General features: G+C 41.2%; 1 protein-coding gene across 1 annotated transcript; it reads left to right on the top strand.

Annotated features, from left to right (window-relative positions):
- Positions 1-29485: 29485 nt before the first annotated feature.
- Positions 29486-102058, top strand: LOC117485549 (aarF domain-containing protein kinase 1-like). The gene is made up of 9 exons (XM_034134130.1): positions 29486-29727; positions 44442-44581; positions 56120-56203; positions 81511-81714; positions 90135-90293; positions 90694-90852; positions 99175-99291; positions 100579-100728; positions 101798-102058. Exons 2-9 carry the CDS (start codon positions 44450-44452, stop codon positions 102056-102058), a joined length of 1266 nt encoding a protein of 421 aa, XP_033990021.1. The 5' UTR covers positions 29486-29727; positions 44442-44449.
- Positions 102059-121934: the final 19876 nt, after the last annotated feature.

A 121934-nucleotide genomic window follows, 5' to 3' on the forward strand; every position in this document is an offset into this window, starting at 1 on the left:
CGGAAATGGATTTCAGTGCGCCATGTTGAGGGAAATCCCATATATAGATATATCCAGGCTGAAGTCGAATAGTCCATTTAGCCTTCCTAACGGAGTGAAATGACCCGGAAGTACCTCAGTGGCAGCCATGATAAGTGCCGTTCCAATTCTCTAGAAGATGATAGGAAAGGAGGTTTCAAACTTCCTTTATAACCTCTGTCACTACCCGATCTGCAGCCCTGCCCTATCTGCAGTGCGCATGTGCGAGATGGTCCGCCATATTGCACAACTCCGTACGGCAACCCAACTAGGACACTTGACACTGGCATTTGGCAAAGCACACAAAGAAAACTCAGAAAACCGAGAGAGATGAGTTATTGTTATTACAACGTGACTTCACTATTATTTAACAACTCTTTTTATTGGGTTCTTTTATTTGGGGTTAAGTACATTGTCAGAATAAGTGAGAAATGGATTTAAAGTTCTGTTATCAGCTATCATACTGAATAAATATTTACTGTGAATGTATGCAAAAATGTATGGCATATAGCTGTCTAACAGAAGTTAAATCCATTTCTCACTTATTCTGACAATGTATTTAACCCCAAATAAAAGAACCCAATAAAAAGAGTTGTTAAATAATAGTGAAGTCACGTTGTAATAACAATAACTCATCTCTCTCGGTTCTTTTTCTGCTTTGCCAAAAGCCACTGTGTCAACTGTCCTATTAGAGTTGCCGTATGTAGTTGTCAAATATGGCGGACCATCTCGCACATGCGCAGTACAGATCGGGCAGGGGGACAGATCGGATAGTGACAGTGACAACCTCCTTTAGCTTAGGAACCACTGGACCTCCCTTGACGAAAGGAGAGGAGAAAATGCTGCCCCACAGTAGCCTCATCTCAATACCCCTCCTCGACTCCTCTCTTCCCCTCCTCCGGGACTTGACCCGGAAATTGATCAAGACACGCCATTTTGAAGGACGTCCCAATAGCTGAAATGCACACGGAGGAGTCGAGGGTTGCGGTCGAATAGTCCATTTAGCTTAGGAACCTTCCTAACGGAGTGAAATGACCCGGAAGTCCCTCAGTGGCAGCCATGATAAGTGCCGTTCGAATTCTCTAAATTAAAAGGAAAGGAGGTTTCAAACTTCCTTTATAACCTCCTTTAGCTTAGGAACTCCCTCACCGAGAGGAGAGGAGAAAATGCTGCCCCACAATGCCTTGCGGCCGCGGCATTTGCCGTCACACAACAGTCGGCCGTTCACAGAAACAACCGATTATGAACGAGAAATGATATCATGAAAGTTACGGTGCTTATTAAGCATTTTAAAACGTATGTGGTAAGTTGCCAAAGTGCTTTGTTTGGAACGTTCATCAGTATTATAATCAAAAAGAGAAATATGAACGTTAGTTTTTACTGAAATGATCAAATAAAGTCAACATTTCACAGTCTTTACTGAGTTGTGTGGGGTTTGTTCAACTTTTAAAAGATGTTTGAATGGTGATATACACAGTGATAGATGTTAAGGACTAACGTTTATAATAAATACATTTGTATTGATTTTAAGATTTTTTCATACAATCATACGTATTGGGATCATTTGTATTAATGTGGACCGGAGGGAGAGGGTGACGAGCATAAGTTTCACTTTCCTTTTTTATTTCAATTCCAACTTTGGTCATGAAGAATATGTTTCTCTGTTGTCCCCGTTCATAAAGCATAAAACAACAGCATCAGAGCACGGTGCAGAGTCTCTAGATGAGTTTACAGTAGTCCCTCGTTCTTATTAAACATCCATGTTGTAGTCCGCTGTATAGAAAACTGTAGGGTTGCGGTCGAATACTCCAAAAAAACAGCTCCTAAGTTCTAACCCTATCGTCTATTCCTTGACCTCTGAGTGAAACGTCACGGGGTTAAGGGATAGTGGATAGGAGAATTCAAAAGGATTTAGGAGAAGAGACTGCGGTACTTTAGAGAATCCGACTGCACTTTCACTATCCGACGTGTTTATGATGCGCCAGCGGAGGTCATAAATGTGCGCCTGCTGCTGTGGGGAAACTATGGAAACTACAGTTTTCTATACAGCGGACTACAACATGGATGTTTAATAAGAACGAGGGACTACTGTAAACTCATCTAGAGACTCTGCACCGTGCTCTGATGCTGTTATGCTTTATGAACGGGGACAACAGAGAAACATATTCTTCATGACCAAAGTTGGAATTGAAATAAAAAAGGAAAGTGAAACTTATGCTCGTCACCCTCTCCCTCCGGTCCACATTAATACAAATGATCCCAATACGTATGATTGTATGAAAAGATCTTAAAATCAATACAAATGTATTTATTATAAACGTTAGTCCTTAACATCTATCACTGTGTATATCACCATTCAAACATCTTTTAAAAGTTGAACAAACCCCACACAGCTCAGTAAAGACTGAAATGTTGACTTTATTTGATCATTTCAGTAAAAACTAACGTTCATATTTCTCTTTTTGATTATAATACTGATGAACGTTCAAAACAAAGCACTTTGGCAACTTACCACATACGTTTTAAAATGCTTAATGAGCACCGTAACTTTCATGATATCATTTCTCGTTCATAATCGATTGTTTCCGTGAACGGCCGACTGTTGTGTGACGGCAAATGCCGCGGCCGCAAGGCATTGTGGGACAGCATTTTCTCCTCTCCTTTCGGTGAGGGAGGTCCAGTGGTTCCTAAGCTAAAGGAAGTTTGAAACCTCCTTTCCTTTTAATTTAGAGAATTCGAACGGCACTTATCATGGCTGCCACTGAGGGACTTCCGGGTCATTTCACTCCGTTAGGAAGGTTCCTAAGCTAAATGGACTATTCGACCGCAACCTAGTTTCCATAGTTTCCACACAGCAGCAGACGCACATTTATGACCTCCGCTGGCGCATCATAAACACGTCGGATAGTGAAAGTGCAGTCGGATTCTCTAAATTACCGCAGTCTCTTCTCCTAAGTCCTTTTGAATTCTCCTATCCACTATCCCTTAACCCCATGACGTTTCACTCAGAGGTCAAGGAATAGACGATAGGGTTAGAATTTAGGAGCTGTTTTTTTGGAGTATTCGACCGCAACCGAGGAGGGGTGAGGGAGGAGGGGTGCGGGAGGAGACCGTAGAGACTAAAGGGAGGATACCATGGATGTATAATAAGAACTGGATACAGCGTGGGAGGCGGGGCCTCATTCATTCCTATGAGAGTTGCTCATTCGCGCATGATGATAAAATGGCCCAACTTTTGAGAGAGCGAAACGTCACAGATTACCCGGCATGCCTGAGAAGTACCCGTATGTGCGCTCATAGCGCATGCGCAACTTTAACCATGCCCCCCAAAATGCTCGTTCACATCAAGCACGTCAATTTGCGTACACGTAACAGCACCACACGTTCATGACAGCATGGTAATGGTTTGTTACTATGATAGATTTGATATTAACGAGGCGGCAGTTAGCGGTTAGCTAGTAATTATGCTAATTTACACATCAATCGTTATGTACTTTTATATTACGCTGTAACAGGATCTAGTGATATCCAAGCAACAGAGCTTCATTTAGCATGAAAGAATTATTGCACTGTATATATATATATATATATATATATATATGTATATATATATACAGTGCAATAAGCTTCTTAGTGCAATAAGAAGCTACAGGGACGTTAATCTACGTCGGTAATATTAACTTTATTTAATACAACATTTACGGTACAAGATTTAATCATACAGCCCATGTAGTATAATATTTTACAAATGATGAAATACAGCAAACATGTGCAATATATCCATTATTACAGCTCCGTGGGCTGGCAGTAAGGCGATATGGGTCCGTTCTTATTGTACATCCATGGGTAAAGATAAACGCATGTACTAGTGCTGAACACGTAACATGAACGTGCCGGGCGGCGCGGTCCCGTGGGTTAGATGCGCGTTCATAATGCAGAGGGAAATAACTCTCAGAATAACAGGTGAGCTCCTCCTTTGCACTGGGACACTGATCAGAGACGAGCTGACGGGGGTTCATGAGACCGCAACATGTCCGAGGCGGAGTTTCACATGAGTTCATGAACATCGTATATCACACTTTCAGAGAGAATCACATCCAGAGTTCTGCAGCTCCACTTATCCACATTTATTTATATAAATGTTATTATATACACAAACACACACACGTTTCTTTTGACGTAACGGAGAGACCGGAGCGGCTTCGCGCTCGGGCTGCGGCCTGCTTTACACCTGCTGTAGCGGAGGCCTGTATCCACCTGCTCCACCTGTCGTGCTCTACGGTGCCGAGGAGGTTTTACCACGGGGATATCGCGGAGAGACCGGAGCGCCTCTACGTTTCGGGCTGGACCTGCTTCGCCTATCCTGTACTGCTGTACTGAGGAGGATCTTCACCGGGGACATCGCGGAGAGACCGGAGCGCCTCTACGCCTCGAGCTGGGCCTGCTTCGCCTATCCTGCTGTGCTGAGGAGGTTTTGCACCGGGGTCATCGCGGAGATACCGGAGCGCCTCCACGTTTCGGGCCTGCTTGCGCGCCTATCCGGATGCTGTGCTGGTCCGGGAAAATGGCCCCTATTGTGATTCTGCTATGCCTGTTAGCTATTTTGGACAATGAGAAGTTCTCTCGTCATCCGGAGAAGTCGACTGGGTTCAGGTCTGTTCTACCGCCCGCAGTGGACATCCCCTGTAAAGGTTCGGATGTCTTACACAAACAATTACTGGTTGCCTTGTCACAGACATTCAGTTCGACAAATGTTTGTCTTTCTCACTTGCCTGCTATGATGGTTCTTCAGGACTGCTTCTTGAGCTCTAATCTCACTTTCGCGGAGTTTGCTGGTGACTTTAAAGCAGATGACAACGTATGTGTGTCGGTTAAAAGGAAAAGGTGCTTGTTTTTTTTGCTATTATTACTATCAGGGAATGTACAACTAAACCCTGGACCGCCCAGTAGCAGTAGTAGTCAGATAGCTACTCCTGCTGATTTTATTTCTAGATCTGGGTTGGGATTCATTCACTTAAATGTGCGCAGTCTGTTACCTAAGTTAGATTTTGTCCGCATTTGGGCGAGCTCGACTGATGCTGATATCATTGTCTTATCAGAAACGTGGCTAGATAAATCTATTTTGGCCTCTGACATCTACTTAAATGGTTATAGTGTATATCGTACCGACCGTCCTAAAAAAGGTGGTGGCGTTGCCATTTATGTGAAAAATAAGTTTTGTGTAACCAAGATGGTTTCCAAATCTATTAGTAAACAACTAGAATTTTTAGCCTTAAATATTGAAGTAGCAAAGGGTCAACAGCTCATGGTGGTGGGCTGCTACAGACCCCCCTCAGCTGTCAAGGACTCTTTATCTTCATTGGCAAAACTTTTATCTCAACTTGACTACAAGGAAATAGTGCTGCTTGGTGATTTTAATTGGGACTGGTTAACTTCTGTGTCAGAGGATTTTAAAAACCTTTGTATCTCTCTGAATGTTACTCAATGTTAGGGCGAGTAGGACTGTCTATAATCTGAGTCCCCAAATAAATCCTCCTTAAAGGGCCCATGTCATGGCCATTTCCACTGATCATAATTACATTGTTGAGGTATACTAAAATAGATTTATACTGTGCAATTTTCCAAACTCACATTGGTTTCGCATACAGCATCTCTGTCAAGCATGTGTATTCAGCAGTATTCACTTTCTCCACTAAACGACTCGTTGGAGCTCTTGCCCCCCCCCTCCCTGTGAGCCTAGTGTGCTCCGATTGGTCAGCTCGGCCACTCGTTCTGATTAGTCAACCACCAGAGAGGCTGCGCCCATGTCTAACAGTGCTTTTCCCGGCTGCTCTCAGCGTAACATCAGTCTTATCATGGCGTCGGCACAGCCGTATATTTTATATACATATATATTTTTAACTGTTGTTATAGAAGAGTGTGACGGCCCCAGGGCCTTTGTCTTACGATGGGGTGGAGCTGAAGAGGCTAATCAGCACGATCACGGACACCTCCGGACACTACGGCCCCAGTCTCTCTCCAAAGCGGCTGCAGGAAGACTAACTCTGCGATCCTCTCAACCACCTATCTGCATTTACCACAATAAATGTGCCGTGGTTTTGTAAACTCGTGTATGTCTCCTTGTCTTTGTGGCCTACGAGCCGCTCATAACAAAGAGTAAGTTATTTTTACCCGTTATAAACTACTACTGTTTAATGAGAAATCAAATCATGGTTTGCTATATATGAATTCAGGGAAGAAAGGATAGGCCTACTAAGTATTTCCATTAAACTTTATTTTTAGAAATGTACAAAATGAACATAAATATACATATATACACGGTATATCATCCATTCCTCCTCCTTGCATCTTGCCTGCGCACAGTCGGTGCGGTGCCTTTTAGCACGACGCCTCAGTAGTAGTAGAAGTGCCTTTTAGCACGTCATGGATTGTCCGCCAGGATCTGGCTGGACGAAATCAAATGCAAATCACAAAATATTAGAGAAACTTAGTTGTTTTAGATTCGTTAGTAGTAGTTGTGTAATGAACAGCTTGCCTGCTAATATGCTAACCTAGCTTTGTTTACCTTGGTAGCTAACACGATATGAACGTTAGCTTGGAGGAAAGGCAACTATAATGCAGTGTAATAAAACTACTATGAACAAAAGCTAGTGGTTCATATTAGGCTAGCAATAACGTGTTTATAATTGCAATCGTATACGGGTATTCTGCTACCATACAATGTAACTTGCATGAATACATTGTTTTGCGCTAGCATACAGCTAGCCTCGTTAGCTACATGCAGTATATGTAGGTCACAATGTACGGTAAATCACAGTACAGTATACTGTATGAGTATTCCGTGTGTGTGAATGCAGACATTCTCCTGCTATGAGATACATGTATGCAAGGCCATCTGCTGATATTAGAGTTGATATATGGAAACTCTAGCAACTTAGTTAGCACTGTGTCAATGGCTTAGCAGTCCAACACAGTTTACACATTTAAACAGTCTTGTTTGATAAATACACAAATAACAATGCAAACTTACAGGTTGTATACCCAGATCTTCCCCTGCTCCAAACGGTCCAAACAAGCTGTGCATATCCGGCCTCAAACTGGGCAATGTTTTGGAAGCTTTCGTCTGTGAAATGCCGGTTCTTCGAACCTCTGGAGGAGGAACACGCCGCTGCTGGTGTGGTCATAGCTCTTCGGGATTGGTCCATTTCGTTCCGGGTACCGCATGACATCAGGCGGTACCCGGAACTAAATGGAAGACTCAAATGGGCAGTGACGTATCTCCAACGAGGCGTTTTGGGGAGGTATTTTCTGTGTTCGAGTTTTACTCTCTACAGGGTGTACTTTGAGGGTTTTGACTCTGCACACCGTTTACATGCATAAAAACCTTCATAACACACAAGGGGACGGGTAATAACCGGAAAAGCATGACATGGGAGCTTTAATTGATCTCATTTTAACTAATGCTCCCCATAAATACTTATCTGTGGGAGTATTTGCGAATGATGTGAGAGATCACTGTGTTGTAGCCACAATTAGGGACACAAAAGTCCAAAAGGTTAAACCTCGCATTATCAGTAAGAGAGACAAAAAACATTTTGTGGAGCAGGGTTTTGTTCATGATCTGTTTGATTTTGATTGGGGTAAAATCGATCTGTGTGCTGATGTAGAAACTGCATGGTCTTATTTTTATCTTGGTTTTATGGAAATTATAGATAGACATGCACCCCTACGTACTTTTAGAGTGAAGGGACGAGACAATCCTTGGTTTTCTGCTGACTTATCTAGTCTCCTACTGTACATGAGAGAAACAAGGCCTGGGCAAAGGCTAGGAAATCTGGCTCAGAGGTAAAATGGCTACGCTTTAGGCAGCTCAGAAATAGCTTCACATCACAAATAAAAAGTGCTAAGTCTAAGTATTATCTGTCAGTTACCACAAAGAACCTGAATAATCCTGGAAAATTTTGGAAAGCCATAAAATCGATATCCACCGGTGATATCCGTAATGAGCTACCTCCGTGCATTACTACAGCAACAGGCACTATATCGGACAGGGCCACTATGTTAAATTGTTTTAATGAGCATTTTGTGTCCTGTGGCTCTCTGTTTGATTCTGTGACAAACTCTGCTTCTGTGAACACCACAGTCTGTGACTCTGAAAAACGTGTTTTGGAAAACCCTTTTAGTTTTACTCCTTTTACTGTTGATGTTGTTCGTGAAGCTTTAACCAAGTTAGATCCTAAGAAACCGGCTGGCCCGGACAACGTGGAACCTTTCTTTTTAAAGATAGCTGCAGATTTTATTGCTCCACCTCTCACTACTCTTTTTAACCTCTCCCTCAGCACAAACACAATTCCAAAATTGTGGAAGTCAGCGTATGTCCTGCCTTTGCTGAAAGGAGGGGAGGCAACTGTTTTAAATAATTATAGGCCCATCTCGAAATTATCAGTTCTGGCTAAGGTTCTTGAACGCCTAGTGAGTGAGCAGGTAAAGGTGTTTTTATGTACAAATGACATCCTGTCTAAACATCAGTCAGGCTTCAGAAAGCAACATAGCACCATCACTGCCACAATGAAAGTGGTGAATGATGTGGCGAGTATTTTAGATAATAAGCAGAGCTGTGCAGCTCTATTTATTGACCTTTCCAAAGCGTTTGATACCGTCGATCATCACATCTTAAAGCAGAGGCTACTCAGTATTGGCATATCCAGCCATGCAGTGGGGTGGTTTATGAACTACCTCTCTGAAAGGTCCCAATGTGTTCATTTTGATGGGCTGTCTTCTGAGTGGTTAAACATTACTAATGGTGTTCCTCAAGGTTCTGTTTTAGGTCCACTTTTATTTTCCATCTACATCAATAGTTTAGGTGAAAATGTCGATGGAGCAACCTTACATTTTTATGCGGACGATACCGTTATGTACTGTGCAGGTCCCTCCATTAAGAAGGCTGGTGTTGAATTGCAAGCTGCTTTTAACATTATTCAGACTCAGCTCTCAGCGCTTAAGCTTCTTTTAAATGTGGATAAAACCAAGGTAATGCTCTTTTCAAAAGCTAAAAAGACACCAGAGCCTGTTTTAGATATTTTAACTACGCAAGGAATAAAACTTGAAGTGGTTGCCTGTTACAAATACCTTGGTATCTGGCTTGATGATTGTCTCACTTTTAAATGTCATGTCAATAACCTGCTTAAAAAACTGAGGGTTAGGCTAGGTTTCTTCTACAGGAACAAGTCCTGTTTCTCGCTCGAGGCCAGAAAAAGGCTAGTCACTGTGACCTTTTTACCTGTGCTGGACTATGGTGATTTGATTTATATGAATGCACCTGCCAATTGCCTGGTCAAGTTAGATGCTGCGTATCACAGTGCACTGAGATTTGTGACAAACTGTAAAGCATTAACCCATCACTGTACCCTGTATGCAAGGGCTGGTCTGCCTTCACTAACTGCACGGAGGCTCAGTCACTGGTACATTTTTATATATAAAGCCATGTTAGGGAAACTTCCATCCTACATCTGCTCCCTGATCTCACGGCGAATTGTAAGTGGCTACTGCCTGAGATCGCATGCTGTGGTTTTATTAAATGTGCCAACTGCTAGGACTGTTTTAGGGAAGATAGCATTTAGATGCGCAGCTCCACTGTCCTGGAATAGTCTGCAATTAAAATGGAAACTGAGCAATCTGGTGCCACTCAATGTTTTTAAAGCTCGGTTGGATGCTACTCAATCGGAAGCTGTTGGTACCTGTGCATGTGGATAGTTATGTAAATTGTAATCCCTGTAATGCTAATGTATGATGTCCTTTTGTTGTTCTGTTTATGTTTTTAATGTTTCATGTGGAACCTACTTGAGCAGGTCTCCCTTGAAAAAGAGGTCAATGATCTCAATGGGATACAACCTGGATAAATAAAGGTTTGAAATGAATAACGTTATTAGCACATTTTTACAACTTGAGGAACGAATGTTTTTAATAAGGGCTATACAAGTGTTCATACTGGGTAGTTTATTTAGTTTAAAAAAAATTATCCAACGATTTACAGACCACTCTTTCCCCATGTAAGTCAATGGGAAAAAGTGTTTCCGGGCCTGGCAACCAAAAGGAAGTGTAGTACCGCCGTTTGGCCAGCACGAATATTTTCATCTGAGTCCGGCGCACTTCCTGGGGGCTTGGATGATACTCAGGCTGCGTTTCACTTCTCTTATTTTTCATTTCCTCGCTCCTCAGTCTCGGTCTCACCGGAAGTTGATTTGTCTGCGCCATCTTGAGTAGCGTCCCAATGGCCTTATTTTTGCCGGAGGACCGAGGAGCGAGGAGCGATAATGGAGGAGCTATAATCGAGGAACCACCAGACCATCCTTCGATGAAATCCTCAGATACTCTCCCCGCCCCCTTACTGTGTATCGCTCACTGATTGGACGATGCAGCGCATGCAATGATCTGATGCTTCTTGACATGAGAGCAGTTTCCCAGCGGAGTGAAGAAAACACATGAAACTCACGGGACTCACTCCTCAGTTCATACTGTGTTTTGTTTCAATGAATGCATCATTCAGTTACAAATATGTGATATATCTGAACAACAAAGTGGACAAAAATCATTTCATTCATTTATTGGAAACATTTTCGTGATCGCTTTTTTCGTTTTACATTTTCATTTATTGTCATTTCCATTCAGTCAGTCATTAAGTGCTATTTAACATGTTCATTTGCTACATATCCACACAAACAAACTAAGTGTGCAATCCAATGAATGTTAATCTAACTGGGTTTTGATAGATAACATATCTCTTTTTCTTCTCTCAATTCTTTTATTTATATTGTGCACTCTAATCAACATTAATCAAACTAATATTCGTTTATACATTTTAAGAATGGCGTTTATCTTTTTTGAGAATTAGTTCTTATTTGATTTTATTTATTTGGGTCTACAACAGATGATACAAATGTTTGTGTCAGTAAATGTCTACTAACAGAGGCGGGGGTGTTTGTGAAAATAACGGGGACAGAGCTGGCTGCTGTCAGACGATCAGCTGTGCGGCGTCATCACAAACGGACGTCGCTTCACGTGACGCTCCGGAGGAAAGGACGTCCCATTGCTCTTAAAACTCATTTCCCTGCTTCTCGTGGTTTCCTTGCGTCTCTCCATGCTTCCCTGGTGGGAGGGACTAGTCGCAGGGAAACGACGCAAGTGAGGGACGCAAGGAATCCATTTAACCGAAGTGAAACGCAGCCTCAGGGTCCTTCTCAGGTCGATTAAATGGAATCCTTGCGTCCCTCACTTGTTTCCCTGCGACTAGTCCCTCCCACCAGGGAAGCATGGAGAGACGCAAGGAAACCACGAGAAGCAGGGAAATTAGTTTTAAGAGCAATGGGACGTCCTTTCCTCCGGAGCGTCACGTGAAGCGACGTCCGTTTGTGATGACTCCGCACAGCTGTTCGTCTGACAGCAGCTCTGTCCCCGTTATTTCCCCCCGCCTCTGTTAGTACACATTTACTGACACAAACATTTGTATCATCTGTTGTAGACCCAAATACATTAAATAAAATAAGAACTCATTCTCAAAAAAGATAAACGCCATTCTTAAAATGTATAAACGAACAATAGTTGGATTAATATTGATTAGAGTGCACAATAAATAAAATAATTCAGAGAAGAAAAAGAGATATGTTATCTATCAAAACCCAGTTAGATTAACATTCATTGCATTGGACACTTTGTTTGTGTGGATATGTAGCAAATTAACATGTTAAATAGCACTTAATGACTGACTGAATGGAAATGACAAATGAAAATGTAAACCGAAAAAAGCAATCATGAAAATCTTTTCAATAAATGAATAAAATAATTTTTGACCACTTTGTTGTTCAGATATATCACATATTTGTAACTGAATGATGCATTCATTGAAACAAAACACAGTATAAACTGAGGAGTGAGTCCCGTGAGTTTCATGTATTTTCTTCACTCCGCTGGGAAACTGCTCTCATGTCAAGAAGCATCAGATCAGTGCATGCGCTGCATCGTCCAATCAGTGAGCGATACACAGTAAGGGGGCGGGGAGAGTCTCTGAGGATTTCACCGGAGGATCGTCTGGTGGTTCCTCGGTTATCGCTCCTCCATTATCGCTCCTCGCTCCTCGGTCCTCCGTCCTCCGGCAGAAATAAGAGTCATGGGACACTACTCAAGATGGCGCAGACAAATCAACTTCCGGTGATACCGAGGACCGGACCGAGGAAATGAAAATAGTCGACCTGAGAAGGACCCTCAGGCTGCGTTTCACTTCGGTTAAATGGATTCCTTGCGTCCCTCACTTGCGTCGTTTCCCTGCGACTAGTCCCTCCCACCAGGGAAGCATGGAGAGACGCAAGGAAACCACGAGAAGCAGGGAAATGAGTTTTAAGAGCAATGGGACGTCCTTTCCTCCGGAGCGTCACGTGAAGCGACGTCCGTTTGTGATGACGCCGCACAGCTGATCGTCTGACAGCAGCTCTGTCCCCGTTATTTTCACAAACACCCCCGCCTCTGTTAGTACACATTTACACAAACATTTGTATCATCTGTTGTAGACCCAAATAAATAAAATCAAATAAGAACTAATTCTCAAAAAAGATAAACGCCATTCTTAAAATGTATAAACGAATATTAGTTTGATTAATGTTGATTAGAGTGCACAATATAAATAAAAGAATTGAGAGAAGAAAAAGAGATGTTATCTATCAAAACCCAGTTAGATTAACATTCATTGGATTGCACACTTAGTTTGTTTGTGTGGATATGTAGCAAATGAACATGTTAAATAGCACTTAATGACTGACTGAATGGAAATGACAATAAATGAAAATGTAAAACGAAAAAAAGCGATCACGAAAATGTTTCCAATAAATGAATGAAATGATTTTTGTCCACTTTGTTGTTCAGATATATCACATATTTGTAACTGAATGATGCATTCATTGAAACAAAACACAGTATGAACTGAGGAGTGAGTCCCGTGAGTTTCATGTGTTTTCTTCACTCCGCTGGGAAACTGCTCTCATGTCAAGAAGCATCAGATCAGTGCATGTGCTGCACCGTCCAATCAGTGAGCGATACACAGTAAGGGGGCGGGGCGAGTCTCTGAGGATTTCATCGAAGGATGGTCTGGTGGTTCCTTGATTATAGTTCCTCCATTGTCGCTCCTCGCTCCTCGATCCTCGGTCCTCCGGCAAAAATAAGGCCATTGGGACGCTACTCAAGATGGCGCAGACAAATCAACTTCCGGTGAGACCGAGACCGAGGAGCGAGGAAATGAAAAATAAGAGAAGTGAAACGCAGCCACAGAGCAGACTACGCGGAAGTGTTTTCACTACTCGCGTATAAAAGCCCCGCCCCCACCTTCACAGCTGGGCCCTTTCTCATGTCTTCAAATGTTCCTCCTCGACTCCCCTCCTCGACTCCTATCCTCGAGACTTATGCCGCGTTTCCACTACACAGCCTCGCTCGGCCCCGCTCGGCCTCCTTTGGCCGCGCCCGGCCTCGTTAGGACCAGCTCACTTTGTGGCGCGTTTCCATTACAGTTTAGGAACCGGGTCAGTATCTATAGTAACAGTGTAGGCGGAGCGACGCTGCTTAAAACTGCCGTGACGTCATCTTCAATGCCACACCACAATGGAGATGTGAAAGCGATCGTTTGCTTGTTTTTTGCTGTGTGGTTTATTATCACAAGAAATAGACGAGTTGTTTCGAAAGAGGCGACGTATAGCAAGACGAGGTATAGAAGAAGCTGACGCGAGAGTTCGGGCAGTCCTCCTACGCCGCAGAGACTACAGGACGACTCGAATCACTACTAACTACAATGCTACTTGGTAAGCTAACGTTCGCTAACTAGCAATGTGTTTAGGCTCACTCTCCCTATACGACCAAAGTATTTCAAGTATTTAATTAATTGTAGCTACCACTTTTACGTATTAAAATATGTATGCTTTTGTTTGTGTATTTCAGAAGTTACCGACCGAGCTACCGAGTGGTGGAATGTGATTGTTCCATCTTTCACACACTCAGTGGGTGGAGAACTTCAGGATGCCTGAGGAAAACCTACGTGTAATACCTAAATATTCATTGTATTGTATTGAACATAAATACATCTTTTCTTTTTCACATACATGTGTTTGTCAAATTATTTAAACCAAAAAAATGTTATCAGAATTGACTATTTAGTAAATATTTGAATTTCAAGCACCAGTACTGCCCCCATAATAATAATCTAATAAATTAAGCAAATATCAAAGCAAACTATAAACATAAATACAAAAGTGTAAAACACAACAGAACTATATTCATAAATGCAAGTGTAAAAAATTGTTAACATGGATGGAGGCTAAAGTATCCACAGCATAAAATAATATGATTATGATGGTTTGTCTGAAAGACACAGCCTCAAGGTTCAAGGTTTTTTATTTTGTCATACGAACATAGCTAGTGTAGTTATGACAATGAACATCTTAGGTCACAGGCTCCTCCAACAGTGCAACACAATAACCCAGATCAACAGAAATATAGTGCAAGTAAATATTAAGCGCTGTGCACCGCTCTCTTTGTATAGGTGTTTTCTTTTGTTCTCTTCTCTTTGAAATATATAAGCAATGTGTTTGAGTCTAGCACAACGAGGGTATTACAATTGAGTAATTTTTCTACATGTATTTATCATGTATTCTTAATACCATTATGTAATGTTATGTTTTAGAGGAGGACCTCAAGCTAGCAAACTCAATTTCAAACAGTATGCAGAGTTGTCCTGCTAAAGAGTTAAAATGTATTATTTAACCAAGTATTTATTCTCTTATTTGCTTTAATTGCAACAGATGATAAAGGTTTCACTGTGATAAGTATTCTCTTAAATCCATAAACCCCTGTACAGTGCTTTGTGGACGATGGTGTTTATGATATTTCTGACTGCAGAGGGACGCCTAGATGATGCCATCTTTCTGTGCGATCGCTGGTGGGTGCAATTATTTATCAACAAGCAATAAGATAAGACATGGCATTGATTCTGCTGGGCCAGTTGCCGTTCCTGCAGGGCCAGATCGTCTCCTCCTCGGTTTGTGCTGTTGATGCAGAGGACGTTGTTCGGAACTGTTCCTCCTCGCTAGTCCCAATGTAATCATCTAGAACAGAAACATGACTTGTAAATTCCACAAACTACTGCAGCACAATACTATAAATAGCAACAACAACTATAGAAAAGACAAACTGAACGTAAACAATGGCACATATGGTGTTAGCAAACAATAGCTCTCGCTAATGCTATCTGCCTAGCTAGCCTTCGGGGCTCCATCAGGGTTGTCGAACATAAATGTAAGGATAAAATAGACTTATTTGTTAGAAGTGAGCTTTAAAACAGATAGGGACACAAAGCAGGGACACAAAGCTTTCAAGCAAATAACACAGCGTTAGCAAAAACGTACCATGCAGACTCCAGTAACGCCGTTGGAGAGTCCAGTGTCTGTGTAGAGACCTCCTGAAAGACTTTGATATTGCGAGTTGTCCCGTCGAGCACCCGCTGGACCTTATCATCTGCAATATAATGGACGTCGTCACTTCCTCGACCGACCATGGTGTGCTTTTCTTTGCCATTGTTGTAGCTCCTCCGTTAACAAAAATGCTGTTTGTAAAAATGGATTATCTCGCGCGCAGATTGTGACGATTCTCTCCGACCAATCAGCAGCCGAGAGCGTTGACGTCACAAACACAGCCCGGTTGTCTTTGGCCCTGGCCCCACGATTTTATGAGGCCAGAAAAACTGAGAATTAGGACCAGCCGGCCGGTACTAGGCCAAGTGGAAACGCAACCACAAACGGGCCGCTGACGTCACAGCCCTCTTAAACCGGGCTGCGCGCTGTAGTGGAAACGCGCCATTAGTCCCGCCCACAGGAGATGCGAGCGGAGGAGCCGAGGAGGGGAACCGAGGAGAGAGGAGGGGAAGCAGCAGGCGGTTAGAGAAATGAGAACTCCTCTCCTCTGAGCGGTCATTTTAAAGAGACGTCCATTAATGATGACAGGAGGCACAGCAGCCCTCTGTCTGATGGACAGATGTGTTCATGACGACTTATATATTTACTTTTAATTCATTCACAGTGCGGTATAATGAGACAATAACAGGCTACAGATGCGGACATACACACAGACACACACACACACACTCACACACACACATATATGTATATATTTATATAAATATATACAATTTCAGAATCAAACAGAGCACTCTCATAATAACGTAACACTATCAGAGACTGGATATATCCCCCCCCCCCTCTCTGGTCGCTACAATGAGGGAAATAAATGACGGGCCAAAAGTTGTATTTACAAGTAAGCAGAGGACACCAAACCAACTGAGACCTGTCTGTCCGCTGCATCTACGCACACACTGTACCACACACACCTACACCACACACACGCACCTACAGCTCCTAAAGCATATAATCAGGCTACAGCCGTTGTGTATTTTATTATGTGAAGCACTAAATGGTTTTAGAAAAATATCGACTTTGTTTGTAGATATCTACTAAACTAAAGCAAATAAAGAGAGTAGGCCTGTTATACTGAGTGATATATATTATACACACTGCTCTGCTTTCTGCACGGACCTCACAGCTGTTCTCACTGTAAACATCGCGTCGCGATGAAAGCAGTTAATAAAATAATATCCAGGGGATGCATGCAGAGCTGTCATTGGCTGAGATAAGTCCGGCCGTGCATCTCGACTCTTTGAAACATCACTGTTGCCGGAAATGCATCCACGAAGGAGCCGTGGAGGACTGTGGAGGACCCATCAGTGTATCCTCGGTTATAGCTCCTCCAGAGAGCCTCCTCGACGCTCGATGCTCGGTCCTCGATGTGCATTTCGAGAAATGAGATGTCCTTCAACATGGCGCGCTAAAATTCATTTCCGGGTCACTACCGGAGGACCGAGGAGTCGAGGATGGGACATTTGATGACATGAGAACGGGCCCTGGTCGATTTCAAGAGAGGAAAACGGAGAACTGGAAGAATGAGTGGTGCTCACAGCTCCGTGGGAATTATTATGTGCAATTCATTTTTTAAGGTTATACTAACAATTTAAGTCATGTTTAATGATCTTGAACGTCACTAAAACAGGGTTGCCAACTTTGGGTACCTGGCTGGAGTGAGATTTTGATATCATGGGTTTAATTCGGTTTAATTACACATATGCGCACGAAATGACTGCTATCGTGTCAGCAGCGGGACCTTAGCATATATATAGGATATATATACAATATATACAAATACACAATAATGGACACAGACTATAAAGGGCACACAGTTTCATTCACTAATGAAAGTCAAACATGTTTGTTTCCACTGTTTTATTGTGTGCCTGTCGCGATAAGCAATTAATTGACTTATCGTACGATAAATAAAAATGAACTCGATAACTTTTCTGACCTCGATAAATTGCCATTTACATGAGGATGTGACTAGCAGTTTGAAAGGATGTACTTGAATTATTATTATATATTATCATTATGTCAGTGGTCTAAAATGGTCATACAACGGTGCCGACAATATTATCGTTTATCGCAATAATTTCCGGGAAAATGTATCCAACAAAATTAATTATCGTGAGAGGCCTATACATGAAACACACACACACACACACAAATCTACAGACTTACTCCAAACTGCCAAATATATTAATTAACACACTCTCACTCTCATATACTCTTTGACTCTATTTTGGCCTAGTAGAACAATAAGCAGCAGACTTTTACTTTTTTATCATTTCTACTGGATCTTAGATCTGAGCATGCGCTCCAGAGTATTTTTGTTGCGTAATCTATGGTAGGGCTAACCCATACAGTGGTGGGGCTCAAGTCAGTATTTGCAATGTAATTACATACACGCTCCCCCCCGACAGTGAAACGCCACGCGTGAGGTTTAGATTATTTCCCTGTCTCAATCCAAATTGAACTGTATGAAATAAAAAGGCACATTTGTCTTGTAGTAAATAAAAAGGGCGACCTGGAGCCAATCCTGCAATTTCCCCACAGGTCAAAGAGTTGACATGCTGAAAACCCAACTCCTGCAGGGGGGTCTGGGGGGATTCTCCCCCTGGAGATTTTTTTAAATACTAACATAAAATACACATTCTGGTACTCTCTTGAGAAGAAAAATAAATAAATCTATTACTACACATTTAAAAAAATTAATGCCATATTAGTTTTTTGTTACTTTGTTCTGAAAGCTGAACCTGCTGCAGCAGTGCTGCTCCTCACAGAGAGAAGAGGGAAGAGGCTGTGTGAATTACTTTACATTGTGGATAAGGGTGGATAGCCCCCATTGTTCTGTGTGTCAAAATGAAAGACAGCCCACACACAGCCCACACACCTATCAATCATCATCAATCTTATTTCATTACGTGTTGATTTCTATCAACACGTAATGTTGTATCGATGTATAGAGATGTACTACCGCAAAAGTATTCTCCGTCGGGACTTCCTGCAACAACACCACGCCGTTATCGTGATTCTGATTGGCCAGAAGACATTATCAAAGATGTTCTATTGAAAAGACGATCACTACGTGACAAAAGTTTTCAAAACCGTTTCTAGTCTTCGTATTCTTGTTTTTGGCGTGAGAATAGTTTGGGCAGCGTGAGAGCGTGAGATTGAGAGTGAAAGCGTGTGTCACACGCCAGATGCGTGAGAGTTGGCAACCCTGCACTAAAACATAGCTATTAAGAAAGCTATTTCATAAATGGCTAGATCTTGATAAATAACAATTATTTGTTTTGTTTTGTGTTAAAATATTGAGTATTAAATGATTTAAAATGCACAGTCCTGAATGTGGGTTTGTGGTGAATGTGGGGATCTACAGGACACACATGTTCAGAGTAAAGGCTTTCACATTATTATAATTATAATTTTATTGAAATGTACATTTTACACCAAAACGGAACACAAAAGCAGGACCAACCATCATACATTGAATTCCTTGACTAACAAGAGAAATATTCATAATTTAAATACATGTTTAACAACAAATGGGCCGGTTCTAAAGGGTTATTCAGTTAAGCCCGATGAGAGGGGATACAGCTGTGCACATGTCATCATTAACAGCAGTGTTCGAATTACCCATTTGCTTTCGGGGGAGCCCTATTTTTGAGTGCACATCCTGCTACTAAACATGTCACACGCACGCTCTGTTGACTGGCGCAGCAGCGCGGATGCGATCAATTGCTATAAAAACACTCTGCTACTACTACAGACGGTATTACTGCCAAGGCACAATAACATTTCAGAGAGAATAAATAACAACATGAGGCTACCGTTTCAAAACCAATTGATAGCCATTAGCCAACCTTTATTTAATTGCAACAAACAAAACAAAGCAACGACATCAGCTGCTGTTGGGGACACATGGCAACGTTTTTCAGATTTGTATAGGCTATATAACATAGGCACGGCGGCCTCAGAATTTAAATGAGTTGAAATTAATCCAAGAAAATAATGAGACTAGTCCAAAACGAATGATTTATTATTGAGCAACAACAATGAATGGAAATGTTAATACTACACTACACCACACATGTAGGCCTAATCCAACAGTCTACGGAATTCGAACTTCCACGTAATTCAAAACTTTATTTTATTTTAATTTTGTATGTGTGCATGACATGTGTGTCATAGCCTCTTTTTTTCAGCAGAAGGGGAAGGAAGGGGCTTCTTTAGGACCAGCCTGGAATAGGCCTATACTCAGAGTCAACAGCTTTGTCCCTATCGCTTCTTGACTGTCCCTTCACTTCTTCCCTGTCACTCCCCTCTGGGTGGATTGCTATAATGGAGGGAAAACGGACGAGAAGTTACAAACATGCAAGCAGGCTATGAAACCAAAGTGTGTGTGTGTGTGTGTGTGTGTGTGTGTGTGTGTGTGTGTGTGTGTGTGTGTGTGTGTGTGTGTGTGTGTGTGTGTGTGTGTGTGTGTGTGTGTGTGTGTGTGTGTGTGTGTGTGTGTGTGTGTGTGTGTGTGTGTGTGTGTGTGTGTGTGTGTGTGTGTGTGTGTGTGTGTGTGTGTGTGTGTGTGTGTGTGTGTGTGTGTGTGTGTGTGTGTGTATCAACAAATATATCAACAGTAGGACTGGGGCCAGTCCAAACAAACACAAAGCTCAAACAGTAAAATTGACTCTCTTACCTTACTGTAAAAGCGACCACAGGGAAACACAAATTGCTCCAGGGGGGGGCCATTGATGTCTACGAAGAGAAGTGAGAAGAGGCTCTTCTCCCGCAACTTGTTGCGTTTGTCGGTGTCGATCAGTATGACAATACGACCCCCTCTGTCCTTAGACCCTCACATCGTACAAGGAAAAACTTCCGGAGAAAAGCCACAGTTTAAAGGGGAACATGTGAGAAACCTCAGGGAGAGCAACAGAGGAGGGATCCCTCTCCCAGGACGGACAGATGTGCAATAGATGCCGTGTGTAAATTGAAAAGATAATACATTTGCAACATAGGTAGTCCAAATGTTTGGAAATGCATGTGTCTATAATAAGAAGATGAATCCACGAGGATATCCATCCAGGACTTATGATCCAGGACCACAGCAGCAGGCACAGCCACGACTCAAGATCCAGGGCTCGCGATCCAGGACTCAGGACCACAGCAACAGGATCATCCATGACTCTGGATCCCGGCGTATATAGACACCAAAAAGAAATTTGGGGAAGCTGGGTTATTGGGAACATGAGAGTACACAGGTACAGACAGAGAGAAGGAAGAAGTAAGGTGTCCCCCGACAAACTAAGCCTATAGCAGCAAAACTAGGGGCTGAATCTCAGCCCTAACTATAAGCTTTATCAAAAAGGAAGGTCTTAAGCGCACTCTTAAAAACGGATAGGGTGTCTGCCGCCCGAACACAAACTGGAAGCTGATTCCACAAAAGTGGAGCTTGATAAGAAAAGGCTCTGGCTCCCATTGTACTTTTAGAGACTCTAGGAACAACCAACAACCCTGCATTCTTGGAACGCAATGCCCTAGTAGGACAGTAGGGTATAATGAGTTCTTTATGGCACCTGCCCATTAAGGGCTTTGTAGGCGAGAAGAAGAATTTTAAATTCTGTCCTGTGTTCTATAGGGAGCCAGTGTAAGGCAGCCAGAACAAGAGCTGATGGAGGCAAAAAGGTCTTGCTCGCTGTCTGCAGTTTTTGCAGGGCTTTCCCTGGAGATTTATTCTCTAATTTGTCGTCCCGAAACTCCTCAATGGCCTCTCGGGCCGGTTCCCCCAGTACTTTTGGCAGTGCGCGTACTTCATTCTCCCCATAGAGGATCAGGGCGCTCCGTTGTTCAGGCCAAAAGCGCTTGTCCAGTGGTTTTAGCATGCGGACCAGGTCCGGTTCAGGCAGTCGCTTCTTCAAACTGTCTATTATAGACTGGTAAAACTGCAGACGGTTTATCTTGGGCCTGCTCTCTGAGAGCTCAACATCCTTGAACATGCCAGTAGCAATGCCTTCTTCCACTTTTTGTGTGGACTTTCCGCCACTGATATTCATAGCTGTCAACACATCGATGGTCTGCTGAATGTAGCAACTTGCATCTACCAAAGATGTTTCTCTGCGTTGCAGTTTTAGCGACAGGCTTTTAAGTTCTCGAAGAACATCCTTCATTGTTGCCAAATCAGCCAGAAATCCAGCGCTCGTGAGGAGTTTGTGCAGTCCCCTGAATTTCTGTCTCTCTGTGTCACTGCGAGATGATGTGTCGTCTGTTGCTGTTTTGAATTGGCGTGCCAGTGCGGGATAATCTTTCCAGACAGCTTTCACAGTCTGAAAACTACTAGCCACCCAACGAATAGTGAAGATTTGGCCTATTTTCAATATTTGCATGTTTAATTCTGCTGCTGCTTCTTGGAGCAAACGGGCATTTTTTGATGACTGGTTATAGAGAGCATACAGTTTTGCAACAAAAAACTCAAATTGATTACACCCAGCTACTTCTTTAAGGCAATCCTTGACAGCCAATTCTAGTCGGTGGGCTAGACAGTGAATAGACTGCACTTTGAGTTTTGTCACAAGTCCCCCAACTCTGCCTGTGAATACTGCTGCTCCATCCGTTGCTATTGAGATTCGATTTTTCCCCAAGAACTCGTCATCCAGTCCAGCTTGTTTTAAGCTTTTCCTCAAACTTCTGTACAGCGAGTTAGCATCCGTACCTTCTGAAAGCTCAACAATATCCAAGAAAACATTGTCCACTTCCCCTTTTCCTGTCATGTCACATCGCACGTAAATAATCATGTAGGCCCACCCATGAACTGTGCTCTCATCTATTGTGATGCTAATTAGTGAGCCCATGTCTTTTACGTTGGAAACAAATGTAGCTCTCATTTCCTCGGCGATATGCCTGATTATTTCAGCACAAGCATGGTCCGATTTGTGCACAGTCCCTACGGTAGCACCATTGAGTTTTTGTAGGAACATTACAGCAGGTAGCATTCTGTATGACATTTCTTCTTTGGCAATCATATAGGCAGATCTGAACGATGTATATGTTTTCTGCATTAGATCAGCATTGATTGCTAATACCTTGTTTGGTAGGACATCTTTCTTTCTCATCTCCGAAATTGCGATTGCTTTTTCGTGTGCCTGGCTCTTATGGTGCTTATAGATCTTTTTTCGCAGGTTATTTTGTTGATCACAGCTGACTTTTCCCTGAATCCATTCTGGTGAAAGGTGCACTCAAGCTTTTCTGAGAGCGGCAAGGAGATCAATATAGTTTTTGCCTCTTTGCAAATCTCACATCCGCATTTTTTTTTATTTTTTTTTTCACTCCATCTTTTCAGTGTCCAGTTAAAAGGCAGGCCGTCATGGGCATCGTCAGCGTCATGTTCGCTAGTGCAGGTCGAACCGGAGGCTGTCGCCGTTGTTGAAGCCTCTTCTGAAGCCTCTTCTGGCTCCGCATCGGCAGGCCTTTCCCTCAGTGTGGAGCTGTCAAAATCGACCCTAACGCCGCTTACAGCTGGCGAACTAAAAGTTGTTCGGTTGACATTTTCATTTTTAGACTCCTTTGCTTCTTTACTTGTGAAACCAAAAGCTGCAAGGCTTGGCTGTTTTCGTTTCGCCATTTTCTTTATTACAAAGCCAGAGTTAAAAGTAAACAATATCAATATGAACATTTCAAATACCGCGCCGGCACCACCTTAACCATAGCAACGTAAGTAGCATAAATAATGCAGCACCGCCAAGTACAGAAGGCAACACACAGAAATATTCACAAAAAAACGAATATTCAGAAACTGTAATGAACAATGACTATAATTTATTTCAAGAACTTTTATTTACAGAAACTCAACATTTCTAATCTGTGTGACACAAATATGCACGATTTTTTGGGGCTCCCCCTATTTATCTCAAAGTCGGCCTTCGGGGGAGCTCCCTCCCTCTTCGGGGGAGCCAAGCTCCCCCTGGCTCCCCCCCATTTCGAACACTGATTAACAGACGTCGTTTAAGAGTGACGTTTGAGTGAACGAGGACCTGAGGACTCCTCTGTCCTTGCGTCACCTCCTCGTGTCTCTCGCTCACATCTTACGGAGGCGGAGCTAAGACGCAAGGAAGGGACGCGAGTGAGGGAAAGGAGGAGTCGAGGAGGGGTATTGAGATGAGGCTAATGCCTTGCAGCCGCAGCATTTGCTATGAAGGTAGATATGGTGCAAAATGCGAGAGCGTGTAAAACCTGATGTGAGTACTTGCAGAAAAAAATCTGAGCTTGTGTGCATACATTTACACTTGTATAAAATATCCATGTATCTGTGAACCAAATTTGAAGTCACAGAATAAAAAAAAAGTTTTGTAGCTTGTAGAAAAAAAAAGAACTTAGTGATGAAATGTTCACTTGCAGAAAAATATATTTTTTTTAAATATATTTTCCATTACAACTGCAACTTGGTGATTACAACCTCTCAAATCAGTCATTACAACTTCACGAATCTGCTCTGTGGCAGTATAAATCGACAAATCTGCGGCCTTGACTTTTGCTACACTTCTTGCGATGAATGTGTCGCATAAGTAATTTTCACCTGTAGATGTGGGGGAGGGAGGGAGGGGGGTTGGAGCGAAGGGGCGGAGCTATCACAACGACGAGGCTCGGGTCAGTCACACAGTCACAGCCATAGTCAGGTCGAACCGGATGACTGCGGGGCTAACGGTCCGTGTCTTCATGCTTATCTCGGACTATTGTGACTCGCTCTGCGGTTAAAACAGACGGTGCATGAATGCGGTTTTGCGGTAAGTGAAATTCGAGTACTTATTTATGTGTTTATGATTTTAATCAGCTATGTAAAGAATGTTAAGGCTTGGGTTTGCGTGTAAGTGAGTGGTAGCTACATCTGTGCTAACGATGCTAATCGTAGCCTGCAAGTTAAAACCATAGACTGTATACATGAAGGTTAAAACGAAATAGACAAGTGTTAAGCGTTAAGTGGGATAATACTGTAGAACAAACGGCTTCTGTTTGAGGTTGGTAAAATAAGGTCATCCTTGTAACTTAGAGAGATATTTTATTATGTAGGTAGGAACTGTATGCATCGCTAAGGTTAATTTAAATCCGCTATGCTCAAGTATGTAGACAAGCTAACGTCGAAGTAGTGTATGTGAAATCAACCTCACAATAAGATGTGTGTATATTACAATTATTAATGTCATATTTCAAGATGATAACTTAGATATTACAATATGGTTGGTTGAGCTGGAGTTCATTATTGAGCTTACACATTAACGTCAGTCATATCTGAAGAACCCCAAATCTTGTTGTTTTTATTAATTGTATTACCAAATTGGTATCAAATGAACAGTAAGCATTGGTAACACAACTTCCAAAGTTACAGTAAAATAAAAAGGACCCTGACTCGGACAATACACAATCCAACATGTTCAACAGAAGAGAATAAGTTATATTGTTTGTACACATGGTTCTTTACATATATATCTGTTTGTTTAAAGTGTCCAGGTGATGCAGACAGGCTAGACCAGAGAGTGAGAGACAGAACTGGACTCCTCACAGCAGTGAACTTCAGCACAGGTACAAATACTCTTTTTTCATACTGTACAAAGAATCAAGAAAGATATTGGTTTAAATAAATGAAGTATTGACTTTAATACACTGATATACATACCATTAAACAATACTAAATACTAGATCACCTACACATCAGTGAAGTTGAGGGGTTTTTCCATGCAAAGGGTTACATGTTAACAAGCAATATTACTTTGTCAGCTTTCTAATTTAAGGTATTGAAGGCAAAGATATTTAACACATAGTGAGAACTGCTACTATTTATCTCTCAATATTGTCTGTAAAAAACGTGGTAAAAGTTATTATTTCAGTGAGAGAACAGAGCAAGCTTCTACAGTTGCACTAAGTTTTGATAACAGTTAAATATTATTTTGATAATAAAATATATTTCAATGTTGATGAATGTCATACTGTTCATTCATAATCTGATTGTCTTTGTAGCTCACTGTTGAAATAAAATAAAACATTACAATTACAAAATAATTATATCTACAGCCCCTAAACACAAACACACCTCTTTCATAAATAACACACTTGTTCTGCAATAATATGTTTTATGTTTCCTGTAATTTTTGTTAGGAAAGGACATGCCTGAAAGACACGATTCAACATTTTCTCCTTCTCTGAGGGTCAAGAAGAACATCCAAGAGGAAAATTAAAAGCTGATGAGATTTTAAGACCAGTACAGGACATTCACTAAGAAACTACTTTTATTGTGAAAACAAAGTCAGCTGATCGAATGCACCTATTTCCACATCTACACTCCATCAGCTGATTAATTCTATTTGCCTCACTTCATGAGCTTCACAACATCTGTACCTTGTACCGCAGAGTTTGCAACGTCACAAATAAATGGGGCCAATCTTCAGTCAGATGTGAATGTGTAATCTAACATTTTCAGTAAGAATAATGGACAAAAGGAGTGCAAATACAAATACAATTTATTGAAATGTGAACCAAAAGTTCATCAAAAATGTTTTAAATAAAAAGCACATATGGACAGAAGGTGTAAACCTATTAAATGTATAAGTAAACACATTTAGTCAAATAAAGTGACAGACTAGGCCTGTGCAGTTGGTATCAGCTATGCCCAGCATGGGCTCCTCCATCAGGCCTGGTCCTCCTCGCTGAGGAAAGACCCTCAGTCCTCTCCGGCCAAACCAACAGACAGGACGTCCATCACACAGAGGTTTCTCCCTGAAGTCTCTGCAGCTCTCTGGACACCACGCTGTCTCAATCCGTCCACACTGAATATGAGAGGGGGAAAATGAAAATAATAAATGCTTTAGACAATAATAAATATAAAAGTGAACCGTTGAGTTGCTCAGTTTTTTTTTAGATTGTCAATACTATTACTGTATAACTAATATCCCAGGTTAAGAGGCACCTTCAAATAAAGATTGGTCTTTAAATACATTTTGTCTTTTGAATTGTTTGTCTAAAGTCAAGGATCTAGAACTGGTACTTCTAGTTTTAATGATACAGTCTGGTTATAATGCTGTTTGGAGGAGGCCTCACAGGTAAGAGCACTAACTAGCTACCATCACATGTACCTTAGCTTGACTTAAATTGATTAAACGTATAATTAAGTTATGGCAAAATATAAATAACTAATGTCATGCAAACATATTCATATTTGCTTGATTCCAGTGTTTAATTTAGCACAATTGCATACAAACGTCAAGGGATTTTAAGATTCTGAAGTCTTCGTTCTAAATAGAAAATAGCATGGATAATTTACAAAGGCTTTAAAAACACATCAGGAGCAAGACAATTATAAAACTTGTCATTATTTCAGTACAGTTCAATTGGTTTTATTTTCATAAACGGTTATCAACCGTTAGTGCCAAAGCAGTAGGCTATAATATATTAATTACTGCTGTATAGACTACAACCACTACTTGTTTAGCTAGCATAAACTCAACAAAGCTAGCATTAGCTGGCTAACTGACGTTATTTTGCCGCTAAACTGCACAATATAAAACAGTGGTCTTCATAGCGGATTTAATCCTCAATCACAATAATAATATTCAAAGTAATACTGGGGAAGTAATGGGCAAAACTTACCGTTGATTGACGCGCCATGTCAGCGGACTGGTAGCGACACGGACCGTTAGCCCCGCAGTCATCTGGTTCGACCTGACTGAGTGACTGACCCGAGCCCCTTCGCTCCAACCCCCCTCCCTCCCCCCACATCTACAGGTGAAAATTACTTTTGCGACACATTCATCGCAAGAAGTGTAGCAAAAGTCAAAGCCGCAGATTTGTCGATTTATACTGCCACAGAGCAGATTCGTGAAGTTGTAATGACTGATTTGAGAGGTTGTAATAACCAAGTTGTAATGGAAAATATATTTAAAAAATATATATTTTTCTGCAAGTGAACATTTCATCACTCAGTTCATTTTTTTTCTACAAGCTACAAAACTTTTTTTTTTATTCTGTGACTTCAAATTTGGTTCACAGATACATGGATATTTTATACAAGTGTAAATGTATGCACACAAGCTCAGATTTTTTTCTGCAAGTGCTCACATCAGGTTTTACACGCTCTCGCATTTTGCACCATATCTACCTTCATATTTGCCGTCATACAACAGTCGGCCGTTCACGGAAACAACCGATTATGAACGAGAAATGATATCATGAAAGTTACGGTGCTTATTAAGCTTTTTAAAACGTATGTGGTAAGTTGCCAAAGTGCTTTGTTTTGAACGTTCATCAGTATTATAATCAAAAAGAGAAATATGAACGTTAGTTTTTACTGAAATGATCAAATAAAGTCAACATTTCACAGTCTTTACTGAGCTGTGTGGGGTTTGTTCAACTTTTAAAAAGATGTTTGAATGGTGATATACACAGTGATAGATGTTAAGGACTAACGTTTATAATAAATACATTTGTATTGATTTTAAGATCTTTTCATAGTTCATACAATCATACGTATTGGGATCATTTGTATTAATGTGGACCGGAGGGAGAGGGTGACGAGCATAAGTTTCACTTTCCTTTTTTATTTCAATTCCAACTTTGGTCATGAAGAATATGTTTCTCTGTTGTCCCCGTTCATAAAGCATAAAACAACAGCATCAGAGCACGGTGTAGAGTCTCTAGAGTCTAGATGAGTTTACAGTAGTCCCTCGTTCTTATTAAACATCCATGTTGTAGTCCGCTGTATAGAAAACTGTAGTTTCCATAGTTTCCCCACAGCAGCAGGCGCACATTTATGACCTCCGCTGGCGCATCATAAACACGTCGGATAGTGAAAGTGCAGTCGGATTCTCTAAAGTACCGCAGTCTCTTCTCCTAAGTCCTTTTGAATTCTCCTATCCACTATCCCTTAACCCCGTGACGTTTCACTCAGAGGTCAAGGAATAGACGATAGGGTTAGAATTTAGGAGCTGATTTTTGGACTATCCGACCGCAACCCCAGTCTCTGATAGTGTTACGTTATTATGAGAATGCTCTCATACTTGTTTGATTCTAAAATTGTATATATATATAAATATATATGTGTGTGTATATGTCCGCATCTGTAGCCTGTTATTGTCTCATTATACCGCACTGTCAATTCATTAAAAGTGAATATATAAGTTGTCATGAACACAGTTCTGCCCATCAGAGTGCTGCTGTGCCTCCTGTCATCATTAATGGACGTCTTTTTAAAATGACCGCTCAGAGGAGAGGATTTCTCATTTCTCTAAACGCCTGCTGCTTCCACTCCTCTCTCATCGGTTTCCCTTGAGGAGGGGAAATTATATAAATGGGAAAGGTCTTGAATGTACACAATGGTAAATATCCTGGGGGATGATGAGACTGTGAGGTCTTTGCTCAGCCTCTTGTTGTTTTGTGTTTCTTTGTTATTGTTACTCATTGCTTTTTTTGTGTCACTTTGTTATTGATTTTTGTCTTTTTGTATTTTTTGTTGGTGGTTGCACTTCCTATTTTTGTAGTTCTGTGTCTCTATCTGATCATATTGAGTAAACAAAACCTGAAAGAATGTAATTACCTGTCTCAGAATAGGACACACTCACACACATGATTCAATCACTCCACATAATCCATTGGACTATGCACGCACTGTTTGTTATAAACTGGATAATGTCAGAAATGTACTAATAGACTGCAGGAATAAGGTAATTAATGTCCCGATTAATTGATTAAAAACGCAGTTTTAGGCCACATTTGGGAATTTGCTAGACAAGACAGTAAATTAGTTTAATGAATATATCACAGCAACCAAAATACAAGTTCAAATGTACTTGAACTAAAATGTACTTTAAAATGATTATTATTAATGAATTGCTCTCTTTTCATTGTGTTCTGCCAATCTACTACTGCACGCTACGGAAGGTGGCGGCAACGCACCGAATCGTTGTTTGCCAATCTGTAAGAAGAAGTAGAAGAAGAAGTAGAAGTTCAGTGTTTATCCGTCATACAGCGACAATCAAGTCACATTATCTCCACCGACTGCACATACCCGGACCGGATAAATGGTCCACATTATGGTAATGTCTTCCCATCAGACTACAGTTTGAGTTCGTTGTCACATCTGGATTAAGCAGCCTGATCTCATGCAAGACTACATTAACCAGAAGTCTACGCTCTTACGTCGAAAAGTAAGAGGTCAAACAGACAGCGCCCGTGCTTCACTTGTTAGGTAAGTGTTCTTCCTGACAGATGCATGTCTGTAACAATCTGACTTTGCCTCTATTAACATTAGGTGACAGCCCCCAAACAGCGGCACTCTGTTCCCGGGCAGTGTCAGTGAGGGGAGGCTTCAGAGCACTGATCCGTCATTAGCAGTAGAGTGGTAGCGCTATTCATGTCCAAACAGCTGATAGTGCCTCTGTCGCACAATAGCGCAACCCAGAGCCGTATAATCTATATGGCGCTGGCGCAACCTAACCCCCTCCCCAGTCTCTGACGTGCATCTTCGTTTACCTTACTCACTTTTCCTTGGGTCTTAGTCCCTTCCACGTGTGAAAAGACGCAAGGAAACCGAGCTAAGCGAGAAAAACTGTTTTATGAGCAATGCATTTTTTATTTTGTATTTTTGTATTCATCTATTCAAGATCATGCATGAACATCCTACACTTTGCATACTAAAGTCCAAATCAGAGGCAGACATACAACACAACACAAAATCTATCAACGTAAATGGCGTTTTACTTTTTCCCCGTTATTCTTTAAAAAAACATTCTACCTCTTACCCGAAAATTCTATACATACATTCATAAAATAAATGGCAGATACTTTCTTCTTGTAGATTACAAAATTAACAGGAATATTCAATGTCAGGTCCAAATATTTTTTGCAGGATATATTGTGTGTCACATTTTTAAAAGAAACCCGTATGTACATTTGAGAAACCGGCTCGAGATCGCTAGAATTTGAAAATACACGACCGGAGAAAATCTGCCACTTCCTTACATAGTAAGGCTACATTAAATGTTATAATATTCATTGTGTCCTTTCTACTGTATATGCGTATATTCCTGTCTATTGCTTTCATTTGTATTTCATGTTATTATGTTTATACTTGTTTCCACACATTTCACAATTTGGGATGAATGAAGTATCTATCTATCTGTCTGTCTGTCTGTCTGTCTGTCTGTCTGTCTGTCTGTCTGTCTGTCTGTCTGTCTGTCTGTCCGTTGTTTTTATATATGTGAAATTCGTAATTTGAAAAATGATTGATTCGAAAATGATATGCTGCTACAGTACAGTACCTACAAGTAGCCTACTTCTGGGTGTTTCATTCAAGCTCGGCTCCGTGTGTGTCTGTGTGGCACGAGTGAGCGAGCCACACAGTATGAAAAAGTACATCTGTTTACAGTTCTGTTTCGTCATATACGAAACAGAACTGTACACAGATGTACTTTTTCTTTATGGATATTTTACTAATCACTCTCCTTTTTAAACTGTATTCTTGTTTTACTGTCATATAGTATTTCATACCATTTTTTCATTTATTCTCTTATTGTTTTATAGCCTATCTATAATGATCATATGAAGTGTGCCTCGGAAATAGTTGTTTACATAAATGGTAATCAAACTGTTTTGAGACCCACTGAGATAACTTAGGCGCCGTTTACACGAGGAGAAAACTGCTTGTATCTGCATAGTTTCGCGTGCGTATAGCCCTATTATTTACACGAGGCCGATAGAAACTGACCCTACAAACGATAACGGGTCCCAAGGTGGATAGATTTGCAAACGAAACGCTCTGGGGGGTCAACCGAGTCCGTGTAATCACCTCTATACGAATATTTCCTGAAAAAATAGCGAAAAAAAAAAAAATAGCACCTCTCCTGCTCATTGCTGTAGCAACTATCAAAAATAGCTGTGTTAATTAAACGCACAAGGGGTTCTTGAATGAAATAATATTATAAAAGGCAAACCAGAATAGTTAACGCCCAATATACTCCTTAAACAAAATAAACAGAGTCAGATTTCATGCATTGATCCATTATATTGACAAAGGAGGATCTCACCCGGTGTTTGTAGAGAATATCTCTCTTTTCTGAGCGCGTCCTCTCCACAGAGACGTGCTTCTTGGTCGGTCGATGCAATATCCACAGATTCGGTTTCTTTCAGTTAACTTCCCCGTAGCATTTATCCATATGCTGAGGAAATTACTATATCCCGCTGAATACCAGCAATCACCACACACACTTCCTCCTGTCAGTAGCTACTGCTAGTGCTACTGCTACTGACCATGCTACAGATATTAGTGCAAAAATATACAGCTCCTCTACCACAACCATCAGCAACAAGTGGACATGGAGAATTACATGAACTACATGTTGCTAAATACACGGCGGGGCATGAACAGAAGGGTAGCCATGGCAACATTGCGGCGGGGGCTGCTGGGGCTGCTCTTCTTCGCTGCTTTTGGTGTATTTTGGCGGAAGTTACAGCGCCACTTACAGTCCCGGCATATGTACTACAGCGTTTCCAGCGGCCTCGTTTGAACAGACACGTTAAATGAAACAAATGCATGTGAACGGAAGACTTTTTTAAATACGCATACTGTGCATAAACGCAAACGGTCCCGTGTGAGCGGGGCCTTAGACTAAAGTGAACTATCTAAACACTGAGAGAGTCCTTTACCTCACTGAGCTGACGTTATCTGACAGGAGAGGACTTTCCTTTCACTTAGTTGTAGAAACAGCTTCTAATATCGGTTAGCGCAGCAACAACAATCTTGCTCTCTCTCTCTCTCGCTCGCTCACTCGTGCCACACAGACACACACGGAGCCGAGCTTGAATGAAACACCCAGAAGTAGGCTACTTGTACTGTACTGTAGCAGCATATCATTTTCGAATCAATCATTTTTCAAATTACGAATTTCACATATATAAAAAAAACGGACAGACAGACAGACAGACAGACAGACAGACAGACAGACATATAGATAGATACTTCATTCATCCCAAATTGTGAAATGTGTGGAAACAAGTATAAACATAATAACATGAAATACAAATGAAAGCAATAGACAGGAATATATGCATATACAGTAGAAAGGACACAATGAATATTATAACATTTAATGTAGCCTTACTATGAAGGCTAACCTAAATACGATGCTTTTTTACAGATTACCTTATCTGCACTGGTAAGGTAAAACTAGGCCGATTAATAAAATGTGAAGTGCTTTGTAACTTTGACCCGCTTGACTGAATACACAAAAAACAATGAAGAAAGAGTTATCTCTGGGCTGCCAGCTGCTCCCCCGGGACCCGAAAGTGGCGTAGCCTGTACTTCAACATCAATGCATACGAATGTGCTCGATATATGCTGTATTGAACCAATAAACTAACACAAACTAACTGTATCACTATAACATGATGATGATGGTGATGAAGAATGCATCTAACGTTCCGCTGTTCATTATAATACAAAAACAGAGTATTAAACAAACCATCATGCTCTTACTTTGAAATCATGCGGAAATGTCGTCATCAGCAGGCCATCACGTGGTTTCCGAAAATAACCGAGTGACACGAGTAGATTTTTTGCCGAGACCGGCGGAAAGTATATCTCAAAATTCCGTGTGTGTAAAAAGACGATCCACAAGCAGAGATTTGAGATCCACAAGCGCATTTTTGGTTGACAAATACAAAATGGATTCACAAATGCCTGATCGAAAGTTGTCAATGTTAAAGAGATATTCACAGATCTTTTTTTTATTTGTGAAAATATTTAGCCTATTTGCAGATCCGTTTTACATTTGCACATTTATTTGTGAGTTTGCAAATCTTTTAAATGCATTTGTGGATGGTGTTTTACATTTACAAATCACATTTTTACACACAAATTATTTTTCTATTCACACAAATAATTATGAGACATATCTATGCCCATAGCCATACAGTTATTTTAGCCGGGCCGGCTAAAATGATTGGTCGTGCTTTTTACAGTACCACGGCTTCCACAGATGACATTTTTGTATGGATTTTTTGTCAAAGCACTTCAGATATTCATTGCTATCGGGATGTTAAGAGCATTCCATGGAATATAACAAAAAGTGTATCTCGAGCCGGTTTCTTAAACTTACTATACCCTACCTTTAACTTTATTATTTAGCAAAAAATTGTTTCCAATTAAACACATTTCTTTCCATTTGATGTCTCCATAAAGTGGAGCCCAGAAGAATCTTCCTCTGGGCAGAGTTACAGTTTGTATGCAGTTCCTTATGTATTTGTTTCAGCATTGTCTCTTGGTAATGTCCACTTCACCAAGGAATATACTGCTAGAAAGATTAAAGGGCCCATGTCATGGCCATTTCCACTGATCATAATTCCATTGTTGAGGTCTACTAGAATAGATTTATATTGTGCATTTTTCCAAACTCACATTGGTTTCTCATACAGCATCTCTGTAAACTACGTGTATTCACTGAATTTCACTCTCTGCCTTTAACGGCTCGTTGTAGCTCCAATAGCTCCAGCCCCCACCCTCCCTGTGAGCACAGAGTGCTCTGATTGGTCGGGACGTTGTGAATCGCGCTGAGCTCCGTGGAGGTGTGGTTTCCTTGTTTAGGATACACAGCCAAACACAGCCAAACTCATCCTGAGCACACACAAACTCACATCCGAAGTAAAAACAATAAGTGTGGCTTGATATTGAGTAAGAAAAAGGTTGATAAACGCTGTGAGAATGGGTCTGCAGAGAGAATGGGTCTGCAGAGAGAATGGGTCTGCGGAGAGCATTTGGCTGCGATCCCAACTGTCTGTTGTCAGCCTGCACAGGGAGGAGAAATCAGCAGAGCTGCGTGCACTGAGTGTGTGTGTGAGGAAGTCAGTGGATTGGTCAATTTGGACCAATCAGCGGGGGCTTAACGTAACGGCTCCGCGGACGTAACATAACGGCTCCACGGATTGGTCCATTTGGTTCCGGGTACCGCATCATGACGTTAAGCCGTACCCGGAAGAAACATTGGACAATGACGTATCAGTGACGAATCTCCAACGAGGCGTTTTGGGGAGGTATTTTCTGTGTTAGAGTTTTACTCTCGGGTGTACTTTGAGGGTTTTTGACTCTGCAGACCGTTTACATGTATAAAAACCTTCATAACACACAAGGGGACGGGTAATAACTGGAAAAGCATGACATGGGACCTTTAACACTGAAACCTCAGTATCTGAATATCCATCAAGATGCTGCACACTCCTTGGCAAAGCATCAAAAACCACTGCATATTCTTTTGGTGTAACCGGTAAATCAAATTTAGAGAGGAATTCATTATATGTTAGTAATTGCCCATCAGCATTAACAAATTGTCTAACGAATAAAATGCCACGTTCAACCCATCTTTCATAATATAGAGATTTTCTTTTATATTGAATATTTCTGTTGTTCCAAATATAATAATTGGTTGGTGATAAATTGTGTTTGTAAATTACACTGAAAAAAGGTTTTCGAGCTGTACTCCATCCAATTTATAATTGTCCTTTCATTCAATTCAACATTTGTTTATCAATATATTTTTTTAATGTAAATATTTTTCATTCAGAGCTCAACTAAGAAATATCCGTTTTGACGAATATACAATCTTAAGGTTACGCATAGGCCCGCACATGCGCATTAAACAGAAAGCTATAAGACAGGACCGTCTTCAAACAACCCAGGCCGCCCAGGAAGAGAGCCTCAACACGACCGATCTTTTCCTGCACCGGAGAGACAGAGAGCAACCATTACATTGTGGTAAGTGAAAACAACAATTTAATTATGCTGCTGTATTTCGTAGCATACTGTTATTTCCATGCTATATATTTTTGCCATTTCTCTGCAAACGTACTTGGTAACATTATTTGATGTCGACGTTGGTAAATGTTAAACTTAGTTTAAAGTTACACTTGCTAACATTACGTGATGTCCACGTTGGTAAGTCTTAAACTTAGTTTAAAGTTACACTTGCTAACATTACGTGATGTCCACGTTGGTAAGTCTTAAACTTAGTTTAACTTTACACTTGGTAACAATACGTGATGTAGACGTTGGTAAATGTTACATAAATTAACTCATTTTATCGTGACTTATTTTACAGCGGTAAAGTTAATTGGCTAGTTATTAGCTAGCTAGCAAGCAGCTAGCATACCACCATGTTATTAGCTAGCTAGCAAGCAGCTAGCATACCACCATGTTATTAGCTAGCTAGCAAGCAGCTAGCATACCATGCGGGCCCGGTGGTTCTAATTCAACTTCAAGTTTTATTTTTGCATGCTATATATTTTGCCATTTCTCTGCAAACATACGTGGTCACATTAGATGTCGACGTTGGTAAATGTTAAACTTAGTTAAGTTTAACGTTACACTTGCTAACATTACGTGATGTCGTTGGTAAATGTTACATAAATTAACTCATTTTATCCGTGACTTTACAGCGGTACGTTAATTAGCCCGGCCCGCATGGTGGTATGCTATCTGCTTGCTTGCTAGCTAGCTAATAACTTGGTAGCAGTTGGTTCAAAGACTCCTGCATATAATGTAATTATCTTAATAAGATGCTGTGTGGTGTGATTTCCAATATAATAAATGCTGAAAAATAAGTGCACAGTATGTTTTATTCATTTAATTTAGTGATACACTTAGCAGTTACTCCTGAGTTTAATTTGTTTGGCACCCTGTAACAATCTGGGTTTCTCATTTTGCCCCCCAGGAAAAGTAATTGCCCACCCTGCTAATAATATTAACAACTAAGATGGGAGGTGAGAAGGGTCTGCTCTGATCTGAGCATCTCAAAATGATAAAGACAATGGCGCACCCAGCAATTTGTAATGTAATGTCAATTTGACAAACAAGATATGAAATTTCCAATCGAAAAACACTGCTAACCTTACTATAGGTGTGTACAATCGTAGATAAAAAATATAGCTAGATGACTTCATCCTAAACTAAGCCTTAAACAACTATATTGATTGCATTAAAGTTAAATCATATTCTGCCATTGATTTGAGCATTTCTATTGGTGATGTTTATGAAGACTATGTTAATCTCTCTTTTTTTCTCCCTCTTTCAGACTCCTCTCACTCTTATCTAGGATATTGGTTTCCTCGGGTGGAAACATCTATATCTTCAGCCACAACCCTCTCATTGCTGCTGTTACGGTTGGACATACAGTAGAAACTTTGTTGGGATTTTTGCTTTTTTGGGGATTTCATTTTTCAATGGTGGGGGGGGGAGTTATTGGTTATTTGATGGATGTGGAGATGCAAGGACTGTGGCTATTCATGTACCAGAAGATCTGAACTGCTAAAACATTATAGACTAGATCATCAACATTATGGAAGGCACCGTTCTTATCCCTGCCTATATGAAAACTGCCCATTTTCATGTAAAACATGGAATGCACTACTGAAGCATCTTTGTACACAACACCCTTCTCAGCAATCCTCAAGAGCAGAGATCTCACATTTTAAGTGCCATCTTTGTGACGACAATCAACTTGCTACTGAAACAGACTTTTTTCACCACATGTATGTTGATTGTTCATATCAAACCAACATATATGGAAGTTTCCACACTCATAAATGGAGAAAACACAAAGTATGTACAGTTAGAGATTTAAAACCTGCACTCGAAGTTCAAGAGGTACACTAACTTTACTCATAGTATGTATGTATATGTGTGTGTGTAATCAAATGTACGTAAAGCTAAATCACATGCTTTTGCATGAGGCACATATCATTTGTCTGTCTTTGATATATATATATATATATCTATACTACCTATATTCCCTAGGTGAATGAAGAATTCCTCAGAGTAACCACAATACCCCTTGAAGCAAGGTTCATGCAGAAACTTGACGAGAAGTACAGTGAACTAATTCAAGTCGTCACAAAGAAGGGTGGAGCTATCCGGGAGAAGACAAAGCTCCTGCCAATTGTGGAAACGGTATGTACAGATGTTTTTTACTTTACTGCTCACTTGCATATATGCCTCAATAACAATAGATATATTTTTCAATACATAATCAATTATTTATAGCATTGGTCACTGATCCGACACAGCAACCTTTTAGCCGGAGGTTTCATAGACTTGGCACATTCATTCTTCATGTTCATGTTTTTCTACATATTTATAGGTGCAGACATCCATTTTGGCGTAATGGGAATTCTTGGCTGTTTTTTCATGGCCTTAATATGGTTGACACACTAATTGACTGATATTGTAATCATTATTTTATCGACTGATATGAAAAAGTGTCCAGCCCTAACTTCACGCCAAACTATGCTCTTTTTTCATGTCTCTACTGTCTAAATGCATCCTTACTCATTTATCACCCAAAGCTCATTTGCATTCATTCCTACATACACTAGCTCTCAATCCCACATTAACAAACCGTGGCACACTCACACTGATTGAATGGACGAACTGAACAATTAACATTAATTATTGTGACTGTCTTCATGCAGGATACTGACACCACTACAAAGAGGGAGATTGCTCTCAAATGTCTCATCCTCAACATGGGAGAATCGGTGGAGGACCTGATCAAAGAATTCCTGGTAAGGCAAGATTACTGTTGAGATGTTAAAATTCTAGCTAAGGCTGTCCACTTTATATGATGTGTGTTACATTTTACATAACATTTTAGTTATTTAGCAGGTGCTCTTATCCCGAGTGACTAACAACAAGTGTAATAGGAGTACAAGTGAAATTCAAATGTCACCAAAACAGCGAGTAACCAATAGGCAGTCCTAGTAGTGTTTAAAGACGTGCTCAGGCAATAGCTACAGACAAGAGCCAAAGCAATGCATCACGATACAATTCCTTCTTACAGCCAATTATGGCCTTCCAGGACGTCCACGATATGTCTTAACAGTTATTCATCTGGGGGGAAACCCGAGCTATATTGATTTCAGATTCTTTTTTCCTAAATTATTTTCCAGGTGTCGGAGAAGGAAGAGGCTGGACAAATTCTTCAGCGGGAAACTATCGCAATCTTCGTCATCAGAGATGCACAAGCCGCAACCAAAGACATTGGCATCATACTTGAGGGACAAGAGGTTGTGAATAAGTTGGCGTCTGTTGCAAATGCTGTCGCCATTCTCCTGGGCTTCCTTTATGCTCTCAATCTGGAATATCCCAAGACATTAAAATTGACATTTGAATATATCCAGAAAGTCTTCATGGAGCTGGACCCGAAAGGCATGGCCACCAAGGTCAAGAAGCTCTATGACCAGCTCTACAATAGAGCTTAGTTCAGGTTTCCTACACGTCCAAGTTTTCCAGTCATGGAAAATGATAACAAGTCACAGAAAACGTATGTGACTGTCCTGGAGAATGAAAAGGTTACACACCTGTGTGTAACTAGTTATGGTTCGTCATTCTGAAGTAGAACTGTTAGAAAATATAAAAACTGTCCTAGCAATTACCCTGTGGCACTGATGGGCTCTGCTCTGGCTGGTCGAGTACGCAACTGTTTTGCGTACGCATTTGATTTCAAAGGTCAATAATATGTTAGGCTGCCAGCTCTTCAAAGTTCCAAATCTGACCCTTGAGAACTAAGCTTACTGGCTAACTTAAGACTTGACTCACTTTTACACGATTTTTCAAAATGTGTAGAATGTCTTCATGTCTGGTCAGCTCAATGTTAACCTCACTTGAGGATTTTACATTTCAGCACGTTTGGGATTCCAAAGTTAATGTTATTGGAGTTGTACAATGTTAAGATAAATCAGGGTTAGGCTGTGATTTAAAGCACGCAAAACATAACTAATTTAAGGAAAAGGGCTTAAAAATACAGCTAAATTGTTTTACCCTTAAAGGTAATATTTATTAAAATGATAATTTAGGTATTTTTCTCACTGTAAACTGGTGGTCATATTTTTGCTTGCTTATATCACAGCATAAGTCTGAAAGATGTTTCATTTTCAAAAGGAACGGTCACTTTATAGTATGAACGTTTTTCATTTGTTTTCTTAAATGTTTTGATATGTGGGGCTGACAATCAGACCATTGAAACTTGACTGTTTTCTGGCAAGAATTATTTTTCATTTTTATCCCTTTAGGCATACAACCGAGGGGTGGTTTTTCTATGTATTATTTTAAATTGTTACATTTTATTTGAACAATGCAGATGCCCTGTAAATATGGTTGTTTTATAAGTAATAAACCCGTTATTAAATATCACAATGTGTAATGAGAATTATTGATGTAATCTATATTTTTTGGATTAGATTAAACATTCAGTTTATGTTCCTTAAATGAGAAAAATATAGTTTAACAAAATGTATACATTTTTGATTGGATAAAACAAATAATATTTAGTTAATTTTAACGAGAAAAAACTGTTTGATAAAATCTATATTTTTTTGTTTGGATTAAATATAGAATTTAAATTAATTGACTTCCTTCAACAAGACAAATATACTTTGTGCCAAGTCTTATATAATAGTTTCCATGGACATAAGAAATATTGTTTGAGGCAAGTTATTTATTTTTCATTGGCTCAAGCTATAGAGTATAGATGTGAACCATTACCCTACATTTTTTTAATTGGTTGAACGAAATACTTTTACCAGTGTAGTTTCTAGGCCAACAGGGCTTGCTTATGAAAGTTTGATAACTTTAAAGGTAATGTCTCAATATTGTGATTACATTTAAGAAGAAATGTATCTCCACCCATCAAATTAAATGCATATTTAGGGAAGGTATTCCAAATGTTGACTTTTTCGCTAATCAAGTTAGTTAACTTTGAAAGTATTATTTAAAGTCTCAAAGCTTAGTACCTTTAAACCACCATTTATTTTACTATTGCATTAGATATATTTCCTTAAGTAATGACACTTATTCCTCCATATGAAATTAAATAGGATCTTATCAAAGTTTTTGTATATTTTAGTAGGCATTTCTAGTGATAAGGACACATAGACCGATCCGGAGATCACCTTAGCTTTGGATAACAGCACTCTACCATTTAATGACAGATCCCTCATCAACCACATATTATGGCTTTTGGTTAATTTAAATTATCTATCCGTGGTCTCGTTACCTTGAAACTGACTATTTTAAATGTGTGTGTGTAATAGGAAGAAATACGAAGGGGCTCAGTCTCAGCAGACATCTTTGTCTTATCCCACTACCAATATCAAATCTAGGAGTTGTACCATGTGCCAACTTAAAGGACACCTATCATGCTATATTTAAATGATATATTGTAGGGCCATACCTATATAAGGTATATTTATATGTTTCTGTTTTCAAAATACCAAACAGATGCATTTTAAGCCATGCCTCATTTCGCTCCATTTGCTCTTTCCAGCACTGTTTTTGCAGGGGGCTGATTCTGTGAGCTGCAGCTGACCATGCCCCCTGCAGGAGAGGATAGCGTGCTCTGAACAGCTGCTGGGCTGTCAGAAGAGGGGGGAGATCTCCGTCCTCCGTGTTTTATTATATTATTATATAGAGTCGTTATTCATTTGTTTTAAAGCTCAATAAATAACAAAGAAGACCTTTGACCGGCACTTTTCTAAATTTGTCCGGAAGATTTAAACTTTAACGGACATCTTGACCGGCGAAAGAAAACCTAACTGAAACTCTGCTGCACGGTCCCCTTGTTCCTTGGAAGAGGCGGAGAGGTGGGTGTTTGTCATCTGCTGGTGGACTAACCGGAGAGAATTACAGTGCTTGCCTCGACGGGGAGGGATTGCATTGAATTAAAGCAGCGGGAGCAAACGCTTGCCTCGGGGAGGGAGAAAAAAAGCCACAGCGGAGAATAAACAGAAGGGTAACCATGGTAACAATGCGCGGGAAGTCTTCTTCGCTGCTTTTGTGGCAGACTACAGCGCCACTTACAGGCCTGGCATATGTACTACAGCGTCTCCAGCGCTTTCGAGCGGCAATGCCCGGCCGTGGCCCAACCCCACATTCCCCTGATAGGTGGAGAGTTGGCCCAATAGCCGTAGCTCCACTTTCCTGACGTCAGGACAGTGTTCAAATCTGGATCAGTTTTTATCAGATCTGTTGCAGCCCCTTTTTTAGAGATTTGGGTATGGAGGAAAATAGAGAGGGTTGTGTTTTCTGACACTTGGTGAGTTCCCTGGAACACCGGGGACACATATTCATGTATAAAAGACGTACAAAAGTGCATTTTGCATGATAGGTCCCCTTTAACTAAGCTGTTGCAGCCTTTATATAAAGTTTGAACAGCTTTCCAAAAGTGATTCCCAAATCCAAAGGATTTAATTACTTTAAACATGAATTTGTGACTTATTGTTTCAAATGCTTTATAAAAGTCTACGAATAGAATAAAGCTTTCGTCCAATATATATTCAGTTTAATCGATCATATCCAGAATTAATCAGATGTTATTACTTGTATTTATTCTTGTCATGAATCCAGATTGTTCTTCATCAATAATATTATTTTTCAAACTTTTAGCAAAGACTAATGCAAACATGTTGGCATCATCATTCAAAAGACTAATTGGTATCCAATGTTCAATACTCATCTTATCTTCTTTTGGTTTAGGTATCATTTTAATAAGACCTTGTCAAAGAGTTTGCAGTAATTCTTCTTTTCCTATGGCTTCTTCATACATGGCCACAAAAAATGGGGCTAATGCCTACTAAAGGCTTTATAGAATTCACTTTTCAACCCTTCATTCCCTGAAGATGTATTATCTTTAAGAGAGCCAATACATGTCTGCAATTAGATTTTCTTGTCAGATTCTAATTTAAAACTATTATCAGTGCCTTTAACCTGTTTTTCAGGTTTCAGGCTCGAAAATGACATGCCCAGAACAAATGACTATATCTTCACTTCTAAAAGGGGTAAATTAATAATCTTTTTTCTCAAAGCAATGATACACCTGTGAGTTGGATGCAGGACAGTCAGAATCAATATAGATGTTTGTATTTGAAAGTAAATTCAGATTGAACATAGTAAAACAATTTAAATTATAGTTTCCGTCCAAAAAAACCCCATTACTTATAGTGAAAACCATCCTTGAATGATGGGATAGTAGACTAAAAGCTTTAGGAATCCAAACTATAACATATAATAAGTACACTGAAAGAAACGACTTGTAGGATTTACTTAATTAAATCCTAGTAAGTAAGTGCATATATTCATGTTCAGGTTGATATTAGTATTTAGTGTCTGTACGGTGACATGTCTCCATGCTTTAATGTTCAAAAAGCTATTTTTTTCACCCTCAGTCTTTAAACCAGAGACCAATCTGCTCTGATTGGTTTGCTGACCAGCTCTGTTGTAATTGGTCAACCGCCTAGAGATGTCGGAAATGTCCCACCGCTAAGCTTATCACATACAATAGCCGCGTTCACACCAAGTACTTTGCCGTACTCAGTGCCGGCACATTCCCTGAGGGAAGATTACGCAAATGAGCCGCTGATGTCACTTCGTCTTCTTCTGCTTTGGGTTTACTGGCAGGCCGCAAACAACTTCACAGCGTATACTGCCACCCGGAGTCCCCGGCCGGAAGTCCCCGGAGTTGGGGACTGGCTTCAGTAGAAGCTGCTGGGACTCCCAGCAGCTTCTACTGAAGCCTTCCGAGTAAATCGCCAGAACGCCGACACCTCCTCATCTCCACCGCTCCCATGTTTTCTTTTGTGTTGCCATAAGTTAGTCTCTCTGCGTTTGTGCGCTGGGCGAATGCTAATGCTAATAATGCTATTGCGAGGATAATAAAATGGCGGCTCTACAAAACATTTCAGAGTTTTACGGGGCGTGGTCTGCAATTCGCCCAGCCAATCAGAACTGGGGCACTTTTTTCCCCCAGGAAAGTACCATCTCTCAGCAGGCACTAAAAATGGGGGTAAAAGTTCCCGGGATTAAGTGCTCTTTTTGGTGTGAACGCGACATAAGGGGTACTAACGGAACTAAACGCGAAAAGTACGGTGAAAAGTACTCCGGTGTGAACGCGCCTAATGTAAACACACCCGCCCCATAAGCATGTATCACATAAATACAGTGATTTGCAACGTTATAGTAAACGGCCTCAATTCAGCATAGCAAAAGTAAAAGACACGTTGTTCATTTTATGCTGGTCTTCTTTTGCTGTGCTGATGTTATTTAAAAGTGATGCTAACAAGATATTTGAACAGGGTTTGGGGCATTTACAAAAGCGCTGGAGATAGGATCAAGTTACGTTAGCTATTTAGACAAACTAAGTTTCTCATCTTTTGCCTAGTTTCAGTCAAAATTGTTGGGCACCAATGTAACGAAAACAGAGACTCTAAGCAGGCTCAACTCAGATAACCGAGAGCCCGAAAGCAGTCGGAGCATATACTGCGTTAGCTTAGCCGATCTCCATCTAGAAAACACGCATTTTAAAAGGTTTTTCGCCTGCCGTCTGTCTGCAGACTTGTCAAAGCATTAATTCATGGTTTTTACTAACCGGTATCAGTATGTTGTTACTTCGGCATCATTTTGAAACGTGTATTACAATTAAATCACGGTCAAATATGTCCATCTTGTTGTAGTTGTAGCCCCCTTTCCAGCGATGCTCTCTCTAGTTTAGCATACTCAGCCCGACTCAGCCTCGTTGTCTCTGGCCCTAGAACCACGATTTTATGAGGCCAGAAAAACTGTGAATTAGGACCCGCCGGCCGGTACTAGGCCAAGTGGAAACGCAACCAAAGACGGGCCGCTGACGTCACAGCCCTCTTAAACCGTGCTCCGCGCTGTAGTGGAGACGCGCCATAAGCTTAAGTTGTTAGCGGCCAAAATTGTAAAGCTTGTAACCATAAAGCCTATGAGCACAACAGTTTGTGGAGGGAACACAGGGATTTTAGCCTTTGCAGACATAAACCTATATAACCCAAAAATCATAAAAGAGCCTCTTTTATAGCTCTTTGACTTTGTGAACTTATTGCGCATGTTTGTTTCTTCCATAGTGACGCTGATGGCTGGTCAACTCTTCAAAGTGTCCGCTCTTGCCACAGCAGTGTTTGCCTCCTCTGGGTTCTACCTGTACGACAGACAGCTGAACCTCGATGATCTGAGTGTGATCCGCTTTGGACGAGCTGCAGCCACAGTGAGTTAATGAGCATTTCTGCCCTTATAGTCTTTATTTAGGGCTAGTGGATTTGGTGCAACATCAGTTTAGATGTTATATGTCTTTGTCTTAATGTGGCCTGCATCACAAAGCAAGATTGTTTGTTAAGCCGTCTTTATTTCAGATTCAAACAGGGTCTCCATAGTAAATTGTGCTGACTGAGTCATCGGGATCATGACAGACAACATTTAAGAGAAGTTGATGATTTAACCTGTTTCACGCCTTCCCCCCGGTACCGGGCGGATAAACGCGTCATTTGCAGGAAACAACGTCTAAGGAATCTTAATATTGAATAAAACTATGAATGTGTTATATCCATGTAACGGGAAGAAACTCAGCTAACTGATCTTTTTAATTTCTTTTTTCAAAAAAAACCCACAATGCTAGCACTCAGCCTCTGAATTAGCCTCGATCGAAAAAACGGGACCGACAAAGGCACATAAACTCACTCAGAACTCCCTTATTACTTATCCTAGATGCACAACTAAACACTATTTTTTGGTGTCCTGGAGACACTGAATCTAACGGTGCCCACCTCAACACTCAGTGATAAACATTCGCGACGCTATCAACGAAAGCGTACATCATCACATGTGGAGCCAAGAAGCTAAACATGTAAATATGGCTCACCTTGGTCAAAAGTGGTCTTCAATGGCATTAAAACGATAAAAAAACGATGCTGCAGTTAATCCATAGGTTCATCCTATGTGTCTGTGCCTTCTTTGAAATTATTTCTGATAATCCATAAGCAATACAACTGCGTTTTAGTTTCCAAACTCCAGAAGGAGACATTCCTCCAGTTTAGTTTCGCTTTCCACACGCGAAGCGGCAACATTTTTTCTTTACAATGTGTGTCTATGTGAGTATCCTCCTTCGATTCTATTGGCTCTAACGGTCACAAGGGTATGTCAACCAACCAGATCGAGCAAGGGGGGCCAGAGATAGGTCAAATCCACCCAAATGACCCCAGATGGCCCAGTTTTTGGCTAAATCTCTCTAAAAAGGTCAAATTTCACTTGTTTTGCATCAATCTTGATACAGGGTACTTATTATATGTTGTACTTTGGATTCCTAAAGCTTTTAGTCTACTAACCCATCATCCAAGGGTAGTTTTCACTATCTGTAAAAAATAATTTTTGGACGGACACTATAATTTACAGTTTTTTACTATGTAAAATCTGAATTTTCTTTAAAATAAAAAACATTTATATTGATTCTGACACTTCTACATCCAACTCACAGGTTTATCATTACTTTGAGAAATGATTATTAATTTAACCCTTTTAGAAGGGAAGATATGGTCATTTGTTCTGGGAATGTCATTTTCGAGCCTGAGACCTGAAAAACAGGCTCAGAGTGGAACAGGTTAATAGATCTACATTTATAATATGTTCCAGATCCACCTCAACTGGCTCCTATTTTTTTGCAGAATACTGACATCTGTATTGTTTCATAGTTTTTTCCTTCACATTTTCTATTATTTTCTAAACCAGACACTGTTATTTAGTCATCAATAAGGCACAATTATCCTTGTTTTTATTTATTTGTTTGATTGTATAATGTCTGACTTTTTTGGAGTCCGTCAGGACAGAGAGTCGGAGCAGCTCATCCGAAACACATTAATACTACCTGCCTGCAAAGCCATTGTAAATGCGATGCTCGGCCCTGACGCGGTTAAAGAAATAGCCAAAGTCCCTCTCTCAGATAACACAATTGCCAGACATATTGATGACATGTCTGCAGACATCGAAAAGGTTGTTTTGGAAAAGATACGCATCAGTGGGATATTTGCATTGCAACTTGATGAGTCTACGAACATTAGTGGACATGCTCAACTCCTGGCCAATGTGCATTTTCTGGATGGAGACACGATCAGAGAAAACTTCCTATTTTGGAAGCCAATGCCAGGAAAAACAACAGGAGAAGACATTTTTCGTGTCGCTTCAGAATATCTTTAACAAGGAGGACTTAAGTGTGAAAACTGCACGAGTGTCTGCACTGATGGAGCAGCAGCCATGGTCGGGTCCACCAAAGGCTTCGGCTTCAGCAGACATGCTGGTAAGGACATGCTCATGTTTTGGATGATGTTGTGCGCATGGTAGTGTTGCACGGTGCACCGATACTAGAAAGGTATTGCGATAAAAACGTAAAAAATGTTACGATTCCTCCATTTCATTAGTACCGGTACATTAAGAATGACATTGTTTTAATAAGAGCCGTATTTCCTGTGTGTGTTCAGCGCGCTGCTTCCACTCCATGCAGCCGTGCCTGCAGTGCCTCCCTGCAGCCGTTGTCTGCTCCTCTAAGAGGCTGTGTTTGTTGTTTGAGATGATGTTGCTATTTTAGTTAATACGGATTGTTGTGTTAACTGTTCCTGTTGGCTCCCAGACCGTAGTCGAGGAAAACAGGGGATGACTCTCTGCAGTCTTCCAGGGCCGAAACAACAAACTTCGGATTCAATAACACACTTTTCAATAAGGCAAACAGGCGAGCTCTTATTTGGGAGGCTGTTGCATTTATTAAGGTCTTTGTTACAGATCTAACTTTGAAGACACTCGACAGACCTATTTTGTTGCTGCTTGCACATGCACGCGCCACACAACTGAATTTCAAAATAATACTTATTTTTGTCCGGTCGGGTCTTGGTAAACCGGAAGCTATGTGGTTCATAAAAACATGTTCTTACTCAATACCAAGACACGATTATTGTTTTTATTTTAAAGCGTATAATGTCTGACTTTTTTTGCCGTCTATGAGGAAAAGAAATGGGGCTCAGTGCCTCAGAATACTGAAATCTGTATTTTTTTTTAATCTTTTTTCCTTCTAATTTGTTATTCTTTTCTAAATAACACATTGTTATGTACTCAACAATAACACACAATTATCCTTGTTTTTATTTATTCGTTTAATTCTACAATCTTCCTCAGGAACTGAATTTCAAAATAAAGTCACCGGAAACAGACGTGGGCCTATAAGGGACATTTCGAGCATCATTGCGATACACACCACACACCCACTGGACTGATTACCCAAGATCCTCAGCTAGAAGCTCGGTGATTGGATTGTTTAGCCGCAATGCACGTTGGGATATGGTGTTAATGCGATATGAAATCCGAAAAACATTTAAAAAAAGAAAATAATACTTTATTCCGTGTGTGCTTGCTTTTCTCTTTGAAAGTCATCACATAACGGCATTGTAATACACAGTTCGGCTGCATTAAATATTACACATCTGCCGTAGTTCTTTATTTATAGAGCCCTGATTAGAAGACTTCTGGACAAACTGGAAGAACTGCCACCGCAACTGAATACGTGACGTGGATCATAAATATATCAGCAATTAAACAACATCTTCAATTTCTCTTCACACAATACGTCTCCTTGCAGTATCAATAGTAATTCGGCTGACTTTTATATTTGATCCAATTGGTAGATAGGCTGTATTTACACCATAACGGTGCACAGCTGATATAAAAGGACTTGTAGTTTTTAAAGATATTACTGATTTTCTTTGAATATAAGAATGTAAATACTGAGTTGAAAGAATAGTCAGGGGTTTTGGGTGATCTATGGAATCACGATTTCAATAGCTTACCATTAAATGACGGATATACCTTTCTGTCTATGATTTTTTACAAATCAGATATTAATGTGTAGAAGTAAAACATGTGAAATAATATAGCAATATCCTGTAAAATTATGTGAAAACATGAATAAAACTACACATCTTCAGATGTTATACATACATAAGTGTCCTACACTAATAATACAAAGTTATTATTAGTATGCTGTGTGTACCTTGTGTGCACTGCCTAGTGGTTAAAGCACGTTATTGAATTATTTTTGTTGAATAATGTTATATTTGATGAAAAAAATATTAAGAGTACATACTTTCATAGGGGGAAAGTAGAAGGTCAATGATAGAAATATAGAATATAAAAAATCAAGAAGATACTGTAAGTGATCTCTACAATATAACAGTTTAGTGCCGGATGTACAAAGATATTAATAGGAGGATGTGCAAAACAGACAAACTAATTAACCTTTATTCAAACATTAAAGAATACTTTAGGTTAAGGTCTTCTTTTAAATAAGAAAAAAGCTTGGGGGTATCTACAGATAAATATTAAGCCTGACAAAGTACTTAACGTCTAATATATTGCTTTCCTGCAATGTTATCTATGTTGAAGCACTTATTTTAACTAATATTATACGTATTAATTATACTCTTATGTATGTAGATAGTATAAGAAATGTGCAGAATATGACAGTTTAATGGTGGAGTTATATACACATATTGATAGATGTCTTGTAATGCACTGTTGAGGAACCTGCGACCCAAGTTTTTCATTCATTGCATAACTACACCGTAGTTGTGTATATGATATGTCAATAAACCTTTGAAAATCTTGAAATCTTGAAAGGGATGTGCAAAATAGCCATTATATACAGTCTTGAATTAACTATTAGTAGAGAATAACGAGTAATGAATATACTTTATAGGGATCTGCAGATAAATGTTTAGTCTTCTCAAGCACCAACTATCAAATATCTCTCCTGATTGTTGGCACTTGACAATCACCTTCCCTGAATTTTACTCGGGTGTAACTAAAGTCTGCTTTAAGGGTTGTTTATATTTCACATCATTAATCATCTGCAAAGTAACTAAAATAAATGTAGTGGAGTAATAATACCAGGTTAACCTCTGAATTGTAGCGGAGTAGAATTACAAAGTAACAATGAGCTGTCATGTGGGTATATATTAATGCTGCCCATTATGGACACAAGCAATTTCCCCCCATTTATTAAACTGTTAAGCCCTGAGCCTGTTTTTCAGGTTTCAGGTTCGAAAATGCTATGCCCAAAACAAATGACTATAACTTAACTTCTAAAAGGGTTATATGAATAATTTCTTTTATCAAAGCAAGGTTACATCTGTGAGTTGGATGTAGAAGTGTCAGAATCAATATAGATGTTTCTGTGTCAGAGTAAATTCAGATGGAACATAGTAAAAAAAGGTAAATTCTTACCTCCGCCTAAAAAGAAAACATTACTTATAGTGAAAACCACCCTTGAATGATGGGATGGTAGACTAAAAGCTTTAGGAATCCAAAGTATAACATATAAGTACCCTGTATCAAGATTGAGGCAAAACAAGAGAAATTTGACCTTTTTAGAGAGATTTAGCAAAAAAAAAGACTGACCTTTGGGCACATTTGGATACCATCAGTGCCATTTGACCTTTTTCAGGTACCATACTGTAAAAATAATTGTATTATCACTATAGGTAATCATTCCATCCAAATACAAGTGTTATTATAAAATTATTTTTTAAATTACATTTCTTTTTTTTAATGTAAATGGTGTGTCTGTGTGTGGACTTTGCAACAGTCCTTACATGTTTATCACCCGACTAACACTTCTAGGAAGGTTTACTTGCACAATAAAAATGAGGAAACATAGGATAAATTTGTCTCCAACAGGAGCAGATTTATTTAAAAAATAACACACTATACAATAAAACTACACTAAAACCGAAATAAAACCACAAGCATTGTTTTTGTAAACACTGGCAAAAAAAACAAAAAAAAGCAAAAATGTACACAAAACCTGAATGTGTTTAGTCAGAGGTGTGCCACGCCTCGAAACAGTTCTTCTTTGAATTGAGGCACAGAGGGACCAGGCACTTAGTGCAGTAGATAGGTGTCTTCACCGTTTTGTTGCCAGCATCAGAGCACCTCCTGCAGTACCTCCTGAGCGTGGTGGCATCTTCCCCATAATACTTGGGAATGCATACGAGTGATAATGGGGGGAGTGGTGGTGGTGCTGCAGGGACTTCACCCCTCATGTCTGCAGCAAGCTGCTCCCTGAAGGACTTCTGGGTGTGTGGCTTCGTCCTGCCGGGGTCACCCCTCATCTTGTGCAGCTCCTTGTGGAGAAGGAAGCTGTTCACCACTGCAATGTAACATTGAGGGACCATGGTTCAGAATCAGAAGATGCAGAGGGAGGCTGAGTTAGTACTGGTGTAGACGTCCGGCGGCGTAGCTTGGATGTTGATGGCTCTGGGGCAACTGTATGCTGATCTGATGCACGTCGTAGCTCGGATGAGGCAGATGTTGATGGCTGTGATCCAGAAGCCATTTGATACTCGTCTTCATCACTGTGAAAACAAATGTGGAAAAAACAAATCGATTACTTCACTGGCTTATTCTTTCAAAAATGTAACTCAAATCAGAAATAATTCCTCCATTTAGCGTGTGTGAAATAACAGTATATACACACACACACAGATATATATATATATATATATATATATATATATATATAGACTGGGTTGATATATACAATACAGCTTTATTTATATACTGCCGTGTTATAGTCACGAAATACAATTAATGTATTGATAGCATCCATTTACATAACTAATAGATACAAACAGAGAGAGTACATACCTTTCCCGAAGTTCATAATCAGGGTCTGATTGTGGCTGAAGTAGATCCTCATCTTCTGACGGAGAGTCAGTGAACACCATTTCCACGGCGTCTTCAAGCTTATACAGCCTCTTTCTGGGTGCCATTATTTGCTCAAATAAGTCCTAAAAGCAAATAAATCCTTGTCCTTGTAATATTATGTTATGTTGCCTGCTGTTGTCTCTGTCGTCTCTGTGTTCTCTGTTCGCTGTGTTCGTCGCTGTGTTCGTCGCTGTGTTGCTGCTGTGGTGCTGCGGTGCTGGTGCTGCTGCGTCATGTGCGTAAAATAGCCGCTGCTGGCATTATTTATACTACGCAGGATCCTATCTCTGGAACCCATTGGTCGATTTGGGTGATTGACACCTTTTCTGAACCGTTAGAGCCAATAGAATCGAGTGGCAGTTAGTAAGTCCCGCTAAACACTTACGTGGAGGAGTAAGAGGTTTGCGTAAACCTCGTGGGAGACAGCATTAGCCCCGGACTGCAAAACCTTATACCTACTCTGCTGCCATGGATGTAATGATGGATTATCAGGAACAATTCTAAAGTGACTAAGAGACATTGGATTAACCTTGAGCAGCGTTTTTATTCCCTTGAACACGACTTTTGATCACAAAACAGCAACGGTAAGACATAATTATTGTTATGGTTTAGAAAACTGTTGTTGTTTTCTTGCTCTGTTCTGGCTGCTAGCTCAGTGAGTTCTTGTTGTGCAGTGATGATACTTATATCAAAATAATCTGTGGAGTATCAGCTTTCAGATGATATGTAGTTTGTGCAGAACATATTACGTTTTAAAGCACCGGAAGTAGCATCAGCCCATTTTCGCTAAGGGCTAATGCTAACGCTTCTTGTGAGACTTGTGTTTTGTTTCGGTAAAAATGGCTCGTAACGTCAGGTAGCTGAGTTTCTTCCCGTTAATTGAGTACGAGACATTCATAGGTTTTTAAATGTTAAGAAGCCCTGAGACATGATATTGATATTGAGTAAGAAAAAAGTTGATTAACGCTGAGAAGTTGAGGTTGGGTTGGCGGAGAGCATTTCTCCGCGATCTCAAGCAGTCTATTACCGACGTTTACGGAGCTCTATGCAAGTCTATGGGACTCCCTGATAGTTGATTATCGACGCTAAAGGGCTTCCCAGTGCATTTGAAAGTAACGCCAAGGGATCCGGACATAACGTCAATATAGGACGAGTTGGGAGTGAGAACCTGTTGGCCAGAAACAGATGTTTGGCATATTTTCTTTGTTGTCAGTGTATTCATGTTTGGGGTTAGGTTTTGTGCTGTGGAAATCCTCAAGATGGAGCGAAGGTGTGCATCAGTGAGACGACTCCTGTGTGGGTGTTTTTTTTCATCTTAACCTGTTAAGCCCGAGAGACCCCGGTACCGGGGCACTGCCGCAACATCTTGCAGGAAACAGTGTCTGAGGGTATGTTCATTTAATAAACTATGAATGTTTTATATCCATGTAACGGGAAGAAACTCATCTAACTGATCTTTTTTTTTTTTTTTTTTCAAAATAAAACCCACAATGCTAACACTGAGCCTCTGAATTAGCAACGAGCGAAAAATGCTAACACCTTACTGCACAGAAAATCACTCACAAAACCTTATTATTTATCTCTTCTCTACATCCATGACATCGTTTCACATCGTGAGGTGACACAGAATCGATGGACACCCACATTATCACTGAATTATACGAATTCACGACGTTATAAGCAAAAACAGACATCAAAACAGGTGACGCTAGGTAGCTAAAAATGCTAATTTTTTTACCGTGGCTCTGTAGTCTCTCCAAAGTGGTCTTCAATGGCATTAAAACGATAAAAACGCTGCTGAAGTTAATCCATAGGTTAATCTAATGTGTCTGTGTCCCTTTGAAATGATTTCTGATAATCCATAAGCATTAAAACTGCTTTTCCGTTTCCAGATGTCAAAGCTAGAGATAGGTTCGCCCTGATGGAAAATTACATGCGCGAAGCCCCCACCTTTTCTCTTCACAACGTGTGTGTGGGGGACTCCCCCTTCGATTCTATTGGCTCTAACGGTCAGAAAGAGGTGTCAAGCATCAAAGTCGACCAAGGGGGGCCAGAGATATGGAAAATCCACCCAAATGACCCCAGAAGTGGTTTCTTTTTGCTAAATCTCTCTAAAAAGGTAAAATGTCACTTGTTTTGCATCAATCTTGATATAGGGTACTTATTATATGTTGTACTTTGGATTCCTAAAGCTTTTAGTCTACCTTACCATCATCCAAGGGTAGTTTTCACTATAAGTACAAAATAATGTTTGGACGGACACTATAATTTACAGTTTTTTACTATGTAAAATATGAATTTTCTTTAAAATAAAAAACATCTATATTGATTCTGACTTTTCTACATCCAACTCACAGGTTTATCATTACTTTGAGAAAAAAGATTATTAATTTAACCCTTTTAGAAGGGAAGATATAGTCATTTGTTCTGGGAATGTCATTTTCGAGCCTGAGACCTGAAAAACAGGCTCAGGGCTTAACAGGTTAATCAAAGAGAAAATCTGCTCACACAGGTATTTGGTTCCAAAAATGCAGAGCATTTGAACAGCATGTAGGCGGAGTTGAGGCATTTTTTCCGGGAGGAAGCTTGGAAACTGCAGCCCCGACAGTCATACTTTGCATTGAGTGTGTCATTACACTGGAGGTTTATCAGCTCCAATTGGAGGTTAACGTCCACTTCAACTGCAAATGGATTGCTGAACAGTTCAAATTTAAATTTCTGAGCTGGTATCTTTCCCTTAACTTTCCAAAAACTGGTAGATTTCCTCATGCAAGTAAAAAAATCTCTTCAGTACTTTCCCTTAACTTAGCCATCTCACCTCTGTGTGATAGGGCACATCGGCATGTTTGGAATCCTCAAGAAAATACTGAAACTGGCGGTGACTTAAGCCTTTACCTCTTATAAAGTTAACTGTAAGTGCTACGGTGCTAAGGACATTCCATTTTAAGAGCTTTACCACAAAGTGTTTCCTGCTGTATCAAAGTCAAAGTCAAGTTTATTGTCAATCTTCCAGTTTTTGTGTACAGACAGAGAGGCAAGGCAAGGCAAGGCAAGTTTATTTATATAGCACATTTCAACACAAGGCAATTCAAAGTGCTTTACAAAAATGAAAGACATTAATAGCATTAAGAAACATATTATAAAATGATATCTAAAAACATTCATTTAAAAGCAAAGATACATGAATTACAGTTACAGTGGAGTGTGAGATACACACATCTGAACGAACCCCCCTTTGGAAAATTATAATCTGACCCCATGGTACCTTTTAGTTTTCGCCGAAACTATTCCTCTTTTTTATTTTTAAATGCACATAGTTGCACATAGTTTACCTTGTCTTTCTAGGAGAGATCGAAATACCGTTTCCCACAATCCCGAATATAAAACAAATGTGTATAAAAATATGTGTGCAGATATGTATATATTGTATTAGGGCTGAACGATTAATCGATTTTAAATCGAAATCGCAATTTGAAATGATGCAATTATCAAATCGCAAAGCCTGCGATATTTTTTTGTTTTTTTGTTTTTAAGTTTAATAAAATAAATAAAGAATGTTTTGTTCTTCTTGTGTGTCAGTCATCCACACCAATCAGAAGTGCTGTGATCCCCATGTACCAGTCATTGTTAACCAATCAGAAGTGGCCCATGATAGTAGGTGATAGACAGATTGATCCAATCACCTGCCAAGTATTTTTGAAATACTTTTCCAAATGGCTTCCAATGGAGCTTTCCTTGATGGTTTGGTGAAACAAACCATCTGAGTCAGGTTAGTAATGCTCCATCACATGTTTCTATTACAGGGTGAATCTTAAACTGAAGCTTGACTTTAAAGCAACCCAACGGAAGTTTCATGTAAGTTTAGTTCTTTCACTCGTAGCTCGGGCTGCGGGGGTGCTAGAGACGGGAGCACGTTGATACGACCTTCCTAGCCGGAGATATGGCCGCATTTTACAATAAACTTCCGTTGGGTCGCTTAAAAACAAATATCGCAAATCGAATCGCAATATCTGTCAGAATTTCTTTTTTTTTGATTATTTCCCCAAATCGTGCAGCCCTATATTGCATGTATATGTTAGGACCTAAATAAAAACACAACAATCAATATATACAAAATAACAGTCACTTCAATATTTGAGAATGTACATTAGTGCAAAAATGCCGTACTCGCCATGAACTGTTATTGCTAAAGTTATTCTCGCCCCCCTCCGCGTGACGTATTGGTTCTTGGTTCTTGGTTTTTGCCGTGTAGCCGAGTGGGGCAGCTAAGAACCGGTTTTTGGTACTTAGAGCCGGATCCGCTGCGGTGGAAACAGGAAGAACCAGAGCTTAATCAGGCTCTAGCCCGGAACCGGCCTTGAAACCGGTTTGGTAGAAAAGTGGCAATAGTGCCGTCTTTTGTTATGTTCTTTGAATTTGGCCACGCCAGTTCCACAAACAAGACAAACGGCTTTCCTGCAAATTCTAGTAAACAGGTGTCTGTCCCTCCCACCTGTCTTGAAAGCCCCTGTTTTCAGAGTCCACTTTTCGTTTGGCCATTTCTTTTTAGGTGACTTCTGACGTCTCATCAGTGTGCAATAAAGCAGTAGGAAGGTGCAGATAACAACGTGTGCGTAGGTTATTAACGTCCGTCCATTTGCGTGATGTGCATCATTGTAAATGTTGCTGCCGCAAGGAATTGTCGGGCGTCAATATCTCCTTTCCTTTCTAGAATGTCTTGGTGCTCTGGCTGATGCAGTACATTCTGGGACTTTGAGTATCAGCGGTGTAAGTCTTATACAGGTGGGCCAGTTATGATAGTTAGGAAATGTTCTCGCAGCCCAGATATAACTGTACAGCGGTCCGGAAGTGGCCCGCGGGCCTTGAGTTTGACATGTCAACAAGAACAACAACAACAACAACGGGAGAGCAGTAAAATCATTTTCTATCATACTGTGGTTTTGAGAAATAAGTATAATTGCTTACTCATTAGGTCTTTCCTTGTCTCTGCTCTCTTTGTCCGCAGACAGCGATCATCAGTTTTGACTATCTGACTGCTTTCAATCATTTGGAATATGGCACAGAGGAATACTGGGCTCTCAGGTCTAAGGTAGGTAAACACTTGCCATTTGTTTGACAAAACTGTGGAGGGCTCACTGGAGATTCTTTTTCTTGTTTATTTCTATGAAATATTGCAGAATGTCTTATTGTTTAGACCACTTTCTATTTAACAAGCTTTGTCAACTCATGAAAAACAATGGTTTACCTATAGCTGCTTCACAATGAAAAGAAAATGCCCTGCTGGTTCTCTGATGGAAAAATGTTTAAGTGAAAGAGCAGCATTAGCAGTCGTTAATGTCGTTGAGATATAAAGATAAACTATGTTAGGGAGTTAGTTATGTAATAAGATTGTGTGTGTGTGTGTGTGTGTGTGGTGTGTGTGTGTGTGTGTGTGTGTGTGTGTGTGTGTGCTGTGTGTGTGTGGTGTGTGTGTGTGTGTGTGTGTGGTGTGTGTGTGTGTGTGTGTGTGTGTGTGTGTGTGTGTGTGTGTGTGTGTGTGTGTGTGTGTGTGTGTGTGTGTGTGTGTGTGTGTGTGTGTGTGTGTGTGTGTGTGTGTGTGTGTGTGTGTGTGTGTGTGTGTGTGTGTGTGTGTGTGTGTGTGTGTGTGTGTGTGTGTGTGTGTGTGTGTGTGTGTGTGTGTGTGTGTGTGTGTGTGTGTGTGTGTGTGTGTGTGTGTGTGTGTGTGTGTGTGTGTGTGTGTTAAAGAAAAGGCTTACTTAGTTGAAAATATGACATAAGCATTTGTAGGGACATAGAGCATGTTGCTCCCCCAGAACATAAACGCGGTTTGCTTTGTGCTTCACACCAAAGTAGCTAAACCTCTAATACCTGCCTTTAATGGATATTATGGTGATTGTTGCAAATCACTGATTGTCTTGTTGAGACTGTTTTGTGTCAATGTTGGATTTTTATATAATGGCGCTAGATTGAAGATATTCTTTGTGTACTTGAAGGAGATGCTGATCAAATCACAAGTGTCCAGATAGCAACACAAATATTAGAAATGACCCCGCAGTCAAACATGATGAAAAAAAAAGAAGCTGATCCAGGGCCTGCAGATCTTTGTCATGCCGTGATTTGAGCCATGAAGGAGCAGGACACATGACTATATGTATGACGAGCAATGATGACAGTATATCAATTGTATAAATGACAGCGACAGCCCATGGAGCTGAATTTTGCACAAATTGGTTCCATAAACAAGTGAATTAACAAACAGACTGTAGCCTCTGCCAACAATAAATAAAACCTGTAGATATGTTCCACTACGTTCAGCACCCGGGTCAGTGCACACACGCGCAGCGCTGTCCATGGTCCTGAAACTACAGCTACTCACATTACATGTGTCTTGTCAAGTTATTAGATTTGTTTTTATCCGTCTAAACATGCTTAGAAGGATGGGGCCTGCCCAAAGCAAGACATACTGCATTGTGAAACATTGCAACAATATTGACATCCATTTTCCATTTGAATGGAAGTTAGGGAGTGATGGTATGTGTACTGTACATGGTCCCAAAAGTTTGCTGAATTATAATATAAATAATTGAAAACAGTATGTCTTCACAAGCCCCATGTCATTCAGAGCCACTTCTATTTTTTATCGAGATATAGCGTATCTTTCTAAAAGAGGGCAGCACAGTGAATGACCCCCCTCCCTTTGGGATTGGCAGCAGAATCATTTACTCTGATGAGCTCGGAGTCAGGGTGCAACTTCAGCGCCATTCTCTGTTTGGCTTCTTTTTTCACACATGAAGTATGCCTTCTCATGTTCGTTGAATATTCTCAAATGCAAGACGTAACTACTGCCTGCTGTTTTCAGCACTATTTCTGTTTACTTATGCATTTCTACTGTTCATGGATTTGGAGAGCTTTGCCCTAGATAAGGCCAAAAGGCTGTCATTTCCCATATAGAGTGAAACTACTGAAAGGCCATGATGATACTCAAAATAATCTGTTTCCAGGCCAGATATTACAACTAGTTAGTGGCATAGTGATTATTGAGCTTCAGGAATTGGCAGTAAGTTCTCATAGTGGAGTGTCCAACAATAAAACATGACCTTTCTGCTGATGCTGTTCTACTTTGTAACCACCTGTCAGACTGGATGTCCCTTCTCAAAGGATTCATCTTGTTGAATTCACACATTTTAAGTTAACTACTGCCGTAATCTTTGCAAAGTTTTACCCACAGAAATTAAGTAATCTCATTTAGTCACTTGTTAGAGACTGCCTTTTGTATGACACATAACAAAGGGAATTTACATTTTTTAAATCCAAAATATACAAGACATATAAAAGTAATTTGTTTGACAAAACTGTGGAGGGCTCACTGGAGATTATTTTTCTTGTTTATTTCTATGAAATATTGCAGAATGTCTTATTGTTTAGACCACTTTCTATTTAACAAGCTTTGTCAACTCATGAAAAACAATGGTTTACCTATAGCTGCTTCACAATGAAAAGAAAATGCCCTGCTGGTTCTCTGATGGAAAAATGTTTAAGTGAAAGAGCAGCATTAGCAGTCGTTAATGTCGTTGAGATATAAAGATAAACTCTGTTCGGGCGCTAGTTCTGTAATAAGATTGTGTGTGTGTGTGTGTGTGTGTGTGTGTGTGTGTGTGTGTGTGTGTGTGTGTGTGTGTGTGTGTGTGTGTGTGTGTGTGTGTGTGTGTGTGTGTGTGTGTGTGTGTGTGTGTGTGTGTGTGTGTGTGTGTGTGTGTGTGTGTGTGTGTGTGTGTGTGTGTGTGTGTGTGTGTGTGTGTGTGTGTGTGTGTGTGTGTGTGTGTGTGTGTGTGTGTGTGTGTGTGTGTGTGTGTGTGTGTGTGTGTGTGTGTCAACAAATATATCAACAGTAGGACTGGGGCCAGTCCAAACAAACACAAAGCTCAAACAGTAAAATTGACTCTCTTACCTTACTGTAAAAGCGACCACAGGGACCTGGGCGGCTTCTTCTTCGCGTTCGGTCCCGGAACCCATGATGTGGAGGGTTTGTGGCCAGCTTTGATCCAAGACCGTACAAATGCCTGAGGCGTTGTGCACACGGGAATGTTTGCGTTTATGCACAGTATGCGTTTTCAAAAAAGTCTTCCGTTCACATGCATTCGTTTCACTTAACGTGTCTGTTCACACGAGACCGCTGGAAATGCTGTAGTACATATGCCGGGACTGTAAGTGGCGCTGTAACTTCCGCCACAAAATACACCAAAAGCAGCGAAGAAGACTCCGGAGCAGTCCCGCAGCAATGTTGCCATGGCTACCCTTCTGTTTATGCCCCGCGGTGGATTTAGCAACATGTAGTTCATGTAATTCTCCATGTCCACTTGTTGCTGATGGTTGTGGTAGAGGAGCTGTAGATTTTGCACTAACATCTGTAGCATGGTCAGTAGCAGTAGCACTAGCAGTAGCTACTGACAGGAGGAAGTGTGTGTGGCGATTGCTGGTATTCAGCGGGATATAGTCATTTCCTCAGCATGTAAATATATGGATAAATGCAACGGGGAAGTTAACTGAAAGAAACCGAATCTGTGGATATTGCATCGACCGACCAAGAAGCACGTCTCCGTGGAGAGGACGCGCTCAGAAAGAGAGATATTTTCTACAAACACCGGGTGAGATCGCTCCTCTGGGACATGCCGGTCCTGTGTTTCGTTTTTTTGTGTGGATTATAGCCTGAATAGGCCTACAAACATTTCTCTTTTTGCCGCCGACGGGCGCAGGAGCAATGAACAATAATGGCCTGGATTAGGCAGTAAAGACAAGTTTGGTGTATCGCAGAGCGGACTGTTTAATTTTGTTTGTGTTGTTTGGCTGGAAAATTGTCAATATAATGGATCAATGCATGAAATCTGACTCTGTTTATTTTGTTTAAGGAGTATATTGGGCGTTAACAATTCTGGTTTGCCTTTTATAATATTATTTCATTCAAGAACCCCTTGTGCGTTTAATTAACACAGCTATTTTTGATAGTTGTCCGTTACAGATGGCTACTGGCCATGCTACAGCAGTGAGCAGGAGAGGTGGGGAGAGGCGGGGCTATCGTTATTTTTTCAGGAAATATTCGTATAGAGGCGATTACACGGACTCGTTTGACCCCCCAGAGAGTTTCGTTTGCAAATCTATCCACCTTGGGATCCGTTATCGTTTGTGGGGTCCGTTTCTATCGGCCTCATGTAAATAATAGGGCTATACGCAAGAGAAACTATGCAGATACAAGCCGTTTTGTCCTCGTGTAAACGGCACCTCGTCCCGTGTGCGTTTATGCACAGTATGCGTATTCAAAAAAGTCTTCCGTTCACATGCATTTGTTTCATTTAACGTGTCTGTTTAAACGAGGCCGCTGGAAACGCTGTAGTACATATGCTGGGACTGTAAGTGGTGCTGTAACTTCCGCCAAAATACACCAAAAACCGCGAAGAAGAGCAGCCTGGAGCAGCCCCGCAGCAATGTTGCCATGGCTACCCTTCTGTTTAAGCCCCGAAACTGAAACTGAAACTGAAAGAAACTGAAAGAAACCGAATCTGTTGTTGCTGATGGTTGTGGTAGAGGAGCTGTATATTTTTGCACTAATATCTGTAGCATGGTCAGTAGCAGTAGCACTAGCAGTAGCTACTGACAGGAGGAAGTCAGTGTGTGTGGCGATTGCTGGTATTCAGCGGGATATAGTCATTTCCTCAGCATATGGATAAATGCAACGGGGAAGTTAACTGAAAGAAACCAAGAAGCACGTCTCTGTGGATATTGCATCGAGAGGACGGCTCAGAAAGAGAGATATTCTCTACAAACACCGGGTGAGATCGCTCCTTTGTCAATATAATGGATCAATGCATGAAATCTGACTCTGTTTATTTTGTTTAAGGAGTATATTGGGCGTTAACAATTCTGGTTTGCCTTTTATAATATTATTTCATTCAAGAACCCCTTGTGCGTTTAATTAACACAGCTATTTTTGATGGTTGCTACAGCAGTGAGCAGGAGAGGTGCTATTTTTTCAGGAAATATTCGTGATTACACGGACTCGGTTGACCCCCCAGAGCGTTTCGTTTGCAAATCTATCCACCTTGGGACCCGTTATCGTTTGTGGGGTCAGTTTCTATCGGCCTCGTGTAAATAATAGGGCTATACGCACGCGAAACTATGCAGATACAAGCAGTTTTCTCCTCGTGTAAACGGCGCCTTAGACCCTCACATCGTACAAGGAAAAACTTCCGGAGAAAACCCACAGTTTAAAGGGGAACATGTGAGAAACCTCAGGGAGAGCAACAGAGGAGGGATCCCTCTCCCAGGACGGACAGATGTGCAATAGATGCCGTGTGTAAATTGAAAAGATAACACATTTGCAACATAGGTAGTCCAAATGTTTGGAAATGCATGTGTCTATAATAAGAAGATGAATCCACGAGGATATCCATCCAGGACTTATGATCCAGGACCACAGCAGCAGGCACAGCCACGACTCAAGATCCAGGGCTCGCGATCCAGGACTCAGGACCACAGCAACAGGATCATCCATGACTCTGGATCCCGGCGTATATAGACACCAAAAAGAAATTTGGGGAAGCTGGGTTATTGGGAACATGAGAGTACACAGGTATAGAGAAGGAAGAAGTAAGGTGTCCCCCGACAAACTAAGCCTATAGCAGCAAAACTAGGGGCTGAATCTCAGCCCTAACTATAAGCTTTATCAAAAAGGAAGGTCTTAAGCGCACTCTTAAAACGGATAGGGTGTCTGCCGCCCGAACACAAACTGGAAGCTGATTCCACAAATGTGGAGCTTGATAAGAAAAGGCTCTGGCTCCCATTGTACTTTTAGAGACTCTAGGAACAACCAACAACCCTGAATTTCTGTCTCTCTGTGTCACTGCGAGATGATGTGTCGTCTGTTGCTGTTTTGAATTGGCGTGCCAGTGCGGGATAATCTTTCCAGACAGCTTTCTCAGTCTGAAAACTACTAGCCACCCAACGAATAGTGAAGATTTGACCTATCTGAACGATGTATATGTTTCCTGCATTAGATCAGCATTGATTGCTAATACCTTGTTTGGTAGGACATCTTTCTTTCTCATCTCCGAAATTGCGATTGCTTTTTCGTGTGCCTGGCTCTTATGGTGCTTATAGATCTTTTTTCGCAGGTTATTTTGTTGATCACAGCTGACTTTTCCCTGAATCCATTCTGGTGAAAGGTGCACTCAAGCTTTTCTGAGAGCGGCAAGGAGATCAATATAGTTTTTGCCTCTTTGCAAATCTCACATCCACATTTTTTATTTTTTATGAAAAGCCATGGATACTTTTCTTTCCACTCACTCCATCTTTTCAGTGTCCAGTTAAAAGGCAGGCCGTCATGGGCATCGTCAGCGTCATGTTCGCTAGTGCAGGTCGAACCGGAGGCTGTCGCCGTTGTTGAAGCCTCTTCTGAAGCCTCTTATGGCTCCGCATCGGCAGGCCTTTCCCTCAGTGTGGAGCTGTCAAAATCGACCCTAACGCCGCTTACAGCTGGCGAACTAAAAGTTGTTCGGTTGACATTTTCATTTTTAGACTCCTTTGCTTCTTTACTTGTGAAACCAAAAGCTGCAAGGCTTGGCTGTTTTCGTTTCGCAATTTTCTTTATTACAAAGCCAGAGTTAAAAGTAAACAATATCAATATGAACATTTCAAATACCGCGCCGGCACCACCGTAACCATAGCAACGTAAGTAGCATAAATAATGCAGCACCGCCAAGTACAGAAGGCAACACACAGAAATATTCACAAAAAAACGAATATTCAGAAACTGTAATGAACAATGACTATAATTTATTTCAAGAACTTTTATTTACAGAAACTCAACATTTCTAATCTGTGTGACACAAATATGCACGATTTTTTGGGGCTCCCCCTATTCTCAAAGTCGGCGTCGGGGGAGCTCCCTCCCTCTTCGGGGGAGCCAAGCTCCCCCTGGCTCCCCCCCATTTCGAACACTGCGTGAGTGGCAATAACTCTCCTTACCAGCAGGCGGCGGCAGTGTGTATTCGTCATTCACAAGAGGCAACAACCGGAAGACAGAGAAGAAGAACAGACTGCGTGATCTAAACAAACAAATAGCGTGTGCGTTCCATTTGAACTCTCGTCCATCGAAAACATGTTTCGTGCTATCAGCCATTGGAGTGTTGCTTGTGGAAGACATTCTCAAGCAACCGTTTCGCTTCTCATGCACTGATTCGCTAGCTGAACAGCCAATCAGAGTGATTTCTTTGTCCGACTGCCTGTGTTGAAACGGCCGTGCGTCGGCCATGAAAGGCCAAATAAGGCGTATCACGGCCGACGGTGCGGGACACACCAAATTGAGTTTGGGCGACAGGGCACGCTTCGTCGTCCGACTAAAGAAAACGGCCGATTTCGGCCTGGTGTGTCAGGGCCTTAAGAGTCACACTCTTAAAGAAAATCTATTCAGACAAAGTACTTCATTTTCTAGTTTTAAGGTTTTGCATTAATAAAAGTGTATCTAAATGTATCTTGGCGAGAGAAAAAATAAAAACTCTGCTTAGTGTCAGTAAAAAGGTGTTAAAATCACAAACTTGCCTTTTAGAGTCACAGTCTTTAAGAAAATACATTTGTTACAAAGTAATTGACATTCTATTAGTTGTAAAATGTTCCTACATAAAAGTGTATCAAAAAGTATCTTGGTCGCAGAAAATAGCAAAGATATTTAAGGTTATCAGAAAAAACCTACATTGTTTAACTGAAAAAGTGTTAAAGGAGAGGTGTCATGCTTTTCCGGTTATTACCCGTCCCCTTGTGTGTTATGAAGGTTTTTATGCATGTAAACGGTCTGCAGAGTCAAAACCCTCAAAGTACACCCTGTAGTGAGTAAAACTCTAACACAGAAAATACCTTCCCAAAACGCCTCGTTGGAGATACGTCATTGTCCATTTAATTCGTCCGGGACGGCATGTCAAGCCGTACCCGGAACGAAATGGACCAATCCGTGGAGCCGTTACGTTACTTCCGCGGAGCCGTTACGTTAAGCCCCCGCTGATTGGTCCAAATTGACCAATCCACGGACTTCCTCACACACACATCTGTGTGCAGGGAGCAGGGAGCTCTGCTGATTTCTCCTCCCTGGCTGCAGGCTGATAACAGACAGTTGGGATCGTGGCCAAATTCTCTCTGCAGACCCATTCTCACAGCGTTTATCAACCTTTGTCTTACTCAATATCAAGCCACACTTATTGTTTTTACTTCGGCTGTGACTTTGTGTGTGCTCAGGATGAGTTTGGCTGTGTATCCTAAACAAGGAAACAACACCTCCACGGAGCTCAGCGCGATTCACAACGTCCCGACCAATCAGAGCACACTGTGCTCACAGGGAGGGTGGGGGCTGGAGCTATTGGAGCTACAACGAGCCGTTAAAGGCAGAGAGTGAAATTCAGTGAATACACGTAGTTTACAGAGATGCTGTATGAGAAACCAATGTGAGTTTGGAAAAATGCACAATATAAATCTATTCTAGTAGACCTCAACAATGGAATTATGATCAGTGGAAATGGCCATGACACCTCTCCTTTAAAATAAAAATAACTGCCATTTAAAGAAACCCAATTCCTTACAAAGTACTTCATATTCTACCAGTTGTTAAGTGTTGCATACATCAAAGTGTACATCTAAAAGTATCTTAGTAACACAAGAAAAGAGAAAAAAGAATTGATGTTAACAAAACTGGATTGTTCCACTGAATTAGCGTTAAAATCACAGTGCCTTTTAAGAGTCACAGTCTTAAAGAAAATCTATTCAGACAATGTACTTCATTTTTCTAGTTTTAAGGTTTTGCATACATAAAAGTGTATCTTACAGTACCTTGGTGAGAGAGAAAAAGCAAAATCAGTAAAGTTATCAAAAACTGTATAGTTTCAGTCAAAAAAGTGTTAAAATCACAAAACTTGCCTTTTCGGGTCACAATCTAGTGTGTGTGTGGGGGGGGGGATGTGAGGTGTGATTATTTTTCCCCTTAGATGGGGTGTCTCCAAATTGTAAGACTGTTACATGCTCTTTTGGATCTAAAGTTCCCTTAATACCTTATTGAGAGAGAGAAGGGGATGTCCCAGAATCTTTTATTTTTTGATCTTATTTAGATTTTGAAATGTCTAACACATCTCTTTAACCCCAGGAAGGGGGCAAGAGGGACAAGGGGGAGGGGGGAGAAGGATGTGACGTCAAAAACAGATCAAACATTTTCCAAGACAGCTGCAGAGAGCCTCACAGAACATCAAAGCTCAGAAACTATTCAATAAAAATATAAAGTTTTACAGTTAAATTAAACAATAAAAGGCCAGGATCAAGGGGTCATTAAGATCTTTTTAATTATTATTACCCTAACACAACTTCAGAAGGGACTTCCTTATAGTTAATAAAATAATTAAACATTAGTTCCCACGCCATACAACTTCAAAAGAACATCCTTAATTACAGATGGAGCCTCTTATTTTGGACGCCAGCATACAGCTTCCTGCCTACTGCCAGCCAGTTACCTGCCTAAGACCTGCCAAAGACCAGTATCCAGGAATGTTAGGCCCTCCCACTATTCTCCAATTTCAGGGTTTAACCAGGAGATGGCGCTATATATTAAATAACTAAGACTTAGTTTTTCACAATAGAAAATGCAGATATTATATAAAAAACTAAAGTTAAAATCTTGTTTTTAATGCCCCAAGAGCAATAACATCTTGTCACAAGCTTTTTGGAAGAAAAAGACTGACCCAAGAGACCTGTAGTTGACTAATTACAGGCCTCAATAAAGTTCTGCCATTGGTTGTGAAAAACAACGGTGTACATAGTGGAAAGTGAAATTGACATTGTCGAATTTAATAAAAATACAAAATAATGTATCTGTATACGTGTTTTACTATGTGATCTGCACTTATCAAACATCTAATTAAAGAATGGTAGCTGTACCTCTCAAACAACCTAAACTAGTTATAAATGTTTATTTTAAATAAAGTCTTTATGACTCGGAATATGAATAAAATGGGCCCGTTACAGTTTGTTTTCATCTGATTTCAAATAAACAAAGTCTTGGCTTTCAGAATATTAAACTTGTTTCGGCAAATTTAGATGATAAATACAACTATGAAGCTTGTAACGGCATAATTACTTAAGCGGAGAACGGAGTAAGTAAACGTTACAGCAGGCATAACAACAGCCGGTGTTTATTTTATTATAATATATAGTCGTTTTATTATATAACTATATATGTAGTTTTATAATAATATATAGTTTTATTATAATATATAGTCGTTATTCATTTCCTATAATATATAGTCGTTATTCATTCGTTATTCATTTGTTTTAAAGCTCAATATATAGTTTTATTATAATATATAGTCGTTATTAATTTGTTATAAAGCTCAATAAGGAAGATTGAACTTTAAACTTTCACACACGTTGACCGGCGAAAAACTCTGCCCGGTTCACCGACCCCCCTCTGAGTGAATACCCAAGATATCTTGGTTTGATTTGGAGAAGGCTTTTAAAGTATACTAACTCTAACTCTATTGTATACTAACTCTTCCCGTCAAGAATATGAATAGAACTTAGATAGATCACTTTACATTTCTGCGAATGAATAGCTTAGCTACTTGGCACTAAGAGTACAGATATGTCTACCCTTTCTTTTCAGAGTGTAATATCTGCATTTTCTCTTTTGGTTTGAATAGGAGAAGGGCAATGGTTATCGATGGTGCTTTTAATGCCTATTGTATACGAACTGTGTGATTTATATTGCTTTTCAAATGCATATAAGCCCCCCATTTACACTGCACTTCCCCGTCAAGAAAATGAATAGCACTTAGTTAGATCACTTTACAGATCAGGTTGGACCAGCCCTGTCGCTACTCTCTGCATTTCCTACTGCAGATAAAAAAAAGCTACAAATATGTATTTCTTAATAAACTAAATAGGCCACCATTGGTAGCAGTTCTCATTATATACTTCTCAGTAACTGCTCCCCTTAAATTAAATGTATTCTGTAGAGAAATGTAAACGTTCACCATCCCCCACCCGCCTACTGTATGTTGCTTTTTGACATGTAAATGGGTAACTACCCCCCTCTGAGTGAATACCTGTTGTACCTGTCCGGGGCTAAGCCCATAGGACGATGCTCTGATGTCATCACCCTCGCACATTGGTCATATGTTTACAAAAAACGATGTTAACACTTTCTCGTTCTTAATATATGCTATATTTAGGGTCGATATGTGTTGAATTTACTTTAAAATAGAATTCACGAGCGTCTAACTCTCTCCCCCCTCCCCCGTCGCACCTTCTAACAGAACCCCCCCCCCATATCAAATCCCAATTTATTCATATTCTGAGTCATAAAGACACACACACACACACACACACACACACACACACACACACACACACACACACACACACACACACACACACACACACACACACACACACCCCGAGTTTGGTTAGGAGGGACAGCACAGCAAAAGCTTCATAATTAACTATGTCTGAGAGCAGAAGTTTAGGGCAAATAATTTCAAATAATTGCAAGTCTCTTCAGTGCGCATGTCACAAGATGCATTGTGGTACATGTAGTTTATGGACATTGTGCTTCTGTAAAGTGGCATGAAACCGTATAATAAACATATTATATGTTTTGAAGCTCTTGCGGGCCAAATCAAATGAAGTCGGGGGCCGGATTTGGCCCACAGACCTAGAGAGTACCAAAATACAGTGAGTCCTAAACACAAGTAGTCAGGGTTCATTTATAATGCTTATTTTGATTTATTTTTCTCAAATGATGCTGTATGTTTCACTTTCTGAAAGCGTTAGAATCGCACATGAAAAATATTGAAAGCTGCCAGCTGCCCTCGGCCATGTCTTTGGCGGTGATCCAAGCTTCGGTACCACAGTGGATAAAGTTAGTAATACATTTATACTGATCAAATGTCAATACATTACATAAGTCTTATTCTCATTCATACTTAATTTATTTCTTCTTCTGTCAGTATGAACACAAAAAACTAACCGGTATTACATTTCATTCTAAAGTTTACGGTCTAAAAAGGTATTTAAAACAGATAATTTGTCGTTGCTTTTGGCATAAGCAGTCAGAGGAAACATAACGTTCTCAGTAAGATTCCTTGAAGAACTAGAGCACAAGAACCAAAGTAAGCTTTACTTTCAATGAACCTTCAATATAGACCTAACATGTGAAGAAACATACTTTATTTAAAATAAACATTTATAACTAGTTTAGGTTGTTTGAGAGGTAATTGAAATAGCTAAGGGTGATGATCTGCGAACACAAACTACAGACTGCTGGAGAAGAGATATCACAGGGGGGGGTTGGGACACACACATTCCGATGGCCAATTCGTTTTAAACAAAGAGTAGGCTATACTCAACATAGTGGGGTGGGGGCTGGTGAACGGTATGGTCAATGTTTGTAAACACTGTGACATTTTGACTTTATTTGATCATTTCAGTTCAAAACTAACGTTCATATTTCATATTACTGTTTTGCCTGGCTGGACCTGTAATTTACAGGAAAGGAGTGCACGCTACTAAAGAGACACGCTACCATGGAAACCAAACAATGGTGTTACTGTATTGAAGTCCGAGTGGAAACAGTCATATTTGGAGCGTTATGTTAGAATGAAACAGCGAGGTCGTGACTCACAAAAAAAAAGTGTTACTTCACTAACTGTAAGCTTGTCACTCAGAGTAAGCTACAGTTAACTTAACTGTTGGAAAAGAAAGATCAGGGGGGGAGAGAGCTGTGATGGGCCATTAGGAGTGTGAACACACAGCTGAGAGCTGCCGTTTCATTCTGACTGTTTAAAAAACGGTAACAACGGACTATTTTTCTTAGCGGATGCATGTAAATTTAAATCAATACATACAACTATTTTTTAAATCAATAAAAATATTTTCTAAATCCATAAAAGCATTTTAATTAATATTGGGAGTCATGTCGTTACTTTGTTGAGAATGTGGCCATGTAATAAGCGGGATAATTTGCAGCGACTTGGTCATTATGGGGAAAAATAACACCCAGGGATCAAGATCCCTCCGCGACGCGAGGCGGAGGGATCAATAATTTTTAGTGAATTACTGAGTTTAGGCACGTTAATAACATTTTAATGAAGTTGAATACAGTATATTCATATTTGTCAGTGATTTCATGTCAATTCGGCGAACATAAACGATTAAATTAGGATTAAAAATCGAGAGCCGGCTGCTGTTCGTTTTTTTCGACTAAACAACATTATTTTGTTAAATAACAACATGGTGATGTTTTGTAAATGATTACATGTCTTATTTAGCACAGACTATGATCCTATCCGTGACATATGGATCTTAACAAAGATCCGCTATACATTAGTACCAGACATACTGTACAAGACTCCACACATGACTCCAGTGTGGAACCCCACTGCACCCCCTGGTGGATCAATGATCCATTGCAGCTGGCTTCACAATAATTAAATTTATTTATCACGGGGGCGGTATCAAGTCAGACTGGGGACCGGCCGGCCATCACGGAACGTGCACGAACCGATCACGACCCTCGCATTTTAAACTGTCCAAAATAAGACGCTTCATCTGTAACACAAATCTTATTAAACTAATCTTTCGAGAGGGCAATTGAACAACAGGTGATCAGCAGGGTAGGAATTTCATGGTGGCCATGTCGGCAGAAAACTGCGATAATTTGCCCCATAGGAATGAATGGGAAATCCATTTGAACAGAGCTCAAAAACACCCCACTTTGACCCCATAAAACAATTACAAGTTTAAACGGTTCCAGAGACTATGGACTTTATTAGACTGATTGGATATTTTCTGATAGCTAGTACGGTTCTCACGTAGCTTACGTTTTGTGAACATTTCACACTGTTTCACATTTTATAATGGGTGTGTATGGGAGAGCTGGTTAAGTTAAGTGGGTGAAATCATGGCTAGAGGAGAGAGGAGCTGTAAAATCGGAAGAGTTTTTTTTCTAACTATTGCTCGGCTGGCCACAATTTTCACTCTTAATACATCTTTGGTGATCATAATGTAGGGACATTTGTCACGGCCGCACCGATATGCTCATTTAATCAAACGGACTTACACATATAGCAAACACAAGAGTCATCAAGTGTGTTCATCTGGTATTCTAAATACTCTGGGTATTTAGCTGATTGGAGTTACAGTTTTTTACTTAGAAGCAATAATGCAGCACAATATTGTCAAGACATTCTCTGACAGGCTGTCTCTCGTTCACTGGCAGGGCGTTGCCGTGGATGCTAGTGCATCGCCGGAGCAGTTAGAACTCTTAGCGCCGGAGCCTCGCAGCGGGGAAACGGAAACTGTGGAGCGCATAATTGCACCGCATTTGCGCATAAGATTAATTGCGCCGCATTCGCGCATAGATCGTCCGCAATATGAGGCCCCCTCAGCAAGGTGAGGCCCCACGCAGTCTGCGTGACTGCGAGCACCGGAACCTCGAAGCGGCGGAGAAACTGTGGCGCGCTTACACTTATTGTGCCGCATTTGCGCTTCAGATGAGGAGGTGAGGGCCCCCTTATACCCTTTCTTATTAGTAGAATTGTATAAATTGGAAGGCTAACTAGGTAATCAGCTCGCCGTTGACCGTGCATGCGTGGTGAACTGCGTGTTAGAAAATATGAGATCTCAGACTGGCTTACCTGTATGTCAATCAAGTGGCAAATGCAATAGTAAGGATGGGTGATAGGCTAACCTTTTTTTTCTTTTTTTTTTCAATGCCATGCGATCTACCCACACTACACGACCGGTCGATCGCGATCGACGTATTGGGCACCCCTGATCTAGCTCATCTCTAAAGCCCTTAAGTTGTTTCAATTTGTTAGCATCTCCATGACCTTATAATCATGTCCGAGTCTTTTTATATCTCTTTCCAATAGTTTTTCTCTTTCAGTCTTTGTTTATTTAATTTGACCGCTATTTCAATAAATGTACCTCTCAGTACAGCCTTCGCCCCATCCCAGAGCATGGAGGGGGATACTGATCCATGTCATTTATTGTAAAATAATCTTCTATTGTTTCTTTTAGTTTTATTTTAATAACTGGGTCTGTTAGCATGGAGACATTTAACCTCCAGTATTTAAAATGCATATCGAAACACACATTTACAATCATCCTTACTGGGTTATGGTCTGAAAATGTAATAGGTTCAATAACACACTCTTCAACCTTGTCAAAGCTCTGTTTAGTCCTTTTGTTTTTGAGTTCTTAGCTATCAACTAGCCCTAACTCATTAAAACATATATTTTACTGCTCTAGATTTCTTTTTTGGGGTCTATGTTCCACGGGCAATTTGTCGAATTCTACATTTAATAAACAATTTAAGTCCCCTACTAGAATTATTATACCTACAGCTTCCCTAGCCAGTATGGACTACCTGGGGCGGCAGTGGTTCAGTCTGTAGGGGATTGGACTTTGGATCAAAGGGTCGCCGGTTCACGTCCCGATCGGACCAAAGAATACGGAGTGTGGACTGGAGAGGAGCCGGCTAGACTGGCTGCCTCTGTTCTGACCTCTCAACTGCATGTGCATATAACTGTGTGTGTACTGTATGTACCTGTATAAAAATGCATGTGTGTACGACAGAGTGGAAACTGAATTTCCCCCTTAATAAAGGTCTTCTTATTCTTCTTCTACTTTAAAAAAAAAGTAGGATAATCTTCGTTTGGGGCATTTATATTCATGAAGGTCAAACTAACACTGCCAATTGTCCCTATTATTACCAGATTTCTGACCTGATTGTCCTTTATTTCTCTTTGTACAGCAAAACAGACAGCTCTACTTATTAAAACGTATTACTCTTCTTTGGGCAAGAGGCATAAAACATCTGTTCAACCCATTCTCTTCTTGATTTCCTGTGTTCAGCATCACTCGTGAGTTTCCTGCAAAAAGGCCAATGAGTTAAAAAACCTTTAATGAAAACAATAGTGTAATACTCTGTTTGAACAACAGAGGCCGCTCTCTGCTTGAACATTTGGCCTGTTCCTTAGTCACTGCTGTATCAAGGCTGAGGACGAGTTGAGTGGAGGAATCCCCATACTCTTTCCCGATGGGAGCATTTTGAATGAAATAGTCAAAAAGTTTGATTGATTTTAGATATTTTCAAAGAGACTTAGACAAAGAAGTACAGATTTTTTGGATTTTTTAATTAAAAAACATTTTCACTTTTTGTAAAAAATCTAAAGAAAATCCCAAGCTATTATTGTGTATTGTTTTGCTAAAGTTATCTTTATATTCAGAGTAATGATACAATGATTTTTGAACACCTTTATTTTTCAGTTTTCCATCACCCTCTCCAAAATAAATACCTACATAAAAAATAATGATGATAATAGAAAATGTATAAATAAATACACCAATTAACCATCACACAAATAACCCAAAAAAACCATTTTAGTTTATGTAATTTTTTGTTATTAATGCCAGCCTTTTAAACTCCTCATGTGACAAGGTAGGTAACAACTCCAAGCCCAGCGTCAAGGACCCCCGAGTGCCCAGGTCAACAGTCAAAGAATGAATCAGGTCAGGGATAGACTTTTAACATGGGTAATAAATAGTGACCAAGTTTTATCGTATTTATGAACTAAACCATGCACTGCATATCTACGTTTCTCCAAGTCTAACCTCAGTCATTGTAACTACGCATAAGCAATTGCATTTTTATGGAGGGAGGAAACTCTGTGTCAACAGTTCCAAAAATAGCTATTAGGAAGCAGTGTCCTGGCAGATATTGCAAAGATTGATTGAAAAACAGAAGCCCAGAAACTGCTGAAGGACGACATCACCAGAACAACCTCACTGTTGCCACGTTCCAGCATGCTTCAAAGCCTCCACCATCGTCCCGGTTCAAGAAAACAAGGATCACAGGATTAAAGGACTACAGCCCCGTCGCCCTGACCTCTGTGGTGATGAAGTCATTTGAGCGCCTTGTCCTGTCCCACATCAAATCCATCACAGACCCCTTACTGGAAAACCCATCTCCTCCTGGGAAGACAGATTTACCTCTCGCATGCCCATAAAAGGAGGTGGGATGCTGCAAAACTGGAGTGAATAGCCCCGTTTCAGCATCCTGTCCATCCACCTTGTCAGTACACAGCTGAGTTTCCATTCCCCATAACATTGTGTTAATGGGCAAGCCCTCAGCTGTGGGGCCGCAGCTATGAAGCTGTGATACTCTCTGGTGGCCCACTCCGCCGTCAAACCCTCCATAAAAGGAAGTTTGACCCATGGGGGGCTGACACAGAAAGGGCCGTTTTTTCTATAATGCAGTTTCCACTCAGAGAATAAAACGGCAGATTTTCCACTGAGGTACCTGAACGCACCACGGCACGCTCCCGTGAGAGCGCGCGCTCCGCCATAATGCTGCTTCCTCTTAGAGAAAGAGGCATTAATCGGAGCTTCTTCTGTCCATGAACGCACCGCGGCCCGCTCTCGAGGGGGGGGGCCGCGCGTCGTCATAATGCTATTTTCCTCACTATGGAAAACAGCATTAATCGGAGTTCTTACAGGCGTAGTGTGTTTTACTAAGGCCCCTGAACGCACCGCCACGCGCCTCTTTACAAGTGCGGGCGTTGCTATAATGCAGCCCCTATCACTATAGTAAACAGCATTATTTGGAGTCTTAGCTTCAGGCATAGAATGTTTTCTAACAGAAAAACGTCAGCCATAATGTCCCTGTACTATAACGGGTACAGGGACATTATGGCACTATAACAGTGCTGCCTGCAGTTTATCACTCTCATCTGCGCACTCCCACTAGCCTCCTGCCTAACGGGAGCTATTAGCTGGGGCGGCGAGTGGGGAATGTGTACAGTCATCAACATGTGCAAGTGTATTGTGGAAACAAAGGACACTCAGACTTGGATATAGATCAACACCATCTTTATTTTAAAAGTTTTGACAGAGATCTGGGCATTAAATAGACAGATAACTCCGCGAAGATGGAGTTCCCCACCCGGGTGCTCTGCTGTTGCGGAGCCTGCCTCGGTCGGGCAGCCCTTCCCCGTGATTGCCGGTATGCCGGTGCCACGGGGTGGGCCGTAGAGGTGGAGGGCGCTGCAGCTACGGGACCCCCGTGCCGGCGCCTCTCCCTCCGCTTCACTGTCGTACTACGCTCCCTCCTCTGCATGGCATGCGAGGGGGGCACGTAGCGGGGCCTGAGGAGGAGCCAGCGATAGCATGCGGCTAAGCTGGACTCTCTCCTCCTCTAGGCGGCTGACTGGGTGACCGAAGAGACCGACCCAAAGAGCCCCTCCGTGTACACGGGGGCTCCGAGGAGATCTTCTCGGTCCTTCTTAGATAGGGCCGTGAGCCCTGGCCACACGTGACGAGACGCCACTGTGGCCAGGGAAATCATCCGCCCTGCTACGGTGGCCACGCCATAAATCAGATTACTCATCTGACTAACAGCGTGGTCCGAATAATCCCTCTCGTCCTGAGACGGGAGGGCGGGGGCGTCTGCCTGAGGGTGATCAGGAAGACGCCAACACGCCAAGATTATCGGGGCCTTCGTTTTAAATGGCTGCTGCCATGTCGCCTCCACACACCGCCATACCTCTGGCAGCTGGGGCGAAACGAAGGTCGGCTGCGCCGGACGCACCGGGCCGTAAATCTCAGGAGGTTTACAGGCCTCGGTGGCAGCGGTGGGGGGAGCGGTAAGCCTACACGTTCCGCCGCCAGAGTCATCACTGCCGGGAAATCCATCCGCGCAGACCTGAGAGTTGGACCTCCGGATAGCGAGGCGTCCTCGTCGTCGATCATCGGAACCGGGACCGTCTGGCCCCACGGCAGGGAGAACCGGAACGATGTCCCCTCGCTTCCCGAATCGCCCATGTCCACGACTTCAAGATCCAGCTCCTCCGACTCCTCCTGCGGGGCAATCTTCTCCAGGAAGTGCTGCCCACGATGCTCCCTCGTGCGCCGCGGGATCGCCTGGCAGGCCGAGCACGCCGGCGTCGAGCCCATACCGTTTATCGCGTGGTCGGGCCCCAAACACGTGAAGCAGAGGGGGTGCGGATCGGCTCCTGAAATCAGGTTCGGACAATTCGGGCAGGTCCTATGGTCCAGCCATACTCTCTCTCTATTACTTTCACTTCAATACGTCTTACGTCTTCTGTGGAATCACTTCCGCTTAGCTGAAGAGAAAAAGGATAGCAGTCAGGAGGCAAGGCCTCCTTTTATACGGTGTGATGCGCGCGCATTCAGGTAGGCCCGCCCTGGGCCGGCTACGTCTATAGAAGTCTCAGTGGGAGAATGCACACGGGATAAGGTAGTACCCATAGAGTCCAGTAGAGGGCGGAGCCTGTGAGAGATATAACCAAGAATTGGAGGATGAAACCCTCTTTAATGGTCACACATACACAGCACACACAGTGAAACCAGGAGCAGTGGGCAGCTATTGTACAGCGCCCGGGAAGATATGGCATGCTTTCTATGGGGTCTGATATTTCCAAAAGCAGGTAATCCGCGTATAGAGATGTTTTATGAATTGTGTTGCCTCTGGAAAGAACCTTAATCTTGTTGTCTGATCTGACAGCAATTGTGAATGGTTCAATTGTAAGGTCAAATAAAAAAGGCGACAGACAGGACCAGCCCTGTTCCTCTATAAAGCATAAACAAATCTGAACTAAGACTGTTCGTTATAACAGCGGTCATAGCTGCTGAATATATTGTTTTAATCCAGTTACAAGGTCCCAGTCCATTTCTAATGATATCTTTCATATCCACTGATTCAGATATACATCACATCAACAACCTGAGACAACCCCCCTCACTCTAAAACCATAAGTCCTTTAGCTGCAGCTCTGACATGTGGAACTGTTGTTGGGTTCAGGAGGGTCTATGAGGAGTCGCACTCTCCCAGCTCCGGCTTTAGTGTCTTAGTATTTCTGCTTCAGAACTTCCTCTTGGTCTTCCTGAGAGCAGGCCAGTGTTCCACTGCGCTTCTGTCCCAGCAACTCCTTGAACTTAGAGGGCAGCTTTTTTTTCGGGCCCTTCACATCACCACCTCCGATGCTGCTCAGCCCGACGAAGGATCCTGATCTTTCATTGTGATCTGAGTCAAGCCGACTCGTTCCTCTTCTCCAACCTTCTTGAACCGGGACTTCAGTGCTTTCATCTTCTTCCTGGTGTTGTGGATCCTGCCTGCTCATTGTTATTTTAAGGTAGGTGTTCTGGAGCCTGTTTCTACCTCTTCTCTCAAATGTTCAGCTGCGATGCCAGCAATGACTATTGTCATGGCCTTCAGCTTATGATGGACCTCCCCCTCCCCAACTGCCTCTGGAACAAAGTCAACATCTTTAGCATCTCATTCCACAGTGAAGGTATTTTTGCTGCAGGCCATTTGATCCATTTCAGACATTAGTCAAACACGGCTTGTGTTTAGTAATTTGTTCAATCTTGGGTCTGACACAGTTGTGTCCATATGACTAAGGTGCTCACCCCACCTTGGGCTTTTTAAAAATAATTATATTCTTTTTAAAAATGATGTGTGTCCTCTCATAAGACGCAGATTAGTTGAAACCTGTTCTGCCACGGTCACCGATATCTGAGCTGCCACTGACTCTCCAGGAGTCAGCACACTCTTCACGGTTGTCACCAGTGTGCGAAATACCCGTCAATAATTCGGGGGGGGTCCCCATCTCCTGTTTATTGCGCAATATACCGGTCGAAGATTTCTCAATATGCAGTAGGCCTTTACAATATTTAATGGATGCAAGCCAAGACAATCAGTAGTCTATACTATAGCAGCGTTTCTCAACCGGGGCGCCGTCTGGCGTCTTCAGGGGTGCCGTCAAATAATTCTATATTCTGACGTTCATATGAATGAATGAATACGCGACCGTTAAAAAGTCTGTTTTCGATTCTATGCGAGGAAATGCTTTGCCAGCCAAAATAGAAGATATTTGTGAATAAATGTTTTGAATTATGAATACTGGACATAGTAAGCTTAAAAACATTTTTGTGACCATTGCAACTGACAAATAAATATTATAATTTGAGACCACCCTCACATTTAGCTGTTGAGGCTTTCAGGGGGGCTCAGGTGTTAATCAGGGGGCTCGAGCTCCCCCGGACCCCCCCGTATTTCGCACACTGGTTGTCACAGCCTGTCCTCCTCCAAAAATCGACCAAATAGGTCGATTGTTCAGCAGCTTATTACGACCTATACATTACATTACATTTCACTTGTTAGACGCTTTTATCCAAAGCGACTTACATACATTCGGTACTGTGGGCGATCCCCACAGGAGCAATTTGGGGTGAAGTGTCTTGCCCAGGGACACAACGACATGCTGACTGCAGTGGGACTCGAACTTGCTATCCCCTGATTCGAAGTTCAGCGCGCTATCCACTGAGCCACAGCCTCCCTTATAGTCGCGTTTTAAAGTTTAGCAAGTTTGGAAAATCCTAAATTGTAGAATAGTTTGGCCATTCTATGGGAAAAACACAAAAGTAGTGTACACAATATACACTTCTCGCTAGAAATCTAATCAAAAAGCATTTTAATGGCCAAACTATTCTACAATTTAGGATTTTCCAGAGAGGGTTATTTGTGAATATACGACCCTCTGGAGCGTTTTGCAATTGCCGCATATTGTTGTTTCTTACACGACCACTTGAGGTGCTAAACTTTAAAACGTGACTATAGGTCGTAATAAGCTTGTGTGTCAACAATAGAGCTGCAATGTGCTAGATAAGGAAACCTTGAAGAATAACAATTTTGATAAACACTCTTCACGTTTGAAGATGGCCATTGCCAACCCCCGACTTTCCCCCCTCTGCATCCTGCATTACTGCAAAGGCAAACATTGGTGCATGAAACTGTGCAAGTGTGTTGATGAAATCTTAATGAAAAATTGATGTGGTGAGGGCAAAGGCACTGGAAAGAGCCCCCCCCCCCCCTTACTTTATGACATGGCCTGATTTTGGTGTGGCGGTTGGTGTGAAACTGATGCATATTGGGTTGTCACAGCCCCTTTTTCTATTTATTTATTTGCAGATTTGGAATCAAATATTTATTCTAAATCAAATGTTGCCAATAATTAAATGAAGGTGCCCCCCTCCCCATGAAGGCCTGCACATCAGATTGAGCCCGGTGTTGAACTGCAGAGTTTGTGTTTACACCACCATCGCAAGCAGACATGCATACAACACACACACACACACACACACACACACACACACACACACACACACACACACACCTCCAGTGTTTGATTTACTGCACACAGTGTAAATAGGATGAGCCGAAGCACCCAGCGCTCTGAACCGAGGTGCTGTGTCTCTGTGTCTCTGTGTGTGTCTGTGTGTCTCTGTGTCTCTGTGTGTCTGTGTGTCTCTGTGTCTCTGTGTGTGTCTGTGTGTCTCTGTGTGTTTCTGTGTGTCTCTGTGTTGTAACACAAATTAACCTCTGTGTCTAATTTGCTGGCGGTCTATGTAATTGGACGGTGCATATGTGGAGATGGTAGGAGGAGGCCAGTGTCAGCCTATCCCAGAGAAGCGTTGGTTTCAGAATGTCAGCCAGCAGCATTGCCATGGTGATGTCATCCTTAAGCTGTGCGCCCGCATTCATTGGACAAAGCTTACTGATTACTGGAAGAGAGGAAAGAGGAGGAATAATACATCTGGAGATTAGACTACGAGCCACGGGCAAACTGATACCAGATTCTCATTTTGATCAGCTTCAATACGCATTTGTACAGAAACGTCTCTCACGACGATGAATGCAGGTGATCGTGTTGTTTGGAAGGCAGTTGGGATCAGACTGAGATAGTAATACAAAATGATTGATAAGGAATTGTTTATGAAACTGATTTATTTTTAAGACCTGTGTAAGGTGCATCGTTACTCGAACACAAGGATGAAAATGGCAGTCATTTCAAACGGAAGGATAACAGCATAGTTTTTATAATGTTAAATGTCTAACAACACTTGATATATATCATTTCATTTAATCTCTTTGGGATGAGAACAGAAAAGCTTTGGCCTTTGTTGTTATCTACAGACACAATATTTAAAACATTTATCCCTTGATGATAAGATACTTTGTTTTTTCTAATTATTTTACCTATTGGACCTTCTTGAAACGAAGTCACCAGGCACATGTTCAAACACTCACACTACGAGCACGTGATGCAATGAACTGTGTTATAATGACGAGGAAAACTGGAAAATATTTTGTTGATTTGAATTACAATTTGCTAAATATTATATAATCAATGTTATCAACAATGTAATCAACCTGGGCTTTAATTTAGGTGTGTTTTCAGATTAAAAGTTTAAATAAGCAATGTTTAAAATAATTGTTTTGATCAGTTGAAACAAGGCAACATATATTGGGAAATCACCATTGCTGTGCTAATGCAGTTCAATTCCAGAGGAATATCTATTATCAGATAAGTTTTTTATTTAATCAGAATTCAAATCTGTCAAATTTGAAGAAATTAAGGGTGTATTTAATAAATATGGTTTGTCTATTCAAACTCCGGAGAATGGGATCATAATTTCAAAATGTAAGTCAAACTTGTCTTTCTTTAAGATTCTGCACATTTCCTTTTTTTATTTCCAGTATTGTGAGATTCAAGATTTAATTCTGTCCTTCTCAAAAATTAATAACCTAAGAAGTTTTCTTTTTTTGCCCATGTCTCCTTATTAAAATATTTGTTGAGGATGCTTTGATGCATTGTATAAAAAAGAACATGTTTATTGTATTAAACATCACAAAATAATGTTCTACTATCTACAATTATGTAATAAAAGCCTTTTCCCATTATGATAACGGGTCCGTTTATAGGTGCCTTGATCATTTTTATAAAAAGGTTCCTGCTGGCTCATCTGGGTAAATCTCTGCTACCTGCTGTGTCATCATGGCCCAGATGACACGCATTCAAATGGTAACTATGTTGTTTTATGACAGCAGGCTGTCCTCAGGTGTTGTGTGTGTTGGTGGGGGGTTTGGTGTGTGTGTTGTGTGTGTTGGTGTTGTGTGTGTGTTGTGTGTGTGTGGGTGTGGTGTGTGTGTGTGGTGTGTGTGTGTGTGTGTGTGTGTGTGTGTGTGTGGTGTGTGTGTGTGTGTGTGTGGGTGTGTGTGTGTGTGTGTGTGTGTTGTGGGTGTGTGGTGTGTGTTGTTGTGTGTGTGTGTGTGTGTTGTGTGTGTGTTGTGTGTGTGTGGTGTTGTGTGTTGTGTGTGTGTGTGTTGTGTTCCACGCGGTTTAAGGGGAGCTAATTTCACGGCTTTTTATTTGCAGTGGTCTCAGGAGATGAGCCCCTCTATAAGCATTATCACTTCCAGCTGGTTCTAATGAGACAGAAGGGACAAGGGGCCAACACATACACACACACGCACCGGCACATTCATCATTTTGGGCCCTTCAACATAATAGTCATTTAATTCTATTAAATCTGTTATTTTTTTATAATCTAAGATGTACTCTTTTCAATATAATTTGAATGTTTTCAATCTCTTACATTTCTATTGTCTCTTTTTTATTATAATTGTATTACTGCTGTATATCTTACTGTTTCAAAACCCCACAACCGGCAGAAGGTTCTAAAATATTTTGAATGTTAAACTTGGATAAATGTTAAAAGTGACTCAGCTTTTCACCTTTCCCTCATGGCTGTAAGTAAACAAGTCAAGCCTGAAATAATGATATGTCCCCAAATGAACTGTATTCTACTCTATATGTATTGTTTAGAATGTTACCATATATATAGTTTTATAATACTAATCATGAAAAAAACGTTAAACTGCGTTCCTCGTTATGTAAATAATAATGCAGAGGACGATTGGCCTTCAATTTAGCTATTGCTATCGGTCTACTTGCCCACACACTGTTCTCATCATTACTTTCTCCTGATTTATCTTCTTTAGTGCTGGAACGGAAGTTACAAGAAATCATCAAATCAGTGATCAAAGACTTATTTTCAGATGCTATTATAGTATTAGTAACCAGTAATGGGCCAACACTGTGTGATGAAGGAATACAGTGAACCTTCAGATCATCATTTGTGACTGCACTATATTAGGATTAGGAATAGACATGTGTTCATGTAATAGACACCAGTGTGATGTGAACTATAGTGCACACATCCATCCCTCCAACTGTTCACTGACAACAATTGACTCTACTTCTGGTTCTACAAATGACCATGATCTTCAGTGGGCAGATAACAAAAACGTCTTCAATGCATTAATGGTGGAAGAGGATGAACCCTTACAGACACTGTTTGGCTCCATCCTCAGGCCAAATGTTAAAACTGCTGCATTCTCGAGTCCTTCAATCCTGTTCTGACTTTAGGCTGTCTTTTCCCATGCAGGTGCATCTGCGATCGGCAGAACGTCTTCGAGACTTGTGCTGTGCCAACCGGGGGACTTTCATCAAGGTGGGCCAACACCTCGGGGCCCTGGACTACCTGCTGCCTGAGGAGTACACGTCCACCCTGAAGGTGCTCCACAGCCGGGCTCCTCAGAGCAGCATGCAGGAGATCCAGCAGGTCATCAGAGAAGACCTCGGCAAGGAGGTACGTTGGACTGGGTCATAACTTCATGTACTAACTTATTCTTTGGTCTCTGTGTTGCTTTGGGTTTATAGTTTAGTTTAAAGGGGTCTGATGGCACAGTTATATGTTGTTCTCTGAAGGTAAGGGCATGTGCTGGTCCCTGCATGTGTGTGTTGCAGGAAGAAGAAAAAGGGCAAACAACACTATCTGTTTGACTATCTGTTCTAATGTCATTTAACAAGCAGCCGTCCTCCTGATGCCACCGGCAATGTTGCTTTTAGTGCATAGGGCCACGTCTGCTCTCAAACTAGTTGTTATGACAGCAGGCTGTCTCAGGTTGTGTGTGTGTGTGTGTGTGTGTGTGTGTGTGTGTGTGTGTGTGTGTGTGTGTGTGTGTGTGTGTGTGTGTGTGTGTGTGTGTGTGTGTGTGTGTGTGTGTGTGTGTGTGTGTGTGTGTGTGTGTGTGTGTGTGTGTGTGTGTGTGTGTGTGTGTGTGTGTGTGTGTGTGTGTGTGTGTGTGTGTGTGTGTGTGTGTGTGTTAAAGAAAAGGCTTACTTAGTTGAAAATATGACATAAGCATTTGTAGGGACATAGAGCATGTTGCTCCCCCAGAACATAAACGCGGTTTGCTTTGTGCTTCACACCAAAGTAGCTAAACCTCTAATACCTGCCTTTAATGGATATTATGGTGATTGTTGCAAATCACTGATTGTCTTGTTGAGACTGTTTTGTGTCAATGTTGGATTTTTATATAATGGCGCTAGATTGAGATATTCTTTGTGTACTTGAAGGAGATGCTGATCAAATCACAAGTGTCCAGATAGCAACACAAATATTAGAAATGACCCCGCAGTCAAACATGATGAAAAAAAAAGAAGCTGATCCAGGGCCTGCAGATCTTTGTCATGCCGTGATTTGAGCCATGAAGGAGCAGGACACATGACTATATGTATGACGAGCAATGATGACAGTATATCAATTGTATAAATGACAGCGACAGCCCATGGAGCTGAATTTTGCACAAATTGGTTCCATAAACAAGTGAATTAACAAACAGACTGTAGCCTCTGCCAACAATAAATAAAACCTGTAGATATGTTCCACTACGTTCAGCACCCGGGTCAGTGCACACACGCGCAGCGCTGTCCATGGTCCTGAAACTACAGCTACTCACATTACATGTGTCTTGTCAAGTTATTAGATTTGTTTTTATCCGTCTAAACATGCTTAGAAGGATGGGGGCCTGCCCAAAGCAAGACATACTGCATTGTGAAACATTGCAACAATATTGACATCCATTTTCCATTTGAATGGAAGTTAGGGAGTGATGGTATGTGTACTGTACATGGTCCCAAAAGTTTGCTGAATTATAATATAAATAATTGAAAACAGTATGTCTTCACAAGCCCCATGTCATTCAGAGCCACTTCTATTTTTTATCGAGATATAGCGTATCTTTCTAAAAGAGGGCAGCACAGTGAATGACCCCCCTCCCTTTGGGATTGGCAGCAGAATCATTTACTCTGATGAGCTCGGAGTCAGGGTGCAACTTCAGCGCCATTCTCTGTTTGGCTTCTTTTTTCACACATGAAGTATGCCTTCTCATGTTCGTTGAATATTCTCAAATGCAAGACGTAACTACTGCCTGCTGTTTTCAGCACTATTTCTGTTTACTTATGCATTTCTACTGTTCATGGATTTGGAGAGCTTTGCCCTAGATAAGGCCAAAAGGCTGTCATTTCCCATATAGAGTGAAACTACTGAAAGGCCATGATGATACTCAAAATAATCTGTTTCCAGGCCAGATATTACAACTAGTTAGTGGCATAGTGATTATTGAGCTTCAGGAATTGGCAGTAAGTTCTCATAGTGGAGTGTCCAACAATAAAACATGACCTTTCTGCTGATGCTGTTCTACTTTGTAACCACCTGTCAGACTGGATGTCCCTTCTCAAAGGATTCATCTTGTTGAATTCACACATTTTAAATTAACTACTGCCGTAATCTTTGCAAAGTTTTACCCACAGAAATTAAGTAATCTCATTTAGTCACTTGTTAGAGACTGCCTTTTGTATGACACATAACAAAGGGAATTTACATTTTTTAAATCCAAAATATACAAGACATATAAAAGTAAAGACCCTTTAAACAAAAAACAAACTATTTAATTCTCAGTTGAGTTCAATTAAATGAGGATTTGCTGTGTGTACAAACACATTCTTCCTTTATTACCAGATCCTGACCCTCACATTAAAACAGTTGGATAGTATGGAGTGGGAATTTGGATTTCCTCTTTTCATTTAAGCGATCTCTTTCATTCATGCTCTTCTGTGCTCTAATCATGTGTTTGTCCTAACACAGCTGGGGCCAACATGGCCACTTTGTAATGCTGAAAGAGACAGCAATGTGTTGCCATCCCAATGTAGAGCCTCAGGGGCCATTTTATGTGTGCCATAACTCATTTCAGGGAACGTATGTCACTGTGGGTCTGCCTTCCGGGAGGGGGGCCTGCACGCATACATTACCATGTGTATTAACTACATAGCTGAGATTAACATAAGCCGTGACTGAGTGGTAAGATTTGCCTTTGAACCGGAGGCTACAAGCCGGGCATTGGTGATACACGAACACTGCAAACATGACAAAGTGGTTGGACCATTCATTCCAACATTATTTATTTGTTTTAAATGTTCATGTTGATATTAGATCATTTGCAGCCATGCTTTGCAGACATTTGTTAAAATTGCTTTTGGCTTAAAATGTTCAGAGCCTGATTTAGAAATATAGATATAAGTAGATACCAGCTGGCTTCTACTGCATGGGGCAAACATTTGAGGGCCACCAAAAGGCTGATCATTCATAAGACATCTGGACACCAAGCTGCATACATGTAAAATAATACGAACAAGTTGAGAGAAAGGCCGCCCAATTGCAACAAGCAGCCCCTCGCCAGGGAATAAAACGTCTGTGGCCCCTCTTTGGACACTTGAGCCTGGGACTTGGGGACCCTCATGTACAAATCAGCTAGTGAAATGACAATGATCTCGGGGGACTTCATCCATGTTAGAATGGAAAGCACCCTGCCCAACTATGTGAGCTGTAGAACCAGAGAGAAGAGGACACTGGGAATGGTCTGAGGAAGCCTACCATACCCCTTTTCTACTGAACTTGCAAACTAAGTGTGAATCAGTTTGCTTTTCCTCCAACAAGAACATTGCAAGTGTGACGATCTGTGTCCTGCTTTGCTGTTGCTTTATTACAATCCACAGGAGCCAGGTTGAAATATCAGACGGATGGGATAGACACACAGATCCACCGTTTAGCCAAACTACAGTGAGATGTTGCTCTGTCCGCAGCTAAGAATCCTTTGACACTTTTACAGTGATCGTATAGTGGTATCATTTGTTTAGAGGAAAAGGATTCTAAATACAAATGTAAAGAAAACCAATAACATAAGCTGTTTTGTGAAAGAACGATAACAGATATCTGTGAAAGTTCAAAACGTGAAGGAAGTTGAGTATCTGAAGTGTAATTTTTGTGTACTTTCGGGTTAATAATGTGGCCTTTTTGGCAGTTTAACTAAAGGTGTGCGGCTGCTGCTGTGAGGAAATATCTGCCTGAAATTACAATGGGCTTTAATGGAGACATGTTGAACGTTTTTGTCACTTCATGGCCTCAAGAGGCATTTTGTTTAATTATTTTGCTGAATTATTTGTCATTTGTCAAGCTACGAGATGTTTTCCTACGTTTATCATGAAACATTATGTCTCAAAAATGTAGGGTTTGGGAATTATGGCAGTTTTAAAAAAAAATATGAAGGCACATTTCAAGATTTCTGACCCTCTAGCTGTGACATCACGCACTCTAGTTAATGTTAAAATCTGAAGAAGGCCTCTTTACCAAGGTCTGAACAATGTTTAATATCTCTAAAAGTAAGAATCTGATTTAAAAGTTGAGTTACACGAATAATGTCAGAAAGATGTGTAACATTTTAAAGTTGGAATGAGGTTTCTGAGTGAAAGTATGAATGAACAGTTAGCAGTTGAAGTCGCATGAAGATTTGTTGAAGTCTGAAGAATTTCTCCATTGACTCCATTGGTTAAAAATGTGATGAATTATGGGACGTATCTCTGGAATTATGAAAGTTATGAATGATAAAAGTAATAGCGCCCGATTCCCGACCGAGCTGAACGTTTTGATGTTTGAACGGAGTTTCTGCGATGTTGAATGTGGGAGGAGAAGACGGACAAAATAATTGGACGGAATAATAATAACTCGTTTGTCCGTAGCATAACATATAGTGGGAATGCTGTATCAGCATTCCCACTAAATTAAGACAAATAATGCTTCAAGTGTAAATATGCTGGATTTTAGCTTTGAGCTCATTTCCATCCGTAGTCCCTGACATACAACATATAAGAACATGACATTTATAAACATAGCAAAAAATAAATACATGATATGCAGAAAGAGCATGAGCAGCATATAAGCATTTACAATGTAGCAGCTACGACATGTAAAGTCCAGGAGAAGATAAAAGAGATACATCAAGTGCAAGAGGAGATACCCCTGTGTTAAAGTGCATCTAGCGGTGATTGCACGTCTGTTTGTTTCTCAACCATTCTTTGAGTTGACCTTTAAAACTGTTCAAAGTCTTCTTCGCTGCTTTTGTGGCAGACTACAGCGCCACTTACAGGCCTGGCATATGTACTACAGCGTCTCCAGCGCTTTCGAACGGCAATGGCCGTGGCTGTCTCCTCCTGATTGGTGGAGTTGGCCCAATAGCCGTAGCGCCACCGCCCTGACGTCAGGACAGTGTTCAAATCTGGATCAGTTTTTATCAGATCCGTTGCAGCCCCTTTTTTAGAGATTTGGGTATGGAGGAAAATAGAGAGGGTTGTGTTTTCTGACACTTGGTGAGTTCCCTGGAACACCGGGGACACATATTCATGTATAAAAGACGTACAAAAGTGCATTTTGCATGATAGGTCCCCTTTAACATAAAATATAAACAGTAAATGCAGATAGATACATATACACAAAATAGTACACGTAGATCACAATTATTATCATATTTACAACTGAGTGAACAGAGCAACAACTCACCCGCAGCTAAGAATCCTTTGACACTGAGGGATTCCCAAAATGCACCACATTCAGCGCAACACTTCCTTTCAAAATAAAATAAAATGGCAAAACTATGGCTGTAGTCCCAGTTTAACAGGATTTAAAAGGGGACCTATCATGCAAAATGCACTTTTTTATGTCTTTTATACATAAATATGTGTCCCCGGTGTGTCAGGGAACTCACGCAGCATCAGAAAATAAAACCCTCTCTCTTTCCTCCATACCCAAATCTCTAAAAACGGGGGTACAAACGGAGCTGATCCAGATTTGCGGCGATTTGACGTCAAATCGCCACATCGCCACGTCACAGCACTATCAGAAACGTTGCTATCAGAAACAATGCCCGACTGTTTTGGACGTAATATGGTCGGTGTTCACATTAGTATCGCTAACACTCAGAGCTAACCTGTACTGGAGAGCATGTGTGTGAAGAAGCAGGAAATAAAAAGGAACTCACCGGCAAGAGAGAAAGCCTTTGAGCTCCATACTGTTTCAGAAATAATCCTTGATAATCCATGATATGGCGTTTCATCACAGCAGTATCTGCCGGTAGAATCTCCCGCATGAGCAGGCATAAGCTCTGCCCCTCTTTTTTTATCAATTTTTTTTTTTTTTTAAAGCTTTATACATAAAATCAGCACTTTTGAAACAGGAAATGAAATAGAGGGATATGAGGCATGGCTAGAATGGGTGATCTGTTTGGTATTTTGAGCAAAACTCTTCATAGACATGTTTTTTATATATTTTTATATATTTTTATTAGGGCTGTCAGTCGAATAAAATATTTAATCGCATGATTGTCCATAGTTAATCGCGATTAATCGCAAATTAATCGCACATTTTTTATCTGTTCTAAATGTAAAGTTTTTAATACTCTTATCAACATATGAGTGGACAAATATGCTTTATGCAAATGTTTGTTTATTATCATTTGAACAATGACAAATATTCTCATGAATATTAAACACAACAACCTCTGAACATTACAAATATTCGCCTCAATTCAACCTGGAACCTCTCTCATACAATAATACAATACAAAGTGTGTGTGTGTGTGTGTGTTTGTGTGTGTGTGTGTGTGTGTGTGTGTGTGTGTGTGTGTGTGTGTGTGTGTGTGTGTGTGTGTGTGTGTGTGTGTGTGTGTGTGTGTGTGTGTGTGTGTGTGTGTGTGTGTGTGTGTGTGTGTGTGTGTGTGTGTGTGTGTGTGTGTGTGTGTGTGTGTGTGTGTGTGTGTGTGTGTGTGTGTGTGTGTGTGTGTGTGGACACTGTGATGGATCGTTGGAGCTATGAGCAACTCAAGGCATATATGCTCGAACGGGAGCTGCCTGGACGCTGCAATCATGTTGCGCGTACTATCCGTGCTGAGTGTGCTGACTTTTCGTACAATGTCCCACTGTCTGGCTACCTGCATAAAGTCAAGTGCTCGGCGCAGTTGTCGGCGAAATGTTTTCATTGAAACAGCTCCTTATGGGTTAGGTCCGGGCCTGCCGGTGAGCGTGGAAGTGTGGTCTGCCGCAAGCGGGCGGCAGCATCAGCTTGTAGATGGTATTTTAAACTCGATGCGCTCTGAAACTACGGGGCGGCCGAGGACAAAAAATACACATGCGTTAATCGCGTTAAAATAATTAGTGGCGTTAATTTTTTTTTGCGTTAACGCGTTAACTTGACAGCCCTAATTTTTATATATCTGAGACCTATGCTATTGCCTAAAAATAGCATGATAGGTGACCTTTAATAAAACAAACATTCATTATTTACACTGTTACACAAGCACATTTTATTTTTTGCCACTATGATTCAGTAGCATTTTCCCGACCGCTGGAGTGGTATGACACTCGACCGGCGTTTAGCCTGAGGTTTCCTACTGAAAGTAGTAATGTGGCTGCAACACCAGTAGCTTCCCCTGATGCACATGTCGGCATGTCTCCATGAATGTATATATTTTTTCAGTTTATTTGACAATGGCAACATAGTTACGTAATAAAGGTTTGTATAATGTAAGTTCCTCTTGTAGATCAGGGATGGGCAACTTGGATGGTGGTGGGGGCCACATAATTTATGTACTGGCCACCAGGGGGCCGCAAATTCACTTGGAACACACACACACACACACACACACAAATTAGTAGTAGTGGCCGCTCAAGTTGCTTACTTTCATTACAGCAACGGTCTGCAAACATACTAAACATTATGGTTTACCCCTGAATTCAGTGAAAATATATTCTTTCTCACACTTTTCTTGGAAAACACGATTTTCCTCAGATACCTTTCTCTTGCTCATGCTGACATCCACAGAGGGCTGTGCTCTTATGTGATCCGCTCTATCGAAATCAGGAAGTCGCAACGGCTCATTTCAGAATAAAAGTGGATTTGTGTAAAAAACTAGTTTTTCGGGGTTCGGGTGTTTTGTTTGATTTTAAATAAACAAAGTCTTTCAGAATAGGAAACTTTTATTGCCAACATCACACGATAAATACATGTTTGAAGCTTGTAAAGGGAAGATGACAGGCACCTCTCACTCGGCTCTTCCGCAGCGCCGCTCCCCCTCCCTCCCGCTGACATTATGAATGAAAGGCGTATAGTAATCATAGATAACACGACAGTTTGTTTTCATCTGATTTCAAATAAACAAAGTCTTGGTTTATAGAATATTAAACTTATTTCGGCAAATTCAAATGATAAATAAAACTTTGAAGCTAACGGCATAATTACAAGTGGAGAACGGAGTAACTTAACGTCACAGCAGGCATAACAACAGCCGGTGTTTCTTGTGAGTGTTTCCCCGCGAAACAAACACAATACACACAAACGCGTCACAGATTATTTCGCGGTATTTGGCTGCCGAACGAAATCATGTAGTATCAGTACTACAAGTAAAACAAATTTAAAAAATATTTTTTTTTTTATTACGTTGTTTTCTAAATGTATCTGAGGGCCACAAAAAGAGGAGGTGGGGGCCTCATGCCCGGTCCGCCATTTGCCCATCCCTGACATAGATGGTTAAACTTTTGGGTTGTTTGCTCCTCTTCCTCCCCTAGCTTTCGAGACACAACAAAAGAATGTCACTGAACGTCACACACTCTCCTGCCTATCAACAACTGGGGTTACATTGAACCGTTAAAAGTGTGCTTGAATGCAAATCAGTTTACCTTGTGTCAGCTGAAATGGTGTTATTTTCATGCAGGGGGTGAAAAGTTAGGACGATTCTAAGGGCCCATGACTGACAGGGGCCCAAACAATTTTAGAACATTAAGAAAAAAATGTTTAAGTAACCAATGACTCTTATCTTCTTCATCCCTTTCTGTCTCCCTCAGCTGTCAGAGTTATTTCTGTCCTTTGAGGAGGAGCCTCATGGTGCAGCCTCCTTAGCCCAGGTCCACAAGGCACTGCTGCATGATGGGAGGACAGTGGCCATCAAGGTTCAACACCCCAAAGTCCAGAGCCAGAGTGTCAAGGACATAGTGATGATGGAGGTGAGTTCGTCTCTGTGAATTATTAAATTAAGTGTTGGGCACTGTTGGCCTGGGGGACAACAATAGTGGGTGCACCAGGCTAAAGCGGGAGTTGAAGCTTCAGCGCAGTTGGCGCCGACAGCAGAGGACCTTCATTGATCCCCTGAGGGGGAAATTCAGTTTTATATACACGCACATGCATTTCTTTTGTTATATACATACATACATAATCATATACTGTATGTATATAGAGCTTCTTTATAGTAGATTTCTTTCCTCTGACTTGAATTACCCAGTGCTGAATCCCATCAACAGCACTTGTCCTGATCAACTGTATGCTGTCAGACAGACAGCATATCAATCTATGTGTAAATTCCTAATTTATTGGATTTTGAAACTGATTCTAATTTGTAATTTCAAGGTGCTGGTGAAAGCGGTCCATTGGCTCTGCCCAGAATTTGCCTTCATGTGGTTGGTGGATGAGGCCAAAAAGAACATGCCACTGGAGCTGGACTTTCTTAGAGAAGGACAGAATTCTGAGAAGGTGGCCAACATGCTGGCCCACTTCCCCTTTCTCAAGGTACACACACAAGTGCAGTTCAAACATTTCTACCAAGCTACATCTTATACCTAAAACCTCTTTGGTTCAGTTTTGTTCTGCTTTTATACTACTTGTATGAGTTGGCATTTGAAAGAAACATAAACCCTGGAAGTGTCAAGGTTCTAGAGTGCGGACCCAAAAGCAGTAAAAACAGGGAGGCAGGTGTGGGGAAGCAAACAAAAGGCAAGCTTTTATTAAATAAAAAGCTTGTTCACATAAAAAAACGGCAGGAGCAGGCAAAGAGGAACAAAAGGGAAAAGTAACAAACAAACCGGGAAAATACAGGAGGGCAGACCAGGGAAATCTAGACACGACATCAGGACAAGACCCCACGGAAATTGACGACGACCGAACAGGGAACACAAGGGAAGGCAAGACTAAATACATAGGGGTCATCACAGGACAAGACACAGCTGGAGAGGGGAGGTGAAGCACAGGGGCAACAGGTGAACACAATGGACCTTTCCCATTTATCTTATTTCCCCTCCTCGACTCCTCTCCTTGACTCCTATCCTCGTGACTTAGTCCCGCCTACAGGAGATGCGAGCGGAGGAGTCGAGGAGGGGAGCCGAGGAGAGAGGAGGGGAAGCAGCAGGCGGTTAGAGAAATGAGAACTCCTCTCCTCTGAGCGGTCATTTTAAAGAGACGTCCATTAATGATGACAGGAGGCACAGCAGCCCTCTGTCTGATGGACAGATGTGTTCATGACGACTTATATATTTACTTTTAATTCATTCACAGTGCAGTATAATGAGACAATAACAGGCTACAGATGCGGACATACACAAACACACACACACACACACATATGTATTTATATATATATATATATATATTTATATTTTTTATTTATTTATTTAATCGTTTATATGAATCGGGACAGTGCACATTGATGAACACTTTAAAACAAAATAATGCTTACAAGTGTAAATGAGCCGGATTTTAGCTTTGAGCTAATTTCCATCCGTAGTCCCGTCACATACAACATATAAGAACATGACATTTATATACATAGCAAAATAAATACATGATATGCAGAAAGAGCATGAGCAGCATATAAGCATTTACAATGTAGCAGCTACGACATGTAAAGTCCAGGAGAAGATAAAAGAGATACATAAAGTGCAAGAGGAGATACCCCTGTGTTAAAGTGCATCTTGATTGCACGTCTGTTTGTTTCTCAACCATTCTTTGAGTTGACCTTTAAAACTGTTCAAAGTGGGACAATCCCGTATCTCAGTTGGGAGGCTATTCCACAAAGAGCTGCCTTTAATTGATAGAACATTTTGACAGAAAGTGGTCCGTCTGTGGTGGACCTCACAGTCTCCTCTGGTTTCTGACCTAGTGCAGCGTCCACTGTGTTTTCTGTGGATGAATTCCCCTAAGGGGGGGGGGGGGGGGGGGCAGTCCATGTAAACATTTATAAATAAAACACATACTTTTAAAAGACTTAAAATTGTCAAAACTCAAGAAATGGTGTTTCTCAAGGATGGTGCAGTGGTGGTATGAATAAGGCTTTCTGTCAAACACCTTGATAGCTCTCTTGTACAGCTGTTCTATTGGTTTCAGGTTTGTGGCACAAGCAAACGACCAGTTTGTAAAACAGTATTCAATGTGGGATAGAATCATACAGTGGAGGTATGACTTTGCAGCATTGACAGTTAAGAAAGGTCTAATTTGTTTAAAATGTTGCAAGTTGAATTTAATGGTATTGGATACTTTCTTGATATGTTTCTTAAAAGTCAAGTTTGAGTCCAGTATGACTCCAAGATACTTGAAGTGGGAGACTAGTTCTATTTCTGCTCCGTTTAAAAACACATTGGATCTGGATATAAATATATACAATTTCAGAAACAAACAAGTATCAGAGCACTCTCATAATAACGTAACACTATCAGTGTTACGTTACCCCCCCTCTCTGGTCGCTACAATGGGGAATTGAAATTACGGGCCAAAAGTTTTATTTACAAGTATTAAAAGCAGAAGAAACCATACCAACTGAGACCCGTCTGTCCGCCGCATCTATGCACACACACGCACCTACACACTGTACAACACGCACAGCTCCTAAAGCATATCATATATATCAGGATACAGCCGTTGTGTATTTTATTATGTGAAGCACTAAATGGTTTTAGAAAGATATCGACTCTTTGTTTGTAGATATCTACTTAACTAAAGCATACAAATAAAGAGAGTAATGTAGGTCTGTTATATATTATTGAGTGATATATATTATACACACTGTTATGCTTTCTGCATGGACCTCAGCAGCTGTTCTCACTGTAAACAAAGACAGCCAAATATTAACCAAGAAGCATGCATCAAAAAAATGTAAAAACTAACAAAATTACACAATTTACAAAATAGACATCCTGTAACAGTTCTGAGAGATATAGCAGCCAGGTATAACAAGGGGTCTACCAGGGCCCGTGGTGGTTGTACAGTCTGACCACTGCAGGAAGGAAGGACCTGCCGTATCTCTCCGTGAGACAGCCTGCCACTGAAGGAGATGCACAGTGAGGACAGGGTGGAGGGGGGGGGGTACACATTGTCCAGCAGGGAGACCACCTGTCTCCCACCACCTTCACAGTGTCCAGAGGACCCCCCCAGGACAGAGCTGGTCTTCTTTATCAGTCTGTTCATTCTCTTCCTGTCAGCAGCCGAGATGCTGAGCAGACCACACCATAGAAGATGGGTGAGACCACCACAGAGTCATAGAAGGTCTGCAGGAGGGCCCCCTCACCCCAAAAGACCTCAGTCTCCTCAGCAGGTACAGTCTGCTCTGTCCCTTCTTGTACAGAGCAGCAGAGTGATCAGTCCAGTCCAGTTTATTGTTCAGATGAACATTCAGGTATTTGTAAGATTTCACAATCTCTATGTCCGCTCCCTGGATGTTCACTGGTGTCGGGGGAGAGTGCTGAAGCCGTCTGTAGTCTACCACCAGCTCCTTGGTCTTCCCTGCGTTGAGCTGGAGGTGGTTCCTCTGGCACCAGAGGGTGAAGTCCTGCATCAGTTCCCTGTACTCCCTGTCGTCCTCGTTGGAGATGAGGCCAATGATGGCGGAGTCGTCAGAGAACTTCTGCAGGTGACAGGTAGCAGGAGTATCCAGCAAGAGCTGAGGGACAAGCTGAGGAGGGGCAGAGATTCCAACAGGAAGAAGCTGGAGGCCAAGCTCCAGCAGAACAATAGCAGGGATGTCTGGGCTGGGATGAAGGCCATCCAGTGATGGCCTTCATCCCAGCCGAGACTTCAAAGGGAGAGACAGACTGAGGCCCAGGCCCCACGGGAACGAAAACGGGTTGTATCCACATATTTCTCTTGCGTATAGCCCTTTTTGCCACACGACGCCGTAACGGAACGATAGAAACGGTGTTAGCATTTTTCGCTTGTTGCTAATTCAGAGGCTCAGTGTTAGCATTGTGGGTTGTCTTTTGAAAAAAAAAAAAAAAATGATCAGTTAGATGAGTTTCTTCCCGTTACATGGATATAAAACATTCATAGTTTATTAAATGAACATGCCCTCAGACACTGTTTCCTGCAAGATGTTGCGGCAGTGCCCTGGTACCAGGGTCTCTCGGGCTTAACAGGTTAAGTAATCACACAACTGTTTTGCGATTGCTTTCTCAATAATTTTTGAGAGGAACGGAAGATTAGAAATAGGTCTACAGTTGGCTAAAACCTCTGGATCGAGGTTGTGCTTTTTAAGAAGCGGTTTTATCACTGCTACTTTGAATGATTGTGGAACATAGCCTGATAATAAAGACATATTCATAATAATTAATAAACAAGTGTTAATTAATGGAAAAACCTCCTTTAACAGCTTAGTTGGAATCGGGTCTAAGATACACGTTGATGGTTTAGAAGAGGGAATCATTGAATTTAATTGTTCAAGGTTTATGGGTGAAAAGCATTCTAATTTACTATCTAGTGTAATATTAGAACTTACATTTCCGGGAGCTGTTGATAACACTATACTGGTCAAAGGCAAGAGGTCATTCATTTTGTTTCTAAGAGTAACCATTGTATCATTAAAAAAGCACATAAAATCATTACTACTGAGTGCTATTGCTGCACATACAGAAACCTCCCCGTGGTGCAGCCTGCGAAACGCTGGTTGAATGAGATATACATCCAAGAGGATGTAATCTGATACTGCCAGTAGGCCAATCTCTGTATACTTACCTACGTAATCAAATGATGAAGATGCCTACCGGATCTCGACAGCGTCACAGATACCTGCCCCTCTCTGGACCCGCACTGTCAATCGTCTCAATCAACATCGAAGGTTTCTCCGGATGCAAGGCAGAGATACTGGCAATGATGGCCAATCGTTTTGACATACTCTGCATGCAGGAAACCCACATCGGCCCTGCACAACACCGACCTACCATCCCTGGAATGAATCTGGTCGCTGAGACCCAACACAGACAGTATGGATCAGCTGTTTTCAGCAGACCAAACCTCAAGATTGAGGAAGTCTGGACCCACACTACGGAAGGAAACATGGAAACCATCACAGTTGCCCTCCCAAATGTCTCTGTCACATCAGTCTACAAACCACCTGCAACCCCTTTTCTGTACACAGACCTACCAGAAAGATGCAAGAGGAGATTCCATATCAGCATCGGCGACTTCAATGCCCACAGTACATCATGGGGCTATGAGAACAACAACCAAGATGGAGATGAAGTTGAGACCTGGCTTGAGTCCAAGCACCTGACCCTAATCCATAAAGCTAAACTACCCAAATCCTTCCACAGTGCCAGATGCAAACGAGGATACAACCCAGACCTCGCCTGTGTAAGCAGTGACATTGCATCCAGAACTGAGAAGGAAGTCCTGGACCCTATCCCCCATACCCAGCACCGGCCAATTGCCATCACCGTTAGATCCGCTCTCCAAGCAACCACCGTCCCATTCCGCAGGAGGTTCAACCTACGGAAAGCCGACTGGTTGTCATTCCAACAGGAGATAGAGCATTCCATATCTAACATACTACCATTTCCCAATAACTACTCCAACTTCACAGACTTGGTAAAAAGGTCAGTCAGACGTCACATACCCAGGGGATGCCAGACACAGTATATTCCTGGGCTATCAGAAACATCCAGCGACCTGCTGAAAGCCTACGATGAGGAATAAAATAAGGACCCTTTCTCCTCTACCACCATGGAACTTGGAGAGACCCTGATCAGTGAAGTTGTGGATGAACGAAGGAAAGTCTGGAAGGAAATGATAGAGAACACCAATATGACAAATAACAACAGGAAGGCATGGGCTACAATCCGCCGTCTTGGCGAAGGCCACACCACACCACCCATAATCACAACGGTCACAACAAACTCAGTTGCATCACAGCTGGTGGTCAACGGCTGTAACCAACACCGCCGCCAACCCACAGGAGAACACCATCGCACAGTGGTATCAGACCAACCACAACCAGCCAGCCCTCTCACCAAACCCTTCGACATAGAAGAACTTGAAACTGCAATGGGTAAGCTGAAACCCGGAAAAGCAGCAGGGATTGATGACATACTGGCAGAAATGATACAGCACCTGGGACCTAGAGATGCTGAACACATGTATGGCACCAAAAACCATCCCTCCTGTCTGGAGAAAGGCCAAAGTGGTTGCAATCCCCAAACCCGGCAAAGACCCATCATCCCCAAAGAGCTACCGACCCATTTCCCTCCTCTGCATCACTTACAAGCTCTATGAGAGGCTGCTACTCCAACGCCTCATGCCACTCATAGACACCAAGCTGACTAAAGACCAAGCTGGTTTCCGTCCTGGCCGATCCTGTGCTGGACAGCTACTCAACCTCACCCAACACATTGAGGATGGGTTTGAAAGAAAACAAATAACTGGAGCAGCATTCATAGATCTTTCTGCTGCCTATGACACTGTCCAACACCATGCAATGGTCAGGAAACTACTGGACATGACTGGTGACCTGAATCTGTGTCAAGTCATCAAAAGCCTACTCAAAACAGGCGCTTCTACGTCCAGTTAAATGACCAGAGGAGCAAGTGGAAAGCCCAAAAGAACGGCCTCCCACAAGGTAGCGTACTGGCCCCCCTCCTGTTCAACATATACACAAACGACCAGCCATTACCCCCAGAATGCCAGAGTTTCATCTACGCAGATGACCTCTGCATCACCACCCAACAAGTAGACCTCCAGAAGATTGAGCCTGTCCTTGAAAGTGCCCTCCAAGAAATGTCAAGCTACTACAATAACAACCACCTAAAACCCAATTAAGCAGCTTCCACCTGAGGAACCGAGATGCTAAAAAATAACTGAGCGTCACCTGGGATGGCCACAAACTGTCCAACCATACGCATCCCATTTATCTTGGTGTTACACTGACACTCTCCTTCAAGAAACACCTGGAGAACACCAAAGCCAAGGTCAACACCCGCAACAACATCCTGCGCAAACTAGTGAACTCCAAGTGGGGCGCAGATCCACCAACAATCCGTGCAACTGCCATGGCCCTGTGTTTCTCTACAGCAGAGTATGCCTGCTCAAGCTGGAGCCGATCACGTCACACCAAACTGGTCGACACAGCCTTGAATGACACCTGCCGCATCATCACGGGATGCGTTAAGACAACACCTGTCCCGTGCCTCTATGCGCTAGCCGGCATCTCTCCCCCACACATCAGACGACTGGGTATCGCTCAAGATGAACAGAGAACACAGGAGACAGACATCAGACACCCCTTGCATGGCCACGTAGCACCCACACGCAGGCTCCGATCCAGAGCCAGTTTTGTGCAGACAGTCCTGCCCCTCCACACAACCAAACAAGCAGCAAGGACCAATATCTGGGAAGATGAAAGGCAAAGAAATGACACACAAGCTCTTGAATGGCTGGACAGAGGAATCACACCAACGGAAAGCCTCGCTAGTGGCCACGACCTTGGCTGGACAACCCGGAAGTCACTTAATAGACTGCGTGTGGAACAGGGGAGGTGCAAAGCACTGATGAAAGTGTGGAACTACACCACAGAAGACACGTGCAGCTGTGGATCAGTGCAGACAATGTCCCACCTACTGGAATGTGCCGATGCCCCCCGGTGCAGTCCAGAAGACCTGGCAGAACCTACCCCATCAGCTGTGGCCTGTGCCCGATACTGGCAGAACGACATCTGAGATTGCTACGGACTCGAAGAAGAAGAAGAGTGCTATGGGAATAGAAGGCTCAATAGAGCTGTGGCTCTCTGTCAGCCTGGCTACAGTGCTGAAAAGAAATCTTGCATTATTCTTATTCTCATCTATTAATGAAGAGTAGTAAGCTGCTCTCGCTTTACGCAGTGCTTTCTTATATTCATTGAGAGTAATATGCCAAGTTAAACGAGATTCTTCAAGTTTAGTGGAACGCCATATCCTTTCAAGTTGTCTCGATTTTTGCTTTTGGTTTCGGCATTATGCCATGGAGCTAATCTATGTTGTTTTATTTTCTTCTTTTTCAAAGGAGCAACAGAGTCTCATTTTATTCGCAGCGCATCTGTAGCACTATCAACAACATGATCAATTTGGGGTGGTGTACATTTTGTATAAGTTTCCTCCCTTACATACAGACATGCTATCGAGTTAAGTATTGGTGGAATCTCTTCCTTAAATTTGGCTATAGTGCTAACAGATAGGTTTCTGCTGCAGGAGCTTTTGACTAATGCTTTGTAGTCTAGTAACAGTACTTCAAAAGTTACTAAGAAATGGTCGGATAAAGCAGGATTATGCGGTTCGACTAATAGTTGCTCAATTTCAATACCATAAGTCAGAACAAGGTCGAGAGTGTGATTATAGCAGTGGGTTGGACAGGCCATCTGAACCTATTTATATAATCTGTTCAATATTTAATATTAATATTCCATCTGTCATATATTTATGTATATATACATGTGTATATATAATACCTTGTTACATTTAACATGTATATTTTCTACTTTCTTGTTTATTTCTAGTCTTTTAATTTGTATTGTACAATGCCATGTCTTTTTATGCTGCTGTAACACAAACATTTCCCAAATTGGGATCAATAAAGTACCATCTTATCTTATCTTATCTAATATTACATTTTATTCCCAATAAATTTAATATTTTCTATTATGTTTAAAGCCTGCCAGAAGGATTTCTACATAACTATTTTTCTATTTAAAAAAGTTTTGTATATTTGAATAGAGGTTTGTTAGCTCTAAGTAGGTAGGTCTATCCTGTTTCAGCCTGACAGGCCATCTGAACCTAGATCTTCATGTATGTACACCTGTAACACTTTATTCATCTCTCTTTACAGGTTCCCAAGATACATTGGGATCTGTCCACAAAGAGGATTCTGACCATGGAGTTTGCTGAGGGGGGGCAGGTAAACGACAGGGAATACATGAAGAAACACGGCATCGATGTCAACGAGGTACTGCCTGCTCTGTGTGTCGGTTGGTTACAAAGCTTATACTAAACTGACTGATAATCACACACACACACACACACACACACACACACACACACACACACACACACACACACACACACACACACACACACACACACACACACACACACACACACACACACACACACACACACACATACACATACGAACACAAACTATCAGTGTGTCTCAGCCTAGCATAGACAGATGACTTAAAAATCATTGATGAAAGTGGAGAAACGCCATAGCTGCCCAAGCAATATCTCTATCTATTATATCTAGAATGAAATGCATTCTCCCTGTGTTCACTATGTAGCTCTAGACAAAAGGCTGACCTTCTGTTGACAGTCGGTGGCACACCCCCATGCACAAGAACAATATCAGACAACAGAGGTTGTTTTTTTTAAGCATGCTAGCCCTAAAAAACAACTTCCTCTCATGATGAATGATGCATCGCAACAGTGTTTCATTAAACGAGAAAAACATTGCAGTTTTGCATCGTGAACGTCTTAACATTTTGCTGACAAAATTGGAGTTCTAGTAGGAGCTCAAAATACAAATACTTACCTGAAAGTGAGCACAATAAGTTCTTCTTTAATCTTTATCATTGTTAGAGTTCAAAGGCGAAAGATATGCATAAATTGCACATACATTTTGAAATCATGGACCTCCTGTTGGATTTACAGCTTATGTCTAGGAGATATTGTTTGTTTCCAAATGTTACATATAGCGATGCAATAATTGAAGTGGGGGGTCTTTACTTTGAAAGCTCTTTGTGGACATCGAGGAGCCAATTCACCACACCCCGGACACAAATCTGTCACGGTCTGTCTGTTTTCCTGTTTTATTTTGACATTTATTTTCTCCTGGTTTCTTACTCCCTGAGTTGTCCGTCCTGTGCCTGATTGTCTCATTGTGTTCACCTGCTGCCCCTGTATTTCACCTAGAAAAGATCTTTGGATAACATGTACTGTATGGGTAGACGCAGACAAACCAAGGGTTTCAAAATAACATTACATTTGCTGCACTTTAAAGCTATACACACAATAACTTCCAATCAATCAGCACAACAATACCACGACTATACACAAATCATAAATGTCTTCATGTCCAAATAACTAAGCGCATAAATCATTATTAACAATATAAAAAATACACCAAGATTGTCACACTTACTAAAGGTGAGACAATAGCGAGTACATTCTAAATGTGTTGTGACTTGTCATTTTTGAATTTTTCTCCTTTCTTTCTATATCATGTCTCCAACAGATCTCAGAGAACCTGGGCAAGATCTATAGTGAAATGATATTTGTCCGTGGCTTTGTTCACTGTGACCCGCACCCGGGCAACGTCTTGGTCCGAAAGTGTCCTGAGAGCAAGAAGACCGAGATCACCCTGCTTGATCACGGTCTTTATCAGGTAACAAATCTACAGGCTGCCTGCAGATAAAAAAACTCTATTTTTCATGCCGCTGGCCTAGGCTAAAAGCCTTGGTACATACATTGGTAGAGCAGCAAACACACAGTCAAGATGCCCGTAATAAATCATGGCTTCCGCACACACTATCACATGCAGACACACTTCTATTAGAGCTACAGCACCATAAAAGCTTTTTGATAAACAACTAATTTGATGTTGTGCTTAGCAGAGTGCAGGATGTTGTGTTGCGATGTGTGCACCACAGCTTTAGTGATACAGTCACACACACACACACACACACACACACACACACACACACACACACACACACACACACACACACACACACACACACACACACACACACACACACACTGCTCTTACAAACACTTGTGTTACACTCAGTTTGTTAGCTGCTTGTTCCTGTATTCATAAAGAATTAAGGTAGTCCTTCAAAATTGGCACACACAAACGCATGCATGCACACAAGCAAACAAACTAACACACACACATTTTTTTCTGGAACCATAATGGTACCAATTAACTCCTTATGACTTCTGAGTACAGCTGTCATTTTGGAGTAGAATATTGTTTCACTCCTTGTGTACATGTAAATATAAAATGAATATAAAGACAACACACCCACAACTTGCAGAAGTTATGATGATTTTTACTTAGATAATGATTCTTTGTCAACATACCTAGAATCAGCGTGTGTACCTACTTTGTACTTCTACTCCTCTACAATTCAGAGGTAAATGGTATACTTGTACTCCACTACATGTCTGTAATACCTGTAGTTACTTTACAGATGTGGATGAATGATGTGAAATATAATCAAGTGTTAAATCAGACTTTAGTTCCACCTGGAGTAAATTCACAAGCTACCCTGCAGTATACAAAGTCATTCAAACTAGCTGCACCTTTACCAGCTTTGAGAACACTTTCATGATCAATCATTATAAAACATATCATATATATTATTCTGAAATGGACCAATCTGCACAATAATGTAAGATTCTGGTACTTTTACTTAAGTACAAGACCTGAGTACTTCTCCCCCCCCCAGGTCCTGGAGCCAGACTTCAGGTTGGACTACTGTCGGTTGTGGCAGGCTCTGATTAGAGGGGACATGTCGGGGGTGGAGCTGTACAGCCGCAGACTGGGGGCTGGAGATCTGTTCGCGCTGTTCGCCTGCGTGCTCACTGCTCGATCCTGGACCGCTGTGAACGCCGGCATCAGCTCTGTGCCTGTCACACACTCTGAGGTAGGCCTACTGTATGAGCTCCAACAGACGGATAGTGCATGTTCAGAGTATTTATTCAGATGATTGCCTTTATTTAACAAAGTGCATCACAGGTTACAGTCCATAAAACATGTCTATAGCCTAGAAATATAAATGTTGAGCCCACTATGTAAAGTGTGGGATGTTGAACAACATACAGACACGGTATTATTGTCCACACTGTGTTTAGACAGCAGCAATCAGCCAAATCACTACCATCGTTCTATAGAGAACCGCAGTGACGCGTCCTAAAACCCGGAAGTAAACTCCTTCCGGTTCCTTCGTCAAAAACGCAACGCAATTTCTTAATAGGATTTTGGAAAATAGCTGGAAATAAAGTCTGTGGTTGACACACATTTAAGAGACGGACCACGTTTTGTTCAGCCGGATAATATCCACATGTCTACCCTACTTTTATAATTTTCGAATCATAAATCTAGTCACCAGAAGCAAAATGCTAACGTTATGCTATAAACGAACTACAGTCGCTGCTTCAACGTCACGCCAACTTAAGATCCATATTCAAACATACAGATTCTAAATGGTACAAGTTGAAGCGTTTGTTTGAACAGTTTGCAGGAGGCAGGTACTTGCTTTCAAGCAGAACAGGGCAAACAAACTTAGCGGGAGTGTTTTACGTGTTCGGCGTAATGACGTACAACGTCCTCGACAACTTCTGTAGTCCTATTCAGCCACTTGGTAACAACCATCGTTTTTCAGACACGTAAACTCTTCAAAATCACCAGCGGGGTCACTGCTGATGTATTTAATGTCGTAGAACAAAACGTGATCTGTCTCTTCAATGTGTGTCAAACACAGACCTTATTTCGAGCTATTTTCCAAAATCCTATGGAGAAATTGCATTGCTTTTTGTCGAAGGAACCGGACGTGGTAAAAATGCTAACTTACTTCCGGGTTTTAGGACGCGTCACTGCGGTTCTCTATTGGCACAAGTTGGACGAATATAAATATGTGTCCCCGGTGTGTAAGGAGACTCACAAAGTGTCAGAAAACGAAACCCTCTCTCTTTTCCTCCTTACCTCTCAAAACAAGGGGGTACAACGGAGCTGATCCAGATTTGCTGCGTCATGACGACATTACTAAAATGTGGGCTGGCTTTGAGCCCACGGCCCTATCAGAAACGTCGCTGTATCAGAAACAATGTGCGACGTGTTTTGGAAGTAATATGGTCTGTGTTTACATTAGCAAGCATCGCTAACACTCAGAGCTAACCTGTACCGGAGAGAGTATGTGTAAAGAAGCAGGATATAAAAAGGTACTCACCTTGTGGTAAACCCGCAAGAAAAAAAGCATTTGTTTCAGAAATAATCTTTGATGTGGTTTTGAACATGATATGGCGTTTAATTTTTTTTTGTAAAGCTGTATACCCACAATCAGCACTTTAGTAACAGGGCTGGAATAGAGGGGTATGAGGCATGCCTTGAATGGTTGATCTTTTTTTTTTAATTCTTTTTTTTTGCACTTTTATTGTCATTACATAGTACAGGTACAATGTAACAAAATGGTTTCTCTACATTTGACCCATCCTAGTGTTAGGAGCAGTGGGCTGCCATTATGAACGGTGCCCGGGGAGCAGTGTAGGGAACGGTGCCTTGCTCAGGGACACCTCAGTAGCACTTGGTCTTGCCGGGACTTGAACTGGTGACCTTCCAGTTGCCAATCCAAGTCCCTATGGACTTCGCCACCACCGCCCAGTCCTGTTTGGTATTTTGAGCAAAACACTTCATAGACCTGTTTTTTATATATTTTAATTTATATATCTGAGACCTATAATATATGCCTAAAAATAGCATGATAGGAGACCTTTAATGGTGGATTGCTGTTTCACTTGCAAATATCAGACTGGTCTCTGTAGCTGTTCAGACTCAACACTACACAGCAGAGTGGATTAAGTCAAAAATGATATATGAAGTCAAATTAAGAAATGTCACCATAGGGACAGTGCAAGTAAAAGGCAAATAAAATGAGTTGACAAACATAATAAATAACAAAACACACGTTAATAAAATAGAGAACAGTTCCAAGGTACAAAAACAAATAGCAGTAGTGCAGTAGAGAACTAGCAGCCAGTGCTGACAGTTTTCAATTGTGAATGTTGGTTTTCCTCTCAGTGGTGGAAGTTCTTTACGTTCCTGTTTTCAATGATTTTTTAAAAGGTTTTCTTAGAGCCTTTAATTTAATAGGGCAGGAGATGGACAAGGAAGAGGGAGATAAAGGAACACACGCAGAAAAGGTCGGACTGGAACCAGGTCTCAGCCTTGGTCTCATGTGCGTCTGCTCTACGGCGGCGGGTTGAACTGGAAAGCCGACTGTGAGCGAACCTTATCATCCGACATCAGCTGGACCTCACTTATGCTTTTATGGCTGAATTTAAGTCTGTATCACAGCACGTTAATGCCCATGTGGGAGGATATCCGCCTTTGGCCATGTTGTTTTTCAGGATATTTTACCAAATATTTGTCACACTTCTTTCAAAGCCAAGGGCGCCAAAATACCTACATTAAAATTAAAAAAGTTGTCAGTTATTTAGATTTTCCTCCTGGTATGATTGTTTCTAGGATCCACATACATGAAGCTGGTTTGTGTGTGTTAGTTGGTCCCATTACCCACAGGGGTTCCACAGCGCCATCTGTGCTCAAGAGGATTATTTATACCTCTCTTATGCAACAGTTTGAAGCTGGCAAAGGTGCTACACTATAGTCTGCTACAGTGTCTACCCACTCACACATGACAGGCCATACAAAGCAGAATTAAGCAGGGACCAATACATAAATAGCTTTGTGTGTCTTTTTCGGTAAAATCTTTTTGTAAATCATAAGGTAGAGCTAACATGACACTGAGACAAAGAAGTATACACTTTCTTGTTGTGGAATGTGCCTGAACATGTTTCAAAATGTAACAATAGCTCAGCCCCACGTACAGTATACTGTCAGACCTTATAGAGCATTAACCTGTTTAGCCAGAGAGCCCCCGCCCAAATACCCATTTAACGGGAAGAAACTAAGCTAACTGACAATACCATTTTTACCGAAACAAAACACAAGTCTCACAAGAAGCGTCTAAATGAGCCCTGAGTGAAAAAATGCTAACACACAGAACTCTAGTTATAAATACCCTTATTACTTATCGTATCTGCACAAACAAGATATCGATTAGCAAACTGAGATTCCACAGATTCTAGGGGTATAAGTATCATCACTGAGCGATCAGAACTCGCGACATGGGAAGCACACATAGACATCACAACACGGAGCTTTACGGAGCATTCGCAGGACATCCTCTTACCTATGCTGTTGTTCTGATCAAAAGTCGTGTTCAATGGCATTAAAACGATAACAACGCTGCTGAAGGTTAATCCATAGGTTAATCCAATGTGTCTATGTCACTTTGAAATGATTACTGATAATCCATCATTCCATTTTTATGTCAATAACGGAGTTTTCACATTAGCTGCTAATAATATCTACCAGAGTGTATCGCAGCTTCCGGTTCCGTGGCATTCTGGCTACGCATCACGTACGTCCCCTCGATTCTATTGGCTCTAACGGTTAAAAAGAGATGTCAATCATCAAAATCGAACGAGGGGGGCCAGAGATATGGAAAATGCACCCAAATGACCCCAGAAGAGGTTTTTTTCTTTCTAAACCTCTCTAAAAAGGTCAAATGTCACTTGTTTTGCATCAAACTTGATACAGGGTACTTATTATATGTTATAGTTTGGATTCCTAAAGCTTTTAGTCTACTATCCCATCATTCAAGGGTGGTTTTCACTACAAGTAATGTTTTTTTTTTTGGACGGACACTATCATTTACATTTTTACAGGAGTAAAAGAGGATATCTGTGACTTTAAACCTAAGTGGCTTTGTACTTTGAACCAGACATCAACTGTGTTCCTGACAAAAGGGTTTTTTGTATTCTTTTTAAGCTGTTTTGGAGAGTCAGATAACAAATACAAATTCAGTGGTAGTGGAGTTGTTGTATAACATTCAATTTCAACCCATGGTATGGGGGTTCCGTCTAAGAACCAACACATTGCTGCTCTTATTTGGGCTGCCCAGTAATACCAGGACAGATTGGGTACCTGGAGTCCTCCTCTCTCATAAGGTAGATATAAAAGGGATAGCCGTAACCTTGGTCTCTGATTGTTCCAGATAACATTTGTAAAGATTTTCTTCATTTTGGGAAAAAATGAGGATGGTGGGTGCAATGGCAGGGATTGAAATATATAGATACAGAAATGTAGGTAGGACATTCATCTTGATAATATTGATGCGTCTGATTAGGGATAGAGGGAGTGATGTCCACCTGTTAATAGAATCTGTCACAGAAGCTATTATGGGGTCATAGTTTGTTGGAACAAGGTCTTCTATTTCAGGTGTAATCTGTATTCCTAAATATTTAAAGCCTTCCAGGGAATTTTGGAAATCTGTTTGAAGAGGTGGATTAAGTCTTTCAGATTCTTTAAGTAGAAGAATGTTAGATTTCGAACTATTCACCTTATACCCTGAGAACGTACCAAAATCCTTTATCAGTTTATTGAGCGCTGGCAATGACACAGACACATTTTTTATAAATAAAACGATAACATCAGCGTAAAGGGCCAGGCGATTTTCAATGCCCCCAACTGTTATTCCTGTGATATGAGAATGAGTTCTAACCGCGATAGCCAGGGGCTCAATTGCCAGTACAAATAGTAATGGAGATAGAGGGTACCTCTCGATAGTGAAATGTACCCCTTTTAAAAGGGAAGATATAGTCATTTGTTCTGGGAATGTCATTTTCGAGCCTGAGACCTGAAAAACAGGCTCAGGGCTTAACAGGTTAAAGTAGCAATCATTAGAATGTAATACTACGGTTATAAAACAAATTATTTATTACAATTGTTTAGGGTCAAAATGAATGTTTGATCTTCTGATACATTATGAACCATCCAGACCTCGCAGGTCTTCTAACTTAATTACTTATACTGCACTGTACATTTTTATTTTTGTATTGTATACCGGCCTCATTCTGTTTTAAATTGTTCTATTTCTTTATTTTATTTTTCTTAGCTTTGTATTGACAGCTGCAAAAACTTTCTTCCACATTAAGATTGATGGATGCTAATGTTTGTCCATGCACACAAAAGGTGACAGACAGGCTGTGAAATGATTTGTGAACATAATTTAAGTCAAAAATATAAATAACCCTTATTAGCACCCATTGTATACCAGGTCTGGGGTCTGTGTTTAGAAGGTGGCTTTCAGAGGTCAACTCAATTACACCAGTCTTGAAAAGAAGCTGAGTCGTTTTTGGGGACAGGTTGTATTTATATGAATCCCTTTATTGCAAAGTCAATATTCATGGGACAATGTTAGTCTATGTGAGAATTTTTATGCATTCATAACCATAATAGTTTTATCCCAGTGTAAGAATGTGTGAAAGACCTGCTCCTCTCCCTCCCTGTCTTCCACTGTAGCTATGATGAAGGCTCTGCATCTACTTTCTCTTTATTATCCTTTTTAAGATATCCTTCCTTCCTTTTTTCTCTCTATTCACTCTCTCATGCATGGATCATTGTTAAAGTCCAGCTTTTAACAACTGATGATGCATTCCATTAGTGTTCATTTGATCCTATGCACTAAGCTAACGGTGAGTGCTTTTAGAGCTGTGGCTTTTTGCCGTCTTCCATGCAGGTATATTTATCCTTTTAATGAACGCTTCTCTACTCAATATTAAAAACAAGTAATCAGTCAAAACATTACCCAGGCTGTGTTTGACAAATTGAGCACATTTTGACGTATGTTTTTCTGATCTACTTCCTGCGCCTCTCAAGTGGCTGCCTTGTTACAGCTCTCCTACTCACTGCTAAGTAATTTCTATTTTTTAAATATATTTATTCATCCTACTTTCCACTTTCTTTTGTAAATACACTGATTAAATTATAAGTGAACCATGGACGGCAAAAACCATACCGCTTGCATTGGTTCTTACACTTTTTTGCACACTTCTGTGTCCGGGGATCTAACGTGCAGTGAACGAAGTGCATGTTTACACCAGAGATAAGCTGTTAGCCTCTTGTAGCATGGCGATGCTAACCGGCGGAAGCCCCAATATCCCCCGCCAGCTGAGAATAAGGAGAAGGGGACGCTGTGCCGGGGGAAAGCTGCGAGCCAGGAGGAGACAATACAGACCTGTCCCTCCATCCATACTGAGTAAAGTCGCATGAGCTTAAAAATGGCATGTGTGATATCCCGTATTCTATTGAATTCTGAAATTCTTTACCCATCACGTTTTAATATCTGCTAGCTGCTGTATGAAATCATCCTGCAGAATCTCTATTGCACTTGGGAGAAGAGCTCCCCCCCCCTTTCCAAACACATTCCCTTTGCCTTTTGCACGGCCTATTATTGCAACACTCACAATACAATATGTCCTTATTGAAGCTTTCAGATGCAAATGAGAGCACCGTCGCCTCCTCTGTCCTGCTGACAGCTGTGAGCCTGCTTACCAATCTCCTATAATTGCTACTAATGATATTCCCCAAGCAGGATTCAGCAGATCACTTTTGAACACCCAGCCCCTTATTATTTGGACTGGGGGGGGGGGGTCTTTCTAGGATACAGGCAGAAACCGACAAACGTCTTTTTAGTTAATAAAAAATAATTTGAGAGATGGGAAGTAAGACAATGGGGTTGGCAATTCTTGGATAATATCGGTTGGAGAACTCACCCTACAACTCAATCTTCTACAAATGTGTGTGCAACTGTCTTTCATCTGCTAATTATGTTTAAAAGCAATGTTCAATGCTTATGCAGGAAGTAGTGTACTTTATATTTATATTGAGCCATTACAGGGTCAGCACCCAGCGTCAACTACCATGGATAGAGACAAAACCGTAATGGAAGTACCACAAAGTCCAACAGAACCAGCTGCTGTTAGAGGCTGGCTCACATGAATAGCAGATTAAAATGCCATTCAGAAAGGATCTTTATCTCTGGGGTCATTTTAGAAATCATTCCTTCATAATAATCTTACAAGGCTTATAGCAGCCTTTGATGTCTTCCACATGGAAATGAATTGATAGCTGTGATGGACAGTTTCCTCACCTGCGGCTTTCTCAGTTTCAGGACTTGCACTGACTCTGGATTCCTGAGCTTCCTTGTTGTTTTTTAACATGTATTTCCTGTGAGCATGGGACAGACCGCAGAAACAGTTTATCTGTGTCAGGATGTTGACTAGCTGTCTGTCTCTCTGTGTGCCTGTCAACTCTCTGGTTATCTGAACCGACAGCTCTGACAATGCTGCTGTCATACACAAATACACACACTCACAGTTTCAAAACTGTTATATACAGGGCTACAGAATGTTATCTAAGAAAAAAGGACAGTAACAGAAGAGCTCTGTGGCTTCAGGCTTGATCTCCATTCAAATGACAGCGTTGGTTTCCCCCAAAAGTGGGCGGGGCTGTAAAGTGACGTAGATTTTACTCTCATCTATGGACATTGATCACCTACTGCTATATTTAACCATATACCGAGCCCCATCGTCGATTTCCAATGATTTAATGTCATTGTTTGCCTGTCTGGCCATTGTAATCGGGCTCTTTGAAGATCCACAAATCCATGGATTTCTTAAATTTCTGATCGGATTGGCAAACACTTTTATTTTTATTATCATCCAAACAGCCTCTTTCGCTTGTACATTAAGGCACTGTGGGTCATTCAAAACCATTCTATTTATTCTAACGTAAATTACATGCCAGTGTTTTATCTTTTTATTTAGCGATTTGTTTTTGCATGTTTAACTGGAATGTTTTCATGTGGAACCAGCAGTTGTCTTTTCTTAATGGTTACAATATTGTTATGAGTTATATCTGAAGCAAATGATGTTTCTGAAGATGTGTAGTCAATTCCACCCTTCAATGTAGCATAAATGTGAACTCTCATTACAGCTTTCTCTTAAACAAACCTTCACCATTTTCTAGAAATAATTCTGGCTGTTAAAGGATATACTATGTAAAACAATAGCAATACTTGTTCTGACAGAAGATAAAACAAATACATAATTAAACAGTGTGCTTTTATTCAGTCATTTATTCAAATAAATGGAAAATATAAAACATGAATACAGAATAACAGATCAGAACCGAAAAGGTCTTGGACGAGGAGTGGGGCTCAAAAGGGCTCATCATGGATGTATCTGTGGAACAACAAAAACAGACACTTAAGCATTCTCAACCCGGTATCACGGCAAGACGTGAACATGTGACGATTTACCATGCTGGGAGACGTGAAGATGTCACAATTTCGTCCCTTCAAACAAAATACCCGGAAGTGCCAAATGCTCTACCACGACGGTCGGTTGTTATTGTCAATATTAATAATAATTTATTTTGTAATAGTCACACTCGATTTCGCCGATTTTCTTGTTGCCCCAGCTGGTCGACACCTCTTTTAGCAGAAATAAAAGCTACATTAATGTATTCAATCGATGTTAATCCATGTGTGTGGAATTACCGGACGTGACGTTGTGCGATTGCGTTGCCAGGCAACAGCTTGGGTTCATGTTAATTTATAAACTCTTCAACTAGAACCCTAGTTATATTTAAAAACATTTTAGAAGGCCTCACGAAATACTTTAATGTAAATTGAAATTAAAATGTGAAGGAATGTGTGTACAACAAAATACACCCGTCATAAACAATACAGGAAACAGACGTAGGCAAGATCCTCAGCTCGGTGATTGGATGTTTTAGCGGCAATGCACGTTGGGATATGGTGTTTATGCGATGTGAAATCCGAAAACAGTTTTTAAAAATAAAATAATACTTTATTCCGAGTGTGCTTGCTTTTCTCTTTAAAAGTCATCACATAAATGCATTGTAATACACGGTTCGGCTGCATTAAATATTACACATCTGCCGTAGTTCTTTATTTATAGAGCCCTGATGACAAGACTTCTGGACAAACTGGAAGATATTGCCTCCGAAACTGAATATGTGACGTGGATCATAAATATATCAACAATTAAACAACATCTTACATTTATTTTCACAAAATACGTCTCCTTGCAGTATCAATAGTAATTCAGCTGACTTTTATATTTGATCCAATTGGTAGATAGGCTATATTTAGACCATAACTTTCATTCGTTGTACTTGTACAATGACAAATTAAAGATCTTATCTTATCTTATAACGAGGGCACGAGATAAGTTTGTGCACAGATGGAAGGCTGACAGGCAGGTAGGCCATCCAGTTATTTTAGCCGGGCCGGCTAAAATGATTGGTCGTGCTTTTTACAGTACTACGGCTTCCACAGATCAACATTTTTTATGGATTTTTTGTCAAAGCACTTAAGATATTCATTGCTATCGGGATGTTAAGAGCATTCCATGGAATATAACAAAAAGTGTATCTCGAGCCGGTTTCTCAAACTTACCTACCCCACCTTTAACGGGAGGATGTGCAAAACAGACAAACTAATAAGGCTTTATTTAAACATTAAAGAATACTTTAGGTTAAGGTCTTCTTTTGAATAAGAAAAAGCTTTGGGGGTATCTACAGATAAATATTAAGCCTGACAAAGTACTAATATATTGCTTTCCTGCAATGTTAACTATGTCGAAGCGCTTATTTTAACTGATATTATACATATGTATTATGTAAGGGATAATGTGCAGCGACGCGGTCATTATGGGGAAAAGAACACCGACAGGCAGATCAGGAGCCCGACGAAGCATGCAGTTTGCTTTTCGGCCAAAATGTATACAGTTAAATCGAACGGACTTGTTTGTGCAGATGTGAGCGTCCTTAACAACGGTCAATAAATCCTTGACAGCGGTCTGTCTGTTCTGGATTAACAACGTGTCACGTGTTCTGAATTGACCAATCGGAATCGAGTATTCAACTAAGCCATGTAATAAACTCTTATAAGATGTATGTAGATAGTATAAGAAATGTGCAGAATATGACAGTTTAATGGTGGAGGTATACACACATATTGATAGATGTCTTGTAATGCACTGTTGAGGAACCTGCGACCCAAGCTTTTCATTCATTGCATAACTACACCGTAGTTGTGTATAATATGATATGTCAATAAACCTTAGAAAATCTCGAAATCTTGAAAGGGATGTGCAAAATACTGTAGCCACATCATTAATCAGAATGTGGTCTAGTTAATAAAACATGATATCAAACATAATATTACTATTAACTTTATTGTGAAATAAATACACACAGCATACAATGCCATAATAACTTTTTATTATTAGTGTAGGACACTTATGTATGTATAACATCTGAAGATGTGTAGTTTTATTCATGTTTTCACATAATTGTACAGGACATTGCTATATTATTTCACATGACAGTTTTACTTCTACACATTAATATCTGATTTGCAGACAGAAAGGTATATCCGTCATTTAATGGTAAGCTATTGAAATTCTGTTTCCATAAATGTGTCTCCCATCACCCAAAACCCCTGACTATTCTCTCAACTCAGTATTTACATTCTTATGTTCAAAGAAAATGTAAAAACGACAAGTCCCTGTCTATCAGCTGTGCACCGTTATGATGTTAATACAGCCTATCTACCAATTGGATCAAATATAAAAGTCAGCCGAATTAGTGTTGATACTGCAAGGAAACGTATTGTGTGAAAAGAAATGTAAGATGTTGTTTAATTGTTGATATATTTATGATTCACGTCACGTATTCAGTTTCGGCGGCAGTTCTTCCAGTTTGTCCAGAAGTCTTCTAATCAGGGCTCTATAAATAAAGAACTACGGCAGGTGTGTAATATTTATTGCAGCCAAACCGTATATTACAATGCATTTATGTGATGACTTTTAAAGAGAAAAGCAAGCACACTCGGAATAAGGTATTATTTTATTTTTTTTAAATGTTTTCGGATTTCACATCATATAAACACCATATCCCAACGTGCATTGCGGCTAAAACATCCAATCACCGAGCTGAGGATCTTGCCTACGTCTGTTTCCGGTATTGTTTATGACGGGTGTATTTTGTTATACACACATTCCTTCACATTTTAATTTGAATTTACATTAAAGTATTTCGTGAGGCCTTCTAAAATGTTTTTAAATATAACTAGGGTTCTAGTTGAAGAGTTTGTAAATTAACATGAACCCAAGCTGTTGCCTGGCAACGCAATCGCACAACGTCACGTCCGGTAATTCCACAACCACACACATGGATTAACATCGATTTAATACATTAATGTAGCTTTTATTTCTGCTAAAAGAGGTGTCGACCAGCTGGGGCAACAAGGAAATCGAGTGTGACTATTAAAAAATAAATTATTATTATATTAATATTGACAATAACAACCGACCGTTGTGGTAGAGCATTTGGCACTTCCGGGTATTTCGTTTGAAGGGACGAAATCGTGACATCTTCACGTCTCCCAGCATGGTAAATCGTCACATGTTCACGTCTTGCCGTGATACCGGGTTGAGAATGCTTAACCTGTTAACCTGTTAAGCACCTGTTTTTCATGTTTCAGGCTCGAAAATGACATGCCCAAAACAAATGACTACAACTTAACTTCTAAAAGGGTTATATGAATATTTATTTTATCAAAGTAATGATAAACCTGTGAGTTGGATGTAGAAAAGTCAGAATCAATATAGATGTTTTTTATTTTAAAGAAAATTCAGATTTTACATAGTAAAAAACTGTAAATTATAGTGTCCGTCCAAACATTATTTTTGTACTTATAGTGAAAACTACCCTTGGATGATGGTAAGGTAGACTAAAAGCTTTAGGAATCCAAAGTACAACATATAATAAGTACCCTGTATCAAGATTGATGCAAATCAAGTGACATTTGACCTTTTTAGAGAGAGTTAGCAAAAAGAAACCACTTCTGGGGTCATTTGGGTGGATTTTCCATATCTCTGGCCCCCCTTGCTCGATTTTGATGGTTGACACCTCTTTCTGACCGTTAGAGCCAATAGAATAGAAGGGGGAATCCCCCACACACACTAATTGTGAAGAGAAAAGGTAGGGGCTTCGCGCATGTAATTTTCCATCAGAGTGAACCTATCTCTAGCTTTGACATCTGGAAACGGAAAAGCAGTTTTAATGCTTATGGATTATCAGAAATCATTTCAAAGGGACACAGACACATTGGATTAACCTATGGATTAACTTCAGCAGCGTTTTTATCATTTTAATGCCATTGAAGACCACTTTAGAGAGACTACAGAGCCAAGGTAAAAATGTTAGCATTTTTAGCTACCTAGCGTCACCGTTTTTGCTTATAACGTCGCCATTTCGTATAATTCAGTGATAATGAGGGTACCCTTCGATTCTGTATCACCTCACGATGTGAAACGATGTCATGGATGTAGAGAAGAGATAAATAATAAGGTTTTGTGAGTGATTTTCGGTGTAGTAAGGTGTTAGCATTTTTCGCTCGTTGCTAATTCAGAGGCTCAGTGTTAGCATTGTGGGTTGTCTTTTGAAAAAAAAAAAAAAAAGATCAGTTAGATGAGTTTCTTCCCGTTACATGGATATAAAACATTCATAGTTTATTAAATGAACATGCCCTCAGACACTGTTTCCTGCAAGATGTTGCGGCAGTGCCCGGTACCGGGGTCTCTCGGGCTTAACAGGTTAAAAAAGTACTTAAGTAACCCTAACCCTGTATAAAAGACAACTGTCCACAGAATCAATAAATCAGATTCCAACCTCTCCACCATGGGCAAGACTAAAGAGTTTTCTAAGGACCTCAGGGACAAGATTGTAGACCTGCACAAGGCTGGGATTGGCTACAAGACCATCAGAAAGCAGCTTGGTGAGAAGGAGACAACTGTTGGTGCCATTATTCGGAAAAGGAAGAAACACAAAATGAGCATCAATCAACAATCAGTCGCCCTCAGTCTGGGGCTCCACATAAGATCTCGCCCCATGGGGTATTGATGATCATGAGAAAGGTGAGGGATCAGCCAAGTACTACACGAGAGGAACTTGTTAATGATCTCAAGGCAGCTGGGACCACAGACACCAAGAAAACTATTGGGAACACACTACACCATAATGGATCAAATCCTGCAGCGCCTGAAGGTCCCCTGCTCAAGAAGAACATGAAAGGCCCGTCTGAAGTTTGCCAATGAACATCTGAATGATTCAGAGAAGGCTTGGGAGAAGGTGATGTGGTCAGAGGAGACCAAAATGTAGATCTTTGGTATCAACTGGACACGCCGTGTTTGGAGAAAGAGAGATGCTGACTATAATCCCAGAACACCATCCCCACCGTCAAGCATGGAGGTGGAAACATTATGCTCTGGGGGTGTTTCTCTGCTAAGGGGACAGGACAACTTCCCTGCATCGAGGAGAGGATGTACGGGGCCATGCACCATCCATTGGATCATGGATGGGTCTTCCAGCAGGACAATGACCCTGAACATACGGCCAAGGCCACACAGGAGTGGCTAAAGAAGAAGCACATTTAGGTGATGGAGTGGCCAAGCCAGGCTCCAGACCTTAATCCCATAGAAAATCTGTGGAGGGAGCTGAAGCTTCCCGATGCCAAGTATCAGCCTCAAAACCTTCAGGATTTGGAGAGGATCTTCAGAGAGGAGTGGACCAAAATCCTTCCTGAGATGTTCACAAACCTGGAGACCAACTACAAGAAGCGTCTGACTTCTGTCTGTCCAACAAGGGTTTCTCCACCAAGTACTAAGACATGCAAGGGGATCAAATATGTATATCCCACAGTTAAATGCAAATCAATAATTATCTTTTATATAATGTCAATTTCTCGATTTTCTTTTTGATATTCTTACTCCAGGGATGCAAACGTGTCACCTTTCGGCGAAATTCGCCGTTTTGAATCCAAAATAGGTAGTTTGTGTGATTCATGTAGATCTGCAATAAAAATATTTTTGGGGTATGGGGGGGGGGTCTGGGACCCGGAGTAATCTGCGGCCGCGAGCTGTTATGTGCCATCATGACACGCATGGTGTTCTATTTGTATATATTATAATGAAGCGCGAGCTGTGTGCTCGAGTCTTCCTGCCTGTCGGCTCTGCTCATGGATGTATAATAAGGCTCTGCTGCTCCGGGATGAGGGTCTAGCTTCAGCAGCTACATTACCTACGGGTGCGTTCGTTAATATTAACTGTGCGGTCCGGAGTCACTGTGGCACAGACTGGACCGCTGGTGAACAGCTGTTAGAACGGGCCGTTCAGGTGTTCAGATCAGAGCTCCCTGTCGGAGCGGCAGAGCGTGATGTGCACTGAAAAGTGTTCCTGTCGCAATATTATCGTTGAGCTAGCTAACTAGCATACATTGTCACTATCTGCTAACGTTAGCTTTAGCCTTAGTTTTCAAATAGTTTTTTTCATAGGCTATAAACGGAGGTGGTATAAGTATATATCTTGTACTTGAGTAAAAGTAGAAGCACTCAGATCTTGTACTAGAGTAAAAGTAGAAGTACTCAGATCTTGTACTAGAGTAAAAGTAGAAGTACTCAGGTCTTGTTCGTAAAAGTAGAAGTACTCAGATCTTGTACTTGAGTAAAAGTAGAAGTACTCAGGTCTTGTACTTGAGTAAAAGTAGAAGTACTCAGGCCTTGTACTTGAGTAAAAGTAGAAGTAGAAGTCCTGCATTCAAAATGTTCCTCAAGTAAAAGTAGAAAAGTATTATCATCAAAATATAGTTAAAGTAGCGACAGTAAAAGTAGTCATTGTGCAGATTGGTCCATTTCAGAATAATATATATGATATGTTTTATAATGATTGATCATGAAAGTGTTCTCAAAGCTGGTAAAGGTGCAGCTAGTTTGAATGACTTTGTATACTGCAGGGTAGCTTGTGAATTTACTCCAGGTGGAACTAAAGTCTGATTTAAGACTTGATTATATTTCACATCATTCATCCACATCTGTAAAGTAACTAAAGCTATTAAATACATGTAGTGGAGTAGAAGTACACCATTTACCTCTGAACTGTAGTGGAGTAGAAGAACAAAGTAGCAACACATTGAAATGCTTAAATAAAGTACAAGTATCTCGAAATTGTACCCAAGTATAGTACTTGTTGAGTTTATGAACTTAGTTACTTTACACCACTGGCTATACAGATATAAAGACTAAGCCTTGCACAGAGGCATGAAAATACATTTTCAAAATTGCTCAACAGTGCTGCCAAAATTATAAACTGACTGCTACACAATTCAAATAAATGCTTTTATACATTTCTATTAGATGTGACTCTTTGGCGTTTCTGTTATTATTAACTGCTTTAGTTGTTCTGCCTGCTAAAATCCTCTGTTATTCCTCATTTTAAAGCCGATATTCCGTGGGGTCGGGGGGCTTGGATCCTTGTCACCTTTTTCATACCTGATGAGTTTGCATCCCTGTTACTCTCACTGTTCAAATAAACGTACCATAACAATTATAGACTGTTAATTTCTTTGTAAGTGGGTAAACTTACAAAATCGGCAAGGGATCAAATACTTATTTCCTCCAATGTAGGTAATGCTAAGGGTATGTTTTATCTTGTAGACCCTCCTCGCCCCCATCCTCGCCCCCATCCTCCTTCCTCCCATCTACCGACCCACTTTGACAACTACTTTGAACAAAAGATAGAAGACTATTGTTTATTTCCAACTCACAAACTGAGAGCACCTGTTCATCTTCCACATTCCCAATGAGGCTCTTGTTACTTCTTCCTTTTCACACACATCTCAAGGCTTTTTAAACAACGGGTTGCTTTCTTAAACACTCTTCAACACCCCTTTTACACTTCCAGTTTCAATCCAGTTCAGTGCAGGTGCTAGTTTGGTTGCAAGTTGAACCAACTAATCAGTCAGCTTTTCCAAATCCAGAGCCCTGTTGGAGGCCTTACATGACGTCACGGTCTAACAGGTTAAGTTGCTGCAGTTCTCATCAACGCCAGCGTAAATAACAACAACAATGGTGTCGGAGCAGTACTCATGATGTTATTTTTCTTACGAAGCCAGATTGTATTCAAGAATGACTTCTCCAGCTCCATGCTGTTCTCTAGAGTGACTTGGTAAATAGTTTGCCACTATATCCAGTGGCATTTGCCGACCACTCCTGTTTCCACTGAAAAGAGTCAGCTAAATGAAATGTAATGTTGTCCTTGTGTTTACATTACATTGCATTTAGCTGACGCTTTTATCCAAAGCGACTTACAATAGTGCATTCGACCAGGAAGATACAAACTTGAAGAAAACAGAATCATATAAGTACATCAGGTTTCATAGAGCCAAAACATTTCAAGTGCTACTCAACTGGCTTTAGATAAGCCAGTCCTTTATTAGTATATAAGTGCTTTGTTAGCAATTCTTTGATAGCAATTCTATCGCTCGAAGTGGAGTCGAAAGAGATGAGTTTTCAGTCTGCGCCAGAAGATGTGTAAGCTATCTGCTGTCCTGATTTCAATGGGGAGCTCATTCCACCATTTTAGAGCCAGGATAGCAAACCGACGTGTTTTTGCAGATGGGAACTTGGGTCCCCCTCGCAGTGCTGGTGCAGCGAGACGTTTGGCCGATGCAGAGCGGAGTGCACGTGCTGGGGTGTACAGTTTAACCATGTCCTGGATGTAGGAAGGGCCAGATCCATTTGCAGCATGGTACGCGAGTACCATTGTCTTGAAGTGGATTCTAGCAGTTACTGGAAGCCAGTGAAGGGAGCGGAGGAGCGGCGTGGTGTGAGAAAACTTTGGAAGGTTGAAGACCAGATGAGCCGCTGCATTCTGGATGAGCTGCAGAGGTTGGATGGCACATGCAGGTAGACCAGCCAGCAGGGAGTTGCAGTAGTCTAGGCGTGAGATGACGAGAGCCTGGGCCAGAACCTGCGTGGCTTTCTGGGTCAGGAGGGGACGTATCCTCCTGATGTTGTAAAGAGTGTATCTGCAGCAGCGGGTTGTTGCAGCGATGTTTGCAGTGAAGGACAGGTTGTTATCTAGGGTCACACCCAGATTCCTTGCAGTCTGAGTCGGGGAAACAACAGAGGGGCCGATGTTGATTGTTAGGTCAAGAGAGGGACAATCTTTTCCCGGAAGGAAAAGCGGTTCAGTCTTGTCAAGGTTGAGCTTGAGGTGGTGAGCAGACATCCACTGAGAGATGTCAGCTAGACAAGCAGAGATGCGTGCAACGACCTGGGTCTCTGAGCGGGGAAAGGACATAATTAATTGGGTGTCGTCAGCATAGCAGTGGTATGAAAAACCATGCGGGCTAATGACCGATCCGAGCGAGTTTGTGTACAAGGAGAAGAGGAGGGGACCAAGAACAGAGCCCTGAGGGACCCCTGTAGTTAATTGACAAGTCTCGGACTCGGACCCTCTCCAAGTTACCCTGTAGGTACGGTTTTTGAGGTATGAGGTGAGGAGGGAAAGTGCAGAGCCTGAAACTCCAAATTCTTGGAGAGTGCGATGGAGGATCTGATGATTCACCGTGTCGAATGCAGCAGACAGGTCCAACAGGATGATGACAGAGGAGAGGGAGGCTGCTTTAGCCGTGTGCAGTTCCTCAGAGACAGCGAGGAGGGCAGTTTCTGTTGAGTGACCTGCCTTGAAACCAGACTGGTGCGGATCCAGAAGGTTGTTCTGATGGAGATAACAGGAGAGTTGTTTAAAGACAGGAACGGGAGGAGAGAGACAGGCCTGTAGTTTATAACATCAGACGGGTTGAGAGTGGGTTTCTTTAGGAGAGGGTTTACTCTTGCCTCCTTGAGAGTGTTTGGAAAGTGACCAGGAGTTAGAGAAATATTGATGAAATGGGTGAGAAATGGTAGAATATCAGGAGCGATAGTCTGAAGGAGATTTGAGGGGATAGGGTCCAGAGAACAAGTGGTAGGACGGGCAGAGGTAATGAGGGTAAGAACCTCACTTGGAGAGAGAGGGGGAAAAGAGGTTAGTGTGTGGGTGAAAGGTGGGTCTGGTGACCCAGCGGTGAGTAAAGGTGAGTCAGAAAAAGAAGAGCGAATATCATCAACCTTTTTTTGCAAAGTAGTTAACTAAGTCGCTTGACAGAAGGGAGGAGGGGGAAGGGGCTTTGGGGGATTCTAAGAGGGTGGAAAAGATGGAAAATAGTTTTTTGGGGTTGGAATATGAAGAATGGATCTTATCTTGAGAGAAAGTGCTTTTTGCCTGAGAGATGGAAGCAGAGAAAGAGGAGAGGAGAGCCTGGTAGGTTAGGAGGTCGTCGTGGTGTTTGGATTTCCACCGTTTCCTCTCTGCTGCCCTAAGGATGGTTCTATTAGCACGCAGTGCGTCATTTAGCCAGGGAGCAGGAGGGGACTGACGAGCCTGCCGAGATGTGAGAGGACAGAGAGAGTCCAGAGAGGATGAAAGAGTCGAGAGGAGAGTTTCTGCAGCAGAGTTTGGAGGCAGGAGTTGGAACGAGTCAGAGGAAGGGAGGGCTGAGAGCACCGATGAGGCAAAGGTAGAGGGGGAGAGGGAACGAATGTTACGGCGGACAGGTGCAGAATTAGAAGAGATTAGTTTGTTATGTTTGGAAAGGGGTAGAGAGAATGAAATGAGAAAGTGATCGGATGTGTGAAGTGGGTTTACAGTGAGGTTAGAAGTAGTGCAGTTCCTTGAGAATATGAGTGTCATGGCCTGGCTCTTGGCCATAACAAAAAGCGTGGGAAGGACAAGAACATATATGAAAAATATATTTATTAACAAAAGTTTAACGTAAACCAAGAAAAACTAACACAAAGGAAAAAGCAAAAAGGCTAAGCGACGTGGCTGCTCCGCGGTCAGGTCCTCTGCGGGAGAGAGAGATCGAGAGTCTGCTCAGGCCTTTCAATCCTCTGGTGCCAGCAGACAGGTGTCCTCAATCAGCGCTGACACAACAGAGGGAGAACATTAAAGGGCCATGCACACACACCACAGGAGACAGTAAAGCAGGGGTCGTCACATGAGATCAAGGACATTGCCAGCTTTATGAGTTGGTGGGGACGGAGACAGTGAGAAAGCAAAGGCGACGAGAGATTAAGCCCGAGAGACCCCGGTACCGGGGCACTGCCGCAACATCTTGCAGGAAACAGTGTCTGAGGGCATCTTCATTTAATAAAACTATGAATGTTTTATATCCATGTAACGGGAAGAAACTCATCTAACTGATCTTTTTTTTTTTTTTTCAAAAGAAAACCCACAATGCTAACACTGAGCCTCTAAATTAGCAACGACCGAAAAAATGTAACCTAAAACGGCACCTAAACTCACAATAACTCCCTTATTACTTATCCTAGATGCACAGCCAACCCCTCGTTTTGCATCTCCTGGAGACACAGAATCTGTGTAAAAAACCTCAACACTCAGTGATAAACATTTGCGACGCTATAAACGAAAGCGTACATCATAACATGTGGAGCTAGGTAGCTAGAAACGCTAACATGGCTTACCTTGGTCAAAACTGGTCTTCAATGGCGTTAAAACGATAAAAAAACTATGCTGCAGTTAATCCATAGGTTAATCCAATGTGTCTGTGTCCTCTTTGAAATGATTTCTGATCATCCATAAGCAATAAAACAGCTTTTTCGTTTCCAAATGTCAGAGCGAGAGATCGGTCCACTCTGCTGCAAAATTACATGCGCGAAGCCACCACCTCTTCTCTACACAACGTGTGTGTGTGGGGGCCTCCCCCTTCGATTCTATTGGCTCTAACGGTAAGAAAGAGGTGTCAACCATCAAAATCGACCAAGGGGGGCCAGAGATATAGAAAAAAAAACATTTTCACCCAAATCACCTCAGAGGTGGGGTGGTTTTGGCTAAACCTCTCTAAAAAGGTCAAATGTCACTTGTTTTGCATCAATCTTGATACAGGGTACTTATTATATGTTGTACTTTGGATTCCTGAAGCTTTTAGTCTACTAACCCATCATCCAAGGGTAGTTTTCACTATCTGTA

This window comes from Trematomus bernacchii, unplaced genomic scaffold, assembly GCF_902827165.1.
Source record: "Trematomus bernacchii unplaced genomic scaffold, fTreBer1.1, whole genome shotgun sequence".
In the NCBI taxonomy this organism is placed as follows: domain Eukaryota; kingdom Metazoa; phylum Chordata; class Actinopteri; order Perciformes; family Nototheniidae; genus Trematomus; species Trematomus bernacchii.

Bases quoted from the DNA above. Each gene is read 5' to 3' on its own strand.
- LOC117485549 (XM_034134130.1), top strand. From the start codon at position 44,450: ATGGCTGGTCAACTCTTCAAAGTGTCCGCTCTTGCCACAGCAGTGTTT. The intron at 44,582-56,119 runs GTGAGTTAATGA...CTTTGTCCGCAG, and splicing joins TTGGACGAGCTGCAGCCACA to ACAGCGATCATCAGTTTTGA. The intron at 90,853-99,174 runs GTACACACACAA...CTCTCTTTACAG, and splicing joins CCCACTTCCCCTTTCTCAAG to GTTCCCAAGATACATTGGGA.